This window comes from Zootoca vivipara, chromosome 2 (assembly GCF_965207765.1).
Source record: "Zootoca vivipara chromosome 2, rZooViv2.hap1.1, whole genome shotgun sequence".
In the NCBI taxonomy this organism is placed as follows: Eukaryota; Metazoa; Chordata; class Lepidosauria; order Squamata; family Lacertidae; genus Zootoca; species Zootoca vivipara.
The window spans coordinates 56,495,632-56,639,810 of NC_142584.1; the positions used below are offsets into that span (position 1 = coordinate 56,495,632).

At 41.6% G+C, this 144,179-nt stretch overlaps 1 protein-coding gene across 1 annotated transcript; it reads right to left on the bottom strand.

Annotated features, from left to right (window-relative positions):
• Positions 1-14,153: 14,153 nt before the first annotated feature.
• TRPC7 (transient receptor potential cation channel subfamily C member 7) lies at positions 14,154-110,231 on the bottom strand. The gene is made up of 12 exons (XM_060271662.2): positions 109,458-110,231; positions 76,836-77,018; positions 50,853-51,017; positions 45,520-45,736; positions 41,213-41,446; positions 37,175-37,439; positions 31,350-31,545; positions 29,635-29,856; positions 25,043-25,120; positions 19,824-19,877; positions 15,163-15,238; positions 14,154-14,344 (listed from the first exon to the last, which is right to left on the bottom strand). Exons 1-12 carry the CDS (start codon positions 110,208-110,210, stop codon positions 14,202-14,204), a joined length of 2,586 nt encoding a protein of 861 aa, XP_060127645.1. The 5' UTR covers positions 110,211-110,231; the 3' UTR covers positions 14,154-14,201.
• Positions 110,232-144,179: the final 33,948 nt, after the last annotated feature.

A 144,179-nucleotide genomic window follows, 5' to 3' on the forward strand; every position in this document is an offset into this window, starting at 1 on the left:
AGTTTGCTGGGTTGATGTTGATGTACTTGTGCAGGGGTAGCCAACGTGTTCCTCTGTGATTTCCATTATTTTGACCATTGGCCATGCTGGCTGGGTGGCTAGTGAATTACTTTGACACACATAGAAAACAAGTAATGCATAAGTTAATACATTTCAGGGTTTGCATTCATGGTTGTAATTTGTTGATTTTGCATCCTAATTACTAGCAAAACCCCACAAAAATGTATAATGGTTTATAAAATAATCATATTCTTGAAGTGCCCAATGGCATTTTGTTGTATTCTTCAGGAAGTAAATTAGACATTCAAATACTGTAGTGAATTACATTTTTTTTATATAAAAAAGCTAACATTCAATTACTTTTATCTAGCAGAAACAGATGTTTGAAATAGTATATAATACCTTGAGTTATAATTGCCTGTGTTTCAGGTCTAATCTATTAATACACCGTTAGTCCAGATGAATGTATTTCTGTTGCTCAAGATTACGTTGGGTTTTCATGTTCAGTGAAATTCAAAGGGGTGGATCTATTTAGTAATCATTTCATGACTGCTCGATAAGAAATGGGAAATGTTTTGGATTTTTAAAGTATTTTATGTGGGATATAAAATTGTAGGTAAAGTGATGAATGGTGGGAGGGAACTCTCTAAAAATGGTTTGACAGATATATTTAAATTGTTCGCTTCGAGTTATACTTTGGGCCAATTCCAATTACATTTTCTGAAGTGGATAGAAGTTTATGCACTATCCCAAATGATAATTCTAACCCAGGCAGTAATTTCATTACATGAGAGAAAAAGTATTGACCTTTGAAGATTGATTTCTCAAACTACAATGTAAGAACATTCCAAATTATTTAAAAAATGAATTTAACAATAAGGGGTTTAAAAAGTATTGCATTAACTTTGAATGCGACTTCCAGCTTGGCATGCAACCTAATTGTAATTCATGTTTACAGGGAAGTAAGTACCACTGTCTTCATTGGGGCTTTTCTCTGGGGGAGCCAGAATACACATTCACTTGAAAGTTCCCTTCAATGAACTAGGACTTATTTCTGAGTGAATGAATAGGCTCAGGCTGCATATGATCCCTTGAGTTTGTTTTTAGAAGACACATGTAAACTCTACTCCTTTCAAGCATTTCAGGACCATAGTAATGTGAATGAACTAGCATTTGCCAAGATACAATCCCCCCCCCACTACAATTCCCATTGTTCTTTGGGAGAAGCCATGACAATTAAATTGATTTCAGGTTGCTTTAAATGAGTGGCAAATGTGCAGGCTGAAGGAACAAGTTATATGTTTTTCTTTGTATAACATCTCATAAATACTACATCCTTTCTTTTGTTATGGAAGGTCTTGCCCCTACACCAAATCCTGGCACTTGGGCAGAGGTGCAGCAATCCTTCCCGCCCCCAACTTTTTCATTATCCTATAGGGCAGGCATGTCCAAATCTGCAGAGACTGTGATCTTCTACCAGTATAATAAAACTGGCAGTGAGCTACCCATTGTCTTTTCCCATGGTTGTTGAGCTTCTTTTTTAAGGGGGGAGACCAGGGTTGTTGAGCTTTAGCGCCGGGGTGGGGCGTATCACGATTGCTTAGGAAAAACCAGGCAATCTCTTTTTTAACTCCTGCGATCAACCTGGACAACCCCGGTGATTTACCTGTTGATCGCGGTCGACCGGTTGGACATTGCTGCTATAGGGTTTTCCTGAAATCCAGACACTGGAAACAGGGCATTTAGCCTGCAACCTCAGGAATGATTTTGTAGCATGTTCAGCAGCAGATGGCTGTGCTGAAGCACAGCGGGATGGAGAGGAGTGGGTGAATGGCAGGGTGCAAATGTGCTGGTGTAGCCAACCCAGTGCTCCTGCCCATGTGTTCGCACCACGCCAACCTTCCTCTCTCTGCCCTGGTGTGCTTCAGTGACCCAACCAGCCAGAGGTCAGCTGAGTGGCACAGCCCCACCAAGCTGCTTCCTGCTGAGCATGTTGAATGTACAACGAGCTTTACAAGATCCCTATTCTTTCTTTGAGACTGGTGACAAAACAGAAGCACCGGTGCTGAAGAATATAACTTTCCGTCTTCTTTCTTTGATTGCATCCTTTGCCAGTCTTTATTTCCAATTTCTTTTACAGTCCCAGTGACATCTCAGTTTGCACACTTGCCAGAACAATGAAAAACTTGCACTTCCAGCATCCAGGGATGTGTGGGTGGCGGCCTGACATCCCACTTCCCACAATTTCCACTGCTATTAATGTGCAGAGGGAATTAATAAACACTCTTTTCCTTCTTACACCAAACTGTCTGATGCTACAAGCAGTGACAATTGGGACACAGCAATTAAAGTTAAAGCAACATTTTATAGCTCACAAATAGGCAGATCAGTGGTGCATCTGGTAGACCCTGGACTTGGTCTTGTTTGGTGGTTGGAGGGTTTAGATGGCGATGTGTATTACTTCAGTTGTAAAGTGCACAGTTTTCCATCTCCCCCTTCACCATTCCATCCTTTACGACCCTAACTCGTAAAGTTAGGTTAGAGGGAAATGAATTCTCCCATGTCTGATAACTTTTCTGGTTGCTCCTCAGCTGTGCTTTGCAAAAATCTGATCTTACCCACTGAACTTAAACTTGGTTAAGCAAAACCTCTCTTGGGGTTTTCCATGCATCAGATAGTATCTGATTCAGTAGGTAAGATCAGATTTTCTCAAGGCATAGCTGTGGATCAAAAAGAAAAGCTTTCAGACCCAGGTGAATTAACCTGTACACAAGATAATCAAAATAAAGGTCAAGTGAAAGTGTGGATGTGCCTATATTCACTAGCTGATGTACAGTAAAAAGCATAAGTTGCAAGTGTTTTGCAATGGCTGAGACTTAAGGGAATCATCAACAGCAACAACTAAGAGAAATGCAGGACAGGGGACACATGGAAAGCTACCATGCCAGATCAGACTATTGTTCATCTAGGTAAAAAAGGTAAAGGCAAGGGACCCCTGGATGGTTAAGTCCAGGCAAAGGTGACTATGGGATTGCGGCGCTCATCTCACTTCAGGCTGAGGGAGCCGGCATTTGTCTACAGACAGCTTTCCGGGTCATGTGGCCAGCATGACTTAACCGCTTCTGGCACAACGGGACACCATGATGGAAACCAGAGTGCACGGAAATGCCGTTTACCTTCCCACCACAGTGGTACCTATTTATCTACTTGCACTGGTGTGCTTTCGAACTGCCAGGTTGGCAGAAGCTGGGACAGAGCAACGGGAGTTCACCCCGTTATGGGGATTTGAACCACAGACCTTCTGATCAGCAAGCCCAAGAGGCTCAGTGGTTTCACAACGCCACCCACTCCCCTAATGTTCACCTAGCCCACACTGGCTGAGGCTCTCTACAATACCAGTCACAGCAGGGTCTTCTCCATCATTTGCTAGCTGATCCTTTTAAAAGGAGATGCCAGGGACTGAACTTCTGCATGCTACAGTCCATCCCCTTTGAAGGTCAAGAGGTTATTGCTTGTGGCTTCAAGCAGAACCAAATAAGAAAACCAAGAAATACCTTCTGGCTTCCAGCTCCAGAAGTGTCTGTGGGATAAGCAACTCCAGACCATCTCTCACCTCTTTCCGCTTACTATGTTTGGTTCCCCCCACAGAGCACCCCTTTCTGCATTATTCACATTCTCAACTGTCCTTGCATTTGCGAGGGCTTCACAGTTCATCCACATACCTTGACAAGAATCTCAGGGGGGTCGTTTCAGAATCAGGCTTCTGTAGCTTGCTTGTCAATTATCTGGCAGAAACACATTTCATAGGAAGGAGGTCAGAGCAGCTTCACACATAATACGGCAGCAGTGACAGCAGTATGGCATAAGTGACATGTATCCACTATACAGTACATACTTTCTGTGTCATACGCGGAAGGGGCATTCCCCCCTCCGCATGGTGACATGTATAAATTCTATGTGCATTTGAAGGGCACCACAAGCAGATGCTCAGCTTTCCTCTCTGTATACCACACAGGAAGTGCAAATCACATATGCACCGGATGATGCTACTTTTATGTACCATGCAAAGCAGTCCATAGCCCAACACAGAGGAAGCAAAACGCTCACTTGAATCTGGGACATATTGCACCTGTTTGCACAGGGACTCCCATTTGGGTCATTTGGGTGAAGCATATGTTATGTAGTGAAGCTCAGTGGCATGCAAACCACCCAGCTGTAATATGGCACACAGCTCATAGGCAGAAGTCAATTGGCAGGGTCATCTATATTGGCATCAGAAGTAGCTTCAGTAGTAGAAAATCCAAATAGTAAAATATACCAATGAACTAGATGTTTTGAAAGGGGCCTTGCTGAGGAGGGCTGCACTGAGGAAGAATGGTGTGAGTCACCCCCTCCTCCTGATCCTGAATCTTCCCAGCAGCAACAGGACAATATAGATTTGGAATAGTGGTTTGCAGAGGGACATAGTTCAGAAGGCAGAAACTGGGAAATGCTGGATGGGTAACAGCTAGGAGAAGAAACACTGGAGGAGAGAGGGTTAACAGATTCACAGTCTCTGGAAAGCATTCACACACACCCCTCTCCAAAGTCACAGAGAGCTCAGAAAGTGGCAGAATAGAAGCACAGAAAGCACAGAGTCCAAGGATATGCAGATGGAAGCTCAGTTAGACAAGAGTCATATGGCAACTCTGGCATGGCGACTCATTTGTGCACACCTGAGTACCATGTTTGAAGGTGGCTGTGGGCAGGAGAAAGCACATCAGCACAGTCCTCAGGGGTCATGATAACTGCCTCTCAGCTCCGGCTGCTGTCATGCATACAGAAGCTGCCATGCACGAGATGGTTGTGTTACATGGCCCTACACCTGTTCCTAAATATAAGCTTATCAAACACCTGCCAAGGCCACTGTATTGTGGAATTTGACAGTTTAAGAGGTTCTGTCACTGCTCAGTCTCTAATGATAGTTGATGCTCCACTGGGCTGCAATCTTTAAGTGTTCACAGGTAGTAAGGAATGAAACTAAAGCTCTCGTAACCTTGCATGTTAAAGGACTTAAGATGATCCCCAGGGATGTCAGTGGTGTTTTAGATATTTCTAGTTAATAGAGTGTCTGCAGCATTGTAACTGCTACTATAGATATTTCATTTCTCTCTCCCACCAAAATAATAATAATAATAATAATAATAATAATAATAATAATAATAATAATAAACACAGGTGTTTAGAGCAGGAAAGGGCCACTGGGAAACAAAAAGGAGACATGAGCATGCTGGAGCGAACAGAAAGGTTTGCAGAAGTACAAAAAAATTGGCAGGGGAGAGGAAAACCCTAGAGGGGCAACCCCATCATAGAATCTTATAATTGGCAGGGATCCTGAGGACTATCTATTCCAGCCCCTTGCAATGCAGAAATATGGGGATTGAACTGGCAACCTTGGCATGATCAGCACCAGTGCCAGATTTATGTATAAGCTAAACAAGCTTACCCCACTCTCTTGGGCCCCCCTCAAAAAATTAAAGGAAAAAACCTGAATGTCCATTTCCAAAATATAAGATATAAAACAAATGAAATAAAACCTACATACAACAACAGTGTTTTGTGTTGTGTAGGCTCCTATTTGCTATGTGCAAATGGCTTTAGATACCTATTAGGTCCAGGAATTACCATACAGCATATATTCAACACACAAAAAAGCGACAATTTGTGGTTGACAGCTGGACATATTAAGGGCCCCATTACCTTCAGTAGCTTAGGGCCTCATCAAATCTGAATCTGGCCCTGATCAGCACCATGCTCTAACCAACTGAGGCCATGCTCAGAGGCCATGGGATATTGAAGAGGAATTCAATGTAGTGTTAAGTAGGTAGATCACTCCATCAGCACAAGCATTGCTTCTTGCCTGATGGAATGACCTGACCTCCCCCCTCCCCCGCATGTTGTGTTCTAGGAGTTCTCCCTACCCCTCCCACAAGCCAGCTGGGAGCACAGGAGGCATGGGGAGAACAGCCCCATTGCACCAGCAGAAGTCCTTGTGTGGGCTTCTGCTGGTAGGACTTGTTAGTTGAATCCAGCTCTATGTCTTGTGGAACCTTAAAAACTTAACTTTTTTATTGCTGTGTAATAAATTATACGGACTGTTGAGAGTCTCTTGGGGGTGGGGGGATAGAAAACCAAGGCGGGAGGGGAAATGGAATGAATATTCTGGTTGCTTGGTAGGAAACCTCAACAGACGCTGTTCACATTGGAACACTTCAGTAGTTATCAGAAAACCTATTAGGCTGCAGGCATCTTTATGTTCGTATCAAGAGAAGCCTCTGGGGATTGGAATAGCTGCTCTCAAATCCAGCGCCCAGGCAGAAGACAGATAATGATTGCTTCATGAAAATGTCTCAAGTTCCTGCCCTGTTGTGTGATCATCATATAGAAAAGCATTTTCCCAACAGGAAGGTTCTTTTTAAACCTGGAGGGAGATAAATGAGGGAGAGGGAAGCATGAGTTGAAGGTGGAACCAGTGGGAGGGTAATGGAGAAGCGAAACACTCAGTCTCTTGCTACCAGGGCTCAGGGCTCCTGCCTTTGTTTTTGAATAAATTCTGTACTGCCCTTTCCAGGGTGGTGTACAAATACCTAATAAAAATGCTTAAAAGAATTCATTGCTTTTAAAGCAGTGCTCAAATTACAGGAGATCCAGAGTTTGCCCCTATACCTTTTGTGGTGGCACCCTTACCTACTGTTTTTGAAGGCTATTGGGGCCGCAATGTGACTCATGTTGCAAGGAATCATGGGACAATAATTTGAGTGCTGCTTTTCAGGATAACGAAAGATCAGTCAGTAGAGCATGAGACTCTTTATCTCAGGGTTGTGGGTTTGAGCCCCACATTGGGCAAAAGATCCGGGGGTTGAACTAGATTGGGTTGCTTTCCAACTCTACAGCTTTATGATTCTACGGAATGTGATACAATTTAAAGTTCACCAAACAAAAGCTACTTCTTGTCATCAGAGAAAAAACTTCATCTATTCCCTTAGAAAACAGGGTTGCCTACACAGGGTTCCTACTGGTCTCCCACCCAAGCACGGATCAAGTCCATGACAGCCTACCTTCAGCAGTCTGGACCATTCAGGACTGTTCTTTTTGCCCATCACTACTTGACCCACATTAAAAGGCTCTCAGAACTTCTCATCTGCCATCATGAGGAAACTGCTTGGTGCAGCTACGCGTGGAATGAAAATGTCAAAAATCAATTCTTGATTATTTTTTTAACTTACTTTTGCTGCTGTGCGATCATCTAAAGTGCTTCTAATTAGTGGTCAGATAACTATTGCTTCGTGCATTAAAGCTTGTTTTCTATATTGCCTAATTAACCTATGAGGAACCTGACAAGAGTTCAGCGTAGAGTGAAGCATTTTGTGTGATGTGGCTTGTGTTCCCCTTTCACAGAACAGCCACACTAGCTGCTCAGAGCTGGATTATTGACTCGTGAGCACAGCCTGCAGGCTATGAGATAGAATAGATGGAAAATATACTAAATTGACAACCTGGTGATTTCTTATGTTTTCAGGCAGATCTTTTCTTGTTTAAATGTGCTACTATTTCTGATGATGATGATGATGATGATGATCATATGAGTACAAGAATACAGTAGAAGTAATCTGACAGCACAGAAACATAATAATAAAACAAAAGACATTTTTCTTCCAACAGGCTTTCCCAGCTGGATAAATTAATCTTTTCTGTGAGTGTTTTTTTTTATTGTTTTGGTTTTGCACAAGAGACTAGTTGTCTGATTATTTGGATCCCGAACATGACATTATTTATTCCATCTAAAGAAATCACCACAGAAGTCAAGGCAGTTACTAATCCACAAGTTCTCCCAAACCAAAGGTTTGTGAACTCCAAGTCAATGATGGTCAAAAGTCAGCGTACTTCTTTCTAGTTTTGTAGGAAGCACCAGGTATTTGATCAGCTCTTTCCTTTGTGTAATATGGAAAGCAAGTTTCTGAGTCAGGTATTGCTAAGACGTGTCACACACAAGAGATAGACCACCCACAATTCTGCATTGAAGGAAATTGGCTCTCAGTCTAAATAATGTCACACCATGGTGTCATCTATCTGGGAAGTTTCTTGATTGATCTGAGAGGAATGACATGTTCCTTTGACAATACTCTGAGATGTAGTAAAAGCCCTGCCAAATGGAAGTTGCTGGAAGCAGGCTCAGCCAGTGATCTGAAAAATCCAAATATTGGAGATCCACATCTAAAGCTATCTGCTTCAGGAGATAAGTGCAGATACCCCCCCAGAGCGCTCTCTCTCTCTCTCTCTCTCTCTCTCTCTCTCTCTCTCTCTCTCTCTCACACACACACACACACACACACACACACACACACACACACAGAGAGAGAGAGAGACACACACCCGAGTTTTCTGCTTTCCTTGGCAGGATGGGCACCTAAATGATGTAAGGCTGAAAAGAGGACCCCCCGCCCCACACAATTCCTAGAATTCAGGTCAGCAGGGAGAGCCATTGGGTAGATACAGGAGGCAAATCCCATTTGGAATAAGATTGTCATTCTGTTAAGGTTTGCAATCAGAGCAAGAGAAGGCAGTGATAACACACTCTTCAACCACTGCCACCGCCAATATGGGCAATATTCATGCATTTTCATTCACCATCTGGGATGATGAACCTGTGACACTCCATATGCTTTTGAACTCCAACACCCATAGTGTGCAGTGCTATTTTTCTAGAAAAAAGAGGGGTGCCTGAACTTACCATGAACGCCTCCCTTTTTCTCTTATAACAGCAATGGTGCCCACCTGGGGGGTGCCGGAACTGAGTTGTGGAGAGTTCCTGAAAAAAAGCCCTGGATACGTGTCTCTCCGCCATAAATTTTAATGGGTCCTTCCTGCTTTACTTCTACATTCTCATTCTCTCTCCCTGTCAAACAAACACACACACATTCACTTCCCTCCCTTATTAGTCTTGTTATCAGGCTGCATCTCCTCAGCCAGAAAAATCTCCTTCTCTGGGATGCTGTGAATTAGCATCAGCTTCGCTTCCTAGTAGTAAGCATGCATAAGGTCGTCTTGATATTCCTGGTAATCAATTTAATGGGGTGATGGTTCTTATTTGAAGATTGCATATTCTTATTTAGCATAAATCTTCCCTAGAAATTTGCCAGCTACTCTTAGCCCCACATGATGCCTGCCTCTCCCTTTTTATGGAGAATGTTAATAAATGATGCTTTACAGTTGCTTTAGCAACGCCTGATGCTCCCTTAAATCTTCGCCACATCTTTTGATTAGGCTGGCATGTTTGGCACACTGAATGGCATTCATCATTCGCATAGGTTTAAAACACAGCCCTGGTCTTGGACGTCTGCATGCTATCAAGCTCTAATCGAGCCACAGTACATTTCTCTTTAGGCCAAATGTCATGCAAATGTTTCTTTTTTAACTTACACACATCAGCAAACACCACTAAGGTTTCTTCATCACCGTGTCTTTCAGGGCCTGGAATCTGTGACTAAAATACATTTAATAACAACAGCCTGATGAAAAGTTTACCTTGACTTACAGCCCTAAAAATTAAAGTGTGGGAAAGCTACTGAGTCAAACAGGGTGATTTTTCTTTTTTGGAGGGTGTGGGGTTACTGACCTTTCATTCTTAGCCAAAACACCCCTAAGCTCATTCAAATTGTAGTTATAAACCCCCATCCCCCCCCCAGCATTTGGAACCCTTCAGTTTCTTAGATACTCCCCCCCCCAAATTGCTTCAATAATAAAGTGTAGCAGAAACAGAACAATTAAATTCACAAGCACAGGGGTGCTTGATTCCAACACCCTCCTCTTTTGATTTCCCCCTTGTATTTCAGACCAGGGTTCAACATCATGAGTGCAGAGCAGGTGCTGTACTGCAAGCATGTGCCCCAATGTGCTGGATGGTGCAAGGCAGGGCGGGTGGGGTCAGGGCCCTGCTGTTGTCCTCACAGGATTGTCAGTTGCACGAGGAGGAATGCCCAAACAGGGCTCTTGTGAAATGCTTCCCTAAGCACCCTGCTTTGATCCAGCACATCTGCTAAAGTTAGCTTTTAAATTCCATGCTAAATTTGGGCCCGAGAAGTAGTGGAATGTTGACAACTGCTCTGGCATCTTCACATTCGGTCTGGGCAAACAAAGAAGTCACTGTATAGATTTAATCCCCCTTCCCCATTTTGGGGGTGGGCATGGGGGTAAACAGACCCCAAACACAGATCCATAAAAATCTAGCAACAGCCAGCCAGCATCTGTCTGCCTTTCTTCCTTTTTTTAGTTTTCAGCTAGCAAACCGGAGACAAAGCATGTATTCTGTTACCCACTCCATCTCTGAGGATATTTATAATGAGACTTTTTGTCACATTCTTCAGGCTAGATTGGGTTGGCTCAGCCAGATTCTTACGATGCAGTCTATGAAGAAAGGAGGTTTACTAAGAGGAAAGGGGGCAAAGGTTGGGAAGGAAAAGATGCCTGCTAGAAAGATAGGGCTACCAGGTATTTCAGGACCAGTGCATTCTTCATCGAAACACACCCTCGCTGTAAAAATATATAAAATTTTTTTAAAATTGTCCAGTAGCACCTCAGAGACCAACTAAGCTTGCTCTTGGTATAAGCTTTCGTGTGCATGCACACTTCTTCAGATACCCTTGCTGTAAGTAAGGATAGGGAAATAAATTTGATTCCATGTGCATTTGGAGGCAAATCTATCAAATTTGCACTTTCCAAAACAATGGTGGGGTTGATGTTGCCAGCGTTCATGTCGCATTTGTAGAGCAGAGTTGGTCTGCCAATGGGCCTGGTGCCTGAAGCCAGCTCTCCATAGAGCACACCCCTGGGGATCCTGTCATCTTCCATTCTATGGACATGACCAAGTCAGTGTAGACATCACTGAAACAGGAGTGAGACTATGAGTTCAAGCAAGAGTGCCAGGTAGTTTAATAAAAAGCTAGATTTTGTGCTACAATTGGAACCTGCTGGCTTTTTAAAAAAGTTTTTATCAATATCACACTCAATACACAAGAAAATATTCTGAGGTAATTTTATTTTGTTGTCATTGTTTTAGGTAAAAATATTACAGTATACAAGATAAAATTATTAAAGGTAAAAATACATTATTCGATTTTTTTGTCTCTCTCTAAACAGTTATGCCTACAGTACACATTTTTTTATTTTTTTATTTTTTTAAACAAATATAGCTATTAATCTATTAGGCTATCTGTGTTCTCATCTGGCACTTAAAAACAGGTCACAGGTCACCTTCAGGTTCTGCTTATTATTAATCATTATTATTAGCTGAAATCTAATGTAATTGTATAGGTGCATCTTGTAAACAAATAGTACAGCTTTCTGGTACCATATAGTAGCAAGGTGTGCTTTGACCAACTGAAATCATACTTCTGCCATCAAAGAAACAAGCAGCTGAGTTACCAGTTCCAAGAATGTAGTTTAATTAATACTTACTTCCACTTGGAAGAGTGCAGTATGAAGATGCCACTACTGAGGACTGTAAACATTTAATTTTGAAAAAACAACCACCACCTTTTGAAGTGAATAAATTGCAGCAAACTGCTTTGCTAAGAAATTTCACATTTTGTTGGAATGTCTGATGGGGATCACAATGCGATCAGAGGTGCTGCTCATTTATGATTCTTTGACGGCAAATTTCACGAGCTCACATTTATTCTATGGCTTTCTATTCAAGACTCGCTCAATAGTAGGCATGTTGATTTTGAAGCTGGCCTCGCTAAGTTTCATAGAGTTCACTTCCAAGTACGTGTGTATGGGTTACACTCACCATTTTCCTTTGACTTAGACCAAGGGCCCTCCAGAAGATTTGAATTATAACACCCATCTTCCCTGGCCACTGGCCATGCTAACTGGGATGAATGGGAGCTTTTATTTATTAATTTGCAGTCCAAAACATCTGGAAGGCACCACATTAGCTATTGCTGACTGAAACCATTTTTGATATATGGTCTAGGATCTGGGAGGCGAGGATTCAAATCCACACTCAGTCATGAAGCCCATTGGGTGAGTTTGGGCCAGTTACTATCTCTCAGCCTAAGCCACTTCACTGGGTTGTTGTGAGGATAAAATGGAATGTGAAGGAGAAGTGTGGATGCCACCTTGAACTCTTTGGGGAAAGGTGGGATATAATAATAAACACCCCAATCTTTGCCTCAGGCAGCAAAATATCTCGGGCCAGTGGCCCTGTGCATGGCCAATCGAAACTCCACACCATGATAGTCAGATGACTTTGTTATGTAAGTCAAAGCATTTCCCTATGTCCCAGGTGGCTCTCTTCCAATGCAACTTGCTACTCTGGGTCAGGTGGCAGTACAAACAAGAAGCCCTTTGTTTCCTTCTATAGTTGCACCACTGTTGATACAGCCTACAGAAACTGGGTGAAATGACGATATGGAGCTCTTTCTCTTGTGTTGCCATGTCCTTTAGTCTCAGCAAGCTCACTGGCCGAGGGGATATTCTTCCACCGATGCTGCTGCCCTCCAGTTTCACCCAGATACAAAGAAAGGTGAAAGGCAGGAAGCAGGAACAAAACCCACTGCTTCCCCACTGCCCTTGATCAGCTGGCATAGAAACCTCACTGCAACCCAATGGGGGCAAAGCAGGTAGGGCCCCAGGTGAGGACTGTTTGGCCATTTGGCCAAGGAGTGGACCTGAGGGAAGCCTTCCTGCTCCATTGGCTCCACCCTCTGGCCTAGCCCATGTCTTAGCCTGCATCCCCATTTGCCAATCTGGGATGCAGGCTAGGATATGGCTTCTGATATGGGGCACATGCCCCCGCCCCCTATCTGGAAGGAGCTCCGATGCTGCGATTCCCTTGTTGGGGCCTTGGAGGAGCCTCTGCCATCCCGCAATGCTGCCGCACCTGAAAGGGTGAGTGGACTTATTGCAAAAATGGTTTCTCAGTTGATTGGGCTATGGTACCTGTAAGGTACCTGTAAGGTAAGGAGAAAAAAAAATGCCTTTTAGCACAAATGAAAGAGTTGACTGGAAACAGATAAGCAACGAGGCATGTTCAGAACCATCCCGTTCCTGCCTGCATGGCTATCTCTCACCCACTAGTGTGGATGAAGATATGCCCCTAAGTATGGGAAGTCAACGGCAACTCTGCATGCATGTACAACTGAAGAGCAGCAGTGTATGGGTGCTAAGGCTTTACTACTTACCTGGCCTCTGTCCGGCTGAGCTGTTGCAGTGTGCCAGGAGATGGGGAAGGGTGCAGTGGTGGCAAAGTCACTGTGGTGCAAACACGCTGGCAGGATTGGCTCCACTGGTGCATTTACACAGCCTTACTGCCTCACCCTACTCCATCTCTGTATGGTGTAGCAGCTCAGCCAGCCAGAGGTCAGGTAGGAGGAAGAGCTACACCACTAGGCTGCAGTGGAAGGGTAATGTTTAGGTAGTGCTAGCAGTCATTGGATGGACTGCACCTCCCCCCCTCTGATTCACACCTCACCCCATGTCGTTTTATACCATTTCCCCTCCTAAACCTAGGCTTCAACTTGAACTAACACCTGCTGGGGAGAGAAAAACAAATGGCACAGAGGAGAATTGGTGGGTGCAGAAGAGCTACACACTTACCTTCCCACACCACAGTCATGTTATCTCAGCAAATAAAGAGTTTTGGAACCTGTGTCTGCCAAGATAAAATGCAGCTCTGCCCCGGGGTGAGATTTGAACTTAAGGACTTTCCAGCCCAGTAGGGACACTCAAGTAAAATATATCAATTCTCAGTTTTGTCAAACACCTTTTTTTTTTGGCACCTTCTTTCGCTCTTGTTTCCTCCTGATGCTTCCGATCCCCATTCAACGTATGCTGACACATCGCAATGGAGGACCTGGCTTGTTTCCAGTTTTCAAAAGTTGCTTTGGGTATCTAGAACAACCAAGCTTGTCTTCTCAAGTTTATGCATCTATATCCGATGTCAAAAGGCTTGATTTTATACGAAAAGGTCACCTTTATATCATAAAGGAATTAATTGATCATTGGCTTCACCCAATAAACCAAACGAATGCACAGTCCCCATAAAACAATTGATAATCTGCAAAAGATACAGTTTTCGATGCTCCTCTCTTGCACAGTTTCTGCTCCTTTAGAATGCTGGTTGAAATAAATAAAAAAGTTTTTTTTTCATTTGTCTGCCCTCAAATGTCCTTATTTAAGCTCTTTCCAAACTTGTCACTTAGCTGCTGTATTAGGCTTGCCAACTCTCCTGTTGCTTGTGACTTTTCTTCAAGAAGTTCATAGCGGAGACTTGAAATGTCTTGCTTAATCTCCTTAAGTTCTCCTAAAAACAACAACAACAAGGTAGGGGGGAGAGTTATTATTAACTGGAATAGATAACTATAACAGCCGACAATTCAGTTGCCCTTTACATCCTTCTTCCTCTCTCTTGTAAATTCTGCTTTTGTGGAGGAGTTTTGTGCCACTGATCTCCCCTCTCTCCCTGTGAGTGGAAAATCTGCAGTCATGGGACAGTTGAACACATCTAATGTTGCATGTAAGACCCCAACTGGGTTGAGACCCTGTGAGTACCCTATGATGACTACTTCAAAAGGGTAGAGCAGTGTTTGACCATAATGAACTTAATTCCAATTATTGTTAAGCATATATTGTCAAATCCATAGCTTTCTCAGAGGTGCTGAATTTTAGGAAACAGCAGCACTTGCATGTGAAGTTGGTGGATCTCATTCTTGTTGGGAATCCTGTGTGTTGGGCCCAGAATGGACATTATATCCTTCAGATTTCCTGATATCTGCCTCTGCATATCACAACTGAGTATTCTCATGCACTGGAAACGAATTAGCTTTGGCACCTACAACTAAGCAGCACAAGCCTGTTGCTATTTCCAGCATAAAAAGAAGAACTGCAAGACAGGAATGTTGTACTTAGGTGACCTCGGAGATGTCAGAAATTTCAGACAACATATTTTCCCCTTGCACCATGTTTGTTTGCCTTTGTGCATATGAGAGAAGCTGCCTCAGAAAGTGATTCATGCAAGATTCAACTGGGAAGTGAATGTGCTGCTACAAAAGCTGTTAAAAACATTACCTACATGATTCTGACAAGGTTCACAACAATAATGGTAAGTTTGAAAGAACTTGCCTTCATTAACTTCATCATTCTCTCGATCCACCTGAGCCTTTAGGACATATCGTTTAATAAGTCTCTTCATTATTTTCTGAAAATTCAATTAAAAAGTTTAGTGGATTGATGTTATCTGACCACATGCCTACAAATACAAGAATCACATATCAGTACAGAGTTTGACACACAGTATAATTAATTTCAGTGGGTTGGATCCAATGGTGAAAATTCATCTACTGATGAAAACTTCTTTGATTCAGTGGAGTTTCTGTGAGTGGAAAGGGAGGAGGCAATTTTCATTAATTCCCCTTTCCCTCTCCAATCTCCTGCATCCCTCCCTCTACTCCAGGGGGTTGTGTGCCCTCTGAAGCATCATGGGAGGTAGCACAGGAGGCTGTAGGAGAAATGGGTAGATTTGCTAAAATCTGTGGGACAAATGAAAAGGAAGAGAAGGTGGAAGGCCTCCTCTGGATCAAAGAGCCTTCAGTCAGTGGAGGGAGACAACTGGATGCTACCCAGGAAGTATAGGCAAACTAACCCTTTTGTTGAATAGTGGTCTAGAAGTTTGAGCTTCATTTTTTAAAATTGTAATATATATTCACTTGCTATGAGGTGTTCACATTGTAAAATGTGAAAGATGAACAGCAGCATGTGCAAATCATGAGTGCTGCTTTTATACTTTTCTGGATTGGCACAGTTGCCGCCACCTCCCTGGTTGCTTCTGTACAGTGATGTCAATATCTTCTGCCACCCAAAAAGATGTGGGGAGGGCTGTAGCTCAGTGGTAGAAAATATGCGTTATATGTAAAACATGTCAACATCAATCCACCAGCATCTTTTGGTAGAGATGTGAAAGGCTCCTTTCTGAAGGGCTACTGCCAGTTAGTATATCGAGTTAGATGCAAGCAGTTTCCTATGTTCACATTTTGCTATAGATTTGGCTAACTGTTTATGTTGATCCAATCTGGGTGTCAGAATGGTTACACTTTTCATTTTTAAGTTCGGAATAGAGTAGTTGCTTTAGAAGGCGATAATCAGGCATCTCCACAACGTGACCAGAAGAAGACAGAATGGTTAGTTGATATGCCCTAATGACACTGGGACTAGTTACAGGTAGGTAGCCGTGTTGGTCTGAGTCGAAGCAAAATAAAAAAATTCCTTCAGTAGCACCTTAAAGACCAACTAAGTTTTTATTTTGGTATGAGCTTTCGTGTGCATGCACACTTCTTCAGATACCATGCACACGAAAGCTCATACCAAAATAAAAACTTAGTTGGTCTTTAAGGTGCTACTGAAGGAATTTTTTTTATTTTGACACTGGAACTGTTATCTGAGCATCCGTAGAGGTGGGAGGAACCATGCCATTCCGCACAACATTATACTGCAATCAGCATTTACATTCCTTAAATAAATAAATACTTTCATGGTATTACCACTGAAGCCAATGGGATTATTTCAGAGTAAGTAATTTAAGAACTGTGTCTATTGCATCCACGAAGGGCCCACTTAAGAATTGCAATATTCACATTTCTAACACTAGAGTAAATTCCTGACAAATTGCCAGCTAAAGAAAAAGCAGGGAGCCCATAATTTGTGTGTGATTTGCCATAGACACTGGGTGGATTCAAATGAAGGAATGGGAATCAATTTACTTGGCAAAAGACACTACACACAACTGTATCAGGGAGATACTGTTGCCTTCCATGAAATCTTAATTTTGCAATCTCTTCATTCAAGTATTAAAACCTGCAAAGAGAAAACAGGAAGTAGCACCACACGATTGAGAGAAGCATTAGACATGGGCAAGAATGGTTTTAGGGAAAAATGTGAGAGATGCATATATTATTTAACTTTTTTTTAAAAAAAAAAGTCTTTCCACTTTCAATGACAACAGAAAGACAAATTAACAACAACCATATATTAAAATAAAATGCTATTCAGAAGCAATAAATGACATAGCTTGTAATGACAGCAAAACAATATCATGCGTGTCTACTAAGAAGTAGGCCCCACTGAGTCCAATCTGGGTACTGGGATTAAAGCCTGAAAGAGCACAATGGTAACTAGATAACTAGATTGATATTCCAAACTAGAATATGCTTGCAATCCATAATACCATTAACAGTTCGATCATATACGTCTCCTCAGAAGCTCCATTGACTTCAATGGGATTTTCTTCCAAGTTACTGTATATATCATTACTATAGCCTTGTGAAGGAGTAGGGGAGGCAGCAAATTGTAAGATTACAATCATAATCAAAAGGAGTTGGTCCAATTTTAAAAGGAATCTTTTGTAGAGAAATGATATTAATATACCTGTCCAATGCTACAAGTTTTAGTTGAGCACTTTCCTTCTCCTTTGACAGCTAGTCATTTAATTGGTTAAATTTAAATCCACACATCACTCAGAAAATATTCAGAAAGCCACTTCATGATTTCCCCTTTTCCTTTTCTCTTGAGAAGGTACTTCAAAAGCAAATAGTTTCAGAATGGAAAGTGTTCTCTTTACTTTCAAGTCTAGCCACTAAACTTTGTCCTCAGTTTAAAATATTCAACCTAATTATAGGGTTGCAGCCCCAGAAATTAGGTACCTTCATTTTCTTAGTGTGCAGGATATGTGGGGCTTCGACAGGCTAAGTCATAGTAACTGTTCTCCTACCCCTGCAATAGTACAGCCTCCAATGCTACATAAAAATCTCTCCCTCCTCTTTCCAAACTGTAAAGGAAGGGTAATTCTCAGGCAGCAGAAATGTACAAAATGAACCGGAGTTGCAAAACTTTAAACTGGGTGGTAACCATTTGCCATAAGTGCCATAAACATATGGAATCAATCACCTTATGGATTGGCAAAATTATTTTGCACTTTTGTGTTTGGTATAACAGGATAGCACACCTAAATCTCAACTTATTTACTCAGGTTATTGGCACAATTTTGGAGAAAGCAGCCTGCGTTTCTTTTAAGATACGAGCATGGTCCATCCAAAGCTAAGCTCTTTTAGGTCCCAATTATTTTAATAGGGGACTAAGGTCCAAGCGCAAATCCCCTCCCTGGAAATAAATGATTAATTAAGAATTTGAGTTCTTGACCCTTGTTCTCCAAGCATCTCCACTTTCATCTCATAATCCAAGATTTGCCACCCCAAATATTTGGGGTAACTCATCTTCAGTGTTACAGATTATTTACTTTGTTCATGACTGACTGGTGCAATGTGGGGACCTCTTCTCCAGCAGGCTAAAAGCTGATTGCACCCATTCATTGATTGCATTATCTTGTGAACAACCCTGAGATCTTTTCATGATGGGAGGCATATAAATCTAATAAATTAATAAAATAAAATAAAAGGTATCTGATAAAGGGTCCCTGTCACAGCTGTGACATAATTCCCATGAGTGTCTTTGAATTATGGGAAATGAACAAAAATGAAAAAGTATTAATGTCAAAATCTCAGCAGATTGTCACCTCCAGGAAAGCCACTGAAGAATATTTACTTATCAAGTTATATCGTTCCTTTCCTGCCGGAGTCAAATACTTCAGAACAACAATCTACACTTCACCTTGTTCTCCAGATAGTTCTGTGCCTAACGTTTCTGATGAAATATAAATCTTGTGTTTCAAAGCAACTACCCCAATCTAACAAGGGCTGTCGTCACATCAAGGTATTTCTGGATACCCCTGATACCCTTAAAGTATTCTGCTATGTTTGCATGCATAGTGTTCCAGGTTCAAACACAGAAACACAGTTCAGAGAACGCCATTCATTTCTTGTAAGTTTGAAGACAGATCACTAGTAGCCCCCTCTCCCCATCTTTCAGGAGTATGGGCTTTGCAGGACGGGGGCCTCCTAAGTTTGTTCTGGAGAAGCAAGGCGCAGCCGCTCAGGTGAGGCCACTTGGTAACTCACTGCACCTGGTGGCAAGAGCCAGGGAGGGATATAAGCTCAGCATTTCCCTAGGCCCTTTGCCACAGCAACGTGTTCTCTACTTTGCTGCATCTGGCCCCTTGCCTTTCACCTTTGTGACTCCTGCCTCCTGACCTTTGGATCCTCGCCTTTGTGACTCCTTGCTTCTCAACCTTTGGACCCCCACCTTCCTGACTCCCTTCTTCTCTTCAGACCCTTGACTTCACGACTCCTGGCTGCTTGATCCTCAGCCCCATTGCCACCCAGACTCTTGGCCCTGCTCCCGCATCGCCATCTTGCCCCTGGTCCTGACATCCTCAGCCGGGGCTTCAACCACCTGCCGACCAGACTGTGACACCATCTATTGACAGGTAGCCATCACTGTCAACATGTGGTTGCCAACTATAGCTTGGATACTAAGGTAAGTCAACCTAAGTAAGTTTATAAGGGGAGTGTTACTATCCTGCTCATTTATATTATGAGTGAATCAACAATGATTTGACATTACAGTGCAATTGTTTCAACATATGTTCTTCTTTGAAGGTAAGGAAAAACATGAACTACCAGGAAATCTATTCTAAAAAAACAACCTTTCCTTGTTCAGTCAAAGAAATATATAGAGAATACTGGCAAAATACTTGGAACCAATAAAAAGAGTGAAACCTGTATATATCATGCATATACAGTTTGCATAATAAATGGAGATATATTATGCAATGTGGCATGTAGAAAAGAGACAGGGTTACTTCTGGAAGAATACATGAGGTACAATACACATACTATGTGCTGGAGATGACCATGATGGTAGAATCCATTGGGAAGAAGTGTTGCCACCTGAGAAAACATAAATTGAGGAAGAAGTTTTGGGAAAGTGGGGAAATAAATGAATCCCAAAGGAAATACTACTTTTAAAGGAGGAGGCTAAGGAGTGGGGTGCAGAGCAGGAAAACAAGGAATCCGCATGCAGAAAAGCCACCATCTCCTTGTCATTCACAACAACCTAACACACCTTTTACCACAGTATTTGCAACATTGCCCAATAAGAGTTGAATGCCTGGAATTTCATTTACTGTGTAGTTGTATTTATTAATGTGGTTGATATTAAGATCATAGAGTATTTACTATGTCCATCGAACTAACACTTTAAATAATAAATAAATAACTTAAATGAATAAATAAATATTGACTATTATAAATGCAACCATGCCTGGCTTTCCTTCCATGTGTTCAGCAGTATTTGTAATTCTGACACAACATTTTTGTAGGCTTTGATCAGTTAATTTTTCTTTCTTGGGTTATCAACAAACATAGTCACACATATAGCACCCTTGTTTTAATGGGTAATCTTCAAACCTCTAGATGTTTTACATATTGACGGGCAGTCTTCAACTGAATTTGTAAGTACATGATTATTATTCCTATTCAATAGATCCATCAGACAACCTAGCACCTTTTCCTAGATCCTATTCCATATGTGATCCTGGAGGAAGGTCCTGAATGTTCGAAGTCCCAAGTGCCAATGGTTTTCCCTTAGTTGGGATGCAGAGAATACTTCCTCCAAGCTCTCATTCAAAAGTGCAAAGAGATTCCCAAAATTAATTAGTTCCCTTTGAGCAGAAATAAACGGAATGATCACCCAGCAGCCCATAGTAGCCTGTTGTGTTTATGCATTTATTTATCCTCCTCCTCCTCCTCCTCCTCCTCCTCCTCCTCCTCCTCCTCCTCCTCCTCCTCCTCCTCCTCCTCCTCTATAGCACAGCTGCTCTTGTGAAACTCCTTTTCAACAGGGTTCACCTGGAAAAACTGCTCCAAAATGGAATCTTCTTTATAACTCGTGGATAAAGTAAGAGGATTTGACATGTGAAAAAGAGTGCAAGGAAGGAAAACTAAAGTCATCGAATGAGAGCAATGAATGATGCAGCTATTTGCTCAAGATTCTTACGCATAACCCTATTCTGGGACAGAATTTGCTGTTCTTTAAGCAAATCCCTACAGGGGTGTCTGTTCTAGGAAGGACAGGAGATTGGAGAACATGGGGGAAAGGCAGACTATACGTGGCTTTGCCTCATGTTTTGTTGTATTTTCCATATTTCGTACTGGTTCTGATACATACCCACGGGGAAAAAAGAACATATTACCTCAATATTTCACATTAAACAGCTTGAAATATTAAAACATCAAACACCAAAGTAACTTTTGGATGTATAGATACACACACTAGCATGTGGGTTATTATCAAGAGATCATCCGAGTGCAACCACATTCTGCGGTCCTATTATTACTGTTCCCACCTTGGTATCACAGCGCCTGTATTTCTGCACTTTCATTAACTTCCACATGGCAGAGATGCATCACTTTAAAAAGCTAACTAGACAGAACCGAGCAGGGAGTCATATTAGTAATTACATTACACTATCCCGTTGTAGCTGAAAATAATTACTGGCCAGACAACAGAATTGATCGCTGCTGCTTGTTCTCTCTTTTGTCTAAGTATGCTTGTCCAGTGTGTAATGCTTCCTATTATTATTACTTTGTTATTATTCCTCTGGGCAGAATCTTGACGTTTTAAATAATGTATCTTTTGGAACCGAGCCTGGTAAGAGCATTATAGAAAGCAGAGAAAAAATGTTATTGCAGCTGTCTCTTTTCCGGTATGATGATGATGATGGTGATGGTGATGATAATGCCTCTGGCTTCAATACTCTTAGGTGGGTCTCCACCTATCATGTACTATAATTACTCCCTTTTGAAAAGAATAATTTATACTGCACAATTACTCTGAGCTTAACATGATTCATGCAGAAGGTGACATGGCTTTTGTAGTTTGGGCTGATTTCGTTGTTTTAAACCTTTTTTGGGGGGTGTTTCAAATGAGATACACTTAGCATGGAGATTGAACTCGAGAGAACAAGGGAGGGTGACTGGTCCCCCCCCAAAAAAGTGTGTTTGAACTTTGTTCTTTTAGCAGAGTAGGATATGGTCGAAAAACATTTAACATCTGTTTGTGAATGTAAGGTTAGTGCAGGCATCCCCAAACTTCGGCCCTCCAGATGTTTTGGACTACAATTCCCATCATCCCTGACCACTGGTCCTGTTAGCTAGGGATCATGGGAGTTGTAGGCCAAAACATCTGGAGGGCTGCAGTTTGGGGATGCCTGGGTTAGTGTGTATCCTGATACAATTTGTGGGTCACCTTTCTAGGTTTGACTCTAAACTATGAAATGCAGCTATTAGATAAACCGTCTTTTATGGGTATGTACAGCCACTGCATGTCTATCTGCTTCCTGCAAGCATTTGCTGTTTTGATTCTCTTAAATATCTGGTACCACTTAGCTCATCTTCACATATTCTACATTTTGCCCAGAAGTACACCGAGCTGGCAAAGCTCACAAGTGCAGCACCAGCGTGAAAGAAATTTCCTGTTGCTTCACATGTTTGTAGGTACAAGGGGGAAGGACTGGGATTGTCCCCTCCCTACCTCACATAAGGCAATGGGTTTAGGACAATGGCAGGGAGAATTGATGGGTGGAAAAGCGTCCTTAACCCTTTCCACTCTCTCCAATTATCACATGTATATTCTGCTCCTTGCCAACAATTTTAAATATGTTTGGAAGGACAGATGGCCAGAAAAAAAATGTTGTAAGGGGCCAATGCAGAGAGGTGGTTTTTTTTTGGGGGGGGGCATATTCTTCCCAGGGAAGATAGGTCTCCCAATGCCTGCTAGTCATGATGGTTATATAAAAGCTCCAGGTTTAGTGATGCCATACCACTGAATGCTTGGGGAGCAACCAGAAGGTAGGGTGACTACCTTCATATCTTGCATATCTGTGGCTGCTGGACTAGGTGGACTTTTGATCCATCCAGCAGTAGTGCATGGGATGTGTCTGAAGGCCAACTCAGACTTCCAGTAATCTTGGCATCACCATGACTCACCTTGCCCTGAACTAGTGAGCAGCAGTAGTACCACTGTATGGTATGTATGGAGGGCAGCACTGCCTCTCCAACCGTTCTCCCTTCAGTGATGTTCCTGGATCCATCAAGGCTCCATCTTTTGCACAAAGCAATTAAACTAGAACTTTCTTCCGCATTCACTTCCCTTAAATCTGTCCCGTGTAGTCTGTTTTTCAAGGTGTTGTCTCCCAACTCCATTTTTTTCCTGCTTGCAGTGATGTTCCCAACCTGATCTCGTGAAACTTCATCCTTGGACCTGATTTAGTGAAGATTCCAGTTGCCAAATATCCACTCCTGACTGCCGGCCACATGGCCTGTCATCCTGGTTTGGCCCAGAAGCAAGTCAGTTCTATCTTTCTCAAGTTTTTCCCTCGTAGCTCAAAATTCTGGCTCGGCTTTTGGGGAGCTTCTTTTGAAAAACATTATCTGTTCAAGACCATCTGGAGCCAGAATGGTAAATGACTTAATAGCTGGCATTGGTAGAGAGCCATGCATCACTTTCCACTATGATTGACTAAAGCCTCATGCAGATGAGTAAATTATAAGGCTAGAAGTAAAAGACCTACAAAGAGCCTTGATGGATCAGAGCAAAGGTCCCATTAGACCAGCATCCTTGTATTGACCAGACAGACACATCTGGGAAGCTTCTGATATTCTGCCTTTGATCACATAAAGGTTCCATTTTGCTATCACACCAAATAATCAATGATAACCCCCCCAATGAATTTGTCTAATCCTTTAAAAAGCATTCTTAAGCTAGTAGCAAGTCTAGCATCAGCAGGGTCTAAAAATGGTTTGTGGCATCTATTTGTCTTCCCCTCACTTTCTTTTCTAGGGTGGTAGGGCAGCGGTGTAAAGCACAAGTGCGGATGCAGCTACCTGTCATCCTCATTTCCTCAGGATGCATTTGGTTCTGTAATTCCAGTACAGTAGTTAATTGCACTGCAAGGGCAATTCTGTCTGAAGGAAAGGAGCAATTCTAACCAGGCATTACTAGAGACCCCTAGCAGAGTGTGGCAGTGGAACACTGCTCCATCCTAACTCATTACCAGCAGCATGAATCAGGGGTTAGGATTGCTCTGGTAAACTTTTGCAAATTTTGCAACAAAAGAAGTTTATTTTGCAATGAGTCTAGATTGTTCTTCTATCATTTCCATCCTGATTATTTTTTTGCAACACAGTCCACTGAATTTCAGTTAATATACCAGAGGCTACAAACAGATCAGAACAAATCCAAAACATTTAGCATTATATAAAGAACAAAACAATTATGTGAATGAGAGCTTGTAGAAGTGATTCTCTTATTAATATCAAAAGAGATTGCTTATTCCATGTAATTTCCAAAATAAAACACTGCAGTCCTTTCTTACTGTGTTTTAATGTACAGTACAGTATTATATAACTAATATACCTGAGGTGTTTTGAATGGTACTGTGCAACCTAACATTTTAAGATTTTGCTTGATTTGCTGTATCGTGGGAATTAAACAGACAGTTATATGAGCTTGATATTAAATGAATGGTCACCTCTAGACCCTCAGACATGCATAGATATACAATCCATTAGATTGGGATAACTGAGGGTGTCATATCTGCTGCTAGTACTTGTACACCATAAAATGTAATATAGTCTGCATTGCCTAAGAATGGCCTTTAAGTTGACTTTTGTGCTTTTTCATGAATGAAGGTCATCTACAAATTACTAAGGTTGAAATCTTAGGCATAGTTACTAGGAAGGAAGGGTATGTTAAAGCTTAAAGAGTAACACATTTGTTATGGCATAAGCTTTCGTAGACTCAATCCCACTTATGAAGTCTACCAAAACATATCCCATAAGAAATTTCATAAGATGTCACAAGACCCTTTGTTTATTTTTCGAGAAACTGATGTGACTATTGCTCTGGAAACGGCTAAAGATTGGTTTCCTTCTAAGAGGACATGTGTAGGATCAAAGTGTAGACCACAAACATGTAAGCAAACCCTCTTCTGACATATTTATCTTTTCCTATGCCACATCTTTCTTTCTTTCTTTTTTTGTATTGTCATTACCTGGTATCTTGTGGGCTTGTTGTAGGCATTCTTCACAGTAAAGTCTGAATTTTGAGTACTGGACTCGAAACGGACTTTCTGAAATGTACAAATGTAGAGCACATCACCAATGAAGAAATGTTCTTATGAAAGCAGTAGAAGTGAAGTTCTAAGAAAAGGATGGCTAATAACACCTTGCAAGGGGTGAGCTGCATGGTGCAAAGAAAAGCCCCGATATTATTTCATCCGAAGACAAAGTCTTGTATTTCAGATGACTTAGCTTCCTTTTGCTTTGTGCTTCTGGCAATTCACACTTTTACAACAGTTGAGAAACTGTTGAATGCATAGCACTTTGTGAAAATAGACTCTGGTCCTAGTGTTTAAGTGAGGTATGAACTCTTCAAACATACAGTTTCTCATACAAGCCACTGTTTAATGATTGTAGGGACATCAGTGTAGATTTCAATAGAAGGGTATTGGAAAACATTCACCCACTCAGTGTGGCCTTGTACAATTGAAATCTGAAATCCTTTACCTACCTACACTGCCCCCCCCTTCGCATATGAATTGTGTGAAGGAGAAACATGCTCAGTAAGGGGCTGTGGGGCCATACTGTTGGCCCTTCCAAAGAGATCACATGTTTCATCAGGCCCAGCCCCTAGGCCCCACAATAGACAGCTGTTGTTATAAAGTTTCTGGGCTGGTGTTGGTTTGTTTATTATTTTGAGTATTTGTTGTTGTTTAGTCGTTTAGTCGTGTCCGACTCTTCGTGACCCCATGGACCATAGCACGCCAGGCACTCCTGTCTTGCACTGCCTCCCGTAGTTTGGTCAAACTCATGTTCGTAGCTTCGAGAACACTGTCCAACCATCTTGTCCTCTGTCGTCCCCTTCTCCTAGTGCCCTCAATCTTTCCCAACATCAGGGTCTTTTCCAAGGATTCTTCTCTTCTCATGAGGTGGCCAAAGTATTGGAGCCTCAGCTTCACGATCTGTCCTTCCAGGACAGATACCGGTATTTATATACTGCTTTTGAGTATTTATATACTGCTTTTGAGTATTTATATACTGCTTTTGAGTATTTATATACTGCTTAATACTGAGAATTGCTAAGCGGTATACAAAGAATAAGAACAAGTAAAATTCATCCCAGAAACAAAACACTACTTTAAAATGCCCGGTGGAGTAAGAAATTATTTGTTGTGCTTGAAATTCAGGAAAGAGGATGCCTGCCAAATCTCAGTCAAGCAGAGGGTTCCACAGGCTTGGATCTGAAGATCTCTGTGATTGTGCAGGGATATAAGGGATCAGGTGTCCCTTAGGAGATCATGGACACACATTGTTAAGGGTTTTCTAAATTAATATGAGAACATTGGACCTGGCACGGGAACATATGGGCAGCCAGTGCAACCATTTGAGCATAGGAGTTATGTCTATCCTCATCAAACTGGTGCATCTTGAACCAGCTGGAACTTCTGCACCAGGCACCAGGGTACCCCACATGATGCAAGGAGTGCATTGCACTGCAGCTTTCATATCTAATGACCTCCCCCCCCTTTTTTTTGATGGTGATGACTTATTGTAGATAATGGGATGACGTGAAAATGGAAAAGAGAAAAACCCATTTCCTCTCTGCCTTTGTGACTTTTCTTTACTTCAAGGATATATATTAAGGTGGAGGTTTAAGTAGATTACGTAAGGTACTTTACAGATGGGTGAAATTCATAAAGCGAAGGGTTATTCCAGAATTGGTATCACAGTTGGCTGCACCTAGGAATGAAAGGATCCTCCTTGTTCCATCCCATAACTACCCTGGAGATTTGCACATTCAGGTGTTCTGCTCCACCACCTTTTGCTGACCTGCTGCAAATTCCTTTTCAGTTCTACCAGAACTAAATAAGGTATTTGATTATGTCCCCTCATCTGTTTTTTTCTTCCCACCCAGTGTGCATTATTATGTTGCTGGCTGGCTGTTTACCTTTCCTTCATTAGACACATTGCTGGTTAACAGCCCAGAATGCTAAATAGTTGGGGCTTTCTGCTTCATGAAACACCTAGTGAAATTTTCTCTCTCTCTCTGTATATGCCCAGTACAACCAGTAGTGTAGTGGAGCAGGGACAGGCAGGGACAAAGTGCAACCACTTATTTCAGAGCATAAATTATGTGGTTTATTCATTTATTTCCAACAATAATCCCTTTCTATGCTGTCTGTAGATGCAGAGGCTTCTGGGACATGTGTAGGGTGCCTAGTTATTTCCCACAAACTGCTAGCAATAATTCTATTGGGCCACTCGGTTTTATGGGTGGGGGATTTCCCAGAATATATCCAACAGTCCCTATGGCTCTACAGCATAGGAGGAAATCAGTAGTGGGGGGGGGGGGGTGAGCTGACGTTCAAAGAAGCTTGCCCTTCATTATTGATTTTCCACTGAGGGGAAAAAAATCACTGTTTTAGCTGATTGGATGGCCTTGGAAAGGAGCTTGAAAATCCTTTGAAGCCACTTTTTCAGCTGATTATGCTCTGAAGGATCTACAGTATAAAGCTCTTTAAATATGCAGTATTCTCCTCATGCATCAGAAACAGAAAATTACAGAAATGGTAATCTATCCCTACCATATTTTGTTCTTTTTGTACAATGGAGCTTGAGATGCTCTGTTGCTTACTTGGTTTAGATGTCACATATTCTTTAGTGTGTATCCAAATTCTCTTTCTGGTTCCTTCCCCTAACACAGTGGTTCCCGAAGCTTTATGTAACCTACTGTTGTAATAAAACTGCAAAACAACAACACTACAGTGGATATGGTCCTGTTTCTCACCCCCTCCAGATAATCTTTTCAGTTGATAACGGTGAAGGACACCCTGCCGATACAACTGCTGTGTTCAGGGGGAGGCTTATACAGAGATGAAACTTACATCGGTAAATGACTGGAAGTCTATTTTGACATAGTTTAGTTTATTGGATTTTACTTTGGTTTATTTTTGTTTAGTTAGAAAGTATAAGAAAAGAGTATGGATAAGTACAAGCTTAAATCAATATTTAATGGTATAATTATTTAAGGTTATTATTATTATTAGTTTTACCTTTTCTTTGTACATGTATTTAAGATTGTGTATGATATCCTTGGATGTCAATTAATAAAAAAAATAAAAATAAAAATAAAATAAAATACTGTAAAATAAAAAGATTTAGATGGCTTAGACAACTACATTCCCCAGGTTGCTTCCCCCCCCCCTTTCACCTGGGACACTGCTATAGAAGCATTCAATGCACAGGACGGATTGAGAAAAGAAAAGAGCAGGGAAGACAAGCACCCATCTATAGAAACAGACCTGACTGCCTCTGTTAGGAACATTCTGGAAAAAGGAAGGAGCAGCGGAGCAGGACCCAAGGTTTCATGGAGGTTGTGGAATGGACTGAGAGACACAACTGAAACCTTGCTGCATTCTCAGTGACATCAGCTTGAGAGGGTTTTTGAATTTGGAATTGGTCAGTGGGGTGTGGGGAGAGAACCGACTTTCTTTTGGAAAATAGCTCAGTTTGCCAAGGCCAGTTCCAAATTAAGCCGGAAGGAGCTAATTCATCACTAAAAATAGCAGTTTCTATGTAACTGATATTACTGTAATTATTTGCAAGTTTTCTTCATCGAACCCCTGGGGAAGGTTGTGCAGGTTCAAAGCCTATGAGGTTTTGAAAGTCATGGTCTGAGTGAACACCTGCAGTTTAATTTTGTGGGGTGGGGGGTGGGGGGAAGAGAGCGCAATTATTATTTTGCTGCTGAGAAAAACTATACATTGGGATGTGGGGGTCAGGTCACTGTAATAAAATTATCTTGTTCAAGCACCAGTTGGAAGTTTTGTCTCTACCCACCCATGCTCCACTCCACCCCCAGCTTCATAAACTTTGGACAAAGAACCAGCAATAGGATGACATTCTTGAATAGCAGCTGATGAGTCTGGCTATAGCACAGTGCAGCCGCATGACCAGGAAAGCTGTCTGTGGACAAACGCCGGCTCCATCGGCCTGAAGCGAGATGAGTGCCGCACCCCATAGTCGCCTTTGACTGGACCTTAATCATCCAGGGGTCCTTTGCTGCCTGTTCTCCTTGTTGCACAATTGCTTTTTCTATGACTCTGCAGAGCAAACACAAGCCACACCAATGCACAGGGAGACTGTGGATGTGTTTTAGCTTTAGCAGGCATGAGAGCAGGCTTCCTCAAACTTGGCCCTCCAGATGTTTTGAGACTACAATTTCCATCATCCCTGACCACTGGTCCTGCTAGCTAGGGATCATGGGAGTTGAAGGCCAAAAACATCTGGAGGGCCGAGTCTGAGGAAGCCTGCACTAGAGTGACGCTCTCTCATATTGTGACACATTTCCATAAAGGCTGGCCGCCACATTTTTAAAGCAGTGTTCTTCAGCTTAGGGTTCCCAGATGTTGGCAGACTTCCATCAAACATGACCATTGGCTAAGCTGCCTGACGGCAATGAGAGCTGTCATCCGGCAAGATCTGGGGACTCAAGGTTGAACACTGGTTTAAACAAAATGATTAAATGAAGGGATGAATGAACAACCCCCTACCCGCAACTTGTGTTAGAAATAAAAGTACATACCCTTAGCTTGGAATTCAGCATGCCCATCTCGAGATCATTTTCACAGTTTTTGGCCTTGGATTTGCAGAGTTTTATGAGGCACATTTTAATTCTCATTATGAGATAATAAAACGACTTAGGGCTTGGCACTAGGTTAAAAGGAGCAGGTAGAGTCCTTCCCTCATCAAAATATGAAAGCCAAAGCTTGGCACGCGCAAACTTCCATTCGACATCTGCATCCTCCTGCAAAAGGAACAAAGCGGGGGGGGGGGGTGTGCTTTTTAAAAGATGGCAAAATTACCATTTCAGAAGACAACTCAGTTTATATCATTCCACAGATGGGCAATACCTTTGTTGGGACCAACCAAAATGTCACAAAAGTGCAGCAAGCTTTTGATTCTCCAGATTTCTTCCTCAGCAAGATTTTTTTAAATAAAAAAATACTAAGCAGGGTGTACATGCTTTTAAATAAATAAGGGAGGGTGGGATGTACAAAACCTAGGCTTATCTTGGAGGCATGAGGTTGTTTATAGACTCAGTCCCAGATGGAGATTGCAGGCTGAATTAGTCCCTCCCAGGAACTACAGATGTCAGGTCACACACCTAGGAATTCTGGGATAAAGAAGCAATGGTTGCCCCTCATCCCTGTAAGTTAAAGTCTAGCTTGCAAACCAGATTTTTTCCCAAACTTTAAACAAAACACACAGGCTAGAATGGTCTTGAAAAGGTGCTTTAAAAAGCACTTTCGATTTTGATCTCCTTTCACAGGTGCCAAAATGTTTTGTCCTGAAGTCAACCACCTGTAAAATTGCTGCTTATAACTTCCTTTTGCAATTAGCCATGAATCAAATGCGCTACAGAAATATCCAATTCTTAGGCATTTGATCCACTTCAGATTCTCACATAGCAGTTTGGACTTCTCATCCCTTCTGGTAGGATTATAATCAGACACCCCCTCCCCCCCCCACACCTTGATATGGCCTTATTCCTATAATGTGGTTCTTCTTCAGACGTAGGATGTGCAAACAAGTTCATTTCTCAGTTTAAAAAATTCACCGCTACATGACTGTCAAAGGAGCCAAGACACAAATAACAATTGTGGGAGGGCAATTCAAGGTGAGCACTGCCTGTTTTGATCTAAATGGCATCTTTCTTCTGTCTTTCCACTTGTACCTTCGGATCTTCAGATTAATTATTGTTTGCTGAGTGAAAACCAAAAAGCTATCAGCGTCGGTAAGAGAATGTGGCACCTGCTGACAGTCCATTCTTAAATCTGTACCATGATAAATGCAGGATGCTTACTGAGTTTTTTTAAAAAACCTCTCTTCTGGTGTAATGTTGTGTTTTGCAGGGAACCAGATATAACTACATTACAAAGAAGTAGCTGCAAACAATCATCCTATTTTATGGTTAGTAGGCTGGGGGCAGGTTTAGCCATATTGTACCCAACTGCAGTGCCCCATCATCCAAACCCAGATTAGAAATGTTTCCTCAAGTGATCTTGAAATCATTTGCAAATTAAATAGAGGAAACCCACTGGCTAGAAATAGATTTTGCCCTTAGAGAAAGCAAAGGCCACAGTGACGGAACTGGGCTCCTTCGGGAGGAAGAGTGGGATAGAAATTTAATAAATAAAAATAAAAGAAATGGCCAAGTGGGGGAAAGGGATGATCTTTCTTTTCATAATATACAATCGCCAATTAAATTTGCTACACCATCACATTTGTTTGCCTTACCTCAATTTCCTGATAGGAATTGTTGATCATGGCTATTAACATGTTGAGGAGCACAACCACCATGGTGACGTTATAAACTCCGTAGAGCACATATCCAATGTTCTCAATAAACTTGTGGTCGTACTTCAGCACCACTGATATTACCTCAGACAAACCAAATATGGACCAGAATAAGGTTTTAAAACTTTCTTCTACCCTAAAGACAAAAAAAGAGAGACTTTAGTCCTCCATAGATAGGTTGTCTCCATTTTATCAGAGGAGCTGCTATCTGTCACTGCAAGTACAACTAGGCAATATCCTCTGAAGTGATAAAGATGCATGATGTCCTAAGAGGCGAAGAACTGACAAACAATATTGGCTGATTTTCCTATTTCCAATTTTAGTCTGGATCTGGACTATGCATCCATACAGCGTTTCAATATTTCTATTGGCAATTCACTAAATCCTCTGCGGATCACTGATTAAATGTGAACTGAACACACCTTCCCCTCACATCTTACCTTACGCATGAGAACACAAGCTGCATAGCCAAGGCTCAGTTATTTTATATTGTTTATTTAAAACATGTACACTGTGTGAGGAATTCATTTCTGTTTTCCAGATGGAACCATCTGCCCACTTCTCTCCCCACATGGTGTTCTGAGGAGTCTCCTGATTCTCTGAGATGATAAGATCTAACTGAAGGTTGAGAATCCTTAGGCCCCAGCCCTAAATGTGGCCATCTGGGGCGATTTTGCTTGCTTGGAATGTGTCCTTGAACTGTGATGATGTCTTCTGCTCACCCAGATAAACGGAGAGATGTATACTTACTTTTGTGTACCTTCCTATACACAGGTAGGCATCACACCTATTGCTTGGCATTACTCTACAGCAGGCATCCCCAAACTGCGGCCCTCCAGATGTTTTGGCCTACAACTCCCATGATCCCTAGCTAACAGGACAAGTGGTTGGGGAAGTTGGGAATTGTAGTCCAAAACATCTGGAGGGCCGAAGTTTGGGGATGCCTGCTCTACAGCAAATGAGCCAAACTAATGAGTATTATTGCACCCTTACGCTGCTTTTCCTTTTAACAGTTGAAAGGTTTTGAAAACTACCTATAAAGAACTGTAAAACTGTTGTTCATATAAGCAGATGCATGGCTTCTGTTCTTCCATTAAGCAGAACATTTCCCAGTAATAATACCTTTTATAAATGTTTGAAGGTTGTCATCTAAATCACTTAGCCAACTGAAATAAAAAACCTTGACCCCAGCAGTATCCCTCTATTAACCTTTTATGTTAATTTGGAAGGGTGCCACTATTTTTCCAAGCCCTCCCAGCAGTGTTAATATATTAGTGTCAAATCTGCTGTTTTCCCTCACAACTTAAGCATTAACCTCTGTTTTGGAATGCTGCCATATTTCCCTTGAAAGTCTCATTGTTATGCAGGCATTGTGAGTCTGTCACCACAATGGTCCGAGACATATTAACTGAATGAGGTAGAACAGAAAATGGCACCCTCTTCCCAAATCAAAGTGCTTTCTGTCCAAAGCCTGCCAAATTATTTTGGCACTTTTATTTTATTAATAAAATAAAATTAAAATTAAAAAATAATAATAATAAGCCCTCACATCTCTTCCCCCAGCCACTTCTTGGCAGTAAAAATATATAATAATAATAATAATAATAATAATAATAATAATAATAATAAATAATGTAACAACAACAACAACAACAACAACAACAACATCTGATGATTTGTTGCCCTTTCATAATTTCTAAACATAGCTGCTTGAAATGGAAGTCTGAGGTTGTGGGAAACCCATGTTTAAGTTGTACCGGTACCACTTCATGAGGCAGGTGGAGGTTCACATGGAGAAGTCTACCACCAGCACCCCAGTTGGACAGCAAACTGAGGACATGACACAACTGCAGCATATGAGAAGTTGGCCTCAAGCGCAAGAAAGATGGGAAGTTACATGGACTGATACATGGACTCTTTAGACAAAACTATTTATTTGAATGTCTGACCACCAGATGCCCTCCCCCTCTTTCCCCTCCTGCCCCTTCCATGTGTGCACAGAACACAACATTTTGATTGATTAGGAAATATTTTGTGTTGTTTGACTGTATTTGCTTTTGTTTCCCTTAGGAAAATTCAATAAAACCTCCCCGATTAGTTAGGTCTTTCATCCCAAAGCTGTCATCCACATAAACTACTAGATGTCAGAAAGGAAGGGTTTTGGTTGCTGGATTTTGATCTTCCTGAGATCCAGTTCAAGGTTTTCTATAGTTTTTATGGAGGCACATTCATATGGAGCCTACTTTCTATAGTGACACAGGTCAGGGGCTCAGAGTTTGTCTGTTCCCTGCTATAGGCTTCACCCTGTCACACCGACTTCCTCTTCCCCCACCCAACCCAGCTTTGATCCCACTACCTTCACCCCTTCTGACTCAACAGGAAACAGGTCTGACCAGCATCCTAGGGATCCACTGACACCTGCCCCCCCCTACTGTGATTGGCCAGATTGTGGTGGTGGTGGCAGCTCCACATGGCAGCGAGAAGTTTGGATTGCTCCACAAGCCATGCTTAGAGTAAACCCACTGAAATTAGTGGCAGTTGAGTTTGCTAACTTAAGCCCCGTAGATTTCAGTGGGTCTGTTCTAAGCACGGCTGAGTCTGGATCGAACCTGTTACGTTTGGCACCGTGGTAATGATAAGATACCCTCCTTCTTTGGGATTGAACAGATATTTATCCACTTTACAGAAGGATAAACTGCAGAATGGGGGAAGTGAAGTGAATGATTCAAATTTATCCAGTGAATTAAATCCGCAAGCCGAGTCTGAAGCCTGCTGGCTGCTTCCCTCTTGTTGCAATATACACAATCTCCCTTACTACAAGGCATCTACATACATATCTGGCTCCGGAGGGAGATGGGATTTTTCCATTACTACACATCACAAGCTCAACAGAGGATATTATGTTCTTTCATCAAACAAAGAATTAACACCACATAGTAATATGTGACATTAAAACCATGCAGGGAAAAAATGTGACAGACAGCTGAGCTGCATGCTGACTTCTTCCTGTTTCAGTAAGCATGAGGCTTATTTCTAGGAGGACACATCACTTATGTAAATCTCTCCTGCATAATTTCTCTCCTGTCTGAAAAAAGCATTAAGGTATCTTCCCAGATGAATATTTTTGCCTTAAAAATTTAAGTGTTGTATATATCCAGAATGCAGGGGTGGGTAAGATCGTGGGACTGAGCCCGTCTCCGTATTTGAGACACATTCTCTGTGGAATCTAACCTTTCTCCAAAATATGCTACATATCTATGTGCAGGGATAATAAATGGTGCAGCCCCAAAAGATCTGGTCCACATGCTTCTTCTGACAGGCTTTCAGTTGATGTATTGGGGGTGTTTTGGTGCTACAGCAATCTGACATGAGAACCAACTCTTGCTCAAGCAATTCTGCTAGTTAACTAGCCTCAGTGGCGGAGCTTCATGCTCCGTGGGCGGAGAGCAGGCGGGGGTGTGGCTGGTGCGCATCCTGGGGGCGTGGCGCATATCCTGGGGGCGGGGTGCGCCACCTGCAGGGGCGTGGCATGCACCCCGGGGCGTGTTGCGCTGCCTGCGGGGGCGTGGTGCCCAGCGGGGGAGGGGCGGCTGCAATGGCACCCCACCAGGATCGGGCTGCCGGGGGCAGTGCGCTCCCCGCCCCCCTCTTCCTCTGCCAGTGACTAGCCCACAGCTAAAGGCCTTTAAGTTAGCTCCTCCCTATATCTATATACTAGGGGCTGCACCTTTGCTTGCTTCGCTCACCCTTGGCACCTATTCTACCCCCTAGACACTGCCGACTTTACCCTAGACCTTGCCGCCACCACCCCAAGACCTGATTGATCACCCCACACTAACCCTTTAGACCTCCTGCTTTCCACCTTATGCCACTGCAGCAAAGCAAGTTGACGAGTCAGACCTCCACTTGTGATTTGGAATGGGCATTAGAATGGATAATTTCCCATAAAATTGGGAAAGATGTCATATTGTTTCTTAGCACACTCTGAGATTACGATCCTCACACACTTGAAACTGTGAGCCAGGGTTGGAATTCAAAGGCAACTTGTGCTCAGCTTGTAATGTACTTGCGATTTCTAGACTGGGGGATTTCATTCTCCCTGTTTCCAAAATTGGCATCATCACTAATGGAAATGTGTAAAATAGGATTATTACTTGCAGCCATGTGACAGTGACCGCTGCATTCCTTTACATTTAATCTCTCAAAGACAAGGAATTCAATTCAGCATAAATTCAAATGTAAATTGCATCTATCTTTTTTTAAAAAATGGTGAATTGATGCACTAAGAAGTGAAATACTGACAGTTGCAACCTGAAATCTGCTATCTTGTAGAGCTTCTTTAGGCCACAGACTTTAATTACAGGATTAGATACTATTTTTCACTTCCAACATCTGTCAAAGGATGTGTGCACTTGAGAGCAGAATTAAGGGCATACAGGCAGTTGAAAATCGAATGATTCATTCTGCTTGACTGAGCTACAAAGCTTTATATTCATGTATATTGTTAAGATGGTACCCAAATAGCACATAGCATTGGGTGGCATAATGAATATGGAAATAGCAGAGGTCAAGTCCAAATAGCCTCAAATCTAGGACTTTTTAAGAGTGTTTTTTTTAATGCCCACTCCTGCTTCAGATGTTGGCTCTCAGGAAAGTTGTAGAAAAATGTGTTCAATACACTGATAACACTCATCCCTGTATCATCAGCATATAGAAAACCTTGAGCTGCAAAGTCCCTAAGGATTCCTCAACTGCCAGGATTGTCTGGGGTTCGAAAAGAGAATATTAGGGAATGTTTGCTGATAATTCTCATGATTCAGCTACTCAAAGCTGCATAGTACCCTATACAGCTTAGGTACAAGCTATCTGAAAGATCGTATTCTTTGGGGCAGGCCCTTCTCTTGATCCTGTGACCCTCACAGGCATGCTTGGTGGGGACATGGGCGGAGGGGGCCTTTTTAGTAGCTGCCTCCAGACTTGGGGAATTCTTTCCTAGAGAAGGCTCTCTCCTTGCTGTCCTTCCACTGGCAGGTGAAGACTTCCCTGTTCTAACAGGCTTTTGGGAATTGGCAGCTTTTAATGAAAGGGCTGATGCTATGCTCTTTTTATTGTAATTTATTGTATGTTTAAACCAAATTTTATATATGTACTGTATATAGTTTTAATCCTATCAATGTTTTTCAATTATAGTTTTTTCCTTATGTTTTTAGCAGTTTTTGTTTTTATCTGTAAGCCATCTTGAGTCCCAACAGGGAAAAAGTTGGGGTAATAATAATAATAATAATAATACAGAAGACAAGCGAAGAGAAATGGCTTGGGGGAGCAAAGTAAATCAGTAGTTATATCCAACCTCCCCTAAGCATCATACCTAAGGTCAGGGCTTTTTCCCCAGCCAGAACTCACCAGGACTCATTTCTGGCACATCTCAGGTGGGCACCATTACCATTCTAAGAGAATGAGGAAGGAGTTCATGGTGAGTTCCGGCGCCTATTTTTCTAGAAAAATAGCCTTGCTTAAATCAAAGGGCGTGATGTGTCATCTGCATTGATCAACCACCAAAGTAAACAGTACTCATGTTCTTAAATGTGGTACTTTTGCATAAAGTCTATTTTACTACTTCCAATTATTACACAGCATAGTCCAACGCTTGACCTATCAAACTGGCATGTAGTTTCACGCAACCTGTGGTTCTGTAGAGAACATATACAAAGGCAATCTGGAGAGAAAGCCAGTTGCATCACAAACTGCCCTGCAGAGATACTCACGTCGTAAATGCTGGGTTATATTTTGCACCAAGGTAGTAGGAGTAAAGGTTGAACATTCCAATCATGAAGGCGAGAAACACCATGATGAAAATAACCATGAATTTGAAGATGTCTTTCACAGTCCTTCCCAAAGAGATCTGGAGAGGACCAAAACTTTCATTGGCTGGGAGGATGTATGCAATCCGGGAGAAGCTGAGTACCACTGCGATTGCATATAGTCCTTCTGATATGATCTGAGGATCTGAGGGAAGCCACTTGCTCCTGGCTAAAATGAAACACAAGAGGTGATATATATTGTTAATGCGAACAGAACTAAGGTTTAAGGGGAGGGTGAGAGGACCCTGCACATTGCAGTAGGAAGTCCCAAGATATGCTTTCTTTCACCAGGGGTTTCCTTTGGATTTCCTAGCTACTACTGTCTTCCCTTCTTACCCACTTCACTTTACCCTCCCAGTTTCTTCTATTACCTTTCATTACTGCAGTAGTTCATCTGCAAGATTTCCAGAACAAAACCGTGGGCTTCGGCCAAAGCAGAGGCACACTAAAGAATAACCATTAAACTAGAAGACTTCTGAAGGCCACCCTCTACAGTGGTACCTCGGGTTAAGAACTTAATTCGTTCTGGAGGTCCATTCTTAACCTGAAACTGTTCTTAACCTGAGGTACCACTTTAGCTAATGGGGCCTCACGCCGCCACCACATGATTTCTGTTCTCATCCTGAGGTAAAGTTCTTAACCCGAGGTACTACTTCTGGGTTAGCGGAGTCTGTAACCTGAAGCATCTGTAACCCGAGGTACCACTGTATAGGGAAGTTTTTAATGCTTAATGTCTCATTGTGTTTTTATGTTTTGTTGGAAGTTGCCCAGAGTGGCTGCAGCAACCCTGTCACAGGGGCCGAGTACAAATAATAAAAACATTATTATTATTATTATTACTATTATTATTAACAACTAGTATCACACTTCAGAAGATCAAGTTGCAGCCTCAACTGGCTGTGTCACAACACCATAATCTAGACCATAATCTTAGAAGATGTCTAAAAGTATGTATAAGAACACAGGATATTGCCTTGCAGTAATAATAATAATAATAATAATAATAATAATAATAATAATAATAATAATATTTTATTATTTGTACCCCACCCATCTGGCTGGGTTTCCCCAGCCACTCTGGGCGGCTTCCAACAAAAAATTTAAATACATTAAAATGTCACACATTAAAATCTTCCTTGAACAGGGCTGCCTTCAGATGTCTTCTAAATGTCAGGTAGTTCTTTATCTCTTTGACATCTGATATCAAGTCAGACCACTAGTCTGTCTAACTCAGTACTCTCTATAGCAGACATGCCAATGGCAGTTAAGACTGTGACAAATGTGCACTATCAGGGCCGGCCTGGGCTGGCCCAAGACACCTTGCTGATTGAGGCAAAGGACAAGATGGTACTCCCCGCCCCATTCTACAGATTTACTGGCAACAGAATCTTACTCCAACACTGCCAATGGGATAGTGTCCTCCATCACACCTGAGGCAGAAGGTTAAGAGTTTTTTGGGGGGAGGGGGGAAACTATATATCTCTACTCTCGTAACACTGAGGACTAGGTGGCAGGAGCGGCGGAGATCAGGAAGAACAGTCAAGGTGCTGCCGCCATTGCTCCCAACATCTGCCACATGAATCCATCACCTCACACTGCCTAATGGTAGGGATGGCCCTAGATCAGGGATACAGGGAAATCACAGCAGATCAGCCACGAGGTTAGAAACAGAGAGAAAGGATGGGCTCTTTTTATCAGCTACCAGAATGAAAAAAACATTGCAGATGACATTCCCCCTATAACTTACAGTGGTACCTCTAGTTACGAACTTAATTCATTCCGGAGGTCCGTTCTTAACCTGAAACTGTTCTTAACTAGAGGCACGCTTTTGCTAATGGGGCCTCCTCCTGCTGCTGCACCACCGGCACATGATTTGGGGCAAAGTTCTCAACTCGAGGTAACTCTTCCAGGTTAGCAGAGTTTTCAACCTGAAGCGTTTATAACCTGAGGCTTTTGTAACTCGAGGTACCACCACATTCCAATTTATATTATCTTTTTCCTTTACTTAATTTTTTCTTAATCTAGTGTAGTATTTAGAGGCTTCTGTTGTCATTTTCTTTCACTTAAATTTAGCAAATATGTTTACAAAAAGAAATGAGGAAACTCAGCCATCCAATACTATGATTATTCAGAACAAAGGGGCTGACTGAACTATTACAAACACACACACACACACACACACACACACACACACACACACACACACACACAAATTGTCTGAATTTCTATTTTTATGGTAACTAGTTTGATATTTTAGTATTTCCATTTTTGTGTAGAATTTTGTGAATCACATTACAGGAAAATCCTTTCTTGCTGGTTCACTTTGTTCTTCGGAATAACGCTGATTACACAGTAGCTCCACAAGAGGGAGCACGTACCCCACAATATGTAATAGCAGAAAGGTAAAATGGTCTAGCAGTGTCAAAAAAAGAATATACTGTAATGTAATCCATATGCATGCCCTGCTTAGTGACTGCTTTACTATGTATGTGCGCAAAGTTTATCCTGACAAATTTTCTTAGGGGAAATGCAAACTATTTCCAAGTGTTCTGCATGTGGGTGTTATAAGAAATCAGTGTTGCTCTTCTAAATTCAATAAAAGTACATTGTATCACATCACATCTGAATATTATTTCCTGTTCTGCAGGTCTTTTTCAGGCAACTGTAACAACAGAGCCCGGAACATGTATGGCTCAAAATTATGGCAACTTTGTGTGACAGAAGAAAAACATTTCAGTCTACTTTGGGTGACCCGGTCCTGAAACAACTACAATCCTGTTTCTACAATTGATGACAAAAATGCATTAACGCATCAAAATCTAAAACTCTAGAATGGATTATGGAGGCCCAAACAGATTCTGCTGTGCATTCCAAAGATGTATATTGGAATATAGGGGTTGAGATCAGGCAAAACCCAGGGACGCCTGCACACAAATCACCCCTTACATTTAAGGAGGCACTACAGACACAATTTGCAAGACTGAGGGGTGTAGTGCTTAACTCTCCACTTTCCCCTGCAACCTCCCAGGTGCTCTCCCCACCCCCACCCCCATGAAAGCTCTGCATGCATATTTGATATATCAGACAGGGAAAACAGCTTGGAAAGCAGGAAAAAAAAAATAAGGTTAAGCACCCCCTCTTTGTACCTGCATGCTTTTGCCTGCAAATCACCACCATCACTTTTACAACATGCTGCTGGGTTTCCAAATGCATGTTGGCCACTGATCATTCAGTTTTGGCCTCACTTGTATTTCCTCATCTGGAGGAATCTGTCTCAATACATTTTGACAACAAGCTCACAGTGTGGGAACGGTGCCTTGAATTGGGATTTTAGTTTTGTAAATCCTGATTCTGGAAATTGCCATCTGCCATCAGACCAGACAAAACTTTGATATATTTTTGTTTTAACCTAGTGCCCTTTTACTAAGGAGCTGCTGGCAGTCAGTGATAACTTTAGCCAAATGTTTCTTTTCCTTTCCCCCCTTTGAGAAATACTAAGGGGTCCTACCCTATCAGTGAGTCATATGCCATGGCTTCCCCAGGAGTTTCACCTGCTAAATGTACATATATATTATCAAGATGTGAATGCCTCGTTCACTCGGCCTCTTTTTCTTTGGGAACACAAAGCAGATCCCTTCATCTGTAGGTTCCCTTTTGTCTGGTGAACCTCGACAATACAGAGGTTCTTCTCCTGTGCGGCCTTGAAGTTGTTCATACAACTGCGTTCAGTTTGATCTCCATACAAATCTAGAATTTCATTTTAGAGCAGACTTGTCTGATTCTGTATTAGTCGTTTTAACAAACGGGCTCAAATGGACACATCTAATGAATAATTTGCAAACATTCCCCTGACGTTCAGGAGAAAAAACTTTGCTGCTTCTGCCTCTGGTAAAAACCTGAGCCGGAGCAACAAAAACATATTAAGTAACAACCCTCTCTTACCATATGTGAAGTAGGCAACCTGAGGAGGAAGGGTGACGTTATTGAGGTCATCAACGGGAACATACAGGTCCACGTATTGTTGTGCTTCTGATGCTTTGAGAAAAGCCATGAATCTGGCAGTGAAAGAAGCTACAAAGATCGACAGCATCCCAAAATCCAGCAGGTTCCAAAGATGCATGACGTATTCCCGCGGGCCTTCTTCCCAGATTTCTTTGCATTCGGACCATATCATACCTGGGGTGGGGGGGGGAAGGGGAGGGCAGACAAACTTGGCATCATGTCATCAGCAAGATTGGCAAAGTTGTGTCCCTCAAAATCCTCAGTCATGCCCTCAATGCCCAGGCAGCAGACATTGCAATAAACTTGCAAAAACACTGTCTCTCTGCCCCTCTCCTCTGAGCAACATGGCAAAGGCAGCATTTCTCCAACTCCACACAAAATGTGGTCCCTCCTGGAATGCAAAAGCCTAGTGGCCAGAGCAATCTATGTTCTCTTATAGCTGCCCTTCCCAATATTCACTGACTCTCAGTATAATAAATCGCAATCATCATCATCAACAATAGTTCTGTCAAGTGCTCAAAGCACTTTACGTACATTTTATAGCTGAAATCCCCACAATAACCCTGTAAGAGAAGTTAAATTAGGGTTGCCATATTTCAAGAAGTAAAATCCAGACATTTGCCGATTTCCCCAAATTCTCCCCAGATGCTAATTCCATCACTGGAATCCTGGACAGGTCCAGGAAAATCTGGACGTATGGCAATGCTAAGTTAAGTGGTGGTGGCTGGCCTAAGGCCACCTAGTGAGTTCATGGCAGAGGAAAAATTCAAACCAAGGACCTCACTCAGACTTCCTTTTGTGCCACATTTCTAGGCATAGGTCCATGCTTTAAAATGCCATGTCTGAGCACTTGGGTTGTTGTTTTGGACATGGCATTTCCCCCACAAAAGACCTGAAGGAGCGTCTCCACCTCCATCATTCTGCCCGGACACTGAGGTCCAGCACCGAGGGCCTTCTGGCGGTTCCCTCATTGCAAGAAGCCAAGTTGCAGGGAACTAGGCAGAGGGCCTTCTCGGTGGTGGCGCCTGCCCTGTGGAACTCCCTCCCAACAGATGTCAAAGAGCAAAACAACTACCAGACTTTTAGAAGACATCTGAAGGCAGCCCTATTAAGGAAGGCTTTTAATGTTTAATAGATTATTTTATTTCATTCTTCTGTTGGAAGCCGCCCAGAGTGGCTGGGGAAACCCAGCCAGATGGGCGGGGTATAGATAATAAATTATTATTATTATTATTATTATTATTATTATTATTATTATTATTATTATCTATACTGCTGAGTCAGAGTAACTGGCAATCCTCTGAAAACCCAGATTGCTGTTTATTCTGATTTTGGGTCAAAGCATGGGTTTTCCTGAGGAATGAGGCAGGTAAAAAAAAAAGACGAAGTGCTCAGACATGGAGCTTTAAAGTGTGGACCTGTGATTAGAAAGTGTGGGGCAAAAGATGGCTCATAGCCACTATGCTACACCAATATCAAATCTTGCAGCTTGATCACCTATAGGAACTGTAGTAATTCATTATTTTCCACCCAAAACTCAGCTAAGAAGAATTGTTAATGTCCCAATACCAGTTTTCACATCAAATGCAGTTTTTTTCATTGAAATTCAGTTCACTCTGCTTAATTCCAAATATCATCATCCTGACTGAGTGCGGTTTCATTTTTGATGTAATTGAGAAAATAATTGGGAGGAAACCAGAAAAAAACCTGTAGCAAGATATAAAATGTTATATTCTTTATCTAGGCTGCAGAGAGAGCTTGCACAGGTTGTGGGCAGTTCTTCTCAGAGAACAGTAGAGAAAATGGAATATATATTGGGGTGGGCAGAAAGGACAAACAAATAACCTGAATTTTCTTCACTTGTCATGCACCTGTTACCTAAAAAAGCATTCCTTTTTCAAAATACAGATCTTCTGGGAGGCATTTTAATATGATTTTTTTTTAAAAAAAAATTCATACTGTCATTCATGAATTTTTTACAGCTTGTCGCTTATTCACTTTCCCAAATCTAATATCCCACACAACTGTTGTTTAACGCACTTTCATTTGGGATGCACAAAGATTGCATATCTTTATTTGCACTGTAAATGAGCAGGCTTAGAGCCAGGAGATTCCATTGCCTGAAGGACGGTATTGGCTTTTGACAAATAGAACTCAGCTCCAATCTTCAAGGCAGAATTTGGAGCACCTCTGCAAGGGTGGGTTCCTTGGTTTCACAGAACCATTTCAACCTGGGGCAACCCAGGGGAAAACACGGGCCCACCTGCTGCCATGTCAGGTACAGTGCAGCAGATGTAGAAATTCGATTCAGGTATGCAAGCAGGTCCTGAGCGCTGCAGCCCTTTCTTCCTGCAGTTTCCAGGAGCTGGGATTCAGAAGCATGCTGCCTCCAACAGTAGAGGGGAAACAGAGTCATTGTGGTTAGTAGCCACGCAGCAGAGCAGAGTAGTAGAGCAGGTTCAATCCCCAGCATTGCCAGGGAGCTCTGAGAGAAACCCAGATTTTAAATTCTGCAGAGCCACTGCTAGTCTGTGTGCATAAAACTGAGCTACATGGTCTGACTAAGTATGAAGCTAATTCCTATCTTCCTAAGGAGGTACCCAGCACTTGCTATTCCCAATGGGACCTTTTCTCTCATTGCTAACAGCAGGCGTATAAACAGCCTCGGCCCAGTATACCTGAAGGAGCATCTCCACCCCCATTGTTCAACCTGGACACTGAGGTCCAGCGCCGAGGGCCTTCTGGTGGTTCCCTCACTGTCACAGGGAACCAGGCACAGGGAACCAGGCACAGGGCCTTCTCAGTAGTGGCGCCTGCCCTGTGGTACGCCCTCCCCTCAGATGTCAAGGAAATAAACAACTACCTGACTATTAGAAGATATCTGAAGGCAGCCCTGTTTGGGGAAGTTTTTTATGTTTGATGTTTTATTGTGTTTTTAATATTCTGTTGGGAGCCACCCAGAGTGGCTGGGGAAACCCAGCCGGATTGGGGGGGGTTAATAATAATAATAATAATAATAATAATAATAATAATAATAATAATAATTTTTAGGAGGGTGGATTCTGGTTGGGTCCATTGCAGGGGCAAAGAGCTACACTTCCTGCCAATACACAGTGGACCTAATCCAGTTTGGGCTTCTCCATATCACACCTGGTATTTATTTATAAAAAATACCACATCAAACCACAAGTGGGTTGACCTCCAGCCTAAGAAAGTGAAACAGCACCCAGTAAAGCAGCTGGCTGGGTGGGGGGGCTTTGTGCATTGTTTCTCCCATGTAAACTTTGTTCTCTCATGTCAGTGCTATCTGCTATGATCTTACTGATTTTCTCAGACTGCCATATAATTCACTGGGGAATTATAAGATCCATGCATTGGCACAATTTGGCTTGGAAAGATCAGGTGTATTATACAAGACCACCAAGGCTGTTTGGAAAAAGTAGAGACAGTCTTAGTGTTTGAGTTCCAAGATAATTTGCTTACCAATGGATAGCAAGAGAGAGGGCAGTCAATCATGTAGGCAAATGTTTTCTCCCCCATAGGACTTCAAGCACTGCTCAAAACAAATGCAACTGAGCTCAGCTACACTGTTTGTTATCAGCCCTCGAAAACATTCATAAAGCTGTATCAGAATTGGCAAGCTATTAAACAGAATGGTATAACTTCCTAGAAGCGTTTTAAATGAGAAAATCAAACAAAGCTCTTCTAGAAAGTCGGATAAAAATAAATAAGTGAATAAATCCAACATCATTATTCCAGAGCGTCTGGAGCAGGAGTGATAAAGATTTCTCTGATTATGAGCGGGGTACCAAAATCTTCACATGGATACACAGACAGGGCAGATACCAATTCACTTCTTTAGCCAACAGCCTCACCACTGGTTCTTCATGCCTTCCTCGTAATTCCTGTTGGCAATAGTCTTTTTTTAAACACCAAGGGTGGGGAATCTGTACCCCTCCTAGATGCTGTTGGCCTCCAAATCCCATTAGCCAAACTCCCATTAGCTCCCATTAGGCCAATGGTCAAAAAGAGTGGTAGCTGTAGCTCGACAACATCTGCAGGACACTACTTAGGTATCTCTGATGTAATGTTACTGTCAGGGGATGAAAGATTCCACAGAAAAGGCCCCTCTCAGAAGCATCTCTGAGCTCCAGCTTTTGGCCCTGACTTTTCTCTCTGCTCTTCACCTCCACCGGTCTGGGTCCCCTTGACCTACGAGAACAATAGGTGATAGCATTTCCACTTACCTAGAACCCATTTCATGATGAGCATTTCTGTCCATGAGAACTGTGTTGTTTTTACTCTAAATATTTGTTTGGGATGATCCATGGCAGTTTCATTGGGAAGCAGTTTGACTCCTTCAAATCGGTCTGAGGCATTCACTACTAAGAGTCCAAGGAAAATGGTGAAAGAAACGGCGTGCGCCACAAACTTCATGAAGGGGCTCCGGAGTGTCTGTCCCAGCTGAAGACAAAGGACATACAAAGCCATGAAGTCGACTACAACATTTATAACATATGAAAAGCAAGACTTTCTTTAGGTTTACATGTCACAATTTCAATGCCTGAAGGCGTTATTTAAGAGCAAGGCATAGATTTCTGTGGCATCTACTTCTAAGTAATGGATTTGAAACACAAATACTTTACTTGCAGGTATTCTAACACAGTCCTGCTGATAGTACCTACACACGTGTACATGTGAAATTTCCAAAATAAGGGTCGCCCAGAAGTTGTACTTATAAGTCATTACCTCCTGGGACCTAAAAGTAGGGTTGCCATATTTCAAAAGGTGAACATGTGAGTTTTTTTGTTTTTTTGCAAAGTTGTTGGGTTGTTTTTAGCTTTTTGGGGGGGGGGCAAAGTAGCAATTTATTTGCCATTTTTTAGCTATTTTTATTTTTAAAAGTGTCAAAAATGGCACTGTTGCCATGGGCTGCCATACGTCTGGACATTTTCCCCTGGACATTCCCCCCCCAGAAATCTTTTCCGATTTCTGCCCAGACACTGCTAAAGACAGCTGGATTCTGGATATGTCCAGGAAGTCACAAATGTGTGGCAACCCTATTAAAAGTATATATTAGAAGCCCTGAATCTAACAAAAGAAAGAATGTTAACGTATTCAGTACACTGAAAAGTCCAACAAAAATGCTAAAACAATATGGCATCAGTGTGCCTAAAATGGACACACATGCATTTGTTTCATGCACATCTCCCACCTGGGTGACGAACCAATGAAATTGCTTTAGGTGAACACCCTAAAAAGCTGGATTAAAAAACCTATCAAACAAACAGTATTAATTGTGCAATAATGCCAGAAGCTTCATCCCTAAACACTACATATGTGATCAACAATCCTTGTGTTCTGCCCATATCATGTGGAAAGGGAAGTGTGAGAAGGGTGGGTTTGATTTTAAGAGCAAAAACAGTGGATGGACTGGGGTGGCTAATTCCTCCTACTGTCTCTTCTGTATTTCTCAACAGGTACAAATGTCCCTGCACATTTTCCTCCTCAGTGAAACTTTAATATTAGAAGTGAGGTCACATGGGAAAAGGAAGGAAGGGTCATAACTCAGAGGTAGAACATCTGCCTTGCACACAGAAGGTCCCAGCATCAATCCCTGGCATATCCAGGTAGAGATGGGAGAGAAACCTGCCTGAAACCCTGGAGAATCACTGACAGTCAGTCTGGACAGTACTGAGCTACATGGACTAATGGTCTGGCTTCATATAAGGCAGCTTCCTTGGGGAGAGAAATTGCAGGTTACTAAGCCATGGACAAATGAGAGGATCTTATAGTCCTCACCCAAGTGTCCCTTTTTGCTGGCCTCCTATCTCTCTCTTTGTATGTGAGTGGGGTATATCTAGGATAAAACAAATTGATCCATAGCTGTTTTATCTACTTTGGTCCTTGCCCACTCCACCATATTGTAACAAATTTTCACTATGAAGTTTCAACATTTTAAAGTTTCAACTTTGCCAATAACCCTTACAACAATGTAATTGTTCAAGAGAGAAATATTATCTTTTAAAAAGAAGAAGAAAGAGAGAAAGAAATAAAAGACTACAAACAAATTTACAAACTTGTCACACTTCTGAAAAACCTAGGGGACATCATAAAGTCTTAAATGGTTTTCTCCAAATGTAAGATCAAAATCTGTTATCTTTATGCCAATATTTCCAAAGTGCTTCTATATTCACTTTAATCATATAAACAAAGGATTCTTTGAAGCCAGAACATCTCTTTTAAAGCTTAAAGCACACACAGATACTTTTGCCAGACCTGAAACTTAGCTTCCACAAGACTAACATAGCAAATTCACAAAATGTTGATATAATTGGAAGCACATTTTTGCATAAAGGTCCAAACACCTATGGATCGATATTCTCATATTGAGTACAGAAAATACTGTCCTGAGGAAAGTTTTTGAGAATTTTATATTACGTATAGGCTGGTTAATATTTTAAAAAACACCTTTCCTCTCATTTCAACACTGCTGGCCGTGAAAAGCCTGAAGGAACCCCCAAACTACCCTGCTTCCCCTATTTTAAGATGTAGTAATAAAATTAGCCATAGTAAGATTTTTAAGCATTCAAGGAATATAAGCCATACCCCGAAAATAAGACATAGTGATAGGCGCAGCAGCAATGCCACCTGCGGCAGGAGGAGGAGGAAAAAAATAAGACATCCCCGGAAAATAAGCCATAGTGGTGTTGTTGTTTTGAGGAAAAATAAATATAAGACGGTGACTTATTTTCGAAGAAACATGGTATAACATACATCCCTTTCTCCCTACAGCACACAACTTGTAAAATGTAAAACACCTCACTGAGATTTACCAAGCCCCGACGTTATCTGCCTTTAGGCACCTGTTTAAATTAAGACTAAGGAGGCCTTTGGTTGAATAATCTTTCTTGAATGGGTATAACTATGGTGCTTTGTTTTGGTTTTGGTTTTACAGTTTTCAGCTTTCTAGACTTTTCAGGTCCTATCTTAACTATTTTTATTTTGACAGTGGTTTACTGCATCTTGTGGTTTTGTTTTTATGTTATTGGAAATTTTAGTGTTGCGAGACAGCTTTATTCATATTTTTAAAAATAATAATCAGGGTGTGAGGGGTGTGTGTGTGCCCTTTTAGTAGCCACAACTGAAACTTCCCCATTTAGTGTGGGGAGGAAAAGTAGTTTTGCTTTTTTAACCTCATCTCCCTGTCCTAATACCTACTTTGTAGATATTACAAGCTGTTGTTGGGGGCTCAAGCAGGCTGTTTCTGCTTCTCCATATTCCTTTGCTCCCAAATTATAACCCTTAACATTCTGTAGCTTAGAGGCTGTCAGGCATAGGCAAACTCGGCCCTCCAGATATTTTGGAACTACAATTCCCACCACCCCTGACCACTGGTCCTGTTAGCTAGGGATGATGGGAGTTGTAGTCCCAAAACATCTGGAGGGCCAAGTTTGCCTATGCCTACTTTAGGCTCTGGATGGCACTGTCAAGCTCTTTATTGGACATTTTTTTAAAAAAACAACATTTAATTTACAAATGAATGCACTTTCATATACCTGGGGTGTGCCCTTAGTGTGCGGAGTCCGCTACCTTATTTTTTTGAATATTTCACTTCCAAAATGATAGGCATGGGACCACTTGGCTTTAGTATTGAGAGGGTATGGTGATGATACTTGCAGTGTGAACACTAATTGTGAAAAGTCAATCCAGTGATTAGAATTTATTCTAGCCAAGGTACTCTGGCTTCTTAGTTCATAACATTTGTTCTGCAGTATCTACCTACAACAATATAGGGAAGAACTGCTACTTTGCCCTAATGACTTTTTGTGTGTGTGTATGTGGTGGTGGTGGTGGGGATAACATTGACCCATTTGTCTAAGCAGCTATATGCAGAAGCAGCACATCTCTGGATTTGTGGAATCTGACACATGTCTACTCAGAATGCCCATTGACTTCAGTGGGAATTGTAGGTAAGTAGACACTGGATTGCAGCCTAAACCAGCAGAGACCCAGGTGTACCTTACACAATCAAAGTATTGCATGCATTGTCACTGACATAAGATGGCATAGAAACTCTTTTTAATATAACTGCTCTTCTCCAGTGATGTCAAAAAAATCCATGTTCTATCAGGGCTGCATCAATATTTTATTTTCTTTGTTAGTCTTATGAAAGCTGTAGAAATCGTCCTTGGAATGACAGCTTTCAAAACTTCATAAAAATATAATTTGTAGAAAGATAAATAATGCAGAACCTCAGACCTTCAGAATCATATCAACGCTTATCCCTTTTCCAAAACCTAATATTTTGGAGATCTCTCTAACTCATGTCTGTTCAGCTGGTGCTTGGGCATGAGTGGGTTAGCAGGTTTCAGTTACTGCCTGATTTTTGTTTCTGTTTTTTTTTCCATTTTGTTAAATGCAAACTATGCCTGTGTGATTACGACACCCAAAATGTTGCCTTCCAGATGCAGTCTGGCTCTAACTCCCATCAGAGGCGGTTTTAGGGCACCGCTGGGCGCTGCCCTGCAGGAGGCACCAAAACAATGCTGTAGAACAGAGTGCGAGAGGCACAAGGGATGGAGGCACATTGAATTTCAAGACCCCAAAGCATAGCTGCCAAGTCTCCCGTATTCCGGGGAAAAACCCCATTTTTCCAGCTGTTCTCAGCTGAAAAAACGGATTTTTTTGTTTCCCCCCGGTTTATTCTGGTGTGGTGGCCATTTTGGAACTGGGCGGAGCATGCTCAGAAGCGACTTTTGATGCTGCTCTGCCCAATTTCAAAATGGCTGCAGTGCGACTTCTGGCGTGGCGGCCATTTTGGAACTGGGCAGAGCAGCATCAAAAGTCGCTTCTGAGCATGCTCCGCCCAGTTCCAAAATGGCGGCAGTGCTACTTCCAGTCTGATCCCTTATTTTTCCGGCAGGAACTTGGCAGGTATGCCCCAAAAGTCTGCCACTGCTCCCATTAACCTCATGATCAGGGATCATGCGAGCTGTATTCCAGTAACATCTGGAGGGCACCATGTTACCTTCAGTGCCTTACAGTGTCACCTTCCTCATGTGACAGTTCTGCTAAATGTACTGCATGTGGCAGCTTGGGTTGATAGCAGTAATTAGGCCTAAGGGAGAGATACGAAACCTGCAGTCAACTATTTGTTCGGCTACCCAGCCTAAGGGGATATGCCTGTAGTAACAGCAGAAGCAAGGTTTCTTAGCTGATCCTTCTAAAATTGCATTCACACATGACCCCTAATAACTAGTAAAATTGGCATTATGCCATCCCTTATTTCCTATTTTCATTTGTGCTTTCCCCACCTGTCTCTAAATAGTGTTCTTCTCCTTCTCATCTCTAACACTTTGGGGAACAAATTTCAAAACAATTTTGGAGCTGGCTGGCTGGTTTCTTCCTATCCCTCTGTCACCCCACAGGAAACCCCTGAGACTTCCTTCTAGCCCTCTTGCAATTGCAATGTCAATATTTGTTTGTGGTCTTAGTTAAGCATCTGCACTGGCATCGAGCCCCACAGGAACAGTGTGTAAATAATGATAAACAAACATGCACCTTAACCAATCTGTACCTTGCTGCAGGGAGCGATCCAGTATGCTATGGCAAGGAATGGAAGGCCGATGGAGACTCCAAAAACAGCCAAGAATTTCACAGCCATGGACTGCTGGCGTAAGCCTGAGAGGTTTTCATACCACATGGTGAGCAACTGCTGCTGACAGTTGGGATGGGCAACAAACTGCAAGAGGAAAAATGAATGTAAGCATCGCCTGAAGAATATAAGAGCTGAGCAAGAAAGCAGGATGAGTCCCCTGACCACAGGGGTGACAAAGCTGTAAATATACAGAGAAACAGAGCCCTTTTTAAACATTCAAAGCTTGTAGCAAAGGCAGAGAACAAATCCCTGGAAAACTGAGAGATTAGGCCCATTCATTTAACACTCATCACCTACCGTGTTTCTCATATTATAAGACACGTCTTATATTTATTTTTTCCTCAAAAAAAACACACTATGGCTTATTTTCAAGGGATGTCTTATTTTTTTCCTCCTCCTCCTGCCGCGGCCGGCATTGCTGCTGCGCCTATCACTATGTCTTATTTTCGGGGTATGGCTTATATTCCTTGAATGCTTAAAAATCCTGCTATGGCTTATTTTATGGGTATGTCTTAAAATATGAGAAACAGGGTATGTCTTATCAGACAAAACATTGCTTGTTCCAAAAGTTTAAATCTAGGGTACTCCCAGACTGGAGTTTATTGTGGAACAGTATTCTTCATCCATACAAGTTTTTTGCAGCATCCACATAGCATTGTTAGCAACAAATTGCCAGTTACCTCCACTCCCCCAATTTAATTCTGATAAACCCTTTTTGCAGAAAATCCAACGAGTTATTTTTTAAAAAAACCCAACCTGTTGGCAATAATCCATTTGGAACATATGCAGCATCTACAATGACTTGTAAGCACCTCCACTATCTCTGCAGATTCTTCTCTTATATCCAAAAGTGATCAGTGTCAATAGCAACAGTTTAAATTGCCATCTCAGGATATATTCACCGTTCAAAAAGCCACAGTCCAAAAAAACACAAGTACTAAAGTATTCCCTTTATGACTGTATTTTCAGCTGCAATCCTGCTGTGTTCAGCTTTCAAAACACACTAAAACATCTCTTGTAGTGCTTCGCGGAAGAAGTCTGGTGTGAATGCTAATGTCAAGGAAGTTATCTTAGAAAGCTTTGTTGAAAAGCATCTAGATGACTAATGGCCATCACTCCATATCGCTGTAGTAAAATTCAGAAATTTCATTAGTTATGAATGCCTTTCCTTTTTTGTTTCCCGAATCCACTTTCAATTTTATTGATGGCTCCGTAGTCTGGTATTATAAGAGATGCACTTTCTGCATCTGGCATCTTCATTATACACTTTTCAGGTAAAGCTGAATGCAAGTCTCTTTACCCACCATATTTTTGTGATTTTAAGTCATTCTAAGTTGTAACCCATGCTGGGATCCCAGGGTTATAGGCAGGTAATAAACCAAAACACTACTACTGCTCTTCTTCCTCCTCTTAATTTCTACCAGTAATCAACTCAAAAGAGCAACATAGCCTGTAAGCAGAGAATGCACAGATTCATTAGCATGGAAGTCCCAAAATAGCTCACAAATTTTGCTAATAGAGCTGCAGGATGTGACCAGAATTTGAAGGGTTGAAAGGTGTCTAGAGTCCTGCCTTTCTATGGTTACTACTGGCATGCCTAGAACCTTGTCCTTATGGGACCAGTTCCGGGGCTTTCAATAAGGAGGACTTGGAGAATATCTAGTAAAAGATGGACAGAGGTCTATTGTTTTTATTCTGAGCTCATAATGCTGCCTTCTCAGAAGCTTGCGAAAGTCTACAATGCTGTGGTAGAAAGAATATTGCATCATTGTCAGAACATAATCATGGTTGTCATCGTCATTTTATTTGTACGCCACCTTTCCACAGTTAAAACAATGCTCAAGGCGGCTTACAATATGAAAAGATTTACATAATTACAAATGTAGCAAAGTAGTCATAAAAATAAATAAAACACATTAAAAACTACATAACCAAACTGAACAGTTTCCACATAAAAATAAATCAACAAAAAAGTTAACATCAGTAATATCAGCAACAACAGCAAAAACTCCCAACAAAACTTCCCCCAAAATATCCCTGTCCTTATGAGGCTTGTCAGGCCTCGCCCTGGGCCAGGTGGAGAGAGGCAGGAACAGGGCTCTCATTGACACAAATGGCCTTCATTGACACAAATACACAATTACATTGGGGGCACTTGAAATCAAATTATAAGAGGCTGCTCCAGTTTAGTGAGACATTCACAGAAAGCAGTTCATCATGTGTGTTGCCCCTCTGGTTTCACTATGCCATTTGTACCAGTTTGTGGTGAAACTGGTATATCCAACAGGTTACAAAGTAAATACCATGGTACCTTGGTTCTCAAACTTAATCCATTCTGGAAGTCCGTTCCAAAACCAAAGCGTCCCAAAACCAAGGCATGCTTTCCCATAAAAAGTGATGCAAAATCGATTGTTCCGTTCCAGACTTTTAAAAACAACCCCTAAAACAGCAATTTAACATGAATTTTACTATCTAACCAGACCACTGATCCATAAAATGAAAGCAATAAACAATGTACTACAGTCACACAATCAATCAATCAATCAGTAGCAGAACTGGGTTCCACGCAGTCACACAAAAAAAGAGCTGCAAAAGCAAAAACACAAAAAAGGGAGCAAAAACAGACAGACCTCAGTGTAACATTCAAAACGGAAGTGTGGCACTCAAAACAGAAGCGTAACACTAAAAATGGAGCACGTACGGCTTCCGAGAAAAGTTCGCAAAACGGAACGCTTACTTCTGGGTTTGTAGTGTTTGGGCTCCAAGCAGTTTGAGAACCAATGCGTTTGAGAACCAAGGGACCACTGTAACTAGAAATGAATGGGCACAGTCTACACACTCCCTCCTACATCCCCCAGCACCTATTTTTTGCAGGCATGTAAAATATATACACCTTATTTTCCCAGAGAATGTAGCAGTTGTTGTGTACTTGCAGCTCTGTCTACTCTTTGGGTTCCTACGGCAGTGTATCTTTTGGATTATGTTTTTCTACCTAACACATAGGTTGGGTGGGACAAGAGTAGGGGACAAATGAGAGCACAGTGGGAAGCTTGAAACCACAGTTGACCAGCCCTTGGCATTGGTCCCTAGTATCTCTCTGTCTAATATTTTCATTGGAACTTCAGAGTGTGGTGCTGATGTCAGCGTGCGCATAACTGTACCTCTTTTGTCCAGCACCAGATACAACTCATTTTCTTTGCCGGAAGAAGAACCATCATAAAAACCTCTGCGTGCTTTTCATTTTTCTTGTAGGCACAATGCAGACAATTAAATCAGCATTTAATCAAACCAATGCCAAAGGCAGTTAGAGTCCAAAATGTTTTGAACAAAGCAAACGAACTGTTTATTAGTTTAAATGTTAAAGCTCCTCCTGGAGGGGATATGACATCTCGCATTTAGGAATCATTAAATATTGTCTAATTTGAGCTCCAAAAGCAGGCTGAGGGTGTATATCTACAGCTGGAGAACTGTGAATGTCATTAAAACAGAGCATGACCTATATAACAATATAGAACAATGCAACAGAATAGTTATTATGTAATAGGGTTGAAAGAGATTACTTAATCGTAAGTAGTCTTCCATGAGCAATGGACAAGCTGTCTAGCAGCATAAGGCTAGGTGACTAGCTAACCATCAGCTGGGCTAGTACTTTCCCACAGGAATTGGACCACATTTGGTCCAGTGGAAATGGTTATTGAAATATTTATTGATTTTTTTAGTGCTGTTATTTATTGATTACCTGGTATACAATTTCCTTTGCAGGAAGCTGGAATCTATATGAGTGTCTTATTTAATCAAGGAAGGAAATACAGGATTTCCAGCTAGGATGTAGGGGTTGGAGGGTACCGGTACCTACAGTGAAGAATCAACAGGTAAGTGTGGTGCTTAACCCTGTCCTGGTCGGCTGATTCTGTCTGCAAATCTGACTGCAAATCACCTCTCTTTTAGACTCCATACCTTGCAGGCAGTGAGCCTAGGTCACCATCATCTCTGTTAATGTTTTTAAGCTGTAAAATTCTGGGTTTTCCCTCAAAAAGTAAGCCCAGGCTAACTAACAGCATCATACAAACACAATATTATGAAAAAGCACCCAAGCAATACAAACAATAAAAATGCTGCAATCAGCTAATAGAGCTGCATAGTCAATGCACAGGAAAAAATAGTTCTATGTCAAATTCAATAATATTAAATCAATAAGCGAGGGGATCTCTCTCTCTCTCTCTCTCTCTCTCTCTCTCTCTCTCTCTCTCTCTCTGTGGCACACACACAAACACACACACCATTTATATAACTCCACCAGTCAATGTTGTTAATGGGGACAAGTCCACCCTAAACACTAGCAGAATGTAGGAGAAGAATCAGGCACACCCTAATTAATGCAACGGTAGCAAATCTCTATGTGGGACAAGAAGCTACAGTTAGAACTAGATATGGAATAACTGATTGTTTCAAAATTGGGAAAGGAGTATGACAAGGCTGTATATTGTCTCCCTGCTTATTTAACTTATATGCAGAATTCATCATGTGAAAGGCTGGACTGGATGAATCCCAAGCCGGAATTAAGATTGCCAGAAGAAATATCAACAGCTTCAGATATGCAGATGACACAACCTTGATGGCAGAAAGTGAGGAGGAATTAAAGAACCTTTTAATGAGGGTGAAAGAGGAGAGCACAAAATATGGTCTAAAGCTCAATATCAAAAAAACTAAGATCATGGCCACTGGTCCCATCACCTCCTGGAAAATAGAAGGGGAAGAAATGGAGACAGTGAGAGATTTTACTATCTTGGGTTGCATGATCACTACAGATGGTGACAGCAGTCACGAAATTAGAAGACACCTGCTTCTTGGGAGAAAAGCAGTGACAAACCTAGACAGCATCTTAAAAAGCAGCGACATCACCTTGCCGACAAAGGTCCGTATAGTTAAAGCTATGGTTTCCCCAGTAGTGATGCATGGAAGTGAGAGCTGGACCATAAAAAAGGTTGATCGCTGAAGAATTGATGCTTTTGAATTATGGTGCTGGAGGAGACTCTTGAGAGTCCCATGGACTGCAAGAAGATCAAACCTATCCATTCTGAAGGAAATCAGCCCTGAGTGCTCACTGGAATGACAGATCCTGAAGCTGAGGCTCCAATACTTTGGCCACCTCATGAGAAGAGAAGACTCCCTGGAAAAGACCCTGATGTTGGGAAAGATTGAGGGCACAAGGAGAAGGGGACGGCAGAGGGCGAGATGGTTGGACAGTGTTCTCGAAGCTACGAACATGAGTTTGACCAAACTGCGGGAGGCAGTGGAAGACAGGAGTGCCTGGCGTGCTCTGGTCCATGGGGTCACGAAGAGTCGGACACAACTAAACGACTAAACAACAAGCAAAAAATATTGAGAGCCACCATAGCAGAAAAAAACTTTTCATGTAAAACCTGCCCACCCATCACAGGCCAATAGAGAGGGACTGCTCTCTGCTACTCTCATTCTAACAGACAAACTTCTGGAGGCAATTGCCTCCGGTGGTTGTTGTAACCACCAATGAAACATTTCAGTCTGTCTCTACCACTCATGGCGCTTGATGCTCCAGGTAAAGGTAAAGGGACCCCTGACCGTTAGGTCCAGTCACAGACGACTCTGGGGTTGCGGCGCTCATCTTGCTTTACTGGCCGAGGGAGCCGGCATACAGCTTCCAGGTCATGTGACCAGCATGACTAAGCTGCTTCTGGTGAACCAGAGCAGTGCATGGAAATGCCGTTTACCACCATAGTGGTATCTATTTATCTACTTGCACTTTGACGTGCTTTCGAACTGCTAGGTTGGCAGGAGCTGGGAACGAACAACGGGAGCTCACCCTGTCGTGGGGGTTTGAACCACCGACCTTCTGATCGGCAAGCTCTAGGCTCTGTGGTTTACTCAAATGTCACATAACTGGAAAGACTGCCCCTGCTCTTCAGTTGGATGTGGGGCAAGGCAGAAGTGGCCTTGAGGGGCAGCATTTCCCTCAGTGCTCCCCAAGAGGTTTGCTCCCTGATTTTGTTACTTCTGCAAATGGAACCACAATTATGCCCTGATAATGTCAAGTTCTCCCCTCATAACACCAAGCCGTTAAACTGTTCACAGATTCTCTCAGAAATAAATGACAGGATCACTTGTCCAGTGATATGCATAACATACGAGATACATGAGCCCAGGGGATATAATTTTTCCTGACATTCAGAAGGTATATACTTCTTAATTCTTTCTTCCATAAAGTTGGGATCATTCTCCAATCTAGTTGAACGCAAATGAAATTGCCTGGTATCAAAGCATGGTTTCCTAATGACAAATCCACCGCAGCTTCACAAAGGATTTTTTATTAGAAGAGATAAAGCTTCTTCAGTTTGCACATTTTACCCCAGAGTGACTCCATCTCTGCACCACATATAATGTGACTGACTGCTAATAATCTTTCGACATGATTAAAGATAAAGATAATGAAAAGGAGAGATAAAGAAAATGTTATTAACATAGTTCATTGTATTTTGTGAGAAAGCAAAAGGAGATTAAGGCTCTTCAAGAGGAAATATATATTATTATTTTTTAAAGGAAAAAGTGTTCAGAGACACAAGCCCCAGGGAGAGTATGACACATCTCTATATAAATGATATCTCAGGGGGAGAAAAAGACACTGAACACTAGAGAACAACAGCAAATCTAACTTGTGAATTTATTGCAGTGAATTTATTGTACATTGGTAGAAAAATAAAACAGTAGCATTTATGGTGCGAGGTTTCAAATGATTATAGACTCTTGTGGGTATATGATTGAGTGCCATAAAAATCAATAGAGGTTTAGGCACTGATTTCAAAGGAATGATTATCTCTCAACCTGGACATAACTGTGACTGTCTGATAAAGGTAGCATCCAGATAACAGACTCACTGACAGCTGACTTAGCAGCAAAATATTATACTATACTACCTGCGCTGGAATATGGCAGGTGTGGGCAACATTTGGGCCTTCAAATGTTTTTGAATTAATAGTAATAATAATACTGAGCGATTTTTCCTCCCCAAAAGTGAAACCCAAAGTGACTTACAACAACAACAACAACAACAACAACAACAACAACAATAATAATAATAATAAATTTTTATTTGTATCCCGCCCTCCCTGGCTAAGGCCGGGCTCAGAGCGGCTAACATAATAAAAACAACACAATAAGCATAAAAACAGACATCAATTAATTAAAATACATCTTAAAATTAATTCAGACAGAGGGCCTTCTCAGTAGTGGTGCCCGCCCTGTGGAACACCCTCCCATCAGATGTTAGAGAGAAAAACAGCTACCAGATTTTTAGGAGACATCTGAAGGCAGCCCTGTTTAGGGAGGCTTTTAATGTTTAGTAGATTATTGTATTGTATTTTTCTGTTGAAAGCTGCCCAAAGTGGCTGGGGAAACCCACCCAGATGGGTGGGGTATAAATAAAGTATTATTATTATTATTATTATTATTATTATTATTATTATTATTATTATTATTTCCAGGCAGGTGGCAATTACCAGGGTGGAATTGAAAGTGGTTAATAATAGTAATAAAAACAAGTGGAGCACATTTGATTATTTATTTTATTTCAAGTCTCTCTCCCCCCCCCCCCAAAAAAAATTCTTAATTTGCTTCCTATCAATGGTGGTGAGAAGGGTGAATTAACTATGCCAGCTTCGGGACTGGGGGAGTTCTGCAGCTGGTTTGGGGTGTGCTGGGTACGGATAAATGATAAATTCAATTCTGTTCACACTTAGGTAGGTGATCCCACCTAATCATACTTTCTGAAACAATTTGTGAACCAAAAGGCTGCCCTCCTTTGAAATTCACACTTCTCCATATTCTGCAATGCACTTCTCTAGCCAAGTAATATGTACACAAATGCATAGACCAGGGCATTGTGTTCAAAAACACACACACACCAATAAACATATCAGTGAAAACAACACACAAAAATGCATTATTATCTGGGGAAATTGCTTTGCAAAAATGTGTGTATTAGGTGAAATGGCATCTAAAAATGTGTAAATTAGGAGAAGTTTGCATCCAAATGCTGACAAATTTCCATGACGGCTTTTTAAAAACAGCAAAACAAAGCTTCAAACTGGTGTTGAAAAGTTTGGGAGAATGATAAACCAGGAGAAATTGAAACTGAGACCTTTGCCCTGTCAAATGTGAAAGCCTTTTGATTTTGTGGATGGAAACCTCCTCCCATCTGCCTGAAACTCATTCATCCCAATAAACCCTTCTTCCCTTCCCCGCTGCTAGAGCACTGAGAGCAGAGGACCAAAAAGAAATGTGGCCAAACCCAGGCAAGTAGGTACTTATTAACTGACATGAATGGTAAGCATACCAACAAATGCAGTGAATCACAGTAGAATAGGCACATCTATTTATAGTTGCAGGGCTTCATTAAATTGGAGGCCCCTAGTCATTGCTAACTGAATTTGAGAGTACAAGCTATTCTCAACATGCCGCATGTTCCAATAATTATTGTAATAGAGAAATAATTGATTGCATTTGGCAGCATGGTACTCAAAGACTGGTTCTGTTATAATTCATCATATATTTTAATCTACTTTAACACTAGTAGTATGTAGGAACAGCTAAGGCAGAAACTACTATGAAATGGAAAGTGAGAAGGGATTTTCGTCAGATCTATGTTTATTAAAATTCAATGAAATACATTTTCTTCACAAAACAAAGGTTGGCGGTTTACTAGACTGGAGTAAAATCAGAAGGGACTGAAAAGTCTAATACAAATTTAGGCTCTGGGAGTCAACCCCTTTCCCCATTGTTTTCTCCTTTTTAAAGAATGAGCCAGTAACCTGTTGCAAAACTGAGAAGTATTAACTATAGGATCTTCGAATAATTACTTTATTTAGCTATTTCCCTTTCCTAGAAACTGACATCAAGAAAATGTGAAAAGAGGCTGTTAATGGCTTACAGTGGTACCTCGGTTTATGAACACAATTGGTTCCGGAAGTCTGTTCATAAACTGAAGCGTTCATAAACTGAAGCGAACTTCCCCATTGAAAGTAATGGAAAGTGGATTAATCCGTTCCAGACGGGTCCTCGGAGTACTCAACCTGAAGCGTACTTAACCCGAAGCATGGGTGTAATTGGTTTCTGGAAGTCTGTTCATAAACTGAAGCGTTCATAAACTGAAGCGAACTTTCCCATTGAAAGTAATGGAAAGTGAATTAATCCATTCCAGGTGGGTCCGTGGTGTTCGTAAACCGAAAATTCGTAAACTGAGGTGTTCGTAAACCGAGGTTCCACTGTATTTAGAATGCAGCATACAAAGGGACACTATCAAGAAAACATCAAAACGAAAGTCTTCATATTATGGTGAAGACCTTCTTGCAAAAAGACAGGAAGGAAGGAAGGAAGTCAACCACTGTGGCTGCAATCCTATGCGCATGCACCATAACTATGAGCACACAGCATTTTATTGTGCAAAATTGTCATGGTTAAAAACTGCAGACTATATGCTGTAGAGAACAGGGGTAAATATGGCTGGCCTTGCTTTGGCACATCAAGAAAAAGGACACATTTCTCATCTTCCTTTCACTCTGCAGGCATAGTCAAAGTGTTCCATAACTTTAAGCCACCATCTCACACAGACTTCATTGTGCTTTTTGCTCCCTGTTGTCCAACTTTTGAATACATGATTTTTTTATTGCCTTTGTAGCCCACACACAGCCTGAGCACATTATTTATCCCTTTTATGTAAGATGGCAAATTTTGCATGCTTCGAGTTGTCAGTCTGTTTTACTTCATAACCTTCACAAGCAAATATGAACAAAAGTTTCCTCTAGATTTAGAAGAGCTTTTGAATTTTAAGAGAAACTGATAGGTGTTAGCATCAAGAAAAGGAACTATGCACTAACATTGGACAGGCCAGGTTTAAATAATGCCACAGTTGGCCTCACCTTAAGAATGTTAACCACAGTTCATCAGTTCAGTGGGTTACTTTTCTTGCCTTTGCCCTCACTCAATGAAGCACGGCCCCAGTGAGATCCAATGATTGGCCAGTGGCATTTTTAGTCAATAAAACAGCAAGCGAACAAAGTTCAAAATGCTGCAGCTGAGCTCTGACTTCATTTTTGTATTTTACTGACTGACTGGCAATGCCTTGCCCTTACATAACATGGAGGGCATGGCGAAGGCATTCCAGGAGGTTCAAGGAAAATGCTGTTCTGAAAAAGTCTGGAAGGTTCCGTGAGATTTGACCAAGTTCCAGAATGTTCTTGGAGGCTACTGAAAAATTAGCCCACATACTTTCCTGAAGTGATCTACTTCATTCTGTTTTCCCTTTTATGGCATAAATGAACAATGTGATACCATTCTTAAAATGTTTACATGTATATATATTGCAATTTATTTTATTTTTTATTGTATTGTTTGCTACTTTGTTGTTTGCCATCCTAAGGTCCCTTGAGGGGAAAGGTGGGGCATTTTGCAAACAGACGAATGAATTAATTGATATCACAGTCACCCACACTCATATACACTACCTGTTGAACAGGCAGAAATGTTTTACATTTTCGTATTATACCCTCCTCCTGCTGAATATTCACACCACAGTGGCCATCCAGTTTAGTGTTGGTAGCAAAAGAATTGAGGATGAATAACTTGAGTGACACCACTGCTGTGGAGTGCTCTCTCTCCACCTTCAAAGTTTTGGGGTGCCAGGTGAAGCCCCTTGTGCTCCCCAACTTTTAACATTCCATGGTTTTACTTCTTAAAAGATTACTTTTTGTCTTCTGCTTGCTGGCTCAGTGTTGTTTACTGATTTTATGTTGGCGTATGGCTTTATGCTGCTTTTCATTAATTTTGTGTTGACATTGCTTTTACAAATTGTTTTTGGAGCTATTGACCAAGTTTCTATTTTACTGATATTAATCTACAAATTGCTTAGAGAAAGTCAGAAATGCTTACAGAAATAAAGCAATAGCTGAGAAGGGTAGTCCATGACAGGGTTGGGGTTCTCCAAATATACACAGTGCCTCAGATATTTGCCTGGTTTGCCCACCCTTATGTTTGACCCTGAGTTAGGTAAATATACAAGATTTGGAATCTCACCCTCCATTAACTCTTAATGCCAGAATGTTTCCCTTCTGCTTCTTGTATTCACATTAATTTAGCATCACAGTATGAAAAGAACATACTTTAAAGGGTTTGCTGCTCCTGGAGAAATATATGTAGACTAAATTGGGAGCAGCCCAGGTCACACACTCCGCAAGAGCCACTAATTGGTTTCATTAATCCTTTTAACTTTAGTAATCAAATTTTTTAATCTGTGGTCTGTCTGGGTTGCCATTTTATTTCAATAGCTTTCTCCATACCCTATAAGGCAATGAACTCTTTTATGAGCAGTGAAGAAAAAGGAAGCTTAAGAATACAAATAAAATGAATCACATGTGAATAACATGCTAAATGAGATATCCATGCCAGTGAGGACATTGTGATTATTTATGTCGACTCTGAAAAGATAAGTATCTAGGCAAGAAACCACAAAGGGTGCAGAGCAATGCAAGGAAATTACAATACAGTTGTTGAAAAGCAATGCAAGGAAATTACAATATAGTTGTTGAAAAGTTTGGAACAGGATGAATGAAGGCTGAGAGTTTCTGCTAGGGAGACTGACAAGCTAAGAACGAGTGTAGGAGTCACATGCTTAGAGAGCTCGCACAGGAAACTGACCCAAAGGCAGAGGAAGAAAGAAGTGGGGTTTGAAGTACTGTGGATATTTGAAGGAGAACTGGGGCCAGTGGCAGACTTTGGGGTCCCAAATTTCAGCAGCACCCTGTGCAATGGCAAAATTCAGTACCTTTCATGCGCCATTCTAAATAATAGTTGCAGTGTCCCTGCCGGCACCCCCGAAGCTCTGCACCCAATGCGACTGAACGCCTAAACCTGCCTCTGTTGGGTCCTTGTTCTGTGAAGAAAATGAGAGGAACAGACCTCTGCACTTTGTAGCATCTGAACGTTGCCTGCCAACTGGAGCTTAAACAGAAGGGTATGGGCATTTGTTCCCAAATTATTCATTTTTGCCTTTTCCCCAGTATTTATGTACAGTGGTACCTCTGGTTAAGAACTTAATTTGTTCCAGAGGTCCGTTCTTAACCTGAAACTGTTCTTAACCTGAGGCACCACTTAACTAATGGGGCCTCCCGCTGCCACCGCACGATTTCTGTTATCATACTGAAGCAAAGTTCTTAACCCAAGGTACTATTTCTGGGTTAATGGAATCTGTAACCTGAAGCGTTTGTAACCTGAAGCATTTGTAACCCGAGGTACCACTGTATTGGGTCAGATGCTAGCCAAGATGGCTGTGCACAACATCCAGTATCAAAGGCAGCATGCCTCTGAACATCAGTTTCCGGGATCAGGAGTGGGGAGAATGTTCTTGTGTTTATGACACGCTGGTGGGCTTCCTATAGGCATTTTGCTGGCCCCTCTGAGGACAGAATGGTACATAAGAAGGATCTTTGGTCTGATCCAATAGGACTCATTATATGTTACTGCTATTTATTAGTTGTTGTTTTTAAAATGTTCTCTGTTTATCTTTACCAAGATACCTGAATTTGCTTCCTTCAGCTTATTTACCCTCCTGGCTGCAGCAACTGTATTCTGTTTCACAGAGAACTGATTTCTTTTCGTATGCCTGGCCTCTCCTTGGCCACTGTATTTTCTTTCACTTTTGCAGCTACCTCTTCCTGTCATGCAAACTGAGATAAGAGACTTGAAGCAGAAGTGACTAACTAAACACCCTCCCCACCCAATAAATGAGCCAGTCCTCCAACATGCTGAGAGAGGAGGAGAGGAAAAGAGGTTTCCATGTGGGAAGGGGGAGGTTCAAGCATCTTGAGTGTGTGACCAATGCAGTGAAAAATCCAAATTTAATGGAGCAGGCAGCCGTCCGCTTGGAGCATCTTCCCAATCTTAATTATTAATAATGAAATTATGGGAGGGGGGACGTTTCCTGAATCAGCTCTGTATTTTAAATAGAATTTGCAAAGCCATCTGGAGAACTGTTTAAATTTTATTAATTTTTTTTCTCCCCAAAACCAATTTATGTGCCTAGTTGTTAATTAAACTGAGAGGAGGTGCTGTGCCTTTCATGGCGAGGAAAGAATTGTACTGGCAGCTGTGGGAAGCTGGAGCTGGGCTCTGGGGAGCTGCAATTTGGTGGCATAGAAAGAGGTGCACTTGACGTCGAACGAAGATGATGAATGGCTCACCTCCTGAGGAAGACTACTGACTTCATACTGGGCTATATTAAACGAAAAGTGCTGGGGAGGGGGAAAGCACATTTTCATTACAAAATGGCTTGCGCCTTTCATACTTACAACATAAATTCAAGGTATTCCATAATGCGTTTAACTGATTTTAATCTTGCATTTTCATTTTGCTGTAACCCAGTCTGGAAGGAAATCCAATAAATAATATAGTCATCCCCACCACCATTGATTTTATGTTCAGTTCTGGCTCCAGTTTTTGGGGGGTGGGGCTTGGGTAGTGCTGCTGTTAAGAATTTTTAGACTCTGGACTTGTTTTATTGAAGGGCGTGGTTTTTTAGATGTTAATGTGTATCATTTCACTTACCACTTAAATGTGGTAAGCTAGTTCTGCAGGGGGGGGGGGCTTCCTGTTCATTCTACTGAATGGGGCCCCAGACCTGTACTATACAGAATGTAGCTCTCTGTTTGAAGAGCTGTCCAATCCAAATCCAGTTTAAAGATAAGGAAGAAGGCAGCTGGCACCACTGCCTCCAGTCAAGGTGTCATGTGTTGGCCTCTCTTCTCCATCCTATAATTGTTTACATGCCCCCCCTCTGCCCAGGAGCCCAAATGCTCATTGCTTTCAATGAGAGAGTTTAAAGCTTTCCTATTGAGAACTGGAACAGCTGAAGCCACATCTCTTATTGCTGAAAGAATGCCCCTTGTGGGGCGGCATTCCAGTCACAGTTAAATGCTAGCCAGAATCTCTGCTGACCAACCCTCCTGGCCTGGTGTCTGATGTACAGTACAAGCATCTGAAGGAAGGTAGGGAGGGAGACTCCACACTTGCAGAACACATGATCCAGAACCCTGGGCAACCAGGGGTTCAAGATCACATTCCAGATCGCCTTTCTGTCAGATGTCTGCACTGCACACACACACACACACACACACACACACACACCATTAGGAGGGGCTACTCATCATAGCCCAGGCACCCCCAAACTTCGGCCCTCCAGATGTTTTGGACTACAATTCCCATCTTCCCCAACCACTGGAATCATGGGAATTGTAGGCCAAAACATCTGGAGGGCCGCAGTTTGGGGATGCCTGTCATAGCCCCATGTGTGTTCTTCTGATCCATGAGTAGAACACTCAAGTAGGGCTAGAATGTTGGAGGTAGGCCCTTGGCGAGAGGATTGTTTGAAGTTCATTGTGGGCTTTTTCTTCTGTTTCCATTATCTGACACAACAGCAACTTTTGACGGCGTGTATAAAAAGCTGCCCCAGTGCTACTCCTTGACAAGAACCACCACAACAACAACAAAAATCACTTTCTTATCCGTACAGATAAGATGTACCCACAGTCCCAAGGTGGTTTGTTTTGTTTTGTTTTGTTGTTTTATTTTGTTTTGCAGTTATGGCTGCATGAAAAGGCAAGATGAAAGTACAGATTTCGTCTACAAAGGTCAGATTATTTATTTTAGTAATATTTGTGATGTTTTTCCCTTGGTGTTTTATAAAGATAGAGGCCATGTTGCAGGATACTTCATCTACTCACTATAGTACTGGAGCTACTTGCATTCTGAGAAAAGCAAAATAATAATAATTCATAGCTTGGACTTTGTTATTTTAAACCTTTGCTTATCTATATACTACTACTGAATATGTGGGAAGTAATCAGAGCCTGCCTTGATTCTATATATATAGTGGTTCAATGGCAGTATCATACCCATTGATGTTAATCTGAGGCGTGGTTATTGGAAATGCGTGTGCATATGTGTGTAAATGTGTGTGTACACACTGGTCTGTTGTCATTCTGGTGACAGACTGCAGGGTGAGGAAAGCAATGGAGACAGGTAGCTTGTGGGGTGAGTGAGCAGGGCTTACAGTGGGGCAGTTTGAGCAACAAGGTAAGGTAAGGTAAAGGACCCCTGGATGGTTAAGTCCAGTCAAAGTCGACTATGGGGTTGTGGTGCTCATCTTGCTTTCAAGCTGAGGGAGTCAGCGTTTGTTCACAGACAGCTTTCCGGGTCATGTGGCCAGCATGACTAAACTGCTTCTTGTGCAACGGAACACCGTGACAGAAGCTAGAGCACACAAAAATGCTGTTTACATTCCCGCTGCCGCAGCGGTACCTATTTATCTATTTGCACTGGTGTGCTTTCAAACTGCTAGGTTGGCAGAAGCTGGGAGCTCACCCTGTCGCAGGGATTCGAACCGCCGGCTTTCTGATTGGCAAGCCCCAAAGGCCCAGTGGTTTAGACCACAGCACCACCTGCCTGGCGATGAGCAACAAGGGCAGTGTGGTGGCACAGGTGAGCTGTTGAGATTGGCAAGGAGTAAGGGGAGGGGCATACAGGAGGGGGCTTGGGCAAGGAGTAAGGGAGGGCTTTGATGAGGAGTAAGGAGTAAGAATAAGGGGAATGGGAGAGGCTTTGGGGCCAGAGGGTTGGTGGGAGAGTAGTGGGGATGGCAAGTGAAGCAAGCTGAGTGTATGTATGTATGTATGTATGTATGTATGTATGTATGTATGTATTTGTATGCATTCTATGAAATATATAATACTGATCCTTTTATATGTGGGATTCTCCACTATCATTTAGAGTGCTAAATTCTAAAGCACAGAACACTCACCAGTAAATCTACTTTGTTTTCCAAGAATTTGATAAAGTAAGTAATAAAGAGATGCTAATAAGCTCCTACAGCAAGTAGATATCTATGGAATAAACAAATATGGTCATGGGGTGTGTGTGTGTGTGAGAGAGAGAGTATTGACGTAAGTAGAACAGTTTCTGCTGATTTGAACGCACATTGTGTCAAGCCCCTCTTAGTGTTTCCAGAAGATTAAAATACTAAAAACAAAACAGAATGCCACTCTCTTGTTTTGCTCTAATCTTTTGAAATTCAAGGCTGTTGGAAGCCACACAGAATGCAGAGCCTGAAATTAAAGAAATATTACATCAAAACAGCAGCATCCAGTACAATTCTATGCATGTTGACATAGAAATGAGTTCCACGGACTTCAATACTGCAGCCTTTAGATTTTTTTTAAAAAAATATTTAACAAAATTTATATGCTGCTTGATTGAAAGAAAACCTCTAAGCAGTTTAATTTTATATCATATTTTTCCAGCCTCAACAGGTGGGTAAATGGATAGAGAGAACAGATAAAAAGAGTATGCAACTGGGCACAAGACTGAGTTCAGACCACAATTTGATGCTTTGGAAAATGGCTTGTGTATAGGTCCAAGCCACCTCATAGCATCAGCTTGGGATTCATCCGAGTCTATTTCATTCCCATGATTTCACCACTGGGAATTTTTTAAAAAGTTTTCCCTCCTTTTGACAGAAGTGGGGGGGGGGGGAAATCTACAGGCCTACTAACTCGTCCAGAGTGGATATGGCCTGCCAAATTATAGGCTAATAGTTCCAGAAGCCTTTGTGCTTTGCATATTTTTTTAAAAAAAATTAAACTTCTACAGCATTTGAATTTGTGTGTGGCATTGGGTGGAATTTGCCAACAAGGGTGCCCCTCCTAATGGCATGACTTTCTGCCAAATTTCAGGATAGCTTCAGTTGATTTTCATGTACAGTGGTACCTCGGTTTATGAACACAATTGGTTCCGGAAGTCTGTTCATAAACTGAAGCGTTCATAAACTGAAGCGAACTTTCCCATTGAAAGTAATGGAAAGTGGATTAATCCGTTCCAGACGGTTCGGCGGCGTACTCAACCTGAAGCGTACTTAACCCGAAGCATGGTGGAACTGGTTCCGGAAGTCTGTCCATAAACTGAAGCGTTCATAAACTGAAGCGAACTTTCCTATTGAAAGTAATGGAAAGTGAATTAATCCGTTCCAGATAGGTCTGCGGCGTTCGTAAACCAAAAATTCATAAACCGAGATGTTCATAAACCGAGGTTCCACTGTACTGTAGAGGCATCCATTTAAGACTTGGCGTAGGTGGAAAATGAATTATTTTGTATCCTCTAGTGTTTTGTGAGCAACTAATATTTCACCTTCCAGCTTAGAAACATTGTTATTCACTTTTAGCAGATGTTTGTCTGCAGCATTATTTTAAATGTATACATCATTGAAGTGCCACAAAGTTCCACTTTGTTTTGTGTTACCTCACAGAGATCGTACTTCACCTCTGGCAAGCCACCCATGCTGTTTTGCCTCAGGATTTGAGATTTGTCTGAGTCCATTGCACACCCCTAACAGACAGGTGTAAGTCATGGTTTGGCCAGACCTCTGCACGCAGGAAGACTAACACAGAGATGGTTTCCCAGCCCATCTTCCTCTTTAATGCAAGTTGCTCTCTTGATCTTGCAGAGGATGTTTTCACTGCACAGCACGCAACAGTTGACTGCAACTGATTGCCAGTGGCTATAGGGAAAAATCTTGAAATGAAGCCCAGGTAACTCCAAAATGCTCTGAAGATCAGAAAGGGGGAAGGGATCTTAGAGGATCTTTAATTCAATGATTACCAGGTGGAATATCATCAGTTTTAAAGGCCTCTTTCTTAGCAGTGCTGCCTGGATCAGACAGCTTTTGCTGGAGGAAGCATTAACGACTAAGGAGGCTAGAATGTTACATAATAAAAGAGGTATAATAAAAGTTATATAATAAAAGAGGTAAGATACAAAATACGGTGATACACACAGCTGTTATTCTGTGAATGGAAGGGAGGAGAGAAAATGACCCTACTTTATACGTGTTCCCACGTAAAATTCTGTCTGAGCCTGCAAAAGTATTGGAACAAACATATTGCGTTGTTTACGTTTGTTCCTGTAACTTCCTACTAAAATCCTGCAACCTTTTAATACCGCAAATGCTCTGGGTTGTCTGGTTGTTATTTTCCTTCCTCCCCCACCACTATAGCACAAGACTGCTCCCCCAGATGGCAATAATGTGGGGAAGCATTGAACAATTAATGTGTGGATGGCCCAGTTTAATACCCACCACTTTTGCTGCATCCATGGTATGTTGAAGAATACACCTAAGGTAGGTAAAAAGAATCCCCACTAGATCAGAGAAGCCCCCCACTTTCCCACTTCTTGAGCCACTTCTGGCACCTCTGATGATGTTGTTCTGTCCCCCAACCCTTTGAGGCAGATTTTTTTTTGGGGGGGGGGGGACAAATAGAGCTGCAGCAGCAAGGGTGAATCAGTGGAATTGATTCCAGCCCTTCTGTTCTTCTCTCCTGGATCCAAAAGCCTTCTGTGAATAAAATAACACCACTGGATATTTTACTCAGATGAAGCATTGGATGGTTGCTTAATCTACTGCTTACACCAGTAAGAGCCTGGCAATGGGTTTGCACACACAGGTTGTTAAGACCACTCGTACATCACAAACTCATTAAGCTCATGTAATGCATAATGGCAAAAAAAGTAGTGTGAGTCACTGAAATTTGCATTTCAAATACGAGAAACTCTCACCGAATAGAATATTCCATAAACTTAGCGTACACACTGATTATGGAATCCAGGTGCAGCTGTTCTTAAAGAAATTCTGGGAGTGGCCTTGCCACCTACTTTCCCCATTCCTTTTCTCCTTTGAAATGGGGTGTTAGAAGGGGGATAGGGGAGAGAAGAGGGGAATAAGAGGGGAAAGAACTTTTGTCCTTTCCACTGAAATCTGTTCCACTTGCAAATGAGCATAATTGGATATCACCATAGATAAACAGATTAGATAGGTAGGTAGGTAGAGATGATAGATAGATAGATGATAGATGATAGATAGATAGATAGATAGATAGATGATAGATAGATAGAGATGATATATAGAAACATGATAACCTAGTTTACTGAGTTAGTGGGACCAATGGTGTTTGGTAATTTCCTGTGAAATTTGGAGAAGGGGCACATGGATTTGACACACTATATTCAAAGAAGTGTGGTCAGCAATGATACGGTAGTACAAATTTTTGCAAATTGCTTAGGCAGCCTTTTTTGAGTAAAAGGTGGGGTAGAAATGCCTTATAGAAATAAAATGAGCAAATTGACCTGATCTAGCAAGCGCACACATGGATGCTGCTCTCGCACACTGCACAGGTTAGCATCAAATATTAGCCATACTCAGAGTAGATCTATGAAAATCAGTTGACTTAAATAGCAAGTTCATGGATTTCTCTAACTATGACTTAGCTTGTTGTCACCCCAAATCCAGAACAGGATCCATGTACAAAACCTGGCTTCAACGGATATTTTATCCATGCTGGGTTGAGGTGATGTTTATCACCATAAGCAATGCAGTTTATTGAATGGCATTTTTTATTTATGCCAGCTGACTTAATTATGACATTTCTTTTGATATCCCTGAAAGCCTCTGGAGTCCTTAAGAACATTTGTGAAAATAAGCAATGGAATGAATGGGACAACACAAGATATGAATCAATGCAGATTGTGGCTGGAATATTAAATAGATTGGTTCCCATGGAAATTCAGGATGACAGATTTGTATGAGCTAGTGGAGTATTCAGGTAGCTCTAAGCTACATTGTGCAGCTCTATTCACATCTGCAAAAGAAGAGAAATATTCACTCAGTCAAATATGGGCTACCTATGATCTGGCATTTGGACATTGAAGATTTTCCTTTTGGTGAATTAGTTCCAGCAAACTAATAAATTAAGATAAAAGGATGGGACTAAGTGATGTTTGCAACATAACAAGTCTATATTTCTTGAAGAAAAAGAAAAACTCTTGAACAGGAACATGAGACCTGTGCAATTTTTTAAAAAATTGCTTAGGCTGAGTCTGAAATTCTGGCTGCTGAACCAATGAAAGTGCAGATATGTTTTAGAAAATGGAATATTTTATTGATATTTGATTTCTGAGTACACTGCCCCAGAAGCCATGTTTTGAATGAAGACAGAGTTTAGAAAATTTCAAAACAAAATAAACCAATTTAGCCACTTTGGGTTTATAAGGGGAATCAGGGTATAGATGAATTAAATAAAAAAGACTAAGGGCTGGTTGAAATGTGTGGAAAATATCAATGGCCCAAAGAGTTTCTGGTAAGCAGACAGTAACAGTAGTGGCGAGAGAAATATACTGTTTGGTCGAATTTCACATCAATCAAATGTCCTACTTTCTTTGTTGCTGCAGTTACACAAATGCCTCTGTGGAAGTTTTGAATCAGATACTACTTAGTCTTGAATTGAAAATCAAATGCATTTTTTCAAATTAATTTATATTTATTCTGAATGAAATTTGACACCATTTTTCCTTATCTAAGCTAGAGAGAGGGAGACTTTGATATTGAGGTAGGAAGGGTTGGTGTATTCAGGCAAGCAGTCATTCAGATCCTTTTCAGAACAGGACAGTGATATACAAGGACTGCTTTATGTGACTATCTCTATATATCTCAGGTGGTTTTTCTGCAGTGGTCACCTCACAAATCAGGTGATAATGCTTTAAAAATGCGCGCGCACACACACACAGGAAAAACAAAAAACCCCAAAAAACCTCCCAGTAGCACCTTAGAGACCAACTAAGTTTGTCATAGGTATGAGCTTTTGTGTGCATGCACACTTCTTCAGATACACTGAAAATGGAAGATCTGTCATAGCATGGGTAAAAGTTATCAGATCTACATGGTGAACCAACTTCATGGCTGTCATAAAATGTGTACTGCTCTTTAATAGCACAACAAACACCATGAACACACACACACACACACACACACACACACCAATTTCCTTTGATATTGCAACTGCTGAGCAGGCAGAACAGAAAAAGCAGGCATATTTTATGAAGGAACGCTTTCACTACTGATGTGCCTTTCAAGGCAAGCCTGATAAACAACTGATGGGAGAAATGAACTGAAAAGAGAATATGACTTAGCCAGCATTTCGGCAACATTTAGACCCATGCCCAAAGTTCTTTGTACTCAAGGGATTGTTTAATAATTGGTGAGAAACAGTGCATGAAAGAACACAAGGCCGAATAATTCTGTGAAAGTTGTACCCACAGTTCGAAAATGCTCATTGTTTCTTAGCCTCTTACGTCCACTATAGTTGATTCTTTTGATAGTAAGGTTATTTCCCCAAATGGGAAGGTCAGAGAACACCAGTGGATTGTGGGAGAAACCATCACTGGTAAACCGTAAAACATGTGCCACTTGGTAAAATATTTCTGTCCATTACAAGGCCGTCCATTTGACAGCATGCAGTAAGAGCACCCAAATGCATTGGGGCCAGACTGAATGGCATTCATTCGAGCTTTATATTGGGCCCCCATTTCTCTGCCTATAGGAGGTTCTTGTCAACGTTCATATGGAGGAGAAAGTGCCCACAAATGGATGCTTCTCATTCACCCTGCTACCAAACACTTCTGAAATGAAGTTAGTCTTTTTTTGATGGCCAGTCTATTAGTACCGGTATAGTGAATTTTCACACCACTGGGAGCATGGCCACTGCATCACTATTTAGTTGCAAGGCATCAGCCAACATACTATGAGCTATGTAGGCAATTATATAGAAGACCAGTCCAAAGGGAAAAGATAAAGTCTCTGCATTGGGAAAGTGTGAGACAAATATGCCCCCCCCAAAACCCCCCCCCAAAAACCAAAACCAGGCCCTGTTTTAGTTGGAGTGGTGCTGTGCAATTTGCTTAGCTTAAGATATGATCCAATCCTATTTGCATATCTCTTAAGATTTGGTTCCTATTTTTGCAAGCATATCCCACAGTTCCTTGTCTGAGTCAGCTTTGCTTTTAATACCAGCAGCGATTGCCACTGCTCATTAGGCAAAGCAACCAGCCATCTAAAAAAGTGTATTAGCTAGAGTCATGTGCTGCCAACTTGCCACCTAGGAAAACACACAAGCCAAAGCTCCTGTCATCTTGGGCCATTATCCATAGCATCCTGCAATGTTGTAACAACAGTGAAAGTAACCCAGAAGGTGATGGACACTGAGCTGAGTGTGCGAAACATCAATATGTGAGCACCCAGGTACAGTTCTGCGATGGGATGGGATGAATCAGCTTGGAGAAAGCATTGCTATATAATGGCAGCTCACATGTAATAGGTTGTTCAAGTGCCTGAGAATGTGTTTTGGGCATTAAAGTCCTTACACACCCAGTACATAACCTTTAAAAAGGTATCAGCATCCATCCAGGAAGCAATGCAGAGTATCTCCATACAGTTAACAAATAAAACAACAACAACAACAATTATTATTAGCTGTATGAATTAGACACTTTCTGCACAAAAAGTGAGCCAAAAGCAACTCACAAAGTGAAACCAACATTAAAAACATTATAAACACTTTGACAGATTTATGGCTATGAAACTTCCAGTTAGTTTCTTAAAGGGTTCAGATCTGAATCAGTGTGATTCCTATAAGTGTTTTGCTACCCACAAAAAATGTTGCAGCAAGGGGTGGGCTCAGGACAACTTTTAATGTCCTGAACAGAGACATCACCTTGTCGACAAAGGTCCGTATAGTTAAAGCTATGGTTTTCCCAGTAGTGATGTATGGAAGTGAGAGCTGGACCATAAAGAAGGCTGATCGCCGAAGAATTGATGCTTTTGAATTATGGTGCTGGAGGAGATTCTTGAGAGTCCCATGGACCTCAAGAAGATCAAACCTATCCATTCTGAAGGAAATCACTGAGTGCTCACTGGAAGGACAGATCCTGAAGCTGAGGCTCCAATACTTTGGCCACCTCATGAGAAGAGAAGACTCCCTGGAAAAGACCCTGATGTTTCGACAGATTGAGGGCACAAGGAGAAGGGGACAACAGAGGATGAGATGGTTGGACAGTGTTCTCGAAGCTACGAACATGAGTTTGACCAAACTGCGGGAGGCAGTGGAAGAGAGGAGTGCCTGGCGTGCTGTGGTCCATGGGGTCACGAAGAGTCGGACACGACTAAACGACAAAACGACAAAACAACAAAACCTGCACAATAGTTTGAAAATTAATTTGTAAGACTAATAAGAAGAATTATTTGTCTTGGAACACATTCTCCTATCTACTCCCTTCACCCAGCAGCCCACTTTCTAATCCACCCTTTTCCTCTGAATGTAGAGGACTTGCCAAATGAGTGGTTGAATCAAGATCAGAGCAGGCATAAAGAGACAGTTCAAATATCACACAGCGGTGCTAGTACTTGTGAATCCTGGTTCGTTCATTTCCCCAACCCCCTCCAACCCCTCTCCCTGCCGATGTTTCAAAGCAACACTACCTCAAATCCTACAACAAGGATGATGGATAAACGCAGGATCTCTCTGGGAGAATTAAAATGGAGGGCCCTGCAGTATTAGAGTCTGAACTAATTGCTTTGATAACAGGAAGAGGCCGTCTCTGGCCACAGCTGTCGAGAGGCAGAACTAAGCAGGTGGTGGGAGTTGGAGGAAAAGGAGGGAACAGATGTTAGCTACAAAATTTGGAACATCTCTACAGTCCACTTACAGTATCCCAATTTCCATCACAGTACATTGTACAAATAATTAATCTGAACCACCCAGGCCTAGGAAAGAAAGAAATTATCAATTTGCATAGCTCATGCTCGCAACAGAGAACCATTGATAATACCCTGACTAGAACAAAGTAATTTCCCATGCTTTTAACAGGCTGTTGCTTTCCCTCTCTTGGCCACTTTTATTTTCAGTTTTCCCTTTTAGCAGAGGCAAAATAATGCTGTGGCCGTTTCACAAGGACAAAGTTCTGATGGGGTTTTTTTTTTTGTTCCCTTGAAAGACGGAGAATAAATTGGGCAAGCATTTAAAAAAAAATGAGGGAAGCTTCCTAGGTGAAAAATGCCAGGCTTTCATTCACATAGCACTTGTCCACAATAAAAAAGAGAGAGTTTATAATGATCCTGCTAGGGGTCAAGCTATACATTAAATTTCTGGCTGCTTTCCCTTTTTTCAGAAAAAGCAGTCACCTGGGAGCCCAATTCAGGCTCGGATAAAGGTGGGAGGGGGAGGGGAGGGGGGAGAGGATAGGATTAACCCTTCCTAATCAATTATTTCCTGCCAAAATTCACACCAAATTGTTATTTGCCCAGCACAGAAAGGGTTAAATTATTATTTCCCCACTGCACTGCCATCCTGATCTGAACTGGGTCCTGACACACAGCTGCTTTATTCCTTTTCTAGTTTTTGAGAAAAGCAGTCAGCACTAAGAATGGTTGTATTTGTGTCTCTGTGTGTGTCTGTGTGTGTGTGTGTGTTTAACATACCAGGTGACTTGACTCTAAAACAAAGCAGGTTTTCTTGCATCATCCATCTATTTCTTTCCATTTCTCGTCCCTCCCCCTCTCTTGGCATGCTCTGCCAGTTTCAGATGAAATTATTTGCAAATGATTTTATTCTGAGAAATGGAGTGGTGATCCCTTTCTCCTCTGCCAAATCTATATAGTCTAGGAAGCCAGAAGCATATTTTGTTGCACAAATGGACCACATTATAGCTAGTACTTAGGCCCCAAAGCAATGCAGCATTGAACTGAAAGAGATTTTTTTCACAGTTACGGTAGGAAGCAAGGTGAATTCATTCATTTAGGCCAGGGATGGGCAATTCAATCATTTTTGCAATATGATTTGCAATCTACCTTATTTCTGCATTAATCTACTGCTCTTAATTAAATTAAATTAATTGCAAAATTAAATATGTATTATTAAACAAATTTTCTCTCAAAATGCACATTTTCCCATAAGTTCTCAAACCATGATCTATGTCAGTACATTTGGAACATGTGAGGAAAGGTGATGGGCAATAGAGTTCCCCTGGTCCATTTGGGCCAGAATTCACAAAAATCAAATTCATCAAGCAGCCTAGGTGAGGCTTAGCATTGTATACATATACGTAGATTGAATTAATAAGGGTCAAATTCAACATCACGCTAGGATGAACATTCCATCTTTGCAAGCATTTCCACTTGCCAAACGGAATGATCCCTCCTCTCCTCCCATCACATGCTATTTTGGGGTTTTCCTGAAACCCCCCTCCCAGTCAATTTCAGGGAGTGAATTCCCTCCAGTCCATATTTTTTAAAATAACAATACTCCATCTGTAATGTTAGGCTGATTCTTCACTGTACACTATAGGTCTTGGACTTGTATATAAGTCCGGGGGGGGGGGAGCTTTTTCCTTCCAAGGGTTGCATTCTTTTCTGGGCAATCTTCTGGTTGGTGGTGCCGGAGGCAAAAGTGAGCAGGGCAATAAAGGTGAATTTATAATTTACAGAATGCTTGTTTCTTCCCACTCCCCTCTCCATCCTCTGTCCAGGCAAGCACAAGCATTATCAGAGTTGAAGGACACATTCCAGCCGGGCAAAAATGCTCAGGAAGGGTTCAAATCAGGGAACTGAGGGCTGTGCCATGGCCAGATGAGAGTCCCAAGGATCAAACACAGAAGCCTCAGGTCACCCCTGTTGTGAAAGAAGAAGATAAATGCCAAAAGCTGGACATTTACCTGCTCCAGGGTTCGGCAGCACACACTTTCATGGCTATTACTCTCCCCTACTGCCCTTCGCTCTTCCTTATTTGCCAACATTGCTTTCAGTTTCCCCTTCAGTTTTGTATGTGTGTGAAAGCTTTGAACTGAAATCCATATAGTAATTCCACTGGTTTATCAGTTTGTATTTGGCTTTCAAACAGAAAAAGGAAAGAAAAAAGACAACAACAAAGCGGCTCATGGGATGCTTACCTTTTTGACCTCGTATTTAATGGCCAGCTTGATTCTGCTCAGACTTGGGCGATGATGCTCAGACCATGTTTGCATGTTCACATCTCCATTCAGAATAGCCTCCACTTCTTCTGTGTCCCTGCAGAGATCCAGCACACCCACCACAAAATCCTTGCATTGCATAGATAACTTCCTATAATCATTCTAATGAAACAGAGAAAAACAAATGTTTTAAACATCGCAGCTTGAATTTACTTGGTTCTACAGCCACCTACAACTTGAAGGCCACAATATATCTGTGTACAAACATAATGTATGTCATCTGATGAAGCGCTTGCATGAGGACATATGAACGGGGTTCTTACTGTCTGACTACTGTACTCCCCTGGGCCCCTGAAAAGTTTTGTCTTAGGTTCAGAAGACCCCCAAAAGCGCAGCTGTCACCAACCTAGTGACCGCCAGATGTTTGAGAGGCTCCTACAATGTTCTACAACTTCCATCAGCCCCTGCCAGCATTGACCCGGCTCACCAAAATGCCACCCCACATTATTTTCCCATTTAAACTGGATTTATTGGGTTGTATCCAACACTGCCAGACCCTCCAAGTGTCCCTACTTTCGAGGGACGTCCCTGATTAAGAGAAGCCAGCCCAGTTTTTATTTGATCCCGGAATGTCCCACTTTTCCTTAGGATATCCTCATTTTCATCGGAGAAATGTTGGAGGGTGTGGAGTTATCTGACCCCCCCAAACCATCTGAAGGCAATCCTGTATAGGGAAGATTTTAAATGTTTCATTATGGTTTTTATATATCTTGGAAGCTGCCCAGAGTGGCTGGGGCAACCCAGTAAGATGTGTGGGGTATAAATAGTAAAATTATCATTATGGAATGGGACGCCCCTATTTTCATCAGAGAAATGTTGGAGGGTATGCACTGCGTGAGCAGCACTCACTTATTTTCCACCCAACCCTGTGGAACAAATTTTGAGAGTCTGGTGGAGGCTGCAGGAGAGAGGAGGTGCAAGTTCCATTGCACAAGTGGATTTCTGCTGTGTTAGTGGAACAGCAGTGCTGGATAAAACCCAATGTTTCTGCAGAAAATCCAATGAGTAAAAATATCCATAGAAATTGTAAACCTGATTTACACTGGGATTGAGGGGTGGGAATATGAGATAGCCTTTTGATAAGAATGATTTTGTATGAATATTGTGAAACACTTGTATGCATTAGCAGCACCAAGGCCACAATAAGGCGACTTGTAGGAACATCTTTCTCCCTGGTAGGTGTGTTAAGGGTGGCATCCCTATTCATGAGCAAGGATCAGGGTGATAAGCATTAGCTTATGATCCTTGCAGCATGAAGTGGTACACTCTGGTAAATGTGTTCGATTCGTCATCTGTGGTTTACATGATCTCTTACTTTTGAGAAAGCAACATTCTGCACCTGAAATTACTTGAAAGGACCAGGAATGTTTGCTTCTGCAGGCACACAGATATCTACCACTATTTTTTTCTCTAGAAGGTACAAATATTTTACCAAGAGGAGTGGTAAACTATTAACAGTGCATACAATAAAAAGTTTGATCCTATGAATCAATGCTTCATTGCACGTTACTTTGATTCATTTTTTCAAAAAGCAGACAGTGAAAGAGTTATGGAAGCAAGTCACAACCAGGCTTCCCTGTTGTTCCAAACTATGATTGCAACAAATACAAAGCACATAATTATTATACGAGACAATCTGCATACAGATGTAGAGAATGTAGCGAGAATCAAAATTGCCCAAATAGGTTACAGGTGTTAAAGAACCATATTGTGGAAAGGTCAAACTGCCTCTTCAATATGTGCTAGTCCCAATTCTGTTCTGCAAATGTAAAGGCTTCTATATTGCAAATGACAAAGGTTTCCTGTTTATGACTAGCAATCATAATGGTCAGCATTGCTTAGTTTAGAGCATGATACAAATGGTTAATTCAAATTAAACAGTTGCATAAACTCATATAATCATAGAGCTGGAAGGGACCACGAGGGTCATCTAGTCCAACCCTCTGCAATGCAGGAATCTCAGCTAAAGCATCCATGACAGATGGCCATCCAACCTCTGCATGGTAGCCAAAAATCCTTTGATGAAAATAAAAGAATGTGAGAACAAAGATCATTAGAATGGCATGATGATGTACAATAAAGATTCTACACAAGAATCCTTTGAGGGAATAATCTAGGCTTCAATGCTATCCTACACACATTTATCTGGGAATAAGTTCCACTGCAGGCAATAGGGCTTATTTCTGAGTAGATACATAGGGGAATGCACTGTTCATTTTTATTTAAAAAAAGTATCTCCTAAAAGATTTCTCAGGCATAAAGGCGTTGAACAGAATTTTCTTGCAAAGGCAGTTGTTTTGGACTCTTAATCTAAGCAATTCTCTCTCTCTCATCATCATCATCATCATCATCATCATCATAGTTGATAGTCCAATCAGCAGAAGCAGTGGAGTGTTTGGATCATCACTACATAGTTATGTGGCTTCTGACTGACCAGACGTTCGCTGCCAGGCCATTGGTGTTAGTGGCCAATTAACAGCCACACTCTAGCACAAGGTGACCTCTGCCTCATGATGCTCACTGGCAAGGACACAGAGCACACACCCTTCTCCACATGTGACCATTCAGACCAGGTGTCCCCTCCCTATGAGTAATCTGCTTATGAGCCACCACTGCACATGGGGATGTAAAACCCTAAACTGGAGACTGAGTAAACACAATGACATTCAAGCAAGATTAAAGTTAATGTTGACGCAATGACAAAACCCTGATAGATGGTCCCAAACCAGCAAATACAAATGGCAGTCACAATATAATCTTTCACAGCCTCGAGAGATCTTTTCAAATTAGCTTTGATGAGTTAATTAAATTCAGAGGCTCACATAATTAGGCAATCAACCAAAACCTAAGACTGCTAAACCTGTTTGTTGATGAGGTCATGAGTTGCTTTTCCTTACACTTTTCTGGATTCTTTGGAAGTCTTTCCAACACTCTTTCAGAGGGTACCATTCCTAAAAAAATCTGCTTTGTATTTCCTTGTGCTGAGACCGGGTATATTTTTGTTGTTGCTGCCAGTATCTAAATTCACGGTTATTTCTTGGTTTCTAATTCACTGATGTTCTGCATCAATACACTTCTTCGGTCTAAATCTAGCTTCTTTTTCTATCCAGTTGTAGTATGCAGTGAAATGCTTGGGTGAACTTTCATGCTGTTTCAGATTGTCACTCAGGTGTTGGTCCTAGTACCCCAAAGTAAAGAACTGCCAGTGGCAGAGCCGCCATTTGGAAATGTTTTGCAACAGAAGCAAAAGCCTTGCTGGTACTCTCACAGTAGACAAGTCATCACCAAGTCACCTTCTCACCATTGTCTAAAACACTTTCAGCATAAACTTTCCAGATATGATGCTTGTTCTCATCAAGAGGAAAAGCCACATCCTTGATTTCACTTGGCTGATTGGAAGCCACTATATCTACAAATGCAGGGTGCCTTACTTTTGGCCACAATGCAGGATCAGAAGTACTACTACTGATAGGTCTAGCAGTTTGGAGTCCCTTTTCTTTTATTATTTCAGGAGGCCTCCCGTTGGAGGCAAAGCTCCCACCATCTTCTACATTAATCAAAACTAGATCATCTACCCTGTCCTCCTTGAGCACTCCCACATTCAAACTATCACTGGTTCAAGAATGCACTTCTTCAGAAGGCTGAAGGATCTTCTTCATGCTACCTGCATCTTTATGCAGCTGCCTCTGTTATTCTGTTTTGTGTTCTGAAGCCCGGACAAATTTTTAGAAGACCTTTTCACAAATCCCCCAGTCAATGCAGTATGTAGGTAGCATCAAGCTCACTTGTGCTACAAAACTGGTTGGCATTCAAAGCAGTTGCCAGATTGGTCATCTGGTTACTACCACTTTACAGTATTTGAGGCAACAGTAATTTTCAAAATTTAAGTTTGAAATTCTTTAAGTTTAAAGAAAAGGCCACAAGGAAAGAACACTGAAGAAGTTACAGCTTGGGCAACTGTAGTATATGGTGAGACTGTTCCTTAAATACTAGCTATACCACTTCAACAGAGGGCCTACTTCTTGCAGGTGAGGAGGTAGTGTGGTGCTCAGGATGGAGAGCTTGCAGCAGGAGTCATTTTGTTTGTGTGCTGAACATAATAATGAATAAAGGCCTACAGCTCTCTGAGAGTCATCCTTTGAGAGCCACCCACACCACTGGGATTCTAGAACTGCAGCAGGAGTGCCCTGGAAGCAGAGCAGCAAACAGGAAGTAGCTTAATCTGGGCTATTTTCATAGACATTGCTAGGGAGAAGCTGGGGAGTAGCAGGCCTCCTTTGAAGAGGCCCTGAGTCTCCTGAGCCTCTGTGGTGTCCAAAATACCCCAAGGATGTTGAAAAACAGAAACCTCCCAATTTGTCCCCATTCCTGCCCATTTAGCACATTTGAACCCACTGCTGTGGAGGGATGCATTGTACAATGCAAAACCCCGAGTCTCTTGGAAGTATTGGCACAAGGCTATAACTTTGCATTGGCACAGCAGGACCTAGTTCTATTTGCCTGGGATGGCAGCCCTGAACGTGAAGCCAATCCTTAATTATCATGGAAAACGGGGTGTGAGAATGTTGATAGATGCTAAAAAATTTCTCTATTTATAAACTCACAAGACTTCAAAATATCACTCGGAGCCACATGTTTGCATCATTTGACTAGGAATAATGTGAAGTAGCTCAGAGCATCTCCCCTTGCCTGCAATTTCTTAGAGCATCCAGCTTTATAAATAATGCTGAGTGGTTTATTAAATTTGACAGTATTTCTGCAGGGAGAGTTGATAAAGATCACGAAAGGGCATGTGAGACAGAAAAGTGCCAAGGAACAAAGTGTTGTTATGCCATTCAAGAGATCAGCCTTAAGACCCTGCAGGCCCGCAGCTTCTTAAGTAACATCTGAAAATACAGCTTAGGACAACATTACACGAAACAAGCAGGCATGGATATTGTAAAGCTACAGAGGTGTTTCTGCTGATGTGAATGCAAATATATACTGCATCACAAGGATTGCATAATGTATCTGAACTAAGTGAGTGGAAGCTTTATGCATACTCTGCATGATCTGCAGGCAACCATGATGGTGGCAGAAACCATGCTGCTCTTAGCCAGTGTGCGTAGTAAATAGAGTGGAGACCCAGGTTCAAATCCTTGTTCAGCCACACAGGGCCACCCCAAGACATTTTGGGACAAGGTAGACATTTCGCTTACAGAAGCTGAGTAGATTGGTCGCTGAATCTTATTTCACCAGCACTCCCTGCCTCTCATCATTTGCCACCTAAAACAGCCTCCTCACCCTGCCTAATGGTAGTGTTGGCCCTCAAGTTCACTTGGCATCTTTAGGCTAGCCACTCTCTGTCATCCTAACCTACCTCAGAGGGTTGTTGTAAGGATAAAATAGAGGATGTGAACAGCTCTGAGTTTCTGGAAGGAAGGACATGATAAAAATGTAACGAAGACCATCATTTTGAGTGCAAAGTACTGGCTAACAGTATAATCTTAACCATGCCTCCTTGGAAGCAAGTCCTGTTGAATTCAGTGGGGCTTACTCTCAAGTAAGTGGCATTAGGCTTGAAGCCTAAGTTAGAAATTCAGGTCTGATGGAAATGCACAAAAGTTACTGTACAGTACTTCAGTTCTGGGCAAGTCTGCCTGCCAGACAAATCAACTTACAATCACAGAAATAAGGTGAGCCCTTCTATAAAGAAGTAGGGTCCTGACTTGTTGCCAATTGTGAGCTTGCGGAGGCAGGAGGGGAGGGGATGGGGAGAGGACAAAAAGAATGTGGAAGCCATAAATTGTAGACTCACTTCTAAGACCGAGATTGCAGGCTGAATAAGTGTTTGCCAGGTGCCACAGATAAACAGGCCACCCACCTGGGGTTCTGCAATAAAAGAGCAATGGCTTTACCCTATTTTTTTAAAAAAAGTAGAAAGCCATGTTATGTTTTGAAAACAGACACATCAAAACACATTGATAGTTTTAATGAAGATTCAGATCTGTATGTGCTTCAAGTCCAGCAGAAGCAGAGGTTAGGTGGTGTATGTTTTGGACTAACCGGAGGAAAACTTACAATGTTTCTGATTACTATTATTTACTATAGAACAGGATCCACACAGCAGAAACAATCAGAACATTGTTTTCTTGTGCAAAATGTACAATATCAATTTTACAAAACTCAGCCATAATGAAAGGTTTTCAAATTAGTCATTTCCTGCTCCTTTTGACCCCCTTTTGGATGTGGAGATAAAAACGCCTAATTTTGCTGTTTGGAGAAAGCGACTGGCACTTGCCATTCATTGCAATTTAGCTGAGTACCTTGTAATTATCTGCTGATTATGTTCTAAATGAACTCTGTAATGCCTTTACATCTGTTCAAAGCCGCACACATTTTCTCGATTCAGAAGGAGCTGAAGGAACGTTGCTACTTAATATCGGTTAGAAGGAATACAATGAGAGCAGCCAGCCTACCTTGGCTAATTAATGAAAGAAAAACTGCTTAAAAAAATTAGATGGATTGAGAGGCTGTCAGTGGAAACAGTGAGAGAAAAATGGCACACTTGCTCTTGACAGCTGCTTTCTTCTGAGATGTGGCAGAAATCTAGCAGTGGGAGGTTGGGCACTAAGAGTCATACACTCCTGCATTAGATTAGAAAGAAGAGCACACACTTTGCCAGTCACAGACTCTCTCTTTTTTTGTGTTCCACTGACTAGACATAAATCTGCGGAAATCTGCAGGCAGCAATTCTTAAGTGTGGAGTCAGTGTGATATGCACTTCCTTTACATAAGAAGAGCAAAGGGTGTGTGTGTGGGGTGTGTGTGTGTGAAATTCACAGCAGTAGTCACCCATGATAATTCTATCCTCCTTGGTTTGCTGAGTGGTAGCACTTAGTATATTAAAGTGTCATCAGTCCAACTTAGCAAGGAAATCTAAGCATGGAAGCAGTCTTCATTTCTACTGAATTTGGACTCATTTGAGACTGGGGGGGGGGCTCTCTTTTCTAACACAGAAAGCATTTTACAGCCTTTTGTGCCCAGGACCCCACGAGGAAGAGTCAAGACATGAGTTTGGCTTACTGGGTAGCATGCAAGAAGGAAGGAGCAGGTCCTGTTGCTTTCTTCCTAAAGTTTCACATAGGTTGTCAAGTTCTGACCCAACTACCCCTGCAAATACTTTTGAATAAATAAATACAGGCCTTCTCCTTTCTTCGCACCAGTTGGTCTCACCAGGTGGTGTGGTAGCAGCTACTGGCCACAATGTATTTCTGTTTTGAGCAGGGATGCTACAGAGGAAAGCTTCAGACAGCCATTTTCACCTCCCAGCATCCCACATGGGCCCAGAAATGCATCACTCTGGGATCCAAAGATGGTAGGTGTGACTGTTGGGGTCTTTGCTCTGCAACACACACCCTCTCTTAAAATAAAAAAAATGACATTGTGGATGGCAGTTACTGATGGAGTGTGGGGTTTTGGGGGGGTTGGCCGAGACCTCCCAGACCTGTGGCCCATTATCTGGCTCTAAAGGCACCACTGAATGCTAGTGCAAGGGAAAAAAAATAACGTTTATCTTGACTTCCTTGCCAATTTTCCAAAGAAACACATCATTTCAAATATCTCAAGTGCTTATAAATATTTGCCAAACTGCCTTAAGATGAAATATGTGGAGTATGCTTGGCCAAATTGGATTTCCTTCCACTTATTTATTTTGCCTATGAGTTGCCATATGTTTGGAAAGCAGTCAAGTACTGAGTCTGCCTGCAGGAGAATGGGCAAGAGTAGAAAACTGCTCTGCATAAGGCAAGAGAGGATTGGGAGAGCACTGATCATTTTTGTTACATGAATATCTACCTTCAACTATGAAGGTCATTTCTGAGTTACAGGTACAACACCATTACTGGCCCCAACAACATCAAACATACCATCTCAGGCTATTTAATTGCTTATCTTCTAACATTGTGTATGCCATCAAATGCCAACAGTGCCCTTCAGCTCTCTATATTGGACAAACAGGCCAAACCCTACGCCAAAGGATAAAGGGACATAAATCTGACATCAGGAATCACAAGACAGAGAAACCAGTAGGAGAACACTTCAATCTCCCAGGACATTATATACAACAGACATCCCCAAACTTCGGCCCTCCAGATGTTTTGGACTACAATTCCCATCATCCCTGATCACTGGTCCTCTTAGCTAGGGATCATGGGAGTTGTAGGCCAAAACATCTGGAGGGCCGCAGTTTGGGGATGCCTGCTATACAATATCTCAAAGTAGCTGTTTATTACAAAAGAATTTCAGAAGCAGACTAGAAAGAGAAGTTGCTGAATTGCAACTTATTACCAAACTTAAAACCATGGAGAGACCTGGTCTGAATAAAGACATTGGATTCTTATCTCTATACATGATAAAGTTATCTTTAGCCATCTCACCCATTGCTTTTTCCTGTAAGACCAATTGCAGTCGTTAACAGTCGTCAACAGGTTTACCACACCTATTAGCCAATCACCCATTCCCACCACCCTTCTGAGTAATACCCCTCCCCACCCTCTCACTATATATAAGGGTCTGGTGTCTTCTGTTTCAGTGTATCTGAAGAAGTGTGCATGCACATGAAAGCTCATACCTATGACAAACTTAGTTGGTCTCTAAGGTGCTACTGGAAGGAATTTTTTTTATTTTGTTTCGGTCATTTGTGAAGTCTAGCAGGCTGGAGAGCAGAAGCAAGCCATGATATTTAAGGTAGGTAGGGTGAAAATGCCTGTTGTCTTTGTTTTCTTGCCAGGGATACTGGAGTGGCTTGCCGGTTCCTTCTCCAGGTGGAAGAAGTAGTGATGTATGGAAGTGAGAGCTGGACCATAAAGAAGGCTGATTGCCGAAGAATTGATGCTTTTGAATTTTGGTGCTGGAGGAGACTCTTGAGAGTCCCATGGACTGCAAGAAGATCAAACCTATCCATTCTGAAGGAAATCAGCCCCGAGTGCTCACTGGAAGGACAGATCGTCAAGCTGAGGCTACAATACTTTGGCCACCTCATGAGAAGAGAAGACTCCCTGGAAAAGACCCTGATGTTGGGAAAGCTGGAGGGCACAAGGAGAAGGGGACGACAGATGACGAGATGGCTGGACAGTGTTCTTGAAGCTACAAACATGAGTTTGACCAAACTGCGGGAGGCAGTGCAAGACAGGAGTGCTTGGTGTGCTATGGTCCATGGGGTCACGAAGAGTCGGACACGACTAAACGACTAAACAACAACAAGGGTGAAAATGCTTGCTAACTTGTAGGTGGGGTAGGACAATTATTCAAAGCAGGGATGTTCAATCATGCAGACAGCTGCCAGATAGACTTGGATCGCGGTTTGCTCTCTACCACTGTAAGTCTTGTCTTTTCTGCTATGCCCCCAACCTCCAGACAAAAATAGGAAAGGGATATGTTAGTTGGTGAGCACCCACCACCAGGATTCTGGGCAGGAAATGCCACTCCAATTACCATTTGCTAACAAGGCTTGTTCCAGGGTGCACAGAGGCTGGGCAAATTGCCATTTGCTCATCCACCCAGTGGGCTTACTGTGATGGTGTACTGGGTACCAGCACTGACACAATCCATAGTGGGCACCTATGAGCCGCCAATTGTTTTGGCATTCCCTGCATTGAATTGTTCTGGGACATAGTGATGATGTCAAAATGGAACGTTCCTATCTGTCTGCTTCTCTATAATTAGGAGACACAGAACAGAGACTGGTGGACAGATGCAGGCAATCACAACCAGCAACTGCTTACCTGCATCAGGCTTATTTGCCAGTGACAAGGAGGCCTGCTGTTGGAGCTTTCATTGGCTGAAATGACCCACAACATACTCTGTGTAACCAACATGCACTCTCAGATACACCCAACTTTTTTGGTGCGTATGGCAATCACTGGGTCCAGGTAGCAGCCCTACTTTCACTTTACAGAAAATATTGAAATGTAATTAGACCAGCTATCCCAGTGGCAGAAAAAGAAGCCTTGTACTTTCACCTTCCATATTTTCAGCCTTAATTTGCATTTTAATTATATTTCTCGGTGTTTCTGAGATCATTTGAAAATACTGCTGACAACTGTTGAAACTATATTCTCCATATGTATTCTCTGTATCTACTCTGAACGTGCTGAATGCAAAGCGGATTGGAAAAACTTGTTCCTCCAAATTTTATAGATAATTTGAAGGTCCTGTTGTTCCTGCCTGTCTAAGCAGGAAGAAGCCAAGAGAAGAAAAGATTTGTTTACAGTACTATATTTATAGAACCGCCCTAAAAAAGAAGTTCTTTGGGCAGCTCACAAAACAGAACACATTAACATATAGTTTTTATTGTTTTATATTGTAACAATTTATTTTTAAAAAACAAAAAACCCTGAAATCAAGTTAAAACACTTTTAAAGACACAATTTAATACCCAAAGGCCCAGACTGTGAACCATAAGGGATTAGATAAATTGGATGAATAGAAAAGTATTTACCTGGAACTGAAAATGCTATTAAGATGACTCCAGGTGAACTTCTGCTAGTCCTTCATTCATCCTTTCTTTTTATATCACCCTTCAGTGCTGGTTCCTAGGGTGGTGCCTAGTTTATTATTAAAATCTCTTTAGAAGCACTTTTATCATTTCGGTCCTGCATAAAGACTTTTGGGGGCAGGGCGGGCAGCCGCTATGGCGCCCCTGGGATCGCGCTGCCCGGGACGCCCCGCCCCCACCGCCCCTATCTTCCTGCGCCCCTGGGTTTATGGTCTGTATTTTGTTTTATGTGATTTCATGCATTCTGTGCCCTTCCCTGTACCCTTCCCTGGTGTCTCTTGAGATGCAGAGCAGGTGACATGCATTATAAGCCAGTCCTCCCTTAAGCAACTGCCCTTGAGATGCTGTTGTTCTGCAACTCCTACCAAGCTGGACCATTACCCATGCTAACTGGGGCTAATGGGAGTCCAGAAACCTCTGAAGAGAACCTGGTTGTTCTAAATATAAGCATCCTAAAATAACAGGAGTTTTTTGTAGCTCCTATAAGCTTCAAACAAAAAGTAAAACTACATTCTAAAATGTCAATAATTCTATTAGATTTCTAAACATATTCAACACCTCACCATTCTTATACACACAACAGAGAGGAATATCTTGAGGTTTATGAGGCAGTTTTATAATGAAAGCCACTTCTTGGTTGTTAAGGTGTTTGTCACCACACCACTCTAATCTGAATTGGCTTTCAATTCCACATCACAACTAATCCACATGCCTTTGATTCTCCGGCTAATTAGAATGCTTTTCTCTCTCATAGATATCTCCAAGCATATTTGTGTGCTTATGCTAAAACACCTGTTTTTAGCCGATAAACAACAGAGTCTCTGGATATCAAGCTTAAGCTGCGTAGAGTGCATTAGGCAAGCACTCTAGTATGTAAAGATCGGAAAAAATATCCACATTCATTGAGCATAATTCATTTTGCACCTCATGCACATTATACCATTAAAAGAGCACAAAGCGGGAGTGTTGTCCCCTTGGGGCCTTGTATCATCCATTCTGCTAACTGTCAGGACTTCCTGGGTTGTTTTCAAGATACACAGGAACATCCACCTTTCTTTAAAAAGGAAAGAAAAGTGTGCCTCTTGGTAGTGAATAAATGCCTAGAGAAAAAGATTAATGATTCACCTGAGTTATAGAAGCACAGTGATTTAATAGGAATTGTGGCTAAGTTTGCAGGATAATATATGACTCTCCAACTTAACAGTAGCTCAGGGATGGGGAACCTGACTTACAGCCAGTCAGCCCCAGCCAGCATGGCCAATGGTCAGGGGAGATGAACGTTGTAGCCCAACCACACCAGGAAGGACACAGGTAGGTAGTCATTACATGATTTGTCATTCCAGATGATTCACACGTGCACATATATGAACATATTTATCCTATATTTCATGATGAAATATGCTTTGATAGCTTTGATTCTGAGTTGCAGCCACGAACTGCTTCCATAAAAGAAAAAGATTATATCCAGGAAGATGTTGTGTAACATGAAAACTATTTGCAGTATTTGATCTGTGGCAGTTGATTAAGACCATCAGAGGATCAAAATAAGAGTAGACATGTGTGAAGTCATGTTCAGAGCAAAACTGGTAGTGGTACAGTCAAACCTCGGTTCCCAAACACCTCTGTTTTGGAACGTTTCAGCTCCCGAACGCCACAAACCCGGAAGTAAGTGTTCCAGTTTTCAAATGGTTTTCGGAAGCCAAACATCCAACGCGGCTTCCCCTTGAGTGCAGGAAGCTCCTGCAGCCAATCAGAAGCAGCGTCTTGTTTTTTGAACCTTTCAGAAGCTGAACAGGATTCCAGAACAGACTATGTTTGACAACCAAGGTTTGACTGTACTGAAAATGTTCCCTCAACACATGTGCCACCATATTGCATATATTAGTCGTCAGGTGTAGAAGGCACTTAAAAGTTCAGTGTGTGAATTGTGTATCAGTCACTACACCACTTAAATCCAACCTTGGATTTCAATATGCAACTAAGGATGCAATCTTATACACACTTGCCTGGGAATAAGTCCAATTATTGGCCTCCCTTTCTCAATTCTAAAGAAGTCTACTTCTTGCCTGAGACTGCAACAGAGACAAATGACACACTAGGCAGCAAATGGTTCTCTAAACTATGCTGATATATATTTTTCTGCAATGAATCTTGCTTTCAAAAGTGACCATTTTAATTTCATAACCTCAAGTCCCTGAACCTTGCATGGAGGAAAAAGGCCCTTCATATACAGCTCATCTCTTAACAGAATCCACAGTCCATAGACTTTCAAGGAAAAAAAATGATTAGTTTTATTCCAATCCTGATATAGCTGGTGATATATTTATAGCTGTAACAAAACATTTCATCCCTGTAACGAATTTTCAGAGTCTGAAATAGCATTCTGTTTTTCCACTGGGAAAAATATACAGAGTTCAGAAGAGTAGTTCACTGGCTTGACAGTATTGATGTTTCACTGATATAGGTCGGAGTAAATAAAACACAATCAGTATTTAAATGAGTTCAATAGAGCTAAGCTATACACTTACAATTAAATTAGGCATGGGTGCCAGCTCATGACATTTTGCTGTCGGAAAGAAGAGCCAAAATAAAACAGTTTCCGCTGCACCCCACTAGGCTCAACATTTTTTAAAAAAGACTTGTTGTACCACTCAGACACCAATACCTGCCTTCATCCTCCACTCTTGGTGCCACCTGAATATGTCAGCTTTCATTTATTTCTGATTCTCCCTTTTCCAAGTTTAACTTAAATTCTTCATGTTTTCGCATCAGCTAGCATTTTTAAAAAAGTCCTCTTGGGAATTCACCAGTATTTTAATACTAATTTATCCTAATACACATTTGTATATAGCATGTTGGGCAGGTAGTTTATATGATGTATCTTGGGACTCAGCTACACTAGGCAAATACATTGTTATAACTGTGTTATAAACATGTGGCACCAGGTGGTGCTGTAGAGCAATAATCTGTTGCCAATGGAATTTTCAATAAAGAGCTCTTATGTTTCTTACTGTAGCGTTTCTTTCACCTGTATAGATCCAGCCCAGGTATGTTATTTTAACCACTATATTCACTTTAATGCACACTTTTACCCTAGTATGTGCGTTGTTCTGCACATCAAGTTGGCTGGAGAACAAAAATTTGGAGAAGCATGGATTTTGAAAGAGGGTTGCATTTCAGTTTGAGTATTTCTCTAGGAAGTGCGAGTTAGGTAGGTTCATCTTAAAATGTGAACTGAACCAAATTTATCCCCCACCACTGCACCTGAGGCAGCTCATCTCTCCTTCCTGCATGGGCGACCTGACTCTGACTATGTACTTAGTTCACTGCCAAACAGGGACGTACCTAGGGGTTGGTGAAACTGGCCCCCAAATCACCCCAGAAATATGAGTAAAGTTGCTGGTTTAGACAAGAACTGGGAGCTCAGCAGTAGGAAAAATGGAAAGCTAGTATGAAGGTAGACCACTGGAGAGTATGGACTATATGACGTATGTGTGTGCAGAAATGAACCACACCGTTGTGGTGAGATCAAAAGCTATCCATCCATATCACACTGCGGCACAAAGAAGTGTGAATATTTTTTGCCCTTCCTCCCAGTGTCGGAGGAACCCTCCCTGGCACCCGGGGCGGGATGCGAGGGGCAGGGCTAACCGCCCGGCAGCACATGCACGATGTCCATATGCCCGTACGGATGCCCATATGGATGGCATGCACGAATGGTAGCCTGTACGGACGCTGCACGAGCTGTGCCGATACTGACTGCACACATGCTCTTGGCTGCTCTACACCTGGGGGGAGGCAGCAGGCCATCTTGTCAGCACCCGCACCCCCAGAGTGGTACCCGGGGCAGACCGCCTCCTCCACTCCCCCTTCGTACACCCTTGCTTCCTCCTCACCCCACCCTCACTTGGGTTGTGTAAAATGTAGTGATTTCTAATGTGGCTATTGTGGTAAAGTGATTTTTCAGGGGGCCACTGATACAGCTCCTTGCCAAAGGTTCAAAGGGCCCTAGGTACACCTCTGCTGCCAAACAGTAACTAGCATCCTTTGCACCTTTTGAAAATGAAGCCAAAGAATATTGTGTGATGATAGAGTGTATCTTCCCTGCCTTCAGTGTACCCAGGTAACATCAAAAAGATATACAATTCCCCAACTCTTCATGACCAATGCCACCCCTTGCCTGGTCGCAGTGACAATTTCAATATTGTCATGACTTCATAGCCAGGGAGTCTACAGCACGTAAGGGCCCGGAGATGTTCTCCTAAACAGAGTATACCCTGGAGAAGATTTGGATGGAGATATTTCACTGCTCTGTGATGCAAGCTTGGATGGTAACATTTCAGACAGCCTTACTCAACACTTACAGTGGGCAGCAACAGTCTAATTAGCCAAAATCAGATTCATAGCAAAAAACGATTCTAAACGGGGATTTGCTCCAAATCCTTCTTGCCATGAAGGAGTAGCGGCTTCTTCTTCAACTGTCAAGGGAGGGGGCGCCACAGTCTCTAGGTTGAACTGTTCTCTTAGAAAGGCCTTCCAAGAAATTCAATAGTACCACTCTGTACTGCAAAATCCATTGCTTTTTGTCCTAGGTCAAGCAGTTTACCAAGGTAAATCAATAAAGTTGTGTTTCATCACTATGAGACATTGCCTGCAAACTTAGATACTTCATTTCTTTTTGGAATGTAGAAATGTAGTCTAAGCATTATTTGTGACTATCAGTTCAGCATGTGGTTCTGTGGGCAATAGTTTGCATGTTAGAAAAAACTTTGTAACTGTAATGCAGGGGTAGCCACCATGACGCCCTCCAGATTTTGCTGTGACCCCCAACAACCCCCACCATTGACCATTCTGACTGGAGCTGGAGTCCATCATCATTTGGAGGGCACCATGTTGTAAGAAAAGTTCAGCAATGATACAGGTCCTATGAGGGCTGTACAATTTCATTCCTTGGAGATTTTTTCAGTCAAAAATTGGAAAGAGATCTGTTGGGAATGCATTGACATTTTAGAGCACGGAAGAGGATTTCATGAACCAGTGGGTCCTGCTATTTTGATTGGTTGCTATTTATTACTTTGCCAATTAGCTTTTAAAAAAAGAATAATACATGTGCATTAGATTTATAGGATAAAGTCCTGTCAAGAAGCAGAAATCAACTAAGCATACGAAGCTTTATCTAAGAGCTAAACTTTTTTTTCTTTGCAAAAGAGGCTCATCTGCTTCAGCTCCAATATTTTGTTTGCTTTGAGAGGTAGTCGCTAGAGCTGCAAACCCAACAGCCACAACTTAGCAGAGTAGCTCCATCCAATTGGAAGTGATGGGCAATGTCCCATATTCTTCCTTTGCCTTGTGCTTTTGCGGGCATCTGGCAATAGGCACACAGGGAACCATGTGCTGCTCATATCTACATTTTCAGGAAAGCCTGCAGCTGAGCACTGCTCCCCAAGGCCCTCATGAACTTATCCTTCCATCTGTCCTATATGAACAGGATGACACGGGGAACATTCTTCTAACATTATACTCCTTTGCTCTGCCTTCGAGAATGCTTCAGAGTATGAAGCTGAGGAAAGAAATGAGCATGATCTTACTGACACAAGGAAATCTGTCTATTGTCACAGCCTGGAAGGAAGAGAACGAGTGTAGCTCTTTGAGAAGGACTGAGCACAGAAAACGAATGTGCACTTATCTTTTCCCTTCATGATTCAATGGCGATTAAACTCCTGATTTAGTATCTGACTTTTTAACAGTGGCATCTAAACAAAAGAGCTTTCACTCCTGATTACTGTATATATAAAGTATAATTAATTTCTGATAAGGGATTATGTTTTTGTGGCCACTCAAGCTCCTTTCATTCAAGTGCCTACAACATAATGGCATTGCCCACAGTGTAGTGCTGCAGCGTAACATGTTGGTCTGTGTGGTTGTGATGTATGCAAGAATAAGAGACCTACAATGTATTTATAAGTTGTTCATCAGAATCTTGAATATGCCCAAAGAATAACACACTATCAACCTATAGGCAGTATTTGAAGTATAGCCCATCTCATCCTTAGGGCTTGGGGTAATGGACATACCGTACATCCACAGAATCATAAAACTGTAGAGTTGTCAGGGACCCTGAGACTCATCTAGTCCAATTCCCTGCAATACAGGAATCTCAACTAAATAATACATGACAAACCTCTGCTTAAAAAGCTCCAAGGAAGGAGAGTCCAATGCCTCTCATGGGAGTCTGTTCTACTGTAAAACAGCTCTTACTCAGAATCTCCTGTCTTGTAAGTTAAATCCATTGGTTTGGGTCCTGGCTTCTGGAACAGGAGAAAACAAGCTTGCTCCATCCCGCATGTGACAGCCCTTTAGAAATTTGAAGATGGCTGTATTATCTCCTCTCAGTCTCCTCTTTACCAGTGTAAACATAACCATTTCCCTCAACTGTTTCTCATAAGGCCTAGTTTCCAGACTCTTGATCATCTTAGTCACTGTAATCTGCACACATTCCAGCTTCTTAATATCCTTCTTAAATAGTGGTGTCCAGAACTGGACACAGTACACCAGGTGTGGTCTGACCAAGGCAGAACAGAGTGGAGTATAACGTCCCTTGATCAGCGCACTATACTTCTGTTGGTGCAGACTAGAATAGCCAGGAGAATGCCACTACCTGGTATCGCTAATTGTGTACAATTTGATGTGTCATAACAGAGATTGCGGTCTCCAGCCAAAGTCAGTTATGATTCTATAAATTCTATATACAGGTCCATAAATAGTGGCCATCAAACAATGGCTAGATAGTGAAGATTTTGGAATACAGGTGTAGATGATGATGATGAATATTTGTAAACCACCCTATACCAAAAGATCTCAGGGCAGTTCACAATATAAAATTACAATATTAAAACCACAAGATACATAATAAAAATAAGAACAAAGACAACCCAATAATCCCTCTTTCCACGACAACCATTTCACAACAGGTATTATAATTGTTGTTTAGTCATTTAGTCGTTTCTGACTCTTCGTGACCCCATGGACCATAGCACGCCAGGCATTCCTGTCTTCCACTACCTCCCGCAGTTTGGTCAGACTCATGTTCGTAGCTTCAAGAACACTGTCCAACCATCTTGCCCTCTGTCATCCCCTTCTCCTTCTGCCCTCAATCTTTCCCAACATCAGGGTCTTTTCCAGGGAGTCTTCTCTTATCATGAGGTGGCCAAAGTATTGGAGCCTCAGCTTCAGGATCTGTCCTTCCAGTGAGCACTCAGGACTGATTGCCTAAATCATCATCATGATTGTCCATCGCACAGACCCCAGCCATAGAAAAGAGTTTGGGTGTTAGCATGGATACTACATAAGTCAGATGAGGATGAGGAAAAAAGACAATCCACTGTAGCCATAGGAGTAAAGTGTGCCTTTCAAGCTATTTCCCCCCAACAAAAATGGGGGCATCTTGCTATAAAAAGTACCGTAGTCAACCTAATCACAGGGACATGAACAGAGACTGAGAGTCAGGCTGGAACCCACAGAACACATGTATCTCATGAGTATGAAACCCAGATTGCTGAAATGATTATTAGTACTTTTATTAATAATTAAATTTATAAAGCACCCTTCAGTAAAAGACCACAAGGCGGTTGGCAACATAGAACATAACAAAAAATGCCAATATACAAAACCATATCTATGCAATACAAAAATAAATACATAAATAAACCAGTTATAGAAACCCAATTCTAATACTAAATACTTGATAAAATGCAGATTCTCATAACCTAATCACCTCAGTTACCTAATAAGAGTTATTACCTAATCACCTCAGTTACAATTATAATATATATCTAATGGTCACAGCTTAAAAGTAAGGACTGGAAAATCAGTAGCAGGGTATCTAAAGTACAAAAGCAGTGTAAAAGAATACAATCTTCTCTCTACACAAAAGTAGCCCTTAATTCCTATCCCTCACAGAAAAGGATAGATTCACCCAGCTCTCACCTGGGAACTTTCCTTCTCTGTCCCAGCCTCTTACCCTGGAATAACTTCACTACCCTGCATCTCACTCAGGGCCCTTCCACCACCGACCCGCCACGGTCATGTTGGTGCTGTCCTTGGCTTCAATGGCATCCCAGAAGGGGAGACACCCAAGGCTAAAACCTTGTGATGTTTCCCCCTTGAGGAGACTCCCACCGGCATTGGCTTCACACTGGGCAGCCCACTGCCTGCCTACTAACCAAAGGCATACAGATCAAATGCCACAAAAGAACTTCACCATCATTTCACATTGTCTCAAACACAATGCTTCACTTGATAGATAGCTAATCTATCAAATATCCAGCAATCAAGTTATGACAAATCATGTGCTGTGGGTACTTATGTGAACCATCAGCCCCCTTTTTTCAAGTATTCTTCCCCAAACAGTATGGACCTTATGTCAAGGTGCCTAAACTTTGGCTCTCCTCATGTTTCTGGACTATACCCCACTATTGGCCATACAAGCTGGAGCTAAAGAGAGTCTAACAACCTCTGGAGTGTCACGGGCGAGCTACCTCTACTTTATGCAAACCCCCTTTAACTGCCTGACAGTAGAATCCTATATGCACCCTCTACAATGTTCAATGGGATTTACTCCTGGGTAACTGAGTATAGGATTTCAGTCTGAATTAGCTCGAGAATGACAGTAGGATCAAAGTCGAAGGAGACCTTCACGAGTCCTGCATTCAATTGATAAATCTCTCTTCTAGATAACCCACCATTGCGGAGTACTTCAAAACTCTCAGGAAAACGTTTCATCCCAAGCTATTACCTGTGGTTGCTAGGCTCTGTAGTGAGTGAAATTGGTGCCCATTATGCCTCAGCATTAAGATACCATTCACTGAATGAAGTCTTATTCAAGCCTAAGTGTGGCAAGGATGTTCTTCTATCTTGGAGGGAGCAGTAAAGCAAATTGGAAAGCAGATGGAAAACCACCAGCCACCCAAATGCACGGGGGGGGGGGGGGAGTTAGCACAGAGAGCAGCCAGCAATCAAATGCTGTGCCCAGCCAAGCTATTTGTGCCAATACTCAACTCTCCAGGAAATAAAAAGCACAATATTTCTAACATAAAAGTGTCTGCTAAAACAGAGCAGTTTCTTTTTCTGAATCACCCTCCAGCTACATGACATTCATTTGTGAGGCAATGTCTGCTGAGAGACAAACTATTATTTTTCTTTTTTAATCTGAAAAAAAATCTACATTAAGAGAAAGTTATTGATTTGCAAGATTTGGTAAAATGCATTTCAGAACCCCCCCCCTCTTTCTGTCTCTGACCATGGTAGCTGGGTGAGATTTTAATAACTGCTTTCAGTACAGCATGTCCAATGTATCGAGCACATGAAATCTTGTTTATTTTGTGCGTTGCTCTCAGGTTGGACCCAGCCACACTTTCAAAGCACAAGATGGGGGAGAACCCACAAATTATCCTTATCCTTAGCAAACTGCATTCTGTCCCAGCAAGATTCACTGGGCTAAAAGAGACTCCTGACCCACCCCAGGACTACAACAAGCCTTTCCAGGAATGTGCCCCACTCCTGCCCTGGGGCACTCTCTAAGATTGTAACAGCATGTTAAATAGATTCTCAGGTAACCCCACTGCTTATTTCTGTCCAGCATGAAAGCCAAAGAAATTTGCCTATGAGGGATATCAGCAATCATGGCAAGACATAACCCATGGTTCCTGGTGTCAAGGACACTGCTGGGCATGCTTGCAGCAGGATCTGAAGATGCCATAAAGCAAGCAAACCAAAACACAGCCCTCCAGATGTTTTGGGACTACAACTCCCATCATCCCTAGTTACAGGACCAGTAGTCAGGGATGATGGGAATTGTAGTCCCAAAACATCTGGAGGGCCCAGTTTGGGGATGCCTGCCATAAAGTATGGGAAATGTAATTCCCATGGCTTCTACATTTCCCAAGGCATTTTTTGCACCTATCTTACATTTGTATCCCACCTTTCAACCAAGCACCTCAAAGTGGGAGACTCCAGTTTATCTTCCTAACAACTCTACAAGGTCAGGTTAGATTAAGTTAGACTGGGTTAGACTTGGCAGTGATCTGCCAAGGTCATTTTTGTGAGCTTTATGGCTGAGTAGGAGTACAAAGATTTAAAAACCAAGTAAGTAATTCAAACAGAATAAAAGTCAAGATGGTCTTTTATTGACAAAGGTCTACAAATGTGCTCATCTGTTTATGAAATAAAGATCCTAAAATAAGAGTGGCTTGCTAAACAAGTCATGCTCAACACATAGCTTGCCATTGTATCCCATAAAAAGGGGCCAGTTTTCAAAGCATAGGAATAAAGAATAAACAAAGCTGAATATTTTCCTGAATTCAAAACAAATAACTACTTTCCAATATGAGTTATTATATTGCATGTTGTGTGTGGCTCTTAAATTCTATTTATGTTCTGTCAGTACTGTAAAACAATTTCCCAGATTTTCTTCAACCATTCTGTATTTCAGGCCGCCTCCAATGATAACAGCAGTGCACAGCCTCACCTGCTTTTATGAAGTTCGTAGCAACTATAAGTCTACCTATTTGTTTCTGCTTTTAAATAACAGTGAATTGCTTTGGGATTTGCTGTAAGCTGATAATTTGTAATATGTTATATCTCAGCACTTCCATAAGGTACAACCACTATGTTCCATAAGGTTCTAACACTCTGTGTTAGGAAATGAAATGAATGCAGCTACAGAAATGCCACCCCATTTCACCCCATACAAATTGGTATGGACATTCATCTTAACATATTTTTTACTTCAACATTTTGTATTCATAAATCCTATATTTCATTTAATGGTTACATTTGTATCTTGTCTTATCTCTACATAGCCCAAGGCAGCACACACAGTTCACCCTCCCATTTTATTCTCACAACAAGCCTATGAAGTATAATAAGCCAAGAGATAATGATTGAACCCCAAATCAACCAGTGAGCTTCATTGCAGAGAGAGGATTTTAATCTGGGTCTCCCAGGTAGTCAGAGATTCTTAACCCATTCATTTTAAGAACTATGCTACGATGGCTTTAATGAACATTTTCAGCTATGTGCTACTGATCTTTTTCAGTACTGTACAAGACTTTTGCAGAAAGTTTGTGGTGTATTCTGTCCCACCCCCACACCACAATCAATATAAAAAGTCTGACTGCATTGAACAGTTTTTTAACAAGGTTTTGTACAGCAAAAGTGCTTGAGCCTCAGTGGTAAAATGAACTGTTCCAGTAAGTATCTGTCACACTTAAAAATGAACATCCCTCAACCAAGGAGCTCATACTGACAAAATTAGATTATTAAACTGTGCACTGATAAAACATCTGGTATATATTGGCAGGAAACATCGCCATAACATGCCTCCCATGGCCAGGTGGTATTGGAGTAAAATTGCATGAAGGCTCATTGAAAAGTGTTCTTTATTTTTGTTACCATTAGCTAGAATGCATACTCATAAAGAAGTCTTTTATAAACATGCCCTCCACCCCACATTCCATCCTCCATGTTTCAGAGCTTTCCCTTGTAACTGTTTTTGACCTTCACATGTTCAGTTCCTTCTTTTAGCCCTTTACCTTATAAAAGGGAAGAGTATATGTTATTCATTAGCATTAGATCAGGAGTCTGGAAAATTGTGCAGTTTGCTTATGGGCTCAGTAAACTGTACACCTGTGGATGGATAAGTTCAGGAGAAAATGACAACTTTCTCATATGATTAGGAAAAGACATAACTTCAGAGGCATAAATAAATGTACGTTTTCTTATGTGCTGCACCAGGTGTTTGGCTCCACTTGTGAATCATTTGGGAAGGCTTCAGGGAAAGCTTCCTTTACCCCTTCAATCATCATTTTCTAAAATGTATTTTTGCCAGCTTTAAGTTCCATTCACTCTAGTGAAATGTTACCTTGGTCATTGCAGAGCCAAAGATGGCAGGACCCAAGTGGAAGCAATCTCTAAAACAGGGGGACTTCCAGCCCTCCAGACTCCAGCTCCCATCAGCTCCAGTCACCATGGACAGCGGATTCAAGGATAATGGGAGTTGTAGTCTAGCAACATCCAAAGAGCTACAGGATCCCCACCTATGCGCTAAAGGTTGCTATCAAGCATTCATGGTGGATTAGAATGAGCATTCTGCTCTTTACTTGAACTGGGCATTCAACAGAAACTACTTTAAGACAGAAAGCAGAAGGTATGCATATGCATTGATGAAAAATGTCAAGACAGGGGTCGAATTAACTACATGAACTAACCAAGATTTACAGTCCTATTCTCAGCTTAATAACTAATCTGAGCCAAACCTTATAATGAAAGAAAAGGAAATCCATCATCATAGATTAGTGGTAGAGCACATGCTCTACATACATAATATCCCAGATTCACACAAAAAGGCTCTCAGATTGCTGAAAAATACCTCCGCCTGAAATCCAGTGGGTTGTTGCCTGCTAGGGTAGGTGTTCCAGGTCCAGACAGACAGAAAGATCCAGCCTGACAATTTCTCCCCTTCTCCCACAATTATACCAGTTCTCTGACAAAATCTTAACTTTCCATATCAGAAAGCATTTAGCGTGGTATGACAGCCTGGAATTTAGAGTCTGCTCCTTCTCCACTTCTCTCCCTGCCTGGTCCAAGTTTGGTCCAAGTACGGAAATATCACATTTTCAGAAAATGGATTTTGCCATAATGCAGAATAATGCTTGCCCTTGAATTTTGCACATATCCCTATATTGCTGAGGACTGTAGTAATTAAGACACAACTAATTTATAATACATTGACAGAGTGTTTGCTTCCTAGACCAGTGAGTAAAACAGCACATGGAAGCATGTAGGAAATCAATTACTGCAGGAAATGTTTTTGTACAATATTAAATAGCATATTTGCTGAATGATATGTGAAAGTATCTCAGCTTCAATCAAATCCACATTCTTTAAATTTATATGCAAGATTCATTTTCCTGCAAATTATTCACCTCTCTTTCAGTGTGTCATGGAGAATCAATAATTAGGCACACATTTTCCCCCATAGTGGGTGGAAATCATATGCATGTAAAAAATCTGGTCTGCCTAGTTTTTCTGCGGAAAGTCATACCTCAGGGGTGTTCACATTTGCAAATCAATATCCATTCCAGAAGACAGAAGAGTGGGAGGGAGAAGCTTCTGAAGACATTGTGGGAGAAGAAAACAGGTGGCTGAGGACTCAGGAACTTAATGGGACCTTAGGGAGGTTGTTCCTTACAATGGAATAGGGTACAGTGACAGTCCTTGGTATAATACAGCCTCCAACAATGGAAAAGAAGAGTTTGTGAAGATTATTATTATTGATTAGATTTCTTTTCATTCATCTAGACTCTAGAAGTCCCATGATGGCTCTGTAAGAGAAGGTAGTCTTTCAGATATTTGGGGTGTTAGTGTTAATATTTTAGCTATCCTTAGCTGCTATAGCAAGGACTAGTGGGTTAGTTTAAATCACATGAGTGTCTGAGAGAGTGTGGGAACGGAAGTCTGTCTAATCTCTTCCTTCTGAGTGTTGTTTATTGTATGTTACTTTCACTTCTGTCGTGTAGCAGATGTGAGTTATGAAGTCTCTGTATATAGATTGTAAAGAAAGTAGTTTAGAACTATCAATGAGTCTTTCTTCTCGCTACAAGATGCTGGAAGACCTGTGTGCTCTTTTTATGAGGAAAGGGTCGCATATTACTGGCGCTCTGGACTGAAGGGACATGCCCGCCAGAGAGGGCCACAGAAAGATGCTCCGGAATATTGGGGAGTATGCTGTAACCCCCAGAGTGTTTTTCCAACAGTTAGTTGTTAGGGTTTTAAATTCTAACACGAGCACTTCTTGTATTGGGCCTGGAAACAAACTGGTAATCGGTAATAAGCATGCTGAATTCTATGACACTTACATATACTGTAAGGTAAAAGGTAAAGGACCTCTGGACAGTTAAGTCCAGTCAAAGGCGACTATGGGATTGTGATGCTCATCTCACTTTTCAGGCCAAGGGAGCTGCCGTTTGTCCACAGACAACTTTCCGGGTCATGTGGCCAGCATGACTAAACCGCTTCTGGTGCAAAGGAAACACCATGACAAGTGGTAGAGCACACAGAAATACTGTTTACCTTCCCACCACAGCGGATGGTGCTGTGGTCTAAACCACTGAGCCTCTTGGACTTGCTGATTGGAAGGTCAGCAGTTTGAATCCGCTCAACAGCGGTGAGCTCCAGTGGCAAACAGTGCTGCTTGGCTGCCCAGGGCGGCACCCCTTGGGGGCGGGGCATCACTCCGCACCACGCATGTGTCATGACATCACGCCGCATGACACATGTGCCAGGACGGACTTCACATGTCCGCACATGTGCAGCCCGTCCAGATTGGCGCTGCTGCTCTGCTCAGCCGGCATGCTCTGAAGCAGAGCCGCCGCCCAGCAACCCATTCCGTGGGGCACTCTGCTTCTTCCTGCTCAGGCGGAAGAGGCAAGGGGCGGGCCAGGGGCCGGAGGTGCTGCCCCCGCGTGCTGCCCCCATGCTGCCCCCGCCAGAGTGGAGCTAGGGGCAGCCCCTTGCTATGCGCCTGCTGAGCTCTTGTTGCTTTGTCCTAGCTTCTGCCAACCTAGCAGTTCAAAAGCACACCAGTGCAACTAGATAAATATATGAACTTGGACTAGGTGTACTTTTCATAGCTCTTACAAGCTGGTTAGTGACTCTGAATTGAGGGGAAAGTTAGAATATTCTTTTTTTTTAAATGTAAAATACTTTTATTCCCATTCTTCTGGTGCAAAACCACCACTAAGACCAACTTCCAATGTTTAAAAAATTACAGTTTTATATATAAAAAAACAAATATAAATCAACCTACGTAAGAGGCAGGTTCAATAGCTGAAACATAAAAACCACTACTGTGTATAGCAAAAAGCCTGCCAGAATAATAAAAAAGTTGTCAATAACTGGCAAAAATGGAGAGAAAGAGGTAATATTATTACCCTACTTGCAACATTTGTACCTAGATGTTGCATAGTAAGGGGTGGAGGGGGGGGTCTTGTGGGGGAGGCACAACTTTGGAGAGAAATGGTGAGGCCAGTTGCAAGAGGCTATTCACTCAGATGCCAAAAGTTGAAACTAGAAAACTAGACTGGTGTCAGAATGGTGAGGCAAGGCAGTCTAGAACCAGAACATGTAAGGTATATTTGCTATCTGGGATGAACTTTGCTCAGAGGAAGTTCTAGGAAACAGAAACTAAAGTAATTAACCACAGTCAGGAGGGGAGGGGCAATGAAAAGAAAAGAAAAATTCTCTCCTCCCACTCCCACCCCCCAACCACAAGCAATGCAAAGGTTTAATAAGCAGAGCTCAACTCATTGACATTCTGTGGTTCCGCTCTGCTTGTGGCACAAAGCCTTTTACAAATATATCATTTCTTCTCTTCACAGAGCTTCCTAACATTTATTTTATTTTTAATTGTAAAGAAAAGAATTGAAAGTCTGCCCCATTTGTGCTTACAGGAGCAGAGGGGTCTTCCATCTGACAAGCTGAATTGCTTGTGCTGACAGAAGGTTTGCCATCGTGCTAAGTTGAATTCCTCCCTGTATCTCCTTGGTCGTCATAATCTTTATGGTTTGTCATGTCTTTATGGTTTGTCATGTCTCGAAGCTACAAACATGAGTTTGACCAAACTGCGGGAGGCGGTGGAAGACAGGAGTGCCTGGCGTGCTATGGTCCATACGGTCACAAGGAGTCGGACACGACTATACGACTAAACAACAACAACATGTCTTTATATGGTTGTCATGTCTTTATAGTCCAAAACTGTTTCCCTGAATGGTTATTATAAATTACCTGGACATAATATTTATTGAATTCTCTATGTTTCCCCATTTCATCATCTGACCTGCTGAGACAACTTCAGGTTTTTGGTGTGGTTTTTTTTTTATTATATCATCAGCTTGTGGAAGCTCTCTTGGAAGCAATACACAGTATATAATTAAATACCTCCAGGAAGCCTACAATTTACCCATAGTCTATTTTTCCTCAAACCAATATTTGCAGCCACCAGGGAGTTTGGTTCCAATCATAAAATCATTTGCTCTCAAGTAATCTTGTTAAAGTCAGTGAAGCCATTCGGCAGTCTAAAAACTTTGAAAACACAAAGGATTGCAATCCTCCTCATAGTTCATCCGCCCAAATCCCACACATAGACTTCAGGCCCTTGCATGCTAGGGGTGATGAAGGTACACCATATAACCTGTTGAGCCCAGTGGGAGTTCAATTGGGTGTCAGGCTGTAGGACCTTACTTAGCAGACCACCACATGGAAGACAGGCAGCCAGTCCACATGGGCAGCATCTTAGGAGGTCACGTGATCAATGTTCTGCTTCTGTGTAAATCCCTTGTTCTGCTATTGCTGTTCATATTCTACATGGTTGTATGTTTTATTGTTGTAACTTGAGTCCTTATGGTGAAGAGTGCGAAAGAAATTCTATTAAAAAATAAATCAACATAAATGTGGCTGGCATTCAATACTTATTTATCCCGCATGCCTGTTTCTGCTCACTATTCCTCTGACCTTGCCTTGCTGAGACTATTCATTGCCTGACATAAGGGTTTAGCTCACTTTATGAACACTGAAACTGCACTGTAAAGAATTTTGGACCATGTGTTAACAGGCACGATAGAAAAAGGAGGTTGGACTTCAGAAGGTGAAAGCCACTTGAGGTTCAACTAACAGCACAATCTTAACCACATCTACTCAGTATTCAGTATCTTACTCCCAGGGAAGTAAAGTTAGGATTGCATCCTAAATGTAATTAAGATCAAGAGCTGCTTATGAGGTTATGCTAGCATACATTCCTGGTCAAAATAAAATAATAAAAAAATTTAGTTCCAGTAGCACCTTAGAGACCAACTAAGTTTGTCATTGGTATGAGCTTTCATGTGCTTGCACACCATTCCTGATGGTGGCATTTATAAACAGTGTAGACTCCACTCTGCTGGTGTGGGTTTGGAGAAGTAGCACGTACTAATGGGTGTGACTTGAAATCTTATAATAACATTTCTGACTGGTGAAGCCGCATCCTGTTCCTCTGTGATTCTGTAATTGAATTTGCTTAGATTACTAAATGAAATGCTATGGATGTTGCTTTCTTTATCACAAGGACTCAAAGTGATCTTGAAACTGAATGCCCCTTGGCGTAGGGGGAAGGCCCTGTACTCAGTACAATAATAGATTTAGGTAGGTAACAAACAAGGAGAGGCATATTGCCGCTCAGAAATAAGAAGAATGCATGATTCAATTTCTGTTCGGCATTCTGTAGTTTATTTCTGGGTTTTCATTAAGAAGCACTAAGGTTTGACATTTTGTATGACATTATTCACAAGGGCATTGCCGCCAGAATGCTTGCTAAAAATATAGTCACCTGAAGAGATGATCAATGAGCATCCAACCATTTTATACTTAATGTTTATTTCACTTCCTTATTTACGAAATGAGCCGCCTGCTTGCTGTTGGAGGGGGGTGAAGGAAATCTCCATATTCTTTCATACGAAGGTGACAATTTATACCACTTGCATTGGGTCAAATTGTGTTCTTACTCCTCAGTGACAAATTTCCAGGCTCTTATTGAATATGTAATCAACTTACTCATGCAAGAAACATATTCAAGGAACTCTGTTGATTATTGAGACAAGGAGGCTTGTACCTGAGAATGGAATTTGTCTTTTCTGGTTAAAGATGAGAATTTGCTGCTCTTAAATTAAATAGAACAAGGCATTTCTAAGCTGAATCAGAGAACAAATGCCTGGATTTTTTTTTTACCAAATTGCTGTATAATTTTCATTTGCTACATGGCTGTCAGCTGCTCTGAAATGCACCTGCCGAATGATATTGTGACACACAGGTCAAAGTAATTATATATTTCTAAATGTTACATTTAGGGTTCAACCCCTCCTAAATCAAAACTTAATTCATTTCAGTGGGATATGTGTAGGAGGAACTGCATTTCATGGACTGTAACTTTGGTTTCTTTGAGAACAGGTTTACTTGACTTTCTGAACTTGCAATTGGAAGTGCACCATATCATTCTAAAATTGTTTAAAGGTAAAGGGACCCCTGACCATTAGGTCCAGTCGTGACCGACTCTGGGGTTGCAGCGCTCATCTCGCTTTACTGGCCAAGGGAGCCGGCGTACAGCTTCCAGGTCATGTGGCCAGCATGACTAAGCCGCTTCTGGCGAACCAGAGCAGCACACGGAAACACCGTTTACCTTCCCGCCAGAGCGGTACCTATTTATCTACTTGCACTTTGAGGTGCTTTCGAACTGCTAGGTTGGAAAATTGTTTATTTGATCTTAAATCAGTCTTGCTGTGAGTTTGATCAGGACTTCAAGAAGAATTCACTTACAGAAATTAAGACACTTCTGTCTGATGCTTTAAAATAACCATTACCCTTTTTTAATGGTTTTTTTTTAAAAAAAACACACCATTAAAATCTGTCTGATGCATTTTAAAATAACCATAGCCCTTTGAATTAGAAAGCTTCCCTCTGTAAATTGGGATACATGGCCATCCTAGATGCCCTGAAGACTTTGGGTCCATTGGATCCCAAGTCCATAGATACCCCAGGCCTTTCAGCTATACTAGCAGGTTACTGCAGCAGTGGAAAAATACAAGACAACTGTCCTAGCTGGTATGAAAATTCAAGAAGCAAGGAGATATCTGTTAGGGGTGTTAGTTACAGGTAGGCAGTCATGTTGGTCTGACATAGTTGAGACAAAAAATAAATAAATCCTTCCAGTAGCACCTTAGAGACCAACTAAGTTTGTCATAGGTATGAGCTTTCGTGTGCATGCACACTTCTTCAGATACACTGAAACAGAAGTCACCAGACCCTTATGTATAGCTAGAGGGTGGGGAGGGGTATTACTCAGAAGGGTGGTGGGAATGGGTGATTGGCTGATAGGAGTGGTAAACCTGTTGACGACTGTTAATGACTGCAATTGGTCTTGCAGGAAAAAGCAAGGGGTGAGATGGCTGAGGAAAGCTTTATCATGTATAATGAGCAAATAAAGTATTAATAATAAATATAGTAATTGTTAATAATTTGATTGTTAATATAGTATTAATAATATATAAATTATAAATAAATAGCAATAGTATTCATGGACATAGTTCTAGCTGGAAATCCTACACAGTATCAAATACTGATTTCTCAATTAAGTATTGATGGGATTGACACCTATGCTCATTGGAAGAAACATGGCTGGGTAATCAATATCTAATTTGAGGTGAAGGTCTATTGCATAATATATTTTACTGTTATTTTCCCTACCAGCAGTCAACATGTCCACCACATATAACTGCAGAATTCCTTGCAATTCAGACCCCTGTTTCTGATGATTACACATTTTCTGAAACTCATTTCTTATCTGGATTGATTATTATTTTTTAAAACACCTCTGGCAGCCAGAGGCATGCTAACAGAAATATGGGGGCATTCAAAGCAAATGCTATTCCTACTGCAATCAACAATTCTAGATACTTGGTGGTTTCCTTTTCAAAATGAAGGCAGTACAGCTGTCATATGGATTCTTGCCTCTAGCAGCGGTCAGGACCATTTTTTATCCCGCTTCCTTCCAAACTCCCAGGTACTGAAGTCACAGAGTTTGGAACCAATCCATCAGCTGTGCTGACATCTTGACACACTCGAAAAAGAAAGGGCTTTTTCTTTTCTTTTTCAGAGCTGTTCTCCCGGCCCCCCAAAACTTCTGCAAAGACTTAATGTGCAGAGGAACCATGTCAGTGGTTTTTTGTTTGTTTGTTTGTTTAAAGGCAGCAGGTGGATTTCAGTGGCAGGGAAAAGAGGGTGAAGGAACTGAGTAGTAAGCACAATGACTGTAGGATTTCTGATACCTACAGAGGGCTACCTATTGATGGTACCTGACTCCAGGTTTCACCAGAGCCAATGTATCCATTGAATAGAAGGCCTGGACTGTGCACAGTCTCCCAGGAACCCAAAGGAAAACTGATAAAGAGCTTGGAAGGTACTTCAGAAACTGAAACGGCTACATTCCCAAAGACAGACATTGGGGAACAGGATAATAAATCAATGCGGATTAAGCATCAGACTGTGACCATTTCAAGCACCCTCTGAGAAACCATAGCTAGAACTCTACCCTTCTTAACAGAAGCATGAATAATGCCAGTAAGATTTGAGATACTATGTTTGAAACTAGTTTTTCAGGATTTTGTTCTAATGTAAAAATATGTTGGGTTCTAATAGGGATGGCTCCTTCATGGATCACTGCCTCGTGTGCTCACTGGAAGGACAGATCCTGAAGCTGAGGCTCCAATACTTTGGACACCTCATGAGAAGAGAAGACTCCATGGAAAATACCTTAATGCTGGGAAAGATTGAGGGCACAAGGAGAAAGGGATGACAGAGGACGAGATGATTGGACAGTGTTCTCGAAGCTACCAACATGAGTTTGACCAAACTGCGGGTGGCAGTGCAAGACAGGAGTGCCTGGCATGCTCTGGTCCATGGGGTCACGAAGAGTCGGACATGACTAAATGACTAAGCAACAACAACAACAATAGGGATGGGGGGATATTTGTTTCATTTACATTTTGAAATGCACAGGCCTCATCCGTTGGCCAAAATTATAGGATGGAACAGAGCCATGATTTTAAGTGTAGGCAAAGCTGGCACGGAATGGAAACATCCACAAATTCTAACAACCTGCCAAGCAGAACCAAGAAGGGTTCTCGTTTCCACATTCTGGTGATCATTGCTAAATGAGTGACCCAAATCAAATTGATTCATGTTTCTTTCATTCATACTGTAAAACCATCATAATATGATCTAGACTGAAATAAGATTCCTTTATAACAACTTCTAGAACGTTATCCTGAGCTCGCTGAGCCCAGGGAGGACAAATAGCTGGTAGTTTAATTCTTTATTTACAAAGCGCACATTTATGGTAGCTCTTAAGATGCACAGAACACACACACTTCCAACAGCTAAATAGTTGGCATCCCCTCCCCAGGCTTGTGCTCCAAGCTGGACCATGCCTCTGTCCAAACTCAAGTAGTATCCTCATCTGACAGGATGCAGGCAAGCAACCAGCATGGAAGTTGCTGCTGAGCCTTCCTCTTTAAGCCCAACCTGGTCCTGGGGGACAGCAGGGAAAGGGATGGATGGGATTCCACCCCCACCCCTCCGGCCCCTTTTCTTCATCCCCTTCTGGTGCATCCTGCCCTTCTTCCCTTGTCTCCCGCTGCTACGACTCTTCCCTGTCCTCCAGCCCCAGCCTTTGCCTTGGGTCCCACACCTCCTCTTCCGTCCCTGACTGCTCAGACTCTTCCTTTTCCTCCAGCCCTAGCTGCTTCTTTTCAAGAGGAACAAAACCATACAAATCACTACCCCCTTCCCCTGGACCAGCCTTTGACCCCGCTTCCTCTGCCACACATTCCTTGGAGTCCTGCCAGTCCCTGATACATGTGCTTTCTCAAATGGTCAGACAGGAGACACCTTTAATGTGTGTATGCATTTAAGGTGTCATGTCTTTTCTTTATCAGATAGAAGCTGCAGGGACCCAATCAGAGATGTGTGTGTGTGCATGTATGTATGTATGAAAATAATTTTAACCCTTTCCCTCCATGGTACCATCCTACACCCCTCTGAATTTGCCACTTTGGCCTTAATAGCAGCTCTCTTCTAAGGATGAAGAGCTGTTTGGGAAGGGATTTTCACTGGGCTCTCAGCACGTGAAGAACAGATCATTTCCCTCCACTGCCCACCGTGGTTCTGATCCTAATCCACCCCCAACCTCATGGCTGCAATTTGAAAAACAAAATGTGGATATTTTAAACGCATACTTACATTTAACATATAGTTTAGTTTGGTCTTACATTTTCTTTGTAAACTCTATGTTGTGTGTGTGTGTGAGTGAGAGAGAGAGAGAGAGAGTTGGAAGGGGAGAAAAGATTTTCATCTTGTATTACCTTAAATTCTGTCTCAATGTTGGCTAGTCTTGCCAGTTCGTTGCTTAGCTCTAAAGCGGTAAGAACAGGGTCTTCACTAGATAGAGCCAAATAAGCAGCACTTGCTAATCCTTTGTAGGCATTCATTCTCGACCGCGAATGACTGAACGAATCTTTCCTTTGCTTCTCAAAGCATTCATTGCACTTACAGAAGTAGTCATGGGGCCTTTCTATCCGTGCCCCTTTCAGTAGCAATATATGAACAATTTCATATTCCTGGCAATGAGCAGCAAGTATGATAGGAGTAATGTCATGGGAAAAGCGCGTTCCATCTTCATCATAAGCGTAAAAATCGTCGTCTCGTAGCTCTTGCTCAAGGGGGCTGAGAGTGAGACGCTGTCCTTGTGCAAAGGCCGGGTGGTTCAATATTGCTTCCACAATGCGCACATATCCTTTGCTGATGGCTAACAAGAGTGCATCCCCAACGCGAGCCAGATTCTCCTTCTTCAGAAGAAGTTCAGTGACTTCCAGGTGTTCATTGCCCACTGCCAGCTGCAGAGCATTTTGTCCCATGTAATCAACACAGTTGAAGTTCAAAGTTTTGGATTCCTCCAGCATTTTCCGTACCACCGGGATGTTCCCATATTCTGCTGAATCCAAGAAGCGCTCTTCCTCAGGTGTCAAGCTGGTGCCCTTCTCATTGAACATGTAGGCTGGGCCTCGGGTGGCCTGCCTCCTCCCTTTCTCCCGGAGGGTGGTGTGCCGTCGATGCATGATTTTCAGATATGTGGTTTTTCAAGCCTGGGTGGAAAGAACAGAATATAGTGGGTTTCTAAAAGGCAAATGTTGTCTGTCTATCCATCTATTGATTACCTTGTGCTCGATCTGACTTTTATTTCCCAGTGATATCCATAAAAGGGTTCAGCAGAAAGTCTTAGGTCCTTAGCTCTGCTATTGAAACACATGTTTGTCATAGTCAGAATAAACCCCTTGAAATTAATGAGCGTAACTAACAGGTCTATTCATTTCAGTGGGTCTACTCTAAGCTGGGTGAAACCCAAGGAACCTAAAGGTTTCTGAGACTGAAAGTAGGATTAGTTTAGTTGGCACCAATTGGAGATTTCATTTAAGGTTAATTGCTGGGGGATGGTGGAAGATTTTTGAGAGCAGAGTTAAGGAAGGCTGTGTTAAACCTCTCCTCCTCAGTTACTACAGTTCCTGTGAAAAATGGTCCACCCTGTCCAACTTTAAAATAAAAATAATAATTCCATGTTGCAACTACTAACTATGCAATTAAAGTGAAATCTAGTTTGAGCTTAACTTCAACTGGATCGTATCCATTATTTTAAATCATAAAGTTTCATCTAAAGCAGGCACACAAATGCTTGTCAACATGACATGTTTTAAAAGGATTTACCTGCATCTTAATATACTGACCTGTAATGAATATTGGTCATACTTATAGGGTGAAGTACAGATTTGATTGTTGCTGCAGTTAGGAAGTGGCCGTTAAAGGATCATGTGTATATCTGGGTTTGTTTCACTGAGATTTTCCTTTTTAAGCAGAATTTTACTATCACAGCACACTTTAATTACATAGAAACTTGGGATTTGGATTCAGAGCTCAATAAAGTCAAAAATAATGTTTGGATTTTGGATGACACCTTCAAAGGCTCACAGAAAGTGGAATTCAACACAGTAAATTATATGGTCAGTAATTCAATACTACTTGGAATCATTCCAGGGGCAATTAAGTACTGATGAAAGAAGGGCACAAGATTCAATAATTTATGGCAACATTCTTTTCCAGGTTCTCAGCAGTTTTACAATATATCGTTTGAAAACTGAAACTGTAATAGTAATATATAAGCCACGTCGCTTCTCTGAAGTCATTAATCTCCCTAATAGATTCCTACATCTGAACGTATATTCTCCGCTGAGATCTCATGTCACAATTTAAAACCAAAGATTGCAAAAGGTCACCTATTAAGAAGATTTCCTTTCTGGAGAATCCCTAGGGATCTCTGAAACATCGCATCAAAATGCAGGTGTTCACTGAGTGCTCAAGTGTGATTTAGATGATAAATGGCTAGGTAGCTCCAGTGGAATCCTGGAATTGCAATAGTAATCATCAGGTGAAATTATATTGCTAATGAGAGAAAAGACCTGCTTTATATTATTTTAGTTGTTATTTTTCCTATATCTAGCACAGGAAAGCGGGTAGAGAACCAAATATGAATGAGCTACCTCTTTTCTGTGTCATGCTAGGTCCATGGTGGTAGAGCAGAGATGAAGTTGGGTGAGACTGAGACCTCCTGTTCTATTTTAAACACACACACACACACACACACACACACACACACACACACACACACACCCCTTCCCTCTGATTAATTCAAATGGAAGGGAAATAAACCAAACCAGCTCTGAGGCTGAAGTACTTTGTCCTAAATTACTGGAGCATGTCAGGGGATCTTACAGCCTCTGGGATGCCCTCCCTGTGACCATAGGATCACAGGTTTGATGTCTAGGAAAAAGGGAATTATTTTCTTTTAAAAGCTTGATATAATTTAATTCTTTTAAAAAACAAGAACAAACCACAACCAGGATGGTTTAGAATATCTATCTTGTGCTATGGGATTATTTCAGACACACAGCTCCCTGGAAGCTGATAGAATAGTCAATTACCATACATTCAGGTTTTCCCTGACATTTTGACTATTCAGCAAAATTAGCCCTGACACCATTTTTACACCCCAAAACCAGGACATGTCAGGAATTTTCCTGACGTATGGCAAGCCTAATTTATGGTCCATTGTAGACATTGTCAAAGAGGTACAAACAAGAAGGTGTGCTCAGCACCCACCCCAAAGGGTCCAGACATATTAATTACTTTCCATAATCACATTTATTGTTAAACCAGGTCAACAGAGGTGGGAGGGGTAGGGAGGGAGGAATTTGATAGTAGCGAAATTTATTTTTGCCATCAGCACAGCCATTTCCCATTGAGAATTGAATGCCAATATTTATGGCTAGCTTTTCCAAAGCTTTGGGAGGCTCAGTTCCAATTACTTGTCAGATGCACTGGCTTTTTAGAACATTTCAGTAGCTTTCCAAATCGCAAAGGATGAACAGCAAAGCCAAACGGATTCAAAAGAGGCCTAACCATCTGAATCATGAGGGGTAATAGTGGTGGTGAGCTTTTAATGAAACAATGGCCAGGTGTGGACTTGAACAGAGTTGGAGCCAAGAACCAGCATGGCTGGACATGTACCCAAGGGCCCAGACTTCAGCAATGACAAGGGCCTCCTGGACCTGCTGCAATGAGAAGGTACCCAGGACCTGAATAAGGTTGCATGCTTACCCAGGACCTGAATAAGGTTGCATGCTGCAGACATGTGGGAAGCTATGGTTGTTGGGCATAGGAAAGCAAATGACAGCCCCAGAGCTTAGGGGGAAACCTACATATGCTCCCAAACAAGGAGATTGCTAGAGCAAAATGTATGGAAACCATCCTGTTAAAGGGGTAATTTCTTCAATATGTGACTTTCATGGGAGCTGAGAAAAAGTTTGATTGAAATGAAGTGGGAAAAGCAGACAAGCAAAAGTTATGGTAAAAAATAAGTCAACAAGGACCAAGTCCACCATCTTGCAATTGCTGATCACTTTCCTGGTTTTGTATTACTTATTGATCGCTTCCTACTCTCTACAAGGAGAAATCGCACATTAGGCTATATTCCCACAATGTCTGCACACTAAAGCAGAAAAGCAGGGCTGCAGGCATGGGGCAGTAGTGCAGCAGAGCCATTCTCCTGACTGGGAACACTTAGCTGGAGGGGAGCAGGGCAATGGTTGGGTTGGAGCTGCCCAGGTAGTGAGAGTGCTGGATTGGCCTCCCAGTGCACCTGGGCATACTCGACCTCACCATTGCCCCGTTGCACCTCAAGGAAAATGGCAGCATTGCCATTGTTGGGACAGCACCATGCTGTACTGGCTACTCTTGCAACCAAGAGTCTTGTGGTACCTTCAAGACCAATATATTTATTAAATCATGGATGGGCAACCTCAGGCCCCCAGCCTACTTACAAAAACCCTCTGCAAGTGTTCAATTCAGACCTCTGTCAAGAACAACCAACCTGCCCCCGCTCTGGCGTTTTGCTGGGTGTGAAGAAAGATGGAGAAGGGGGTGGCACAGAGAGAGAGAGAGAGAGAGAGAGAGAGAGAGAGAGAGAGAGAGAGAGAGAGAGAGAGAAATGGGGTGAAGCTAGCCATTTTTGGTTTTGGCCTCGCCTTATTCCTGACTTTTGCCTCACTAACAGCCAGCATGCGACCCCGTAAAAAGACAAGCCACAAATGAATATTGCCTTTATCGTATATAAAAAAAGGTCCACTTCTTCATCATAAGAATAAGGTCTAAAACTTTTTGGACCAGACTCAACTTCATGGAATGCATAAAATGTCATCTCACGTTGGCAGGTATATACGGAAGATTATGTATGTTGTTACAGCTTGTGCTTAATGCGTTGCCTTTCTCTCTGACTTCACTGCTTATACACTCACACGGTGCCACACGCCTGGTACATGGCTGTAATATTTACCACATTTATTTATTTTTCTACAGTCCTTCCTTACATTTCTAAGCATTTGCCATACAAAACATCTGTTGTGCTCGCCCTAGTGTGGTAAGGCAACATGAAGCTAAAATAATTCAAGCAAAATTGTTATTGAAATTGAACATTCAGGCTGAAAACCTGACCAGAACACACAGGTGATTAAATCCCATTGGATGCTATGGGACTTCCTGCTGACTCCAAGAAAACATGCAAAGATTTATGCTATTACAGTATGTAGTGTAGCCCAACTACAGAGATGAATGAATTATGGCTCTAGCTCTAGCTAAAAGGGGGGGGGGAGTCTTCAAAAAGAAAATGATTATCTTAACTTTGAACACTTCCAGGCATAATGTTTGGCCATCAATTCATGTTCTATTAAAAATATATTTGAGTTGCCTTTGAATTATGACTGGAGATTAACAGGGCAAACTGAAAAGTCAGTGACAGGAGATCTACATGCTATTATGTTTTTTGTTTTTCAGTTCTTGCTCTGCCCTAGTTTGGGAACTAATCATATGTACAAAGTGAGCATGATGCATTCTTTTTTTTAAAAAAAACCCCTAATTGTGACTTGATTGCACCTATCTTAACATTTTTGTTTAATGGTGCTTTGCATTTAAATTACACTGTATTTGCATATTTTATGAAGGCTGTTAGTGATCAATCTCATCAGACACAGCAATTAAGACAAGGTACTTTTCTAGGACTGGTGTATTGACATTTGATGGCACTGGTGAACAATATTGTGATAAACAGTACTCTCCCAATCCTGCTCTAGTCATATTTTGTTGCTAGAATAACATCAGTGCCATTTCTCAGGTTCAGTGAGGACTGCATAGCAGTCAGAATGTACAGTCTTTCACACAAGATGTGTGTGAATCTCCCTTGCTGCATAGGAACATAAAGTCCATTGATTATAATCTGACTTTTTTGATTAGCTTTGCCTAGGTCAAAGTTATTCACAAGTGAGGAGCTTCTATGTGAAGAGAGCATAGAGCTATATTCAGCATTAGTTCTACTAAGAATAGACTCATTGAAACTGAAGACTTAAGTGAGGCCACATTCACACCATCCATTTAAAGCACTATGACACCACTTTAAATTGTCATGGCTTCCCCTAAGAATCATGGGAGTTGTAGTTTATTAAGAGTGCTATGAGGAGACCCTATTTCCCTCCCGGAACTACAATTCCCAGAGTTCCCTGGGAAGAGGAATTGACTGTTAATCCATTCTGAGTGTTCATGTTCATCTCCTATTCTCCTACAGAGAAGCCACATCCATAGATGTAAAGGTAACATATATAGATTACACTATTGTGCCAAATTATGCATGCCTTTGACCAACTGATTTCAATGACACTTGGATGTGCATAATCCCCCCAATAATTTTTTTATACCTGAATGAACTTATTATTATTATTTGTTTATTTATACCCCGCCCATCTGGCTGGGTCTCCCCCGCCACTCTGGGCGGCTTCCAACAAATACCGAAATACATTAAAATATTACAGATTAAAAACTTCAATTTTAAAAAATCAATTAGCAATTTGTAAATGTAGTTTTCAAATTGATAGCATACTAAAACAATTATAAGTATGAAGTAAGATCATAGATGCTATGCCAGTCCTTATCCCTAAGCATATTAAATGAAAATAAAAGAGGGAAATGAACAGGGACTCTACATACTTCCTTGGTTGGACTCAATAGGGCTTGCTTCTGAACAGACATGTGTTTGTTTCCACCACATGCCACTCATTCTAAATATTTGTTCCAGATCTGATCATGCATAAGCAAAGTTTCATGCCTAGTGTATATAATTTTTCTTTTTTGTTGTCCAACCTGATGTCCAGTCATTTCTTTATTGATGAAACTTGTTTGCACTTCAAGAACTCTAAAAAAACACCTATGGATTCAGTTTAGCCACAAAGCAGCTCCAGGGTTCCCTTTTTCACCATCATTTAGCATGGACTAAAACTGCAAGAATATAATTTTAGAATACGGTGATAGCAAGAGCAGCTTATATGGGTTGGTTTATCTTCCCCTTCTGCTTGTTGTTGCCAAAATGATGTGATTTTGAGAGAGACCCAAAGCACATGATCCAGATTGGTTTGTTGTATATTAGATCTCCATCACTGATCACTGACAGTGACACTGAACATGACTAAGTTAACCCATCTCTATACAAGGGTCCCTTTTGGGGTGGGGGTGGGGGGAGGGAATATGCTGTGCCACTTTTTCAGCTCTGCTGCTCCTGCCCTGCTGTCTCCATCAGTCCACCAGCCCCCTGCTGCTACTGCCACCATCTTCATTTCCGAGAGTGTAACAGAGACACTGTGCAACTATTTTTAAAAAGAAAAGAGTGGAGAAGTAAAAGGGATATTGCATTGACCAGCATGTAGGACAACCTGTGTGCATGTGGGACAAAATAATCATTTCTAGGTTGTCCCTTCTGCTGATGTATGTGCAAGAGAGTGAAAATGTAAATTCTACATTTCTCTGCTTCAGACAGAACCCAAGAAGCTTACATATCCACAAAAGCAAAAAGCAGCACATTGGTACCTATTTCTTCACTGAAAGTGTATAATTTGCACACAAGTATCATAGCTCTTGTCATTGCACTACAATGTCAAATATCATTCAGGTTCTATTAAATAGGTCCTCATGGAGTATGCTCCAAGAGATCCCAGGGACACAGCTGTGTGGAGGTAGAAATATGGGGGGGGGATGTTCATGTATCGCTGTTCAAGCCCATTACCTTCCTAGTGTCACAACAGCCATTCTAACTCTTGTACCTCCGATATTGTATAGCTTCTAGGAATACAATTCAGTGTAAGTACTTTCAGACATGCACACAAATATTGGCAATTGGGCCTAGGGTCAGCTTATCAGTAAATCCTGCAGAACAATGTACGTCCTGTTTCATTTGTCTAGCAATTATCCATCATGAAGAGCATAGGCATATATGTCTATTTAAAGTAGTACATCATGATAATTTTGCTCGGGCCTTCTGCAGTCGTGAAGGCAATGCCTTCAATGAAAGCACAGGAATTTTGGAAGAAAGCCAGTAGTAATCATGTGGCTGTTTCATATTCATTGACTTTGCAGGACTCATCAGTCCTTGGACAAATGTCACTGATGGATCTTCACCAAAGTCTATGTACATAGGAAATAAGATAAGATTCACAAATTAATCAATGTTGTACTTGCTATCAGAAACCCCATTAATTTCATTTCAGTCCTCCCCCTTTTATGGCCTACCTACAGTTTGCCTGGCAGATACTTATTCTCATCCTTCTACAATGAATAACTGAGGTTTTACTTCATGCTTCATCCCTAGTTGAGAAACATCTTCGAGCTTGTTCGTGTTACACCTGGCCTTATTCCTCATAAACTATTTGAGAGCAACTTTCTACTCTTCATGCCCCCTTCCCCCTTTTGAAGCCTTCCACTCTTTACCATGAAGCCTTCAAAAACCATATGATTAGGATTCACATTGTACATTGAATCAATTGAGAACTATCCTGACTACTATTATACATCACTTTCACGTGCTCTTTCATTTTCCCTTGATTTTTTATAAGAGATATCATTTGGAACTGAACCTTTCACACACTTCTATTAAGTTATCATCATGCCAATGAGTTGCAGGTGCAGAGTCAACAGCACTTTCCTGTTTGGCCTTCAAAATTTGCCATGAATAACCATGTAAGCATATAAGGTGCTTTGCACTCTGTACCGGTAACTGTGCACATTCCGTTACTTCCAGAGTGTGGGTGAATTCATGTACTGCATAAGCCCCACTAACAAAAATAGTAGTATCAACTTAGCAGTATGTTGTTATTCTGAAATGCTATACAAATAGCAATATCCAGAAGCTATTGTTCAAGCAATTCTTGTTCCTATGCAAACTATTGTAACTCTTCCAATATTTCTGCGTCATTTCACTGAAGGTTATAGCTGCCCATTTATTTCAGTTTGTTTTGCTCAGATCCTATTTGAGATCCAAGCTTTATATAGAAATTCCAAGATAAATTATTTCAGCTGGATCATTTTTTAAAAATTTTTTTCCTGTCATTTCATATCTTATCCATCTACTATTTTTTTTAAAAAAATTAAATTAAATTCCTGTTTTAAAATTTAGAACTGAGAATAAGAAAGAAAGAATAAGAAAGAAGAATAAGAAAGAATATAATTTAACCTACTCATTTAAACATATAGCAAAATATTATCTATGCTACTGGGAATATTATTTTTGTTGAAAATGTAGAGTCTTGTCTTCCTTAACAATTCCCCCCCCCCAGTGACCAATATTAATTAAGCTGCTATAGTATGACTTCCTGAAAGTAATGTTAAATCTAGACAAACTGAGTTTTGTGTGAAACTGGCCTTGGAAAATATATTTTTTCCTGAAAATCCTCCAAGTTTGCAAACTATCAGAGTACAAATAGTGTTTATTCAAACATTTTACTTTTTTATAATAGTCACAGGAATTATGTTTTTCCAGTAGATGGCAGCATAATTTTGGCATTATATCAGACTCTCTAAATATCCTTAATCTTCACGATAAATGCTTTTGTAAACCCGTTTTTACTAGTCAACATCAGATTAATTAACTAACAATTTCCTTTTCTAAAACTTTGAAGGAAATACAATTAAAATAAGAACCGCACTTTTCTCCAGCCCTAAGAAGGTTATGGATAGCACTACATAATCTCTCCTTATCCAGTGTACCTAGCACTGATTTTATTTTAGAAGTAAAAGCCCACATTGAAGAAGCAGGGAAACAACCAGACATCGCTAAGAAGTGTCAAATTACCCTTTTGTGTTCTATGGAGAATAAATCTGCATTGTTAATCTACACAAAGTTAGGTTTCATTCAGACAAAGGGCTCACAAGATTCCTTTATGAGAGAGAGAGAATTTGCACTTTAGAAGGCACGAGGAAATATTTCCCTGGGAATAATTAAAAACTGATTCAAGTTGCATTTCACCTTAAAAAACGACAGCAGCACGGACGCATCCCCTATGCCTTATACAAAAGCACCCCCCCATCTTACATTTATCATCCAAGGCGTGGGATCCTTTCCCCTCTAGATGTCTGAAGTCCAAGGTTGAACGGCAGGCTCAGCGAGCTCCATGCTTGTCACTCCGGTCGGCGAATCTCTGTCCGTGGTGCTGAAAATGTTATTTAATCTGGGCAAGCGGGACCCTTCAGAGGCAGAAGCTGCAAGGTTGAGCGGCTCTGTCCCTCGTGCAGCAATAGTACGCTGAGCTATGGATAAACTGCAACATTGCTACCACCTTCGCTCGACGGAGGAAATTTCCCAGGGAACCTTAGGGATTTAACCGTGCCTGGCTGATGTGTGGTTTCCTTCTCTTCTTGCTCTTTTGCTGGCTGCTTTGGCAGTGAGAGAGCTTACCCTCCCACCCATCCTACTCGCCTGACCCAGACCTGCTCTATGTGTGCAGCGTCTATACCCATCTACACTCCTCTGTTTTCAATTATTATATAATGTATTTTTTATAAAAAAAAAGGTTTCCCCTCATTCAGTCCGGAATGATCCCTTACAGTTTTGTTTTGTTTTGCCTGGGAAATAAAACAGGCATGCAGGGAAACATTCCTGTTAAGCATCACAGAAACATCAAAGGAAAATACCTGGTATGAAATGATACTTTGGCAGCCATCTGTGGCTTTACAGCACTCACACCTCCCATACAAGCTGCATTTAATGATTTTCTTGGGTATCTGAACCTTTCACAGCAATTTTCATTTCTTTCTTTTTTACTTTGCCCAATAGGATAGTTTAGGCTGCAAAGGTAAAAGCTAGTGATGAGACACACTCCTCTCTGGTCGTTCAACTCCAAGCCTCACAGGAGCAAAAAGAAAGAGTAATCTTAAAAGAGGTGGATCTCCCACCCCAAATCTCAGAACTGGCTCCAATTGTTGTCTCCAGACTTTGATGTTGAAACACCCATATCTGTCTCTCTAGGAGACCACATTCCACAAAGTCTAATTCACACCTGTCTAATTTCCCTTTCCCATCCCTCTCCTTTATCAAAATAAAACTACCTGACCACATATTCCCGTTTCCTAATCTCCTTTGTCTTGTCAACCTATTAAATAACCTTGTAAGCCTATTCCTCATTATAGGGAAATTGATTTAGCGAAGGAGTAAGCAACATCCTTCTAAAGGTATGCTTGCCTTCACACATCTAATCCTCTGAGGATTTAAGGGCTTCCATGAGTTTATATGCAGAACACAATCTCCTCTTCATAACAGTGGCTACTTAGTATGCTGTAATACCGAAGGGGAGGAAGGCGAAGAATCAGGAACTCTTTCAAGCAAAGCAGAGCCACAAAAAGATGACAAGACTTTAAATGGCAACTTTTCAAGAGCATTATGGCTCTTTCTCTACATTCTGTGTGTCCCTCAATTATTTAATTGACTAACAATATGTTTTCATTGTCAGTTTCTGGGACTCATCCTAGAACCAACAGCACATTTTCAAGCATTTTTACAAAGTGTTAGGATTCCTCCAATCTCTCTCCCGCTGGAAAATTTGTTTTGGTGGGCAGCTTAGGCAATCCAGTAGTATAATGTAAAAGTGAAGGCTATAGCAAATCCAAGAAGGATCACTAGCAGTGCACCAAGTGGAAAGCATTGCCACCAGCAGCATCTCACCAGGAGTTGTTATGGCAGATGGTAATATTTTAAAATATGCACATATCTGGAACTAGTGCATGGTGTGTTGCATCTGTATCCATCTGTAATTTCATTGAGTTGGATTCAGAGTCACCCCTCTGTGAACAGAACTCCTTCTTCCATGCATGATGCAATCCAGTGGATTGCCCTCTATCCCTCAGCACCACCTCCAGTGTTGCTCTGGAGGGAAGCTCAGTGCTCCCAAGAACCTTTTCAGGGGGCACTAGTGGCTGCAGGAGGTAGGTTGAATTGTTTAAATTAAATCACCTCCACACTTCCTCCAGTGGAAGTGCCCCATAAGTAGAGTCTTCTGTATCCAGTCTTGTGTATTGTTTTTAGCTCCATGTTTAAATGCTGTGATGCGGGACAGATACGATGTCTTATTTTGCTAATGTGATGGGTTGGCCAAATTTTATTTATATGTATTACAAATTATTTGATTCTAAATACAACAACAGTTACATTTGTTTCAAGCCACCATGCGTGAAAAGTGATGGAGGCTGCAATCCAAGGACTGCCCAAAGTTGGCAGTGGTGTATACAGTCATACCTCGGTTTAAGTACGCCTCGGTTTGAGTATTTTCACTTTAAGTACTCAGTTAAATCTTCCATATAATTATCATCATCTATAGATACTTTAATATAAATAAATAATCTAATAATTAGATGGTAATGATTACTTTTATCCTTAGTACTGCTGGAGATTCCCAGAAAGTTTATTATTATTATTATTAATCAGGGCAGGTAGGCACACAGTGTTCCTGATGCCAATGTTCTATTAGTCTGCAAGGGAAGATCACCCACTAACTCTAGAATGAGTTATGGCTGCCTTGTCTGGATCACAGGCCTGAAAATTCAGTTTTGACTATTAACACATATCAGATGGAGAGTAATTTATATGCTAATAGATTTTTTTAAAGGCACACAAAATGCTCAAAAATAGATGAATTTATTTTTGTCATATTAGGATCTTATTCAAACCATATTTTATATTATGAAAATGTAGCATTGGATCAGTATGTGCTCTGAAGTACTAGTGCACTTGGGGATTTCCTTTAGGAATAGTATTCTAGTTATAGTCACAATGAGCTGAAATGAATGATAAATTTTTATAAGGAAATATTTTAAACACCACCCCAATTTCAGAGCAGAACACCTGGGGGATAAAAAAAAGCTCAAGACAGCAAGCACTTGGCTGACACTCATGATGCATAGAGTTTCTTTAAAGCCACAAAGATCATCTACGGGCCAATAAATCATGACATATTCCCCCTATGCTCAACAGATGGTACCACACTTCTAAAATATGGTGGCCCCAACCGCTCCACTTAGTAATAGGGTTATTTGTTGTTGACGTTTTGTCGTTTAGTCGTGTCCGACTCTTCGTGACCCCATGGACCATAGCACGCCAGGCACTCCTGTCTTCCACTGCCTCCCACAGTTTGGTCAAACTCATGTTCGTAGCTTCGAGAACACTGTCCAACCATCTCGTCCTCTGTTGTCCCCTTCTTCTAGTGCCCTCAATCTTTCCCAACATCAGGGTCTTTTCCAGGGAGTCTTCTCTTCTCATGAGGTGGCCAAAGTATTGGAGCCTCAGCTTCATGATCTGTCCTTCCAGTGAGCACTCGGTGCTGATTTCCTTCAGAATGGATAGGTTTGATCTTCTTGCAGTCCATGGGACTCTCAAGAGTCTCCTCCAGCACCATAATTGAAAAGCATCAATTCTTCGGCGATCAGCCTTCTTTATGGTCCAGCTCTCACTTCCATGCATTACTACTGGAAAAACCATAGCTTTAACTATACGGATCTTTGTCGGCAAGGTGATGTCTCTGCTTTTTAAGATGCTGTCTATGTTTGTCATTGTTTTTCTCCCAAGAAGCAGGCGTCTTTTAATTTCGTGACTGCTGTCACCATCTGCAGTGATCAAGGAGCCCAAGAAAGTAAAATCTCTCACTGCCTCCATTTCTTCCCCTTCTATTTGCCAGGAGGTGATGGGACCAGTGGCCATGATCTTGGTTTTTTTGATGTTGAGCTTCAGACCATATTTTGCTCTCTCCTCTTTCACCCTCATTAAAAGGTTCTGTAATTCCTCCTCACTTACTGCCATCAAGGTTGTGTCATCTGCATATCTGAGGTTGTTGATATTTCTTCCGGCAATCTTAATTCCGGTTTGGGATTCATCTAGTCCAGCCTTTCACATGATGAATTCTGCATATAAGTTAAATAAGCAGGGAGACAATATACAACCTTGTCGTACTCCTTTCCCACTTTTGAACCAATCAGTTGTTCCATATCCAGTTCTAACTGTACCTTCTTGTCCCACATAGAGATTTCTCAGGAGACAGATGAGGTGATCAGGCACTCCCATTTCTTTAACAACTTGCCATAGTTTGCTGTGGTCGACACAGTCAAAGGCTTTTGCCTAGTCAATGAAGCAGAAGTAGACGTTTTTCTGGAACTCTCTAGCTTTCTCCATAAACCAGTGCATGTTTGCTGTTTGGTCTCTGGTTCCTCTGCCCCTTCGAAATCCAGCTTGCACTTCTGGGAGTTCTCGGTCCACATACTGCCTAAGCCTGCCTTGTAGAATTTTAAGCATAACCTTGCTAGCATGTGAAATGAGTGCAATTGTGCAGTAGTTGGAGCATTATTTGGCACTGCCCTTCTTTGGGATTGGGATATAGACTGATCTTCTCCAATCCTCTGGCCATTGCTGAGTTTTCCAAACTTGCTGGCATATTGGGTGTAGCACCTTAACAGCATCATCTTTTAAAATTTTTAAATAGTTCAGCTGCAATATCATCACTTCCACTGGCCTTGTTATTAGCAGTGCTTTCTAAGGCCCATTTGACTTCACTCTCCAAGATGTCTGGCTCAAGGTCAGCAACCACACTACCTGGGGTGTACGAGACCTCCATATCTTTCTGGTATAATTCCTCTGTATATTCTTGCCACCTCTTCTTGATGTTTTCTGCTTCTGTTAGGTCCTTACCACTTTTGTCCTTTATTATGGTAATCTTTGTACGAAATGTTCCTTTCATATCTCCAATTTTCTTGAACAGATCTCTGGTTTTCTCCATTCTATTGTTTTCCTCTATTTCTTTGCATTGCTCGTTTAAGAAGGCCCTCTTGTCTCTCCTTGCTATTTTTTGGAAATCTGCATTCAGCTTCCTGTATCTTTCCCTATCTCCCTTGCATTTTGCTTGCCTCCTCTCCCCCGCTATTTGTAAGGCCTCGTTGGATAGCCATTTTGCTTTCTTGCATTTCCTTTTCCTTGGGATGGTTTTCGTTGCTGCCTCCTTTATAATGTTACGAGCCTCCATCCATAGTTCTTCAGGCACTCTGTCCACAAAATTTAAATCCTTAAACCAGTTCCTCACTTCCACTGTGTATTCATAAGGGATTTGATTTAGATTGTATCTTACTGGCCCAGTGGTTTTTCCTACTTTCTTCAGTTTAAGCTGGAATTTTGCTATAAGAAGCTGATGATCTGAGTTACAGTCAGCTCCAGGTCTTGTTTTTTAAACATTTTGTTTCAACCCTTATATATGGTGTTTATTGACCTGACTAAGGTCTTTGACACTGTAAATTGTAATGCCCTGCGGACTGTCCTGAAAATCAGCTACCCAGATAAATTTGTGAACATCATTCGGCTCCTCCATGATAATATGACAGCAACAATCACAGATAACGATGGCTCTCATAGTGAACTATTCACAGAAGGATCAGGCATTAAACAGGGATGTGTTATTGCTCCAACTCTATTGTTTTCATTGCCATGATCCTACACATTGTTGAAGGGGAACTCCCCACCAGAGTAGAAATTATATATCAAACAGATGGAAAGCTCTTTAATTTGAGTAGGCTGAAAGCAAAGAGTAAGGTTACTATAACTTCCATAATAGAGCTTCAATATGCTGATGACAACGTTGTGTGTGCACACTCAGAGGATGACCTCCAAACCATCTTAAATATCTTCACAGAAGCTTATGAAAAGCTTGGCCTATCACTCAAAATCCAAAGTGCTGCACCAACAAGCACAAAGCAAACCCTCTGCAGCACCACAAATCTAATTCAAGAAAAATGTGAGCGCAGCTTTCTCCCGATTGAAGCACAAAGTGTTTGAGGACCAGGGCATTCACAGGGAAACCAAAATGCTTGTTTACAAAGATATTGTACTGTATGCTTGTGAAACATGGACCACTTATAAATGTAATCTCCAACTCCTTGAAGGATTCCATCACCAGTGTCTCCAAAAAATGCTACATATCACTTAGGAAGACAGGCAAACTAACAGCAGTGTACTGGAAAACAAAGATCACCAGTGTCGAAGCAATGATTTTTCAACATCAGCTTTGTTGGACTGGTCATGTTGTGTGGATGCCTGGTTATCATCTTCCAAAGAAATTACTCTATTCTGAACTTAAAAAATGGAAAGCATAATGCTTGTTGTCAACAAAAGAGGTTTAAAGACTCTCTCAGAGCAAATTGGAAAAATGTAGTATAAATACAGACAACTGGGAAACACTGGCCTGTGAGCACTCCAGTTGGAGAACAGCTTTTACCAAAGATGTCATGGACTTTGAAGGTGCTCAAACTCAGGATGAAAGGGAGAAACCAGCTAAGAGGAAGGCACATTTAACAAACCCTCATCATGATCAACTCCCGACCGGAAACCTATATGTCCCCACTGTGGAAGGAGGTGTGGATCCAGAATTGGCCTCCACAGTCACTTATGGACTCACTGGTAAGACCGTGTTCATGGAAGACAATCTTACTTGGCTACAAGTGATCACCAAAGAAAGAAGAAAAGTTAGTTGGGATATAAATTACCAGTCTCTCTTCTGAAACTGGTGTATGGGCTGGGAAACCCAGCCAAATGGGTGTGGTATAAATAATAAATTATTAAATTGTTATTATTATAAAGATTTTTAAAAATGATTAATGTTGCTAATGTTGGAAGAACAAAACCACTGCTCAATTCCACTACGTGCTGCTACAAGTCAAAATCACTTTTTCCCCCCATTTCACCCATTTAATATTTCCCCTTTCTTCCCCCCAAAAGCAGATGCAATGCACAGATTGCCAGATGGCTATTCTTTCTCTTGGGCATACAGTATATTAATTTACCTTCGAATTCTTCTTCATTTCCCCTCTGTGTTCTTTCTCTCCATTGCCTTTTCTCATCAGATGTTATGCCATGTTCCCAACAATCTCTTCTAATATGTTCCTAAAATCTCCAATCACTTAGGTCCCTTGGCGACTTTTTGTTCCCTCATTTGGGTTCCTCTTTGATTATACACTTAAAGAGTATATTACATATCTGGAGCGTATTTTCTCTCTGTAAGGCTGAGGTGGTGGCATAATGAATTCCTAACATTTAGACTGTTGATATCATTCCTGCGTGGGTTAGCATGCCATAACCTTGTGTAAAACATCTAAATTAAGAGATAATACCGACCATCTTATTTATACATACAGGCGTTTATGAATACACACCACATTTCCTTCAAAGTGCTAAAGGCAACATAAAAGGCTTTTCCACCTCCATTTTATCATCACAACAGTCCTCTAAGGGAGGTTAGACTGTGTGTGAGAGAGACTGACTCAAGGTCATATAGTGAGCTTTGTGGCAGGGCAAGAACTAAAGTCCTTCCCCTCTAACCTGTGCGTAGCCAAAATGCTGTTTTCCAGATGTTGTTGGGCTACCACCCTCATCACCCCTAACCATTGATCATGTTTGTCAGGGCTGATGACCCCAACAACTTATAGAAGGCATTACATTGCCCACCCCTGCTCTTATTACTACACGCTACACTGTCTCTCTTAATAACAAAATGTGACTCTGGTTACAATGTTTCCATTCAACATCTAAAACAGCCTTCCCCAACCAGGTGGCATCCAGAAATGTTGGACTACAACTCCCATCAACCTCTGCTGGTATAGGCAATGGTCAGGCATGATGGGATCTGTGGTCCAAAACACTTGGAGGACATGGCCCTTCTATAATAAAGTAACAGACAGAAGTTAGGAATTAGTTCCTCAATAAGGGTTCTTCCTGAATACGATGTTTGTAATCTAGCAGGGTAGGTAGACTGTTACAGAATATTTGTTTTGTAATTAGTGAATTCTTTTCAAAGTATAAAAGGTAAAGGTACCCCTGACTGTTAGGTCCAGTCGTGTTCGACTCTGGGGTTGTGGTGCTCATCTCGCTCTATAGGCCGAGGGAGCCGGCGTTTGTCCGCAGACAGCTTCCAGGTCATGTGGCCAGCATGACAAAGCTGCTTCTGGCGAACCAGAACAGCACACGGAAACGCCGTTTACCTTCCCATCGGAGTGGTACCTATTTATCTACTTGCACCTTGACGTGCTTTCGAACTGCTAGGTTGGCAGAAGCAGGGACCAAGCAACGGGAGCTCACCCCATCACAGGGATTCGAACCGCTGACCTTCTGATCAGCAAGCCCTAGGCTCAGTGCTTTAGACCACAGCACCACTCTCTGTGTACAAATGTACAAAGTGCACAAATGACATTAACTGTATTTTCCTTTTTTTAAATTCTGTTATATCTTATTCATTAATTAAATAAAAGCACCCCCAATCTGCCAGATTTTCTATCTTGTCCCACAGCAGGTCTCCCATGTACACATGAGCTCTGGATAATAAGCTGCGGGTGTTTGCTCAACTAAGCCTGAGTAATAAATAGAACTCTTCAACTGGCAGTCTACAAAAGTTCATTTCTTTTGCTACGTATTCCTTTTACAGAGCTTTCTGATCTGCTTCATCTTTTAATCGTCAGCTTCCCCCTTTGTTCAAGTGGCCTACAGCACATTTGCTATAATTTTAAGGGGAAACTACTTTCTTCTACTTACTGTTCATTGAAGACTTCCCACTACAACTCCAGTTCCTGCGCTGGTGAGTAAAAGACAAAGAAAAAATATATTTTATGAGCTTCAAGCAGCCTGCAGCACACAATAAAGTTGATTGACATCCCAGAGCCATTCTTTCTCTTTTCATTTCTTTTTTTACCTTAAAAAATGTATGCATTTTAGCAAACGATTTTCTGAAAATCTTTCCATTGATGGCAAATGATATCAATGACCCGTAATAGTAGGGAGAAAATGAATTTCTGGGAAAACCGGAAACCAGTGTTCAAACACAGAAAGGTACATGACTCCTTCAGATGATCTGTCTATTATTCTGATTTTACACAAAGCTTGCCTGGAGGTTATACAGTGGAACCTCGGTTTATGAACACCTCGGTTTACGAATTTTTGGTTTACGAATGCCGCGGACCCATCTGGAATGGATTAATTCACTTTCCATTACTTTCAATGGGAAAGTTCGCTTCAGTTTATGAACGCTTCAGTTTATGAACAGACTTCCGGAACCAATTACACCCATGCTTCGGGTTAAGTACACTTCAGGTTGAGTACTCCACGGACCTGTCTGGAACGGATTAATCCACTTTCCATTACTTTCAATGGGAAAGTTCGCTTCAGTTTATGAACGCTTCAGTTTATGAACAGACTTCCGGAACCAATTGTGTTCATAAACCAACGTACCACTGTACTACCGTGTTTCTCCAAAAATAAGACACCGTCTTATATTTATTTTTCCTCAAAAAAACACACGGTGGCTTATTTTCAGGGGATGTCTTATTTTTTAATTAAGTATAGTACAGTTTAATCTACAAGGTTAAACTGCCTATCACTATGGCTTATTTTCGGGGTATGGCTTTCTTTTTTTTTGGAGAAACACGGTATGTCCTTTCTTTATCTATCGGTCATCCTGATTTGTTTGCGTGGAGGCTACACATTATTACTTGGTTTTTATTTTCATGCTTTAATAAGGTTCTTTTTTTAATTTTCATGCTTTTCACTTCCTTGCTTGATTGCCAAAATCAGTCCTGCTTGGGTCAGGCACAGCAGCAAGATGGAAGGGACAATCCATCTGTCAATCACATGAAGTCTTTATGACATCACTTGTCAAAGGTGGCCAATGGGGGTAAGGGGAGATAAAGATCTGACTCCCCATGCCTGAAACCCCAAGATTATAGCTCGCAATAATGCATTAGTACAGTATTTTGTTTGTTTTTATTAGGTGCAGATATAGGAAGCTGCTTTATAATGAGCCAGATCATTGATCTATCTATCTCATTATTGCTACACTCTTTGACAGCAGCTTTCCAGAGTTCATACAGATTATTCCCTGCTTACCTAGAGTTGCAAAGCTTTGTCACTGAGCAATGACTGTTTGCCTGAACATGTGAGCTGTAAAACCTAAAACAGGGCATGGATGCAAACTCCGCCCCCAACATTCCTTGGCTCATAGCAGTGGTGGTTGGTTCCTATAGGAACTGGTAGGATGGAAGGTGAGGAGACCAACTGTAAATGACAAACAAAGCCAACAAATTATATTGTTCCTCACCGTCCTCCCTGCTGAGTTCAAGGAGGAACACTAAGACTTAGGAGCAGGAAGCTGGTAGGTAGTTCTATCCCCATGGCTTGTTGTAAGTAAGAACCAAGACGGCAGGCAGATAGGAGCTGCCTGAAAGCAGACTGGGATTGGGTGGGGGGCAGTGTCCCATTAGCTCTAATAGGCTGGTCTCCTCTGGTGCACAGATGGCTCCTCAGACATTTGTGCAATTAGCACCAAGAAGAGTTCAAGCATGTCTGATTGTTCAGAAACCCCAATAAGACAAGGTCCCCCTTGTGGAAGGGTTTCTAAGCACAGTCAATTAAACATGCTTAAAACTCTCTGACGCAAAGCCTTTTAGCCAAGTAACCTTAGGGGTGGGGTTTTTCTGCACTTCCTTGCCTGCATCCTTGGCAAATGCCTGAACACAGTTTATTCTAAAACAAAGTTTTACACTTCAAAATAAATGTGTTCATTAATTTAGCTTCAAGGATTGCTTACTAATTCTCAATGGTGCAAATTTGCAACTGCCTCACGTTGAAAGTAAGCACCTGTTTCTCTATTGCACTTGGAACATATGATACTCTAAGAGATTATTACCTTTCAAAGAGTACCTTGAGTAATGTACCATCTGCACAGTTGTCTTTCAAGACAAAGAGAAAAACACATGCCAGACATCCAGTTAAATTCTCATATATCAAAAGTTATAGGCATCCAGAGATTGTGAATCCATTTTGTTGTGTATTTTGCCTGTTGCTCTTCATAGTAATACCCCAATAACAGTTTATCAATTCCTGATGGGATGTGCTTTTGTTACTCCTCTCTCGAAATGAGTGTTCTCTCTCTCTCTCCCTCTCTCTCTCTCTCTCTCTCTCTCTCTCTCTCTCTCTCTCTCTCTGTGTGTGTGTGTGTGTGTGTGTGTTAGTTTTAAGTTTTAGGATAATTTTGGTTGGGAAATAGTCATACCACTGTAAATGTTGATATTCTTATAACAGTGCAATCCTAACCATGGCTAGTCCAACACTGGATTCATTGCAGTTTGTTGACAGGTGAGTGGAGTCAGGATTGGAACCTAAGTGTTGTAAAACTGTCTAAGACCAGAAGTGGCCCACACACGCACACACACACACACACACACACACACACTGCACTTATGTTCCTAGAACTATGTTTGTATGGATTTACAAGAGGTCCTGGAGATTCCTGCTTAAATGACACCCTCTCTGTGTACTGTGCCATCACTGCCTTTCCCCTCTTTCAGTGCTCATATGTTCACTACTCATTGATGCAACCATTAGAAAACTGTTTCCACTCACAAATCCCCCATACTCGATTGAGACACTTAGTTCTGCTCAGCAGGATATGAAATTGAATAAGAAGCGGTTAGAATGTAAAGTATAAGCTGGTCTATGTGGACTCCAAGGTTTCCTCAGGGGTGGTACTTCCTGTCCATGCCATGGCACCCTTTATTAAAAAGAAGTTGAGTCATTTGACTAACTCTCTTATGGTTTGAGAACAAATATTTATCTGAAGGAAGGGTCTTGGCTGTTGAGGGGATAAATATGATCTGGTAGCTTAAGTAATGCTGGCTGTTGCTGTTGTTCTCTTGGGTTTGGGGACTCTGTTGTTTTAGTGGTTTCAAGGATTTGTTTTATAATAATAATAAAAATTGGTGGCACAGTCCTTTTGCAAGCCATGGCTGCAGTGATCTCAGCCCTTAATGTTTGGGGGGAGGGGGAGAAAGACACCCACTCTCCCTGCTCCTAATCATACAAAGTGCTAGCAAAATAAAACACTCATTCCATGCAACCACATGCTGATGCTGGAAGATTTACCATTTGCAAATTGCTCCTACTTGGAATATAAAAAGTGGGTCAAGAGTTACTTCTTCCCAGAGTAAATGTTGTTGTTTCAATTAAAGAAATGCATCTACATAAATGTAAAGAATGGGTAGAAAATAAATATCGTTGAATGCCCTCTCTTTTTTGCTCCTCGGCATGTCTGCCTCTCAGATTTAATTTGGCACATTAGTTTCCATTTTTATTATTTCCCCCATCATGAATATCTACTTAACAGTATTGGTAAAAGTCCCACTCCTGGAACAGCTTCCCTTCAACTCAGCCTAATGGGACTGTCATTTGAGTGCAGTCATGTGGGCACTAATTCTTTTCCAAAAATATATCAACAAGGCTTCAGTGTGACTTCCCAGAATGCGCAGCATCTGTCAGAATATAGAGAAGGAATAATAATTATGAAATCCTAAGTAAGTATGTTGTGCTTGTGGTGTATGTATGCATTTCTGCTGTTATCTAGCCCATATCTACTAGCAGCCTAGGGGCATCATTGTCAGCCTACTGATGTAGTCTAGAAAGGAAGGCAACACAAGACCTAGGATAGATTTGCCTGAGCTGTAGATTCAACCAAGCTTGCAAGCCACCCTCAACAGCAAGGACAATTGCACTTCTCAGAGAGCAGAGTTGGTACCACAGGTGAAAGCAGGCCAACAGAACCAAGCCTTGGACTGTTGAGGCCTACCATGTCTCAGAGAGGAAGTCCAATTGGCATGACACAGGGCCATTCTTGTTTGCCCTTGCCAGAGAGGATGACTAAAGTCTGGACTGACAGTGGTAATGGCCTTTCAGGATTGAGCTCATCCCACCGCCACCAAACCAGAGCTCCTGCAATCTTGCCATCACTATGTCTTGACCCACCCCGGTGAGCACATTGCCATCATTAGAACAACATTACTGCTGTTCCACCCCTTCACTTCACAGCTGGTACTAGGCAGCTTGAGATGGGGCCACCATTTGCTGCTCCATTGAGACAGCAAAATGTAGAGTGACAGTCCTGGATGAAGCCTGTCCTTGGCACTTTTCCTTCTCCACTCTTTGTCCTTGGTCTTTGTTTTCTTTCCTGTGCTAACTACCGGTAGTTGACCCTACCTAGTTTCATCAGCTGTCCTAGCTCAGTCAGATGCTACTGCTGGGTATGAGAGTTACATTGCTGTATGAGGAAGAGGGGGGGAGGGAGGGAGGGGGCTTGCACAAACATGGCTAACTGAGTTAGCACATCACGAGTTGCTAGACAAGGGCACAGACAATTAGCTTTCAACAACTGCTTGATGTCAAACATAAGCACGTAAGATGATAAACCAACTTTTTGCATGATCAAAGCAGAACAACAAAAGAGTGGTGGGGAGACAAAGGCTGGAAGTCAGAAAGAGATTGCAAGAGTGAAGAGGACATGGGACAAGGAAGGGGAGTGCAGGGGAGAACAGACACAGTCTAATTACAGTCCGCACCATTATAGGCATAGCTCATCATTGTAGATCCCAAATACTATTTGTATGGATTGAATCCTAACCATGACTACATCAAGCTGACTAGTTGGTAGCTACCTAGGTCTTCTTTTTCCACTTTCTGAAGGTGGGGACAACATTAGTCCACTTCCAGTTTGCAGGGGTCTCACCAGTTCTCCAAGAATTCTCAAAGATTACAGATGTGTTTGAAATTCACTGTTTGTGAAAGCTATGAAAAAGGTTGCACACATTATGTTGGTGAGAATTTATTTATTTATCCCAGCAAGTTTTGTCTCCAAAGGTTTCTTCCCTCCTCCTGCAATTTACTGTAAAAAGTTCCAGACCAGCAAGATTCAATTTATTCAAAGTGGATTCATGTATGCATTCCCGAGGTGATGTCAGTGTTATCTGTTAAAGCAAACTGGCACTAAAGGTGAACTTCCTTTGTGTAATTAATAACCCTGTAAGGATAAAATCAAATGCACACATCTACTTAAGATGCTCCAGAAGTGAAATAGAAAAACAAGCTTAGTGGTTGTACTTTATAACATGCACTCTCATTAAGTCAGCTACAATTGTTCTGCACTGACACCATAGGACTTTTGCAATGAGCAAGGTCAGGGGGGACTGCAAAGATGCCTTTTGTGTCAATATAATGACCCTTAAGGCTGCTGTAAGAGTTTGACTGATGACAGAGTTTAAAGTCTAGGTAATTCCCGGAAACACTGAGAGCACAATGCTATTCTAGGCAGCAACAGACCCTAGCATTTTACACTCCAGCACTTCTATTTCCACTTCATGTGCTATTCATGACCACTAGTCACAACCTCCAAACTGCCCCATTGTATAAAACCCATTGCCATATGACCATTAGTCTATCCATGTCATATGCTTTTCCCCTCTAATCTGCATTAATCCCTATCATCTTTGTACTATTACCTGAGACCCTTTGGCTGAAGTTCTCAGGGACTGTGTTCTGTATACAGTACACACAGCATGTGTCTTCTCAATATCCTCAACCACACACTGTACTAACATTATATACTAAACACTATATTGCCACTCCACACCTACCTACCTACCTTCCTTCCTTCCTTCCTTCCTTCCTTCCTTCCTTCCTTCCTTCCCTCCCCCAGCAAGAGCTCCTATAATAATATAATAATAATAATTTATTATTTATACCCCACCCATCTGGCTGGGTTTCCCCAGCCACTGTGGGTGGCTTCCAACAGAAAAATAAAACACAATAATCTATTAAACATTAAAAGCCTCCCTGAACAGGGCTGCCTTCAGATGTCTTCTAAATGTCTGGTAGTTGCTTTCCTCTTTGACATCTGTTGGGAGGGCGTTCCACAGGGCAGGCTGGTCTGGAACTCATCCTAGGATGAGTCACAATAAAAGATGCAATATCATGAACCTCATATAATCAATAAATAGCAGAACAACAGAACAGCAAGGCAAACATAATAAAACACAGCAGATAAAAACTTTTACAGCGGCCTAAAATGTTATAAAAGTCTGGGAGAATAAAAAAAAGTTATTCACCAAACTGGCATCCACGAAAGTGCCAGGTGGCTTCCCTAGCGAGACCGTTCTCCAGAACTGAAACGATTCCTACATTGTCTTCTGCTTTCTGCTTTCTGAGTATCGTAAGTCCTTGCGTGCCTGCCAGCATCCTCAGCAATTTGCACATCACATTGTCCTTTGTCTTCCTTCAGTTTCATCAGCTCTGCATCAGCTGCCGCTAGCAATAGGAAAACTGAAATCAGAATGCGCTTGAGTAAAACCAGAGAAAGTGTTTTCAAGAATTCTCAGAAGTCTTTTCAAGAATGCTCAGAAATAAATTTGAATCAGGTGTTGGTTTTTGTATTTTAGTTAAAAGAAAAAAGATATGGTGTGATAAATTGAGAATTTACTGGATGCCAAGATCCAGGTTTGGGGCAAGAACTCTTTGGCAAGATAGCTCCAGCAGAGATTTAGGGTCACAAAACATGCAGCAATGCAAAGCCTGGAATATAGGCTGTTAGTCCTTTAAAATATCCTCTTCTAAGTTTCCCACTTCCTTAACATAGAAAGAGACTACACATTTGGTAAGTTAAAAATGGTTTCCTTACAAACTCTTCAAAGGTCAGATTCATATGCTTTCCCATGCAACAGCAAGAAAAGACAGATAGTACAACTTCAGTTTCAAAAATGTTTCTAAATTATTTGGATAGAAAAACAAAAATGGCTTGCTAAAGCCACATGGTCTAAATGCCCTCAACATTCCAGATCTACCCTGCCTCTGGTCAGCTTAGCAGAGGCCTTTTTCTCTGCAGAAAAACCCAACAACCGTGTTTGGGCTTCTTGACGGTTGTTTCATGAGCTTTTTGCCATTTTATCTCTTCCTTTGTCATGTTGTCCCACCCCACCCTGCCACTTCTTTCTTCATTGAAATAAATGAAGTGCACACCCTAATGAAATGCCCTGCATATGCCTGTGACTAATTCATTTCTCATTAAGATACAAGCAACGTTGAAATTCTGTGCTATCACTACAGGATGCCTATATTATCATTTTACAAAACTCTCAATAGCTAGAGAGACTTTGAGATAGAAACACTTTCAAATTTACAATCTACACACCAGAGTTAATTCTGAAGCAGATTAATTCGCCAGAGGTTGTAGCACCAATATTTACAGTAATAATAAAAAATATGCAAAAAGTACTCACCATTCCAAATGCACTTCAGTCAAGCTCTTAGTGTAACATTTGCATAGCCTTTGAAGTGCACTCTCTTTTGCTGCCGATTAGGACACCCAATTCTGCTTATATTTCTCATTCATTTGCTTTATTTTTCCCTTTCTGGTTTCAGATTGTGCATCCTCTATATAAATTAAATCATAGCTTGCAATACATTGGTAGTGATTGCCATATTTGCTGCACCCAGGCCTAACGTGGTGTTAGGTGATAGTTTCAAGCCAAGGTCTCCCAACCTATAACACCAAGTCAAAAACTATCATTTCCTATCTCAATCTATTTAAGCAAGCTTCTCCCCCTAACCTTGAGAAACTGGTGTAATATTTGAATAGAAGTTGTTTGGGATGATCATGGCTTTCTTCCGGGATTATCATCTGCAAAACAGGTGTATCTTCTATCTAGGCTAACCCTGGGTCAGCCATCAGTTTTGCCAATGTTTCCTGACTTCTGAGATCCATTCAAAGCACCATATTCATCCTTCATTTTATTTTGTTTTTCAAGTAAAAATAGTAAACCTGTTCTAGCCATTGTATAAGGAAGTGTCTTGGTGATGTCACAGGCAGTGACGGCCACGTTGTGCTCTATAATTGCCAGTGTTTGCTTCAGCTTTAAAAATCATTCCCCTCCCAAACCCAGGGCTTGATATTGAACTTGGAGAGAAATTGAATATGATGGGGGCAGTTCCAGAGCTTCATTGCTCCACAAATGCTATGGTGATGCATTCTCCTTAATCTTGAATAGATGCAGAAGAAAATAGGGTTCCTGCATCTTTAATAGTGGAGTAGAAGATGTTGTGGAGGCTAGAAGTGATGGAATTACCTGTTCTGCACAATTATTAAAGGTACTGGAGTTCTATCCTCTTTTGCATCTGACATCCTACTCTAATAGAATACTTGGTGTCTTCTTCCTATTTCTTCCAACTTTCATATCTAAAACTGCTCAGGGCATGAGCATGCATTATATTTTCTGTGTATTGAACTAGCAGGGGGTTGTGAGTGAGAGATTTTAAACTTGTAGATGATTATGTATTTATTTGTATTACAATTAAAATGTGGGTTGTGCCAAATGTTCACCCGTTTCCATTTCCAGGATGAAACTAGTGCTTTTGTGGGGAGGGCTGAATAAACAATTCTCCAAATCTCCTTTAATTAGTGAGACTATTCACCATTTTCAATTCTACGTAAAGGTAAAGGTAAAGGGACCCCTGACCATTTGGTCTAGTCGTGACCGACTCTGGGGTTGCGCGCTCATCTCGCATTATTGGCCGAGGGAGCCAGCGTATAGCTTCCAGGTCATGTGGCCAGCATGACAAAGCCGCTTCTGGCAAACCAGAGCAGCACATGGAAATGCCGTTTACCTTCCCGCTGTAGCGGTTCCTATTTATCTACTTGCATTTTGATGTGCTTTCGAACTGCTAGGTTGGCAGGAGCTGGGACCAAGCAACGGGAGCTCACCCCGTCACAGGGATTCGAACCGCCAACCTTCTGATCAGCAAGCCCTAGGCTCAGTAATTTAACCCACAGCGCCACCACCATTTATTTCCCCATCTACTGTACTTCTATGCTTTTTTTAAACCACTAGTTCAGTCTTAGTGAACCAATCAGGATCACATAGCTGCCATTATGGTGACCCTGACAATCACAGATTACACAAGATGATGTTCCGGTACAAGAAAGCTTTGTGGCCAGTCAGATTTGACTTCAAGTGGACATCACTGAGGGCAAAAAACCTGACAGAGACACAGGGCAGTGTTTCCTGTGCTAGTCACATGGATGATCCTAAACAATCACAAAACCTCAAATGATGCCTATTCAGGGCAATGCTTTCTGATTTAGGCAAACACTTTCATTCCTGTTTTATACCCATCCCTGAAAAGTTCCTTAAATGAAAATAGTCACAAAAATTGCTTTTGGCACAGCTCTACTTAAAATAAACCAAGAGCATTCTTACATTCCAGGTTCCTTCGCAATATTTTTCTTTACAGCATTGGACTTTCCTTTCGCTTCCAGGCATATCTGCAACTGAGCGACCTTTCGGCTTTGGTCCAGCCGCTTCATCAGCTCTGAATCTACTTGTACTTGTCATCTGCTCTTCCTCAGTAGCATGTTGGATGCCTTCCGACCTGAGGGGCTCATCTTCCAGCGTCATAACTTTTATATGCCTATTGTCTTTGTCCATGGAGTTTTCTTGGCAGGGATACTGGAGTGGCTTGCCGGTTCCTGCTCCAGGTGGATCATATTAGTCAAAACTCTCCACTATGGCCTGTCCATCTTGGGTGGCCCTGCACGGCATAGCTCATAGCTTTTCTGAGTTATTCAAGCCCCTTCGCCACGACAAGGCAGTGATCCATGAAGGAGTGATCCATAAAAAGGAGAAAAAGATATGCAAAACATGCAGTTTATAAAGACATGACAAATTGATGGAACTTTCCTTTCCCCCTGTTTTGATTTCTAAGCATAAAATATAAATATGCAATTGGCACACTGCAATAAAATGTTGTGGTGGAGTGCTTCTGTGCAATGTCCCAGTTCACACCATTCTATTTTTCCTCTTTTCTTCCCCCACTCCAATACTGTAATGATCAGTCACGGGGTGCCAGCTTCAACAAAATATTGGGGGGGGGGGATTAAGTAAGACCTGCCCCACATAATCAACCACGACACAGCATGCACATACCATTTGAATGGCAAGGTCCATCAACTGTAGGGGGGCTGACCCCCTCAAATATTTCATGGGGGGCAGAGGGACCTCAGCCCCTAGGAGTTGACTCCTATGGTTAGTTATTCTAGGCTCAGTGAGTATGTTCAGTTCTCCTTGGACTGCTCAAGGGTTTCCCCTCTACATTTTTTGTTCTTTGTGGGTTGAGGCAGACATACTGGTACCCAGTCCAAGCTACTGGTACCCAGTCCATACATACCAGTCTCTCTTCTGGTACCCAGTCCAAGCTATATTAAAATCTTGGGTTTTTCCATTGTTTTACAAGAGCAGATTTGTGAACCAGGCAAGAAGCTATCTTCTTGGAGGGGTTGTGTGTCTAAAGTGCTTTAAGGTTTTAACATAATCAAGTAGTCTATAAGTTTTGTTAAAAAATAAAATAAATCAAAGTTGGTCTGAAAGTTGGAAAGGGTAACATAGGAATGTCATTGTTGCATTATATACTAGAGGAGTATCTGCAAAGTTCTCCAACTGGAGCGCTCACCGGCCAGTGTTTCCCAGTTGTCAGTGCTTATACTACAATTTTTAAGATTTGCCTTGAGACAGTCTTTAAACCTCTTTTGTTGACCACCAGCATTACGCTTTCCATTTTTAAGTTCGGAATAGAGTAGTTGCTTTGGAAGATGATCATCAGGCACCTGCACATTACAAGAATAATGACTTAATCAAACATTGTTGTTGTAAAAATGTGGCCCTGTCTATTGGATTTCAGTTTGATCACCTCTGTACATAACATGACCCAACTAAAGTCCATTAGACAGTGTCACATTTTTATAAATTAAGCTTGCATGTCTCTGGATTATATCCAGTATCAGTCATACTCAGGTTAGACCCATTAAAATTAATGGACACAACTAACTTAGGCCCATTAATTTCAATGGATCTATTCTGAGGGTAACTTAGTAGGGTTCAACTCCTTGACTCCCATTTTTATTCTTCAGTGTTGAAATGGCTAGGAAATCCATTTCTTCGACAAAGCACAGTTCCACAGTACTGCAATTTATCAAAAGAGCTGAAGAAACAGTCTCTCTCTTATTCAAGATCTTCAGAATACCAATGAGATTGCAGGTTATCTTAACATCTCTGTAGTGTTGTGCCTGATATTTTCCTTGTACCCAGTGTAAAGCTTAGCCTGTGGTGGGATAGTCAGGATACATGTGAATACACAGCCCTGGGCTACACTTTCAACCCACCAATGTTGATACCTGGGGTTAGGGGTTAGGATGAAGTGTAGGCCATCTGTGCTGGCAGAGAGGAGTGCCACTGATAGGAGGGCTCCAGTGCAGCAAAGGCCTGACCTCCACCCAAACCAGCTGGTGGTAGCTGGCTGGCTTAGGACCCCCAAAATAGGATGCTCTCGGGAGGCGGGAGCTGGACCTTGGCTGTCTATGGATCCATCATAGCTTGCACCAGACCAGTTGTCGGAAAGTGTCCCCACCCTCACCTGCCTGGAGCTGGTACAGCAGCCCCCACAAAAGCCAACCCACCTTCTGTCACGACTGGAGTGATGTCGTCACTTCACTAATCTCCGGGCAAAGTTAACACTGATCCACTAGTACTCCAAAACAGCAGGTTAAGACTGAACAACAGTGACAACAAGCAACATGAAATGAAAAATAAGGCATGTTAACCCATGAGAATTTGAAAGTACAAAGGATATTGAGCATTTTATGTTGCCTAAGGGCCAGGTTTTTTGGCTATGGCTTCAATGCAGGGAGGAGGGCTTATTTTATATAATTTTATAGAAACTACTGCAAAATCAGTTTGGCATATGCAGTAGGATATGTATGATGTGCAGGTTGCTATATTTTTGAACAGCCCAATGTTTAAGAAGCACATATCAGTCATATCCATTATTAACCAAGCAATATTATTAATAATAATAATATTGGTGTGTACACAAAGAAGCACTAAGGGTCTTGTTTAATTAGCACAAATATTTATGCTTGTGCTAACAAAATGAGGGCATTGAATACTGTCTAGTCCATTGATTTTAATGTTTCTGCTCCAGGTATAACTAATGTTGGATATTACTCCAACTATTTACAACGTATTTTTATTTTGTTTTACAAAAATACTACGATATTAACATAATTCCTCTCCCCAAAAAAACAATCCAAATATATTAATGCACAACATAATTTAAAATCACACGTAAGACAGGAAATAACATAAATGCAAACATTACACTGCATGTAAAATGTCACGCCAATCCAATCATCACGATTACACCCACTTCTTTCTTATTATCAGAGATATAATTGGTCAGAGAAAGTCCCATTCCCTCTTGAAGACCTGCATATAACAGGATATTGCACTGTGGACTCACTGGAAAACAGCAACGCTCTTGATTGTTAATATTTAAGATTACTATATGTTTCAGCAAATCACATGTTCTAGGAATAGGATGGCAGATGGCCTCGTGCTCGCAAGATTACAGCAATGAAAGCTTTATGGGTTGTAGCAATTTGAAAGGAGCACAGAAGGAAATGTGGAGCCTGAAGGCCATTTCTGCCCTTATCACAAGTTACAGATAATATATATTATCTGTAACTTGTGATTATAACATCTTGGATTTCCTCCTGATGCAATAAATGTTCAGATAGGAAGTAATATGGCACCTTACCAAGATCATTTTGAATGAGACTATTGTTAAATGGGATAGCCCCCAAGACTCATAAACCTCCCAGCTAGGATGTTTTTTTTTTAATTAGAGTTTCCCAGGATCAGTGCATGGTTTATCAAATCACTAATAAACACAAGGCTCACTGTGTTCTCAGCTCTAATGCATATGAACTCCGGGCCAGGGCCAGTCGTTGTGCATAGTGTTGGATCCAGACTGTACAAAAGGGACTTAAATCAAGCAAAGGTTCCTATCAGAGTTTCCCACTCTAACGCCCAGTCCCATCTCTCAACACCATAACAGGTATACTAACCCTCCAGAGAAGATTTTTCACAGTAGACTCCCAGAAGCCAACAAAGGTACTGTAGTGTCTGAGTCCAGTTCATCACAGGGTAGCATAGAGAAGAACCTCTGCATTCCACTTCTTTCTGCAAACTTTTAGCTATGCTCCGAATCTTTCACACAGATGTGGACCTACCACATCTTCTGTCCTACATCATCCTCTCCTTCTTTCTCTGTGGCATATAAAGCAGAAATAAACCCTCTTTGGTACGGAAGTCAGAGGAGGAATCTGTTGAAAATGGACTATCAAGCCCTTGCTTTGAAAGCTATTTACCTTAGTTCTCCACAATTAATTATTTTTAACATCCACATATTATACATAAATAGATAAATAAATAAATAAATAAATATGTAAATATGTAAATTTGTTTGCATATTCATGGATGTATGCAGGTGCCTCTTTGCTTTTCTTGTTTCTGAAATGTTGTTTGTTGCCAAAGGCAACATATGCACTAAGACGGTGATTCTGACCATGTTTATCCAGAAGTAAATCGGACTGAATTCAAGGAGACTTACTCCCAGTGAAATGGGATTAGGATTTCAGCCACAATCCACTTTCTGCTTCCTAATGGAATGCATCATCCATTATTGTTCTTTCCACTGTCTCTCCAGAGGCTGGTCTGACTTTGACATTGGAGTTGTGTCAATGCCCCCTTATCTCCAGACCATCCATCTCACACGCTGAGGTTAAGAATAAATTGAGCAAGTGTCTTGCTCTGTACATTGGACTGGTACCAAATGGAGACAGCCATTAAAGGCAGACTCAGTGTGAATGCTGAAGCCCTCCAGGACAACTGTTCCAGGGGTCTCCAAAACCAGACCACTGCAGCTTTGAAAGAGTCCACCTGTACAGTTGTTTTTCCTGTGAATTTTTCTTTATCCATAAAATGCTGGCTTCAAAACAGCTTTATCTGGAAAAACCTGATTATCTGATTACAGAACACTAAGTACTGGTTGGTTGGTTGGTTGGTTGGTTGGCTGGCTGGCTGATTGATCCACATATATCCTCCTTCCCCCCTTTGGCCCATTTGCTTGCCTTCTAGTATTTGTCCTGTCCCAAAGTGAAATGAGCACACCTGTTACTAAGTGTCAACATTGCTAATAATAATAACCTCTCAAGTGCTTCCTCAAACTTGGCAAAATGAAAATATGGGATATAGATTTCCGATGTGATCCATCTCCCAGTAATACTGGTGACAAAACTCCTATGGCTTTTAACGGAGCTGGATTGCAGTCTTGGCGGTTTACCTTTGTGCTTTCAGCACTGCAGTCAGAAGGAAAGGAAAAGAATTAATTCTTCACCTTTCCTTTCATCTAAATATGTCTGCTGGTGGCGACACAAATCACGGTTACTGTGAGTCAACTCTGGTGTTCAACAAGGGGGGAGGGAAATGGTGTGAGTTCAAAGTGTGGAGTGTGAAATGTGCATGACAAAAATAATGTCTAGGGCCTAAAATAGAGGGGGAACTTTCCCTGGGGGCACGCCTTGTTATGGCACTTATTTTCAAATCTCAAATTTACAATGGAGTATACGGTATAGGAATACTAGACAAAGAAATTCCAAGACCATTTATATATTAAACACCAAAGATTCATTTGAGCACATGCTGAGACCCCGAACCTGTTTTCAGAGTTACTTCTGGAGAGGCATGTCCCCGAGCATGCAAAGGGTTTCTCACTTCTCATTGATTGCATTAGTTTCACACATATTTAAGAACAAAGAGAGGGGCTTCTAACTCACAATATATTTCTAAAGCCAGTTTAAAGTGAAATTAAGAACACAATAACTATGCAACTGCATAATTTATACTGTAGGTAGACAATATTTTTTCAAAATAAATAAATAAATGTGATGGATGACATGAGGGGTTTGTGGATCAAGAAATGCAGCAGCCCAATGTGCCTTATTGTGGCTGTTTGAATGATCTAGTCTTGCAAAGCAGTTTTTTCCAATGCAATGTTCCAAAATTGCCTAAGTAACTTGAATTCAACTTCTGATTCTATGCCAGGAGTGGGAAACCCTTTTGGGCAACATGCTGGTGATGAATGGATCCAGAGTCAAAAATGAGTAGAGTGATGAATACAAGTTTTACCTTTGTACTGGCTTTTCATACATCTCTCTCTGTCCTCCACCCAGAAAACAAGAGAAGTTATCAGAGTTCAATGATACATTCGAGCCAGGCAACAGCAAGGACAGTGGCCTAGGGGCCAGGAAGAGAGGCCATATTAGTTCTCTGGGCCTGAGGTTCCACACATCTACTGTATTTTGTGGAAACAACGGGAAATGTCACCCCTGTTGCTGAGGCAACAAAGGAAGCACTTCCTTTCCCCACAGCCTTCTGTAGCGAGCAACTTAACAGCCATTGTCCTGAAAACAGGACTCAACATTGTATCTCACAAAGGCTGGAAAACCTGCTGGAAAACCATTGCACTTGTGATGTGATAAATCACATCATGCTTCCCACTTTCATCCAAAACTGTCAAAATAAGTTTACAAAGTGATACACAGTTCATTTTTCAAAAATCACGTTTTTGAAGTACCCAGACAAAGCTTTCTGAACCTATTTGTCTATAATTTGGCAGGTGTTATCCACTCAGGAGGAACCACTATGGTTGCAACCTTCACCTAATTCTATCAAAAATAATAATAAAAAAAGTTAAACTTGTTTTTTTTCCCCCCACAATAGTGAATGGGTGAGACACAAAGTGTTGCCTATTCCGATTTGGGATTCAGTCCCTGAGCTGAACTGGACAGCCTGATTTTCAAGACCGCCCACAAAACAAGCTGCTTTATATATTCTGTATTTGCAACAAACCAACAAACTCCATCGACAGGTGAGAGCAGAAATTGGTTAAAGGAGGGGAAACCCTCAGGATTAAAGGTGCTTAACATCCATCACACTTGTCACAACAGCAATGTGGCAGAGAAGCTGATTAGCTTTTTGGCCTAAAACAAAAAGTGCTTTTATGTGATGGGAGTGCTGTCTAGATTATAGCAGTGGGTGCTGAATACATGGAGATGAAATAAAAAGAAAGGTTCACATTAGGATTTCTGTGGACCAGGAACTCTTCTGTCCAGAGTATGGATTTTTGAATGTGAAGTAGTTGTGGCATTTAGGGAAATTGACTTTCTTGGACTAGAAAAATCTAATAACATATAACAGAGAGTTACATCCTCACTTGTCACAAGTCACATCCTATATACTAAACAGCAACATCATTCTCAGAGGGAGGACCTTTATGTAGCCAAAGTGGCACCTTCCAAGCACAGTAAAAAGAGGGGGGGGGTATTAGCAGG

Coding starts and splice junctions, on each gene's coding strand:
- TRPC7 (XM_060271662.2), bottom strand. CDS start 110,210: ATGCATCGACGGCACACCACCCTCCGGGAGAAAGGGAGGAGGCAGGCC. Junction 19,878..25,042: donor ACAAGCCCACAAGATACCAG/GTAATGACAATA, acceptor ATGTTTTCTCAG/GTGGCAACACTTCTTCCCAA. Junction 14,345..15,162: donor GAATGATGAAGTTAATGAAG/GCAAGTTCTTTC, acceptor TGTTGTTTTTAG/GAGAACTTAAGGAGATTAAG.